This window comes from Rhinoderma darwinii, chromosome 5, assembly GCF_050947455.1.
Source record: "Rhinoderma darwinii isolate aRhiDar2 chromosome 5, aRhiDar2.hap1, whole genome shotgun sequence".
NCBI classification, from domain to species: domain Eukaryota; kingdom Metazoa; phylum Chordata; class Amphibia; order Anura; family Rhinodermatidae; genus Rhinoderma; species Rhinoderma darwinii.
Window position 1 is genome coordinate 150,935,339 of NC_134691.1, and position 141,744 is coordinate 151,077,082.

Consider the following 141,744-nt stretch of genomic DNA (forward strand, 5'->3'; position numbering starts at 1 on the left):
TGTACTGAAGCACAGGCCTCAGAAGCAATGGAGCACCTACAGGATTTATTTTTATTAGAATATATTTTAGGCACCATGTCAGGTTTGAAGGGCTCGTGCGGTGCCAAAACAGTGGAAATCCCCCAAACGTGACCCTATTTGGGAAACTACACACCTCAAGAAAATTATTTAGGGGTATAGTGAGCATTTTGACCCCACAGGTTTATTGCAGAAATAATTGGAAGTAGGTCGTGAAAATAAAAACAATCCCTTTTCTTCAATAAGATGTAGCTTTAGCTCAACATTTTTCATTTTCACAACAAAATGAACCAGAACAGTGGAAACCCCCCAGAAGTGACCAAATTTTGGAAACTACACCCCTCAAGGTATTCACCAAGGGGTGTAGTAAGCATGTTAACCCCGCAGGTATTTTGCAGAAATTAGTGTGCACTCGATGTTGCAGAGTGAAAATGGGATTTTGTTCCATAGATATGCCAATATGTGGTGCCCAGCTTGTGCCACCATAACAAGACAGCTCTCTAATTATTATGCAGTGTTTCCCGGTTTTAGAAACACCCTACATGTGGCCCTAATCTTTTGCCTGGACATTTGACAGGGCTCAGGAGTGAAAGAGTACCACGTAAAATTGAGGCCTAATTTGGTGATTTGCAAAGTATTGGTTCACAATTGCAGAGGCTCTGATGTGAGGTAATAAAAGAAACCCCTGAGAAGTGACACCATTTTGGAAACTACATACCTTTTTTTATACAGCGTACAGCATGCGTTATAAACTACATGTTAACTTTATTCTGCGGATCAGTCCGATTCTGGCAATACCTAATTTATAGAACTTTTTTATGTTTTACAACCTTTTTGCACAATAAAATTACTTTTGTAAAAACAATGTATTTTTTCTGTCGCCAAGTTGTGAGAACCATAACGTTTTAAATTTCTTCGTCGACAGAGCTGTATGAGGGCTTGTTTTTTGAGACGAACTATAGTTTATATTGGTATCAGCTTTGGATACATGCGACTTTTTGATCAGTTTTTATTCCAATATTTGTAGGGCAAAGTAACCAAAAAACAGAAATTCTGGTATAGTTTACTACGTAATTTTTTTACGCCGTTCACCGTGTGAAATAAATAACATAATATTTTTATAGTTTAGGCCGTTACGGTCGCGGTGACACCAAATATGTATGGTTTATTTCTTTTTTTCAATAATAATGGACTTGATAAGAAAAAGGGCGATTGTGTTTTATTTGATTACTTGAAACTTTTATTATATGTATTTAAAAAAAAAATTTCTACAATTTATTTACACTTTTTTTCCAAGTCCCACTAGGGGACTTGAAGGTCCAATTGTCTGATTATTTTTTTCTAATACATTGCACTACCTATGTAGTGCAATGTATTAGATTTGTCAGTCATTCACTGACAGCAAGCAGATTAGGCTTCGCCTCCCGGCGGGGCCTAATCGGCTTCAGTAATGGTAGGGCAGGAGGCCATTATTAGGCTCCTGTTGCCATACTAGCATTTGGAAGCCCTGATTGCATGGCAGGGCTGCCGATCTGCTAGATCGCTGCCGATCGCTACATCTGAGGGGTTAACGGCAGGAATCGGAGCTAGCTCCAGTTCCTGCCGTTACAGGTGGATGTCAGATGTAACATACAGCTGACATAAACCGCTGATGGCGCCGGCTTAGCTCCTGAGCCGGCGCCACCTTGCCGCCGGCTACGGAAAAGTATGTACAGTAGATGCACTCAATACTTGGTCGGGGCTCCCTTTGCATGAATTACTTCATCAATGCGGCGTGGCATGGAGGTGATCATCGTGTGGCCAAGCTGAGGTATTATGGAAGCCCAGGTTGCTTTGATAGCGGCCTTCAGCTCATCTGCATTGTTGGGTCTGGTGTCTCTTATCTTCCTCTTGACAATACCCCATAGATTCTCCATGGGGTTTAGGTCAGGCGAGTTTGCTGGCCAATCAAGCACAGTGATACTGTGGTTAATAAATCAGGTATTGGTACTTCTGGCAGTGTGGGCAGGTGCCAAATCTTGCTGGAAAATGAAATCAGCATCTCCAAAAAGCTTGTCAGCAGAGGGAAGCGTGAAGTGATCTAAAATGTCCTAGTAGATGGCTGTGTTGACTCTGGACTTGATATAACATAGTGGACCAACACCAGCAGATGACATAGCTCCCCTTCACTGACTGTGGAAACTTCACACTGGACCGCAAGCAACTTGGATTAAGTATCTCTCCACTCTTCCTCCAGACTCTGGGACATTGATTTCCAAATGAAATGCAAAATGTACTTTTATCTGAAAACAGGACTTTGGATCACTGAGAAATAGACCAGTCCTTTTTCTCCTTAGCCCAGGTAAGACGCTTCTGACATTGTCTTTGGGTCATGAGTGGCTTGACACAAGGAATGCGACAGTTGTGGCCCATGTCCTGGATACATCGGTGTGTGGTGGCTCTTGAAGCACTGACTCCAGCCGCAGTCCACTCCTCGTGAATCTCCACCAGATTCTTCAATGGCCTTTTCTTGACAATCCTTTCAAGGCTGCGGTTATCCCTGATGCTTGTGCAACTTTTTCTACCACACTTTTTCCTTCCGCTCAACCCTCCATTAATATGCTTGGATACAGCACTCTGTGTACAGCCAGCTTCTTTAGCAATGTCCTTTTGTGGCTTACCCTACGTGTGGAGGGTGTCAATGACTGTCTTCTGGACAAATGTCAAGTCAGCAGTCTTCTCCATGATTGTGCAGCCTACTGAACCAGACTGTTGGACCATTTAAAGGCTTTGCAAACCTTTGCAGGTGTTTTTTGTTAATTAGCTGATTAGAGTGTGACACCATGAGTCTACAATCTTGAACTTTTACCCAATATTTATAATTTTAGAAGAGACTACATTTTGGGTTTTCATTAACTGTTAGCCATAATCTTTAACATTAAAAGAAAAAAAAGCTGGAAATAGATCACTCTATGTGTAATGAATCTATATAATATATGAGTTTCACTTTTTGAATAGAATTTCGGAAATAAATTAACTTTTTGATGATATTCTAATTCATTGAGAAGGACCTGTAATTATTATGATTTTCAGCTAACAGGTTACATTAGCAATGCGAAGATACTAATGACTTTCTCAGTCAGATCCCAAATCATGGTGGCCGTAGTAGTTACAGATTGGCTGCGGAGGATGTAGCAGGAGGTACAGAGGCCTAGTAACACAATAGCCGTATTTAATACCAGAATGATGATCAGAACCAAGCAGAAGTACCAGGGGGGAAATCCAGAAATGTAGGCAAAAGATGAGCCGAGACCAAGAATATGGGCAGAGAGATACCAGGTATAATGGACGAAGCAGGGGCGAAGTCAGGCTAGAAGCAGTGATAACAAGCAAAGCTAAGTGACGGTTACGTGACACGGCCAGCAGCATGCAGCCGCAGAGAGCCACAGGTGAGGATCTGAGCTGCGGTACTGGATAGGCAGAAAGTGAGTAGCTGAGCTGATTGCTGTTGCACACGATATAGCCAAGTAAAAAGAGAATCAGAGAGCTGACGGACAAAAGGTGGAGGAGCGGCACTGGAGCATAATAAGGTGAGGGACACCTGGCACTTAAAATCATGCCATATTCAAACTTGGTCAGATCACGATTCATCTATTCTGAAGCTAATACAAATCCTTTGCTAGGAAGTACAGCAGAGTTGTTATGCTCATTTTTTTTTTTTCCAGCTGAAGCCCAAAGACTGAATATCCAACAGGTTTCTAAATATGAATGTTCCATTGTTGAAAGAAACAGAAGCTTAAAATATAATGTATAAAATGTACCACAGGGTACCTCATCGTAATCCTGGCATTTATACCACCAAATAATGCCAGATCTTCACCACAGTACATTTTATCCATCAGTGTTCAATCAGTAAAGTTCTCATACTTCACTCAGTAACATCACCTTCACCAACCCGCAGTTAACCCCTTAAGGACGCAGCCTAGTTTGGGCCTTAAGGCTCAGAGCCCATTTTTCAAATCTGACATATTTCACTTTATGTGGTAATAACGTCGGAATGCTTAAACCTATCCAAGCGATTCTGAGATTGTTTTCTCGTGACACTTTGGGCTTCATGTTCGTGGTAAAATTTGGTCGATATATTCAGTCTTTATTTGTGAAAAATTGCAAAATTTAGAGAAAATTTACAAAAAATAGCATTTTTCAGAATTTAAATACATCTGCTTGAAAAACAGACGGTTATACCACCCAAAATAGTTACTAGTTCACATTTCCCATATGTCTACTTTAGATTGGCATCGTTTTTTGAACATTATTTTATTTTTCTTGGACGTTACAAGGTTTAGAACATAAACAGCAATTTCTCATATTCTTAAGAAAATTTCAAAAGCCTTTTTTTGAAGGTGCCAGTTCAGTTCTGAAGTGGATTTGAGGGGCCTATGTATTAGAAACCACCATAAAACACCCCATTTTAAAAACTAGACCCCTCAAAGTATTCAAAACAGCATATAGAAAGTTTTTTAACCCTTCAGGCATTTCACAGGAATTAAAGCAAAGTGGAAATGAAATTTGCACATTTCATTTTTTCTGCTGAATTTCAATTTTATTCAATTTTTTTTTAGTAACAGAGAAGGTTTTACCAGAGAAACACTACTAAATATGTATTGTCCAGATTCTGCAGTTTTTAGAAATGTCCCACATGTGGCCCTACTGCGCTCGTGGACTAAAACACAAGCCCTAGAAGCAAAGAAGCACCTAGTGCATTTTGAGGCCTCTTTTTTATTAGAATATATTTTAGGCAGCATGCCAGGTTTGAAGAGGCGTTGAGGTATCAAAACAATGGAAACCCACCAGAAGTGACCCCATTTTGGAAATTACACCCCTCAAGGAATTCATTTATGGTTTTTGTTATCATTTTGACCGCACAGTTTTTTCACAGCACCTATTTGAATTGGGCTGTGAAATGAAAAAAATGATATTTTTTCCAATAAAATGTCATTTTTGATCAAATTTTCTTATTTTCACAGGGAACAACATACCCCATTTTGTTGCCCAATTTGTCCTTAGTGCGGCAATACCCCATTTGTGGTGATAAACTGCAGTTTGGGCCCATGGGAGGCCTCAGAAGGAAAGGAGCGCTATGTGTTTGTTGGAGTCCAGATTTTGCTGGATTGGTTTTCGGGTGCCATGTCGCATTTGCAGAGCCCCAGAGGTATCAAAGCAATGGAAACCCACCAGAAGTGACCCCATTTTGGAAACTACACCCCTCAAGGAATTCATTTATGGTTTTTGTTATCATTTTGACCGCACAGGTTTTTCACAGCACCTATTTGAATTGGGCTGTGAAATGAAAAAAATTATATTTTTTCCAATAAGATGTCATTTTTGATCAAAATTTCTTATTTTCACAGGGAACAACATACCCCATTTTGTTGCCCAATTTGTTTTTAGTGCGGCAATACCCCATTTGTGGTGATAAACTGCCGTTTGGGCCCATGGGAGGGCTCAGAAGGAAAGGAGCGCTATGTGTTTGTTGGAGTCCAGATTTTGCTGGATTGGTTTTCGGGTGCCATGTTGCATTTGCAGAGCCCCAGAGGTATCAAAGCAATGGAAACCCACCAGAAGTGACCCCATTTTGGAAACTACACCCCTCAAGGAATTCATTTATGGTTTTTGTTATCATTTTGACCGCACAGTTTTTTCACAGCACCTATTTGAATTGGGCTGTGAAATGAAAAAAATGATATTTTTTCCAATAAGATGTCATTTTTGATCAAAATTTCTTATTTTCACAAGGAACAACATACCCCATTTTGTTGCCCAATTTGTCCTTAGTGCGGCAATACCCCATTTGTGGTGATAAACTGCCCTTTGGGCCCATGGGAGGGCTCAGAAGGAAAGGACCACCATTTGGCCTACTGGAGCTTTTCTGGTGCTAAGTCATGTATGCAGAAGCCCCTGAGGTACCAGTACAGTTGAAACCCCCGAGAAGTGACCCCATTTTAAAAACTACACCCCTTAAGACATTCATCTAGAGGTGTAGTGAGCATTTTGACCCCCCAGGTACTGTGTAAAAGATAATGCGCAGCAGATGGTGCAGTGTGAGATTTGCAATTTTATATATATATATATGCCATTTCAGTGTCCAATATAGTGTGCCCAGCATGCGCCACCGGAGATATACACCCCTTAAATTGTAATGTGGGTTCTCCTGGGTACGACAATACCCTACATGTGGCTGTTATCAGCTGCCTGGGCATACGGCAGGGCTCAGAAGGGAAAGATGAGGGGGGTAAGCTGTGCGGAGTGCATCAGGGTAAATTAAAAATCAAGGGATGTATGATACATTTTAAAACAATCTTTTATACAGAGCCCTGGTTTTTCGGGACACGTGTCACATTGGTATATTGTGTTCTTCCTTATCCCCCTCTTATAGCAGACTCTGCACCTCTTTTGACTCTTTCCCTTTCCACCGGTTTGGGGACCTTCTCCTGGAAAGTGTTGCCCTGGTACGATGCGTGTGGCCTCGCTTCCAGAAGTACTGGGTGCCCCCCCTTCCTGGTCCCTAAAGATTAGATCTTGAAATTCCAGGAAAGTTCCCCTCTGGCCTGCACATCGACGTAGCACATACGCATTGTACAAAGCCATCTGTATGATGTGCCCGACCAGCTTCTTATACCACACCGCATGGCGCTGTAGGGCTTCAGGACTTGATTTGACAAGTCCATCCCTCCCATGTACCTATTGTAGTCCAGGATGCAGTCTGGTTTGGGGGTGGCCTTTCCTTCATATATCCTAAACCTGTAGGTATACCCTGATGCACTCTCGCACAGCTTATACATCTTCATGCCATACCTTGCCCTCTTACCTGGCAGGTACTGGCGGAATTGAACCCTCCCTTTAAAATGTACCAGGGACTCATCAATAGAAAAACACTTCTCGGGGGTGTATGCTTGGGAAAACCGGGCACTGGAACGGTCTAATAGGGGTCTCTGTTTATACAAACGGTCAAAACTGGGGTCATCTCGGAGTGGGCACGGCTCATTATCAGTATAATGTAAGAAGCAAAGTATTGCCTCATTTATTTATTTTTTTAGGTTCCAGTTCATTTCTGAAGTTGCTTTGAGGGGCCCATATATTAGAAACCCCTATCAAACACCCCATTTTAGAAACTAGACCCCTCAAAGTATTCACAACAGCATTTAGAAAGTTTATGAACCCTTTAGGTGTTTCTCAGAAATTTAGAGCAAAGTAGAGGTGAAATTTACTCTTTTTATACCATTTTTTTTATAACACAAAAGGATTTATCAGAGAAACGCAACTCAATACTTATTGCCCAGATTCTGCAGTTTTGAGAAATATCCCACATGTTGCCCTCGGGCGGTAATGGACTGAAGCACCGGCCTCAGAAGCAAAGGAGCACCTAGCGGATTTTGAGCCCTCTTTTTTATTAGGCACCATGTCCGGTTTGAAGAGGTCTTGTGGTGCCAAAACATTGGAAACCCCCCAAAAGTGACCCCAATTTGGAAACTAGACCCCTTGAGGAATCCATTGTAGTTTTCATGGGGTGCATGCGGCTTTTTGATCAGTTTTTATTCCATTTTTAGGTGGCGTGGTGACTAATAAACAGCAATTCTACTATTGTTTTTGTATACTTTTTTTTTTACAGCGTTCACCGTGCGCTATAAATGATATATTAACTTTATTCTGCGGGGCGATACGATCACGGCGATACCAGATGTTTATAGTTTTTTTTTATGTCTTATGGCGTTTGCACAATAAAATACGTTTTGTAAACAATCATTCACTTTTTGTGTTACCTTATTCTAAGAGCCATAACGTTTTTATTTTTCAATCAATAAAGCCGTGCGAGGACTTATTTTTTGCGTAACGAACTGTATTTTCCTTCAGTACCATTTTTAGGTACATGCGACTTTTTGATCTCTTTTTATTCCATTTTTTGGGAGGTGAAGTGACCAAACAATTGTGATTGTGGTACGGTTTATTAATATTTTTTTTTACGGCGTTCACCGTGCGGGATAAATAACAAAATAATTTTGTAGTTCAGGCCGTTACGGACGCGGCGATACCAATTATGTATAGTTTATTTGTTTGTTTATATATTTTTATTAATAATAAAGGACTGATAAGGGAAAAAGTGGGACTTTTACTTTTATTACTTTTAAAACTTTTATTTTCTTATTTTTACACATCTTTTTTTAACTTTTTTTTTACTTTATTACTTTGTCCCACTAGGGGACTTGAGGGCAGGAGGCCCTGATCGCTATTCTAATACACTGCACTACATGCGTAGTGCAGTGTATTAGAACTGTCAGCTACTCACTGACAGCAAGCATAGTGGGTCCTGACGTTGTCAGGACCCACTAGTCTTCCGTCTATGGCATAGCCGGACGCCATTGTTTGGTGTCCGGTTGCCATAGTCACCATCGCCGGCCGCTATCGCGTAGCAGGCCGGCGATGGCAGCTTAACCCCTAAAAAGCCGCGATCTCTATAGAACGCGGCTTTTAAGGGGTTAATCAGCGGGGACACAGCGATCGGTCCCCGCTGTAGGAGCTGTGACAGCTGCTGAACAAGACAGCAGCGTCACAGCTCCTGTATGTGTCGGGAGGACGGCCGAAACGGCTGTTACTCCCGAGACGTACTATTACGGCATGGAGCGCGAACGATACAGCTGCCATGACGTAATAGTACGTCAAGGAGCGGGAAGGGGTTAAACAAGGTTAATAGAATTATAATAACATTTCCCCTTTAATGACACAAGGATGATATTTTATATAAAGTAATGTGGACTGTACTGGAACAGCCAATTGTGCTTGTCAATCCAGGGAGAATAGAAAAGAAAGGAAAGCAATTTTAGCAATGATTTCTACTAAATGAGTTTTAAGCATACAAACAAACAACATCCTCTTCAACTACAAAGGGAAATGGAACTTCTAGACAGAAAAGCTTTCAGAATGTAAGTTTGAGAGCAAGTTTTAAGTGAATCGTTTACAATAGAATATAGTTCTGAGTCAGAAGGGAGTTTTTTAATAGCAGAAAAAGCCACCATAACCTGTAAAAAGAAGTAATGTGACATGATAAGTGTGTACTTTCCTCTGAACACATGCTTTCTTTTAACCCCTTAAGGACACAGCCTGTTTTGGCCTTCAGGACACAGCCGATTTTTTCAAATCTGACATGTTTCACTTTATGTGGTAATAACTCCGGAATGCTTTTACCTATCCAAGCGATTCTGAGATTGTTTTCTCGTGACACATTGGACTTTATGTTACTGGCAAAATTTGCTCGATACATTAAGTATTTAATTGTGAAAAACACCAAAATGTAGCGAAAAATTGCAAAAATTTGCATTTTTCTAAATTTACATGTATCAGCTTGTAAAACAGATGGTAATACCACACAAAATTGTTGCTAACTAACATCACCCATATGTCTACTTTAGATTGGCATCGTTTTTTGAACATCCTTTTATTTTTCTATGACATCACATGGCTTAGAACTTTAGCAGCAATTTCTCACATTTTCAAGAAAATTTCAAAAGGCTATTTTTACAGGGGCCAGTTCAGATGTGAAGTGGATTTTAGGGCCTTATATATTAGAAACCCTCGATAAGTCACCCCATTTTAAAAACTTCACCCCTCAAAGTATTCAAAACAGCATTTAGAAAGTTTCTTAACCCTTTAGATGTTTCACAGGAATTAAGGCAAACTAGATGTGAAATGTTCAAATTTCTTTTTTTTTTTTGCAGAAATTCATTTTTCATCTATTTTTTTTGTAACACAGAAAGTTTTACCAGAGAAACGCAACTCAATATCTATTGCCCAGATTCTGCAGTTTTTAGAAATACCCCACATGTGGCCCTAGTGCGGTAATGGACTGAAGCACCGGCCTCAGAAGCAAAGGAACACCTAGAGGGTTTTGGGGCCTCCTTTTTATTAGAAAATATTTTAGGCTCCATGTCGGATCTGAAAGGCTCTTGCGGCACCAAAACAGTGGAAATCCCCCAAAAGTGACACCATTTTGGAAACTATACCCCTTGAGGAAATTATCTAGGGGTATAGTGAGCATTTTGACCCCGCAGGTTTTTTGCAGAAATTATTGGAAGTAGGCCGTGAAAATGAAAATCTACATTCTTTCAAAGAAAATGTAGGTTTAGCTAATTTTTTCTAATTTCCACAAGGACTAAAAGGAGAAAATGCACCACTACTTTTGTAAAGCAATTTCTCCCGAGTAAAACAATACCCCGCATGTGGTCATAAACGGCTTTTTGGACACACGGCGGAGCTTAGAAGGGAAAGAGCGCCATTTGGCTTTTGGAGCTCAAATTTAGCAGGAATGGTTTGCGGAGACCACGTCGCATTTGCAAAGCCCCTAAGGGACCAAAACAGTGAAAACACCATAAAAGTGACTCCATTTAGGAAACTACACCCCTTGAAGAATTCATCTAGGGGTGTAGTGAGCATTTTGAACCCACAGGGGTTTCATAGATTTTATTAGAATTGGGCAGTGAAGATAAAAAAAAAATCCTTTTTTTCCAATAAGACGTAGCTTTAGCTCAACATTTTTCATTTTCTCAACAAATAAAGGAATAAAAGAACCCCAACATTTGTAAAGCAACTTCTCTGGAGTACGGCAATACCCCATTTGTGGTTATAAACTGCTGTTTGGGCACACGGCAAGGATCAGAAGAGAAGGAGTGCCATTTGGCTTTTGGAGCACAGATTTTGCTGGATTGGTTTCTTGACACCATGTCACTTTTGCAAAGCTCCTAAGGTGTCAGTACAGTGGAAACTCCCCAAAAGTGATTCCATTCACAAAACTACACCCCTTGAGGAATTAATCTAGGGGTGTAGTGAGAATTTTGACCCCACAGGTGTTTCATAGATTTTATTAGAATTGGGCAGTGAAAATAAAAAAAATCCTTTTTCTTCAATAAGACGTAGTTTTAGCTGAAAATGTTTCATATTCTCAACAAATAAATGTAAAAGAGCACCACAACACTTGTAAAGCAACTTCTCCTGTGTATGACAATACCACATATGTGGTCATAAACTGCTGTTTAGGCACAGAGTAGGGCACAGAAGGGAAGGAGCGCCATTTGGCTTTTGGAGTACAGATTTTGCTGGATTGGTTTCTGGGCGCTATGTCGCATTTGCAAAGTCCCTGTGGGACTAAAACAGTGGATCCCCCCCAGAAGTGACCCCATTTTGGAAACTACACCCCTCAAGGTATTCACCTAGTGGTGTAGTGAGCATATTAACCCCACAGGTGATTGGCAGAAATTGGTGTGCACGTGATGTTGCAGAGTGAAAATGGTTTTTCAATAGATATGCCAATATCCAGCTTGTGCCACTGGAGACACACCCCAAAAATTATTAAAAGGGTTCTCCCGGGTATGGCGATGCCATATATGTGGAAGTAAACTGCTGTTTGGGCACACTGTAGGGTTCAGAAGGGAGGTAGAGCCATTTGGCTTTTGGAGCGTGGATTTTGCTTGTAGTAGTTTTGTTTGGAGTCTTACTGGTGTTTCCGTTTATAATGTGGGGGTACATGTAAGGCGGGCGGAGTATATAAGGGCTATAGTCAGGTGGTATAGTGGGGTAAAAAAAAAACAATAAAATAATCCATAGATGTGTGTTATGCTGTGACACAATCCTTTCTGCACAGGCCGGTGTCGCACTAATAAATGGTCTTTACTTATCCCCCTTTTGGTCCGCACTCGGCACCTTTGAAGTTTGGGGAATTTTGCTGAGAAGTGTTGTCCTGGTATAATATGGGCACCCTCACTTCCAGCAGATATGTTTGGGCCCTCCCCTTCCTGGATCCCTAATTTTAGGGGCCTTGATAATTCGCCACTTGAAACAGAAGAAATGTTCCCCTCGGGCTGCACAACTGCATATTTTTATTTCCTGGCTTATTGGTGCCTTGACTAATTTTATTTTTTCATAGACGTAGTGGTATGAGGGCTATTTTTTTTTTGCGGGACGAGCTGTAGTTTTTATTGGTACCATTTTGGGGTACACGCGACTTTTTGATCACTTGTTATCCTTTTTTTTTTGGGAGGCAAGGTGACCAAAAAACAGCAATTCTGGCATATTTTTTTAGTTCTTTTTATACAGCGTTCGCCACGTGTTATAAATTACATGTTACCTTTATTCTGCGGGTCAGTCCGATTCCGGTGATACCTAATTTATAGCACTTTTTATGTTTTACAACTTTTTGCACAATAAAATAACTTTTGTAATGAGAATGGATTTTTTCTGTCGCCAAGTTGTGAGAGCCATAACGGTTTTAAATTTTTCGTCGGCGGAGCTGTATGAGGGCTTGTTTTTAGCGAGACGAGTTATAGTTTTTATAGGTACCATTTTTAGGTACATGCGACTTTTTGATCACTTTTTATTTCAATTTTTGGAAGACAAAGTGACCAAAAAATAGCAATTATGTCAGTATTTTTTAGTTATTTTTTTTACGGCGTTCACTGTGCGGAATAAATAACATAATATTTTTATAGTTCAGGTCGTTACGGTCAAAGCGATACCAAATATGTATGGCTTTATTATTTTTTTCAATAATAAATGACTTGATAAGGGAAAAAGGGCGATTGTGTTTTGTGTTATTATTTGAAACTTTTATTGTATTTTTTACAACTTTTATTTTTACTTTTTTGACACTTTTTTTGACACTTTTCTTTAGTCCCACTAGGGGACTTGAAGGTCCAACAGTTTGTTTGATGTTCTAATACATTGCACTACCTATGTAGTGCAATGTATTAGAACTGTCAGTTGTTCACTGACAGCAAGCCGATCAGGCTCCGCCTCTGGGCGGGGCCTAATCAGCTTACGTAATGGCAGACAGGAGTCCATTGTTAGGGCTCCTGTTGCCATGGTAGCAGTCGCCAGCCTTGCCATCGCGTGGCAAGGCTGCCGATTTGCTACAAACCTCTAGGATGCAGCGATCACAATGGATCGCTGCATCGAAGGGGTTAATGCCAGGAATCGGAGCTAGCTCCGGTTCCTGGCGATAGATCGGGGTGTCCGCTGTAACATACAGCGGACACCCACTGCTGATGACGCAGGCTCAGCTTCTGAGCCGGAAGCTGAGCCGGCGCCATCTTGCCGATGGTACCGGAAGCCTCCTGGGCCCCGCCGACGACGGGGCATAGGAGGATTCCGTTGCTGGCGGACCGGGAGGTAAGCATTAGCCCTCCGATCGCCTTTGCAGCCACCGGCAACCCAGCGATCATGTTGCTGGGGCGCCGGTGGCTATAAACTCCTCACATGCTGCGATCGCTATTCAACGCAGCATGTGAGGGGTTAATCGGTCGGATCGGAGGCTAGCTCCGGTCCTGGCCGATACCTCAGGGTGCCAGCTGTAACATACAGCTGTCACCCAGCGGTGATGTCGCTGGCTCAGCTCCTGAGCCAGCTTCATCTCCATGACGTACAGTTACGTCAAGATGCGGGAACAGTCCATCTCCCATGACGTAACTGTACGTGATTTTGCGGGAAGGGGTTAACAAAAGAGGTTTATGAAAGTGCAATAATACAATAAATATAGCTATAATATTAAACTGCTTTTTATGCTGGAAGTCTAGAGCTGTACTCTTTAAACTGCACAGTACACCCTCAACAACAATCATCCCTTAGGCCGGGTTCCCACAGTGAAGATTTACTGCAGATTTTGGATGCATTTTTTAAGCCAAAACCAGATTTGGATCCAGGAGAGAAGACCTATAAGGCCTTTCTTTATATATTTCTTCTGCTTCGGTTCCGTTCCTGGTTTTGGCTTAAAGGGAACCTGTCACCAGCATTTCACCTATTGAACGCTACTTACTCGCTGACCGCTGCTGTCAAAAGTTCATTATCCTCGCTCCTAAACTCCTCCTCCGACCGTAAATAACGGTGCAAACATTTTGCGACTTTTATGGTAATAATCCGTCAGTCTCATTCACCAGAACATCAATGCGCAAGCGTGGGATTTAGTGTGTGCTGGGGCGAGTCGAGGAGCTGTCAATCAAAAGTAAGGAGGTGGGGTTAACTCGGAAAGGCTTGAGGAATAAAGATATGACTCTTTTCAAAGAAAGATATTACTATTTTATGCTCATTAGAATACGGCACAGGAACACTAAAAAGGGATTACTAAAAGGTACAGAGACTACTTAGAAGATAATTATAGGTTGCATAAAAATGATTTTTCACCCGCTACCACCAGGTATTGCTGGTTTAATAGGTGAAATGCTGCTGACCGGTTCCCTTTAAAAAAACACATTAACAAATCTGCAGCAAATCTTCACTGTGGGAACCCAAACTTAGGCCAAAAGCTGGAACAATAAAGTGAAATTTCACAGACCTTCTTTCACGGTCCAATTCCTGGCTCAAAAAAAATAATTTAAAAAAAAGTCCATAGTGCAGACCCCAAACTTTTTTTTCCTTAACCTCCTCCAGCCCGAATGGCTGCTTATAGACAACTCATTGACTGTATTCAATTGGCCGGCAAATGTGCATGAGGTACAGTATGTTTGAAAGTCCATGTCCAATTTTGCAACATTTTTTTTAATCCAATGCATCTAAAATACAGTCTCTTTGATTAAAAATGATCTAACAGTTTTGCACAGCTCCTATGTACACTTATGTGTCTCCATGGTTACATACTACAAACAAACCCTGTGTGTAGTTTGTATTACTCCAGTCCCTCTTTTTTCAAATCAAGACAGAAGAAAAAGGGTCAGGTGGGATGGAGTAACACATGACTGCAGGAATTTGCCTTCACTTGCTTAAAGTGTAACTACACGTTCGATCAACTTTTTATTTTCTAGCAGCATGTGTAATATAAAAATATTTTGTAATATATTTAATTAATGAATTTGGGCTCCTTTTTGTGTTACATGTGTTTTAAATGGCCACTCTGACACTTTTCTACCACATTTTATTTCTTGTATGTCTCCTGTTGCTAGCAGAAATCCGTACACCGTTTGAATGTATCAGTGTACGGATTCTGCTGCCTAGGAGTACGGGTGGGTGGTGGCCCCATCCTGAGACGTCAGGAAGGTCTCTTGGCCTCTATACACTACACAGTTCATGGAAGAGACTGTGTGCACTGGTCTCTGTGATTCTCCCCTTGTCTCAGGACACTGTAATCTGAGCTGCTAATTAGCATCAGATAAGACTAGGACTGCTCCATCCCCCCCCCCCCCCTCCCCTCCAAGCACCCTGCCGTCCTGTCTTATCTTCCCTGCACTTGCCAGGGAAAGTGAAAAACTCTGATTGCTTTCTTCTGGAGTGTGCTGAGATATTTACATCTCTGGATGTGTTGTGCTGTGCATAGCTCAGTGCACGCTCACAGTACTGTAGTTATACCTCAGAGTTCACTGCCCATGAAAGATACAGACAGATCGTAACATCACACACAGTAAGATACGCCCCTAGCAACCGGTCAGAATCAGGAAGTGTGAGAAAATAGATGTGGACAGTTTCACAAGAAAAAGAGCTGCAAAAAAGGTACTTTGAAGTGGAAAAAATTGCTAGGAGTAATGTATTCACATAGAGGGACATAATAGCAGTTTAAATTATTTGTTTTTTTCGAAAGTTTAGCTACGCTTTAAGTGGTGCTTTAAACCTTTGCCTGCCAAAGACTTATCTCATACGTCCTGGAAGGAAGGCACTTTAGTAGCTGAAACGTCCTTAATACTAACGACTGTAACTCAGGCTGAGAGAGCGCTCTCTGCAGAACCACCAGTCTGTGTATGATCTCACGGAAGGGAACACAGCGCAAGCCGCCCTGACACGGTCTGTAACTGATTGGACAGTGTCAGAGCGAAGACATCAGGCCCCCTTGCAATTTATTTAGCTAGAAACGCCCCATTGACAGTTCAGGGGCTTATTTTCATATCGGGCGCAAAATAAGTGGGACAGTGTTTGTAAAGCCCTGCCTATTACATGCTGCACATGTATGGGCAGGTGAAAGGTTTTCTTTAAACTACAGCCGTGTGGAGGAGAAGAGGGGAGGGTGGCGGGGAACGGTCTGGCAGCATCCAGGGAGTGGAGGAGGAGCTGTGATCCTTCTCCTGTCCAAGTATGGCTGTAGATGACCCCAGGGGGTAGGGTAACATGAACTTTTCTTCATGTTATCACCCCTGTTATCAATCAGAGATCAGTTGTGTACTCACCATAGAGGCAGAGAGCGCCACTGCTCTGATCTCCTCTGCTTTTTATTTTTGTCGCTGAAAAATAGAGTGGTTTTGTTGCAAAGTTATTAAAATTGCGGCAAAAAAATAGATTTGACATGTAAACACAGCCTGAGAGTTTGACTAGAAGGCGGGAAAAGGATAAACATATTGTTGGGATCTGTGCATATGGAAGGGTTGTGGTTGGCAATGAAAATGTCAGTAGTTTAACCCCTTTCACGACGGCCATTAAGGGTACTTATGCCAGAGCGGCGGCGGCTTGGGAAATAGATTGCGGCGGCGCTTTGGCATAAGATAGCGCCCCCGGGAGGCGCTTAAACTCCATGTATTCAGCTACGGAGGTAGCGGAGGTCTCGGAGCACAGAACGAGGACCGTTTTGTCCGGTCCCCGGTCACGTGATCGCCGTTATTCATCGAATAACGGCGATCGCTGTAAAAACACCGGCGGCTAGTTCTCTCTCTTCTCTCACAGAATATATTCTGTGAGAGAAGAGTGAAATGGTCAAAATAAGGGCCAGCACCCCCTATTAAACGCACAATAACCCCCCAGTATCTGATCATGAAGATGGCGTCACTGACTGTCACGTCATTCTGGCAGAACACATTACACTACGTAGGTAGTGTAATGTGTTCTAGCAGTGATCAGACCTGCAAGTCTTAATGTCCCCTAGTGGGACAAGTAAAAAAAGTAAAAAAAAAAGATAATAAAAATGTTTTAAAAAAGTGTAAAAATAAAAGTTATAAGTTACATAAACAAAAAAATGTTTTTTTTCCCTAGAAGTCTTTTATTATAGGAAAAAAATTAACACATTAAAAAAAAGTACACATATTTGTTATCGTTCGTAACGACCCCAACTATAAAACTATAACATTATTTTTCCCGCACGATGAACACCGCAAAAAAAATAAGTAAAAAAACGATGCTAGAATCACTATTTTTTGGTCACCACCCCTCACAAAATATACAATAAAAAGTGATCAAAAAGTCGCATGTACGCCAAAATAGTACCAATAAAAACTACAACCCGTCCCGCAAAAAAACAAGCCCTTACTCAGCTTTATTGACTGAAAATAAAAAAAGTTATAGCTCTCAGAATAAGGTGACACAGAAAATAAATTATTTTATAAAAAAAGTGATTTTATTGCGCAAACACTGCAAAACATAAAAAAAGATATACATATAGTATCGCAGTAATCGTACCGATCTGCAGTATAAAGTAAAATGGCCATTTATAGCACGGGGTGAACACCATAAAAAAAAAGAAAAAAACATTGGCAGAATTGATGGTTTTTGGTCACCTTGCATGTAAATAAATGGAATAAAAAGGGATTAAAAAAAAAAATCGCATGTACCCCAAAATGATACCAATAAAAACTACAGCTTGTTTCACAAAAAATAAGCCCTCACACCACTCTATTGACGGAAAAATAAAAAGTTATGGCCCTTGGAAAGCGGGGAGGGAAAAAGCAAAAATGAATCAGTCCGAAAAGGGTTAATTACTTAAAAACAATTTATGACCACATGTGGGGTATTGTCGTACTCGGGAGAAATTGCTTTACAAATGTTGGGGTGCTTTTTCCTCCTTTATCCTTTGTGAAATTGAAAAAATTAAACATTTTAGTGGAAATAATGTTGACATTCATTTTCACGGCCTAATTCTAATAAATTCTGCAAAAGACCTTTGGCGTTTAAATGCTCACTATACACCTAGATCGATTCCTTAAGTGGTGTAGTTTTAAATAGGGTCACTTTTGTGTGGTTTCCACTGTTTTGGTCTATCAGGGTTTTGCTAATTCTACATGGCACCCGTAAACCATTTCAGCTAAATTTGAGCTCCAAAAGCCAAATAGCGCTCCTTCCCTTCTAAGCCCTGATGTGGGTCCAAACAGCAGTTTATTACCACATATGGCATAATGACGTAATCGGGAGAAATTGTTTTACAAATGTTGTGGTGCTTTTTCTCCTTTATTCCTTGTAAAAATTGGCGAAATTTTTTCTGAAAAAAAAGTAGATTTTTACCGTTACAGACTAATTCCAATGAATTCAACAAAACAACGGTGGGGTCAAAATGCGAACTTTACCCCCAGAAAAATTCCTTGAGGGGTGTAGTTTCCAAAATGGGGTCACTGTTGGGGGGTTTCCACTGTTTTAGTCCCTCCAGTTCATTGCAAACGTGACACGGCACTGAAAACTTGTCACGGTTTGTGGACCCACTAGGCCGCACCGCCGTAGCGGGGAGGCAGCTGGCCAAACAGAGAACCCCAGTAATACAAAGTCCCGCACTACGGTACCTGGATAGTCCAGACAGTGGCTGCAGCTCTGGCACGGATGGAGGTGGGTGCAGCAGGTTACACCAGACATGGCGGATGACAGCAGATGATGCAGGTTGCGCCAGACATGGCGAATCACACTGGACGTGGAAGAGGACACTGGACGTGGCAGATGACACAGGAAGCGGCGGATGACAAAGGACTTGGCAAACGACAGCAGGTGCAGTAGACACGACTCCAACACTAGTAGGTACAGGAACAAGAACACAGCACGGGATACAGGAACAGGTAACAGGGCACAGGTAACAACTGGAACAGGAAATACTAAGGGACCATTTGCAAGACAGACTTGGGAAACACTAACAGCGTTCAGGCAAGGATCAGAAGGGCAGGGACCTTTTTTATAATCCAGGAAATGATGTGAGTTGATGATAATGATGATTGTTTTCATGTGCGCGCGATGGCCCTATAAGACCGGGCACGAGCGTGCGCGCGCACCCTACGGGACACAGCGGAAGTGAGCGCTGGCGTCTTCTAGGAAGGAGATGGGGGCCAGCGCTCACTGATCCATGGCTGCGGGCGTTGGGAGGTGAGTAAACCCGACGGCCCACGGCCATGGACGCTACAAAACTAATAGCATAATCAGAAATCCAGAATCCAAATGGTGCTTCTTCTCTTATGAGCCCTGCTGTGGGTCCAAACTACGTTTATTACCACATATGGGGTATTGCTATAATCGGTAGAAATTGCTTTACATATGTTGAGGTGTTTTTTCTCCTTTATACCTTGTAAAAATTAAAAACTTAGATTTTCATCTTCACATACTAATTCAAATAAATTTAGCAAACAAACTGTGGGTTCAAAATGATAACTTTACCCCTATATAAATTCCTTGAGGGGTATAGTTTCCAAAATGGGGTAACTTTTGGGGGGTCTTTACTGTTTTGGCACCACAAGGCCTCTTCAACCTGACATGGTGCCTAAAATAAATTCTAAAAAAAGGAGGCACCAAAATCCACTAGGTGCTCCTTTGCTTCTGAGGCCTGTGTTTCAGTCCATTAGCACACTAGAGCCACATGTGGGGTATTTATAAAAACAACAGAATCTGGGCAATAAATATTGAGAAAGAAAAAAATTTATTACAAATGAATTTTGGCAAAAAAAAAAATGAAATTTGTAAATTTCACCTCTACTTTGCTGTAATTCCTGTGAAACGCCTAAAGGGTTAAAACACTTTCTGAATGCCGTTTTGAATACTTTGAGGAATGCAGTTTTCAAAATGGGGTGATTTATGGGGACTTTCTAATATATAAGGCCCTCAAAGCCACTTCAGAACTTAAATGGTCCCTGAAAAAATAGCCTTTTGAAATTTTCTTGAAAATATGAGAAATTGCGGCTAAAGTTCTAAGCCTTGTAACGTCTTAGAAAAATAAAAGAATGTTCAAAAAAACGATGCAAACATAAAGTAGACATATGGGAAATGTAAACTAGTAACTATTTTGTGTGGTATTACTATCTGTTTTACAAGCGGATACATTTAAATTTAGAAAAATGCTAATTTTTGCAAATGTTCTCCAAATCTTGGTGGTTTTTACAAATAAATATTGAATTTATCGACCAAATTTTTTCCCTAACATAAAATGGAAATGTTAATTGGCAACTATTTTGTGTGGTATAACTATCTGTCTTACAAGCAGATACATTAAAAATGCAACTTTTTGGAATTTTTCGCAATACTGAATGTATCGACCAAATTTTACCAGCAACATAAAGTCTAATGTGTCACGAGAAAACAATCTCAGAATCGCTTGGATAGGTAAAAGCATTCCAAAGTTATTACCAGATAAAGTGACACGTCAGATTTGAAAAATCGGCTTCGTCATGAAGGCCAAAACAGGCTCAGTCCTGAAGGGGTTAAAGTCCATTCTTGGATTTACTGAAGTCCAAAAACAAACAAGTACTTATTCAGCATACAAGACTTGAAGCATACAAACACAAGAAACTCCTGGCCAGTCTGGGCACTAACTAAACAGCAGGTTTCCTCATCTATTATAAAGCATGAGTAGTGTGTTCCTTAGATCTGACTTTCCACACTATCCTTATGTGGCTTCCCAGACTTTAACACTAAACTACATTCACTGCAGCCCTAAATATCCCAGTGAGCACACCTGTACTGATTTGGGGTATGAAAAACACTGTTTTCTTGACACGGAGGGAATGTTAAGTCCCTCTACCAGTCCGACTGTCACGACGCCGGGTGTGGACCCACTGGGCCGTACCGCGTAACGGGGCAGCAGCTGGCCAACAAGGTACAAAACAATGTCTATAGTCCGGAACGGGTACCTGAGGCAATGTAGACAGTAGCGGAAGCACGACGTGACTTTCTCAGCAGGTGGCACCTTGGATGCAGCGGAAGACACGACATGACTTTCTCAGCAGGTGGCACCTTGGATGCAGCGGAAGACACGACTTGACTTTCTCAGCAGGTGGCCCCGTGGATGCAGCGGAAGACACGACTTGACTTTCTCAGCAGGTACAATAGCACGGGATACAGGGTACAGGCAGCAGGAACGGGTAACACTGGGAACTGGAAAACACTGGGAGACCATTTGCAAGACAAACTTGGGTATACAAAAACGCTCAGGCAAGGAACGAGTGGGCAGAGCCCTTATTATAGTCCAGCAGCCATTTGGTCTAATTCTTGATGGATGACAGCTGGACGCATACTGGCCCTTTAAGGCCGTGTGCGCGCCCTGCGGGAAACAGTCTGAGGACCCGGAAGTGAGTGCCGGCCTCTCCCTGGAGGGAGCTGATGCCGGGAAGACAGATGTCCATGGCCGTGGCCGTCAGAGGGTAATTCTGAACGACTGCCCCCGGCCATAGACGTTACACCGACCTGCCATTCCACGGAATTCCAGGCCTGCAAAACAGACTTCACAAAAGCCTCAGCAAACTGAGTTTTGCTTAGAAACCACACTTTCCTGGATTCTCATCTCATCCATCTAACCAGCCAGGTGAAAAATACAACCCTTCTAGTACTTCCCAAGCCACAGGTTTATACTATATAATTCCCAATTCCATTTACACACAAAACTCAGTTGGTGCATTTGTGTGGTTTTGGCATCTTCAACACATGCATCTGTGGTGCCAACTCCTCAAAAAATTTAGATTTTGGTAGCCGTTTGTATATATTTTTAACACATTTGTGGATGACGGCCGAATATTGTATGGCTTTTTTTCAGCGTTTTTGAGAGCACAAGCTCTGTGTAATGACGGGGTAGGGAGACAGACAGGTGAGCCCTAATCTACCCGCCACTCAGTCCCTGCCTACTTGCAACGACCCGTCCTAGGCGACGGGGTACAACTGGGCGACGGTCCCTACGCTCAGTAAGTGCAAGACAGACAAACAGACAAGGGTACACAGAAGCTAGGGAAACGGGGCAGCTGCCCACGGAGACACCGTGAGCAACAAGAGTAGTGAACGAGCCGAGTCAAACCAGGAGTGAACGAGGTACAAAACGCTGAGCAGGAGAGTGGTCAGAAAGCCAAGGTCAATAACAAGCAGAGGATGCGTAGTACAAGCAGCAGCAGCAAGGCCAGGAAACAAGCAGAGCAGAATCACAGGCAAAGGAGGAACAGGAAAGGCAGGTATAAATAGACAGTGGGCAGGAGCCAGGCTGTGATAGGCTCTCCCACTCCTAAGCCTGCCATCCTGAGTGGTGGAAGATGGAGTCAGTCTCACAGACATAGGAGCAGGTGCAGGCTGATTGCCCACGGGCGTCGACACAGAAGCTGTGCCTGGCAAATCCTTTACACTCTGGTTCATGTAGACGTATGTGGTATATATGAACTTTGCACACCTTGGTCTATTACTTTTACATTCTTTATGTGTGTAAACCTTTGCTTGTATGTGAGTTTTAGGCGGAAATGTATGTTATATTGCTTTTTTTTTTTTATTCTAGTTTGTCACAAAGTTATGAACATGTGTAGATTGCGGTCAACATAATGCCAATACAAGTGCAATAGTTAGGTTGTCTGCTTCCAGGAAATATTCAGGATTTGGGGGAACACTCAATTTTTAACCCCTTATATGACCATGCCTATTTTGGCTTTTTTTCTGTTTTTTATCTTTGCATTTCAAAAGTCACTTTTTTAATTTATTGTCAACATAGACATAATGGGCTTATTTTCAGGAAACAAGTTGATTTTGGGTACATATTTTTGGGTACATATAATATGTTGATTTAATGATATCCAAAATCAGAGAGATACACCAATCTCACGACATGTCTATACGGTACATCGGGGTAATCCTGCTTCTATGAAATTTACGGAAATCCAGGTTGTTCCCAAAAATTGTAGAGGGGGTAACTGGGATAAAAGGATTCTTCGGGTAGAATGCAGATGGATCCACAGGATGAAATCTGTTAGTCCGGCAGGACTTAATGAGAATGTCAGTTTTGGCTGCTTTTTGTGAAGTGTAGAAGTATAATAGGAGTCCAGACCTATGCATCATTAGCATAATGCAGCTACTCTATTTTGTGTTGATCCACAGACCAGCATTCAATTCTACCTGATAGTGTCACCCACACAAGTGAAGTATCCAGTATTCCACCCGTATTTACGGGCACGTTTTCGATGCAAAATTGCACTGCACTAATCGGCAGCCCCTTCTCTCTATCAGTGCAGGATAGAGAGAAGGGGCAGCCCTTTCCGAGGTAAAAGTAAAAGAAATTCATACTTACCCAGCCGTTACCTTGGTGACGCGTCCCTCTCTTGACATCCAGCCCGACATCCCTGGATGACGCGGCAGTCCATGTGACCGCTGCAGCATGTGATTGGCCTGTGATTGGCTGCAGCGGTCACATGGGCTGAAACATCATCCAGGGATGTCAGCCGGATGTCGAGAGGGACGCGTCACCAAGGCAGCGGCCGGGAAACCAGACTGGAGGAAGAAGCAGGAAGTTCTCGGTAAGTATGAACGTCTCTTTTTTTTTTACAGGTTGCTCTATATTGTGATCGGAATTCACTGTCCACGGTGCTGAAAGAGTTACTGCCGATCAGTTAACTCTTTCAGCACCCTGGACAGTGACTATTTACTGACGTCGCCTAGCAACGCTGCCGTAATGACGGGTGCACACATGTAGCTGCCCGTGCCATTATTACGGCCTGAAATAGGACATGTTCTATCTTTATCAACGGCACGGGCACCTTCCCGTAAGAAAACGGGAAGGTACCCGTGGCCAATAGAAGTCTATGAGCCCGTTATTACGGGTCGTAATTACGACCCGTAATAACGGGAGTTTTTACGGTCATGTGCATGAGGCCTAAATCATACGGTCAGGAACAAGTGCACGTTGTTTCTATATAAAGCACCAATATAACCAATAATACCGCCATACAGTGACCATATAGCGGTCAGATACCATTGAGGGTATGTTCACACGGCTTACTTACGGACGTGATTCGGGCGTTTTACGCCTCGATTTTTGTCTGAAAATGCGGCTCGATAGCGTTGCCAAACCTCTGCCCATTCATTAGAATGGGTCTTACGATGTTCTGTGCACACGGTCATTTTTTTTACGCCACGCTGTCAAAAGGCGGGGCGTAAAAAAGACGCCCGCGTCAAAGAAGTGCCTGTCACTTCTTCAGACGTAAATGGAGCCGTTTTCCATGGACTCCATGGAAAACCAGCTCCATTTAACGTCTGTAATGGACGCAGCAAAAAGTGCCTCAACATGCCATTACGGAGCTATTTTCTCCTGAAAACAGCCCCGTAATTTCAGCCGTTACGGATGCTGCCGTGTGAACATACCCTTATACACTAGCGCTCTGCAGGGTATAACCGCCATATAGTGGTCAGATACCAGTTCTACACTGGCACTCTGCAGCGTATTAGGTAATGTACAAACATCTGCGCATTGATTTAAATGGAAAAAACGGCGTTCCGTTCCCACGGGGCGTTTTTTATGCGGCCGTTTTTAAAAACGACCAAGTAGAAAAACGCCTCGTAAAAAGTACGTCACTTCTTGAGCCTTTTTCATTGACTCAATAGAAAAACAGCTCCAAAAACGCCCGTAAAAAACGCTGCAAAAAAACGCATGTTACCTAAAAAACAGATGAAAATCAGGAGCTGTTTTCCCTTGAAAACAGCTCCGTATTTTCAGCCCTTTTTTGTTAAGCGTGTGAACATACCCTTACTGCAATAATCAGCCTTAAAATTCCTTTAAGATTTTTTAGGCAGATTTTGAAATGGCAGCATTTTTTTATGAGTTCTTAAGTGTTTTTTTCATTGAATCAAATGCAAAAATCGTGCCAAAAAAATGCTTCAAACTAGCGGCACGTTTTTTTTCCTGCCTCCCATTGATGAAGGCTGCGAAATGCACATTGAGGGGCTTCCTAGGTTGATTTCTCCCATTGCCACCAATGTCTGCAACAGGTAATTGATCCATGTGAAACACATTATGATATTTTGCGGCCTATTCATCTAGGGCAAGAGTAGGCAACCTTTTTTGCATAGCGATCCGATAAAAAAAATCAAATCAAAAGATGTAGTACTCAGTGTGCCATGCAAACATGAAAGTCATGTAAGGCCGTAGCCGTTTGCATGGTCACAGACCCTGCACATAAAAGATGTGCATTTATTTCAATAGGGTCGGACCTTAATTGCGGGCAGTAAAATGACTTGTCCTGAGTTTTTGTGGTCCACAATTGCAACCCCCACACGGTCCGTATAAACCACGGTCGTGTGTATAGGCCCATAGAAATGAATGGGTCCGCATTTCAGCGGATGAAATGCGGACGCAAATACACGTTCGTGTGCATGAGGCCTTAAACAAACTGCTACCACATATGTGACATAAATCAATTAATCTGTTAATTAAACTTACATTTCAGTGTGAGCCTTGTCTCTGATTTTCTTTGCAAAGATGATCCATCTGTGGTGCACACGAGGCAACTGAACACCAGCTGGGTGCGGGGTCACACATAGGAGAGACTGCGGCTACTGAACACCAGCTTGGGGGGATAGGAGAAAACGCAGGCACTGAACACTAAGCTAAGGGGAAATGCACACAGGAGAGACCGTGGCTACTGTATACCAGCTTGGGGACGCTGAACACAAGAGAGAGAGAGCGACTACTGAACACCTGCTTGAGGCGGGGGGGGGGGCACATAGGAGAGATCGGGCTAATCAACACCAGCTTAAACGGTTACTGAACTCCTTGCGGCACTGATCACCAGGAGAAAGCAGCACTTTATTGTGTGATTGCCAAGTGTTCAGCCAAGACAAAGACAATGAAGTACCATTCTCTCTGTGTTCAGCACCGCCAAGCACACAACAGCGCTGGACAACGGGAGAGGGAAATGTGCCAAAATTGCGGTATAAGCAAAAAGAAATAAGCCTAAATTCTATATGCTGCAATTCTATCAAATTAATTTTCATATCAGAAAAAGATGTTTATTTTTGCTTATACAGCAATTTTTACATAATCAGCAGTATTTAATACTATATTAATTTAAAATTATATCTAGCCACATAAACAGATGTCAAGGTTTTTATTTTTTTGGGGGGGTTCACTATGATTATCATCTGAATTAATTTCTTAGCGATATTTTCAAGCACCGAAACAGCGCTTAAAGGGAACCTTTCACCTGCCCATACATGTGCAGCCGAGTGCAGCATGTAATGGGGAGGGCTGAACAAACCTGGGGAACTTTACATTTGTTTTCTACCCTCCTCCGTTATTTAGATATCAGTGCCGTTATATTTGGCGCCCGATATTTAAATAACCCCCTGAACAGTCAATGGGGCGTGTAATGGCAAGGGGGAGTGTAACATGGTTGTGACACTGTCTAATCAGCTACGGACAGTGTCACAGCAAGAGCTGGAGAGCGTGTGCGTGCGCACGCTCTCACACTTTAGCTCTCGGCAGACAAGGACAACGGCAGACTGCAGCTCTTGGTAGACAAGGACGTGTCACTGCTATGAACAGTGTAAGAGCTGGAGAGAGGAGAGTACGCACGCTCTCACTCTTCAGCTCTCGGCAGACAAGGACAAGACTGATCTCTCGCGAGAGATCACACAGTCTTGTACTTGTCTACCGAACTGTCAAGAGGGCATGTCACTGCTAGAGACAGTGCAAGAGCTGGAGAGAGGAGAGCGCGCCCCCTTGCCATTACACGCCCCCTCGCCAGACAAGTACAAGACTGTGTGATCTCTCGCGAGAGATCAGTCTTGTCTGCCGAGAGCTGAAGAGTGAGAGCGTGCGCACGCTCTCCTCCCTCCAGCTCTTGCAGTTCAGGGGGTTATATAATGGCACCGATATCTAAATAACGGAGGAGGGTTTGTGCAGCCCTCCCCATTACAAGCTGCACTCAGCTGCACATGTATAGGGAGGTGAAAGGTTCTCTTTAACCACCAAGGCTACCAACAAGCAATGAAGGAATTAACTTGCACGTTGATCTTATAACTCCGGAAATTTCTAAGAATCTAAGTAACATTACATTTACTATATGTTTATAGAAAGGTACCAAATGCACGTTTTTTTGTACTCCAATTGTAAAAATGTAATATTGGACTAGCAAACATTGTTTAACTGTATACACTATAGTGTATTTATCTGTTTCTATAATGACCCTTCTGTGAGTCTTGCCTGGCACATGTAGAGTTAATTCCTTGAGTGTCCTCACGTGGGTGGTTTTCCAAGCTGTTTAAATTTCGAACCGGGAGCTTTAGCAAATCAGCTATGACTAAGTAGTTTGGTTCGAAACGCGTAAGCGTTCTTCCTGGGGAAGTTTTATTCTGTTTTTTAACGTTATGGATTAAAGTTTTTTTATTTTATTGGATCGAGTGCTGGACTTTATCTTCAACTATCTATAGGGACATTATACTGTGTGGGGGCAGCTATGGGGAAATTATGCTGTGGGGGGGGAGTGTCATGGGGTATATTATATACAGTAGTATACAGCAGGCTCAGTGGATCAATATTAGTTCAAAGGCGTAACATGCAAACAGGGGTTGTGGCATGAAAAAGGGGTGTGGCTTTAAAAATGGTTTGTTAATCGTAATCGAGGTTACATGTTCAAATAATCGTGATTTTGATTTAGGTCATAATTACCCAGCCCTAGGGTGACATTACATATGTAGGGACGGATATCTTCATAAGTCAGCACCTACAGTGGAGGAAATAAGTATTTGATCCCTTGCTGATTTTGTAAGTTTGCCCACTGTCAAAGTCATGAACAGTCTAGAATTTTTAGGCTAGGTTAATTTTACCAGTGAGAGATAGATTATATAAAAAAAAAATAAAGAAAATCACATTGTCAAAATTATATGTATAAATTTGCATTGTGCACAGAGAAATAAGTATTTGATCCCCTACCAACCATTAAGAGTTCAGCCTCCTCCAGACCAGTTACACGCTCCAAATCAACTTGATGCCTGCATTAAAGACAGCTGTCTTACATGGTCACCTGTATAAAAGACTCCTGTCCACAGACTCAATTAATCAGTCTGACTCTAACCTCTACAACATGGGCAAGACCAAAGAGCTTTCTAAGGATGTCAGGGACAAGATCATAGACCTGCACAAGGCTGGAATGGGCTACAAAACCATAAGTAAGACGCTGGGTGAGAAGGAGACAACTGTTGGTGCAATAGTAAGAAAATGGAAGACATACAAAATGACTGTCAATCGACATCGATCTGGGGCTCCATGCAAAATCTCACCTCGTGGGGTATCCTTGATCCTGAGGAAGGTGAGAGCTCAGCCGACAACTACACGGGGGGAGCTTGTTAATGATCTCAAGGCAGCTGGGACCACAGTCACCAAGAAAACCATTGGTAACACATTACGCCGTAATGGATTAAAATCCTGCAGTGCCCGCAAGGTCCCCCTGCTCAAGAAGGAACATGTACAGGCCCGTCTGAAGTTTGCAAATGAACATCTGGATGATTCTGAGAGTGATTGGGAGAAGGTGCTGTGGTCAGATGAGACTAAAATTTAGCTCTTTGGCATTAAAGGCATGGTGTCGCCCCAAAAACATGTTTTTTTTTTTAAATTTAAACATTTAGTGTGTGGGTGATTAAACATTGTTCAAATTTTTTTTATTTTTTTCGCGAGTCAGGAAATATTATAAATTTTTTCAAATTTTTCAAAATTTATAATACTACCCATTTTTGGTCACTAGATGGAGCTGTTTGGAGCTAGTTCCCAAAATTGCAGCATTGCAACATTGGGTTAAAAGCTATCGCTCTAGTGAGCGCTCAGCATCCCCCCCTCCTTTATCCTGGCTAGTGCCGGGATAAACGAGGGGTTTGAAAGGTTTAACCTGCTACACTGTGTGTCGCCATTTTTTGAGGTAACTCACAGTGTAGTAGGTTTACATGCAGTAGTAAACACACACAAACACTAACATACATTGAAATCGCTTACCTGCTCCTGCCGCCGCGGCCCGTCCGCTCCCTTTGCTGCCGCTGTCCCATGTGCACTTGTCCGGAAGCCGCGACCGGAAGTAGTAATATCACTGTCCGGCCGCGACTTCCGGTCCACAGGAAAATGGCGCCGGACGGCGCCAATTTCGAATAGGACTGTGTGGGAGCGGCGCATGCGCAGTTCCCACACAGACGCCGTACACGGCAGTCAATGGGACGGGAGCCGTTCGCAGTCCCTATGGGACTGTGGCTGCCGTGTTCCATGTCTGTGTGTGTCGTTAATCGACACACACAGAAATGGAACAAAAAATGGCAGCCCCCATAGGGAAAAAAAAGTGTGAAAAAAAGAAACAGTAAAACACAAACACACAAATGAAAATAAACGTTTATATTAAGGCACTAACATCTTTAACATATAAATAAAATATTTGTGATGACACTGTTCCTTTAACTCAACTCGCCGTTTTTGGAGGAAGAGAAATGCTGCCTATGACCCAAACAACACCGTCCCCACTGTCAAGCATGGAGGTGGAAACATTATGTTTTGGGGGTGTTTCTCTGCTAAGGGCACAGGACTACTTCACCGCATCAATGGGAGAATGGATGGAGCCATGTACCGTCAAATCCTGAGTGACAACCTCCTTCCCTCCACCAGGACATTAAAAATGGCTCGTGGCTGGGTCTTCCAGCACGACAATTACCCGAAACATACAGCCAAGGCAACAAAGGAGTGGCTCAAAAAGAAGCACATTAAGGTCATGGAGTGGCCTAGCCAGTCTCCAGACCTTAATCCCATCGAAAACTTATGGAGGGAGCTGAGGATCCGAGTTGCCAAGCGACAGCCTCGAAATCTTAATGATTTACAGATCTGCAAAGAGGAGTGGGCCAAAATTCCATCTAACATGTGTGCAAACCTCATCATCAACTACAAAAAACGTCTGACTGCTGTGCTTGCCAACAAGGGTTTTGCCACCAAGTATTAAGTCTTGTTTGCCAAAGGGATCAAATACTTATTTCTCTATGCACAATGCAAATAAATATATATAATTTTGACAATGTGATTTTTTTTATTTTTTTTAATATAATCTATCTCTCACTGGTAAAATTAACCTAGCCTAAAAATTCTAGACTGTTCATGTCTTTGACAGTGGGCAAACTTACAAAATCAGCAAGGGATCAAATACTTATTTCCTTCACTGTATATAGGTCCTATCTGGTGGACAAGCTCTTCCTTACTGAGTCTGTTAGTTCTCCGACTCACTGGGGGAAATATATCAACAGATTTATGCCAGTTGGCGTAAAAAAGGCACCCAATTGGTGCACATCATCGTTGCGCTAAAATTTCCGACTTTTTACTTTTCTTACCACTCTACAAAAGTGGCGAAAAAAAGGGGCAAGGCTTAGCCAAAGGGGAAGGAGCCTCCACCGTAACGACAGATTTATCATAACTGACGCCACAAATTATGGTGCAAATCAACACTTCTATATGGACCGCGTTGAGCTCGACACAGAAGGTCCGCAGACCCGTTTGTGGACCAGGAATATGGACCACTATGTGGCAAAAAGGAGCGACTTACCAGGAATCTGCCCAGTCAAGCAAGATGGTCAGTCCAGGCTGGTGGAAGGGGCCAGCGCTGAAATCCTTCTGCCCAGTCTCAGCATTTACCTTCATCCATCACTAGGGGGAGCTCACTACATAGTAGTTTTTACAGCATCTCGAGTTCAATAGTAGCCAGGGGCGTAGCTAGGGGGGGGGCAGGCGGGGCACTTGCCCCGGGCGCAGTTCAGAGGGGGGCGCCAGCGCCCCCTCCTCCTGCACTATAATTGTACCTGTGTCACAAGGACACAGGTACAATTAGAAGCAATGAATGACCGGGAACGTTCCGTGCCCGGCCATTCAGCGCCTCTCCACGAATGAAGCGACTGGTACCTTTTGTACCAGTGACGCTTCCATCGATGAAAGGCGCTGACTGACTGGCAGGGAAAGTCATCCTGCCCAGCCAATCAGTGCCTTTCATAGACGCTGTGTTCAACCCCCTGGAGACCTGCGCAGAAGAGAGCAGGTCTCCATGGCTGCCGAACGGCATGGGAGCGGGAATAAGGTGAGTTTGAATTTTTTTTTATTTTTTTTTAATTGTAATAGAAGTGTGTGGCTGTATCTGCGGGGGAGGGCTATATACAGGGGGACTATATCTACAGGGGTGGGCTATATACAGGGGGACTATATCTACAGGGGTGGGCTATATACAGGGGGACTATATCTACAGGGGTGGGCTATATACAGGGGGACTATATCTACAGGGGTGGGCTATATACAGGGGGACTATATCTACAGGGGTGGGCTATATACAGGGGGACTATATCTACAGGGGGGCTATATACAGGGGGACTATATCTATAGAGGTGGGCTATATACAGGGGGACTATATCTACAGGGGGCTATATCTACAGGGGTGGGCTATATACAGGGGGACTATATCTACAGGGGGGCTATATACAGGGGGACTATATACAGGGGGACTATATACAGGGGGACTATATCTACAGGGGTGGGCTATATACAGGGGGAATATATCTACAGGGGGGCTATATACAGGGGGACTATATCTACAGGGGGACTATATCTACAGGGGTGGGCTATATACAGGGGGACTATATCTACAGGGGGCTATATCTACAAGGGGTGGGCTATATACAGGGGGACTATATCTACAGGGCTGGGCTATATACAGGGGTACTATATCTACAGGGGGTGGGCTATATACAGGGGGACTATATCTACAGGGGGTGGGCTGTATATAGGTGGACTATATCTACAGGGGGTGGGCTATATACAGGGGGACTATATCTACAGGGGTGGGCTATATACAGGGGGACTATATCTACAGGGGTGGGCTATATACAGCGGGACTATATCTACAGGGGTGGGCTATATACAGGGGGACTATATCTACAGGGGGGCTATATACAGGGGGACTATATCTATAGAGGTGGGCTATATACAGGGGGACTATATCTACAGGGGGCTATATCTACAGGGGTGGGCTATATACAGGGGGACTATATCTACAGGGGGGCTATATACAGGGGGACTATATCTACAGGGGTGGGCTATATACAGGGGGAATATATCTACAGGGGGGCTATATACAGGGGGACTATATCTACAGGGGGACTATATCTACAGGGGTGGGCTATATACAGGGGGACTATATCTACAGGGGGCTATATCTACAAGGGGTGGGCTATATACAGGGGGACTATATCTACAGGGCTGGGCTATATACAGGGGTACTATATCTACAGGGGGTGGGCTATATACAGGGGGACTATATCTACAGGGGGTGGGCTGTATATAGGTGGACTATATCTACAGGGGGTGGGCTATATACAGGGGGACTATATCTACAGGGGTGGGCTATATACAGGGGGACTATATCTACAGGGGTGGGCTATATACAGGGGGACTATATCTACAGGGGTGGGCTATATACAGGGGGACTATATCTACAGGGGGGCTATATACAGGGGGACTATATCTATAGAGGTGGGCTATATACAGGGGGACTATATCTACAGGGGGCTATATCTACAGGGGTGGGCTATATACAGGGGGACTATATCTACAGGGGGGCTATATACAGGGGGACTATATACAGGGGGACTATATCTACAGGGGTGGGCTATATACAGGGGGAATATATCTACAGGGGGGCTATATACAGGGGGACTATATCTACAGGGGGACTATATCTACAGGGGTGGGCTATATACAGGGGGACTATATCTACAGGGGGCTATATCTACAAGGGGTGGGCTATATACAGGGGGACTATATCTACAGGGCTGGGCTATATACAGGGGTACTATATCTACAGGGGGTGGGCTATATACAGGGGGACTATATCTACAGGGGGTGGGCTATACAGGTGGACTATATCTACAGGGGGTGGGCTATATACAGGGGGACTATATCTACAGGGGTTGGGCTATATACAGGGGGACTATATCTACAAGGGGCTATATACTGGGGTGGGCTATCTACAGGGGGACCATATCTACAGTGGGTGGGCTATATACAGGTGGACTATATCTACAGGGGGTGGGCTATATACAGGGGGACTATATCTACAGGGGGGCTATATACTGGGATGGGCTATCTATGGAGCACCATATACAGGGGTGGGCTATAGCTACAGGGGGGGCTATATAGTATATAGCCCCCTGTAGATATAGCCCACCCCTGTAGATATAGCCCACCCCTGTAGATATAGCCCACCCCTGTAGATATGGTCCCCCTGTAGATATAGCCCACCCCTGTAGATATGGTCCCCCTGTAGATATAGCCCACCCCTGTATATAGTCCCCCTGTAGATATAGCCCACCCCTGTATATAGTATCCCACAAATAGCTCCCCCTATAGTGCTCCACAGAAAGCCCACCCCTGTATATAGCCCCCTTGTACATATAGTCCACCCCTGGGTGGGCTATCTGTGGAGCACTATATACAGGGGTGGACTATCTAGTGGAGCACTATATACAGGGGTGGACTATATGTACAAGGGGGCTATATACAGGGGTGGGCTATCTGTGAAACACTATATACAGGGGTGGACTATATGTGGAGCACTATATACAGGGGTGGACTATATCTACAGGGGGCTACATACATGGTTGGGCTATCTGTAGAGTACTATATATACAGGGGTGGGCAATATCTACAGGGGGGCTACATAAAGGGTTGGGCTATATCTACAGGGGGGGGCTATATACAGGGGTGGGCTATCTGTGGAGCACTATATACAGGGGTGGGCTATATCTACAGGGGGCTATATACAGAGGTGGGCTATCTGTAGAGCACTATAGGGGGAGTTATTTGTGGGACACTATACAGGGGTGGTCTGTATGGGGGCACTATCTACAGGGGCCTCTATGGCAGGCACTATCTACAGGGGGCAGAGTGTGTGTGTGTGTGTAGGACACGGTGTATGGCTCTATTATAATTAGAGGTGCAGTGTATGGCGCTATTATATTTAGGGGCGTAGTGTGTGGTATAAAGATAACTTTATATTTATTTATAGGTGCAGAAATATTGGAAAAGTGAGAAGCTGAAGACATCTGAGCGGCAAACTGCAGAAATGATCTGTGACCGGGTGAAGTTATCATAGAGGTCTGGACCGGATGGAGAGAAAGAACTAGAATCTGAGATGTCACCGGTGAGTCACCTAATGTAAATGTTTATTCTGCCTCTAATCAGCACTGTAGTCACTGTATGATCTGCAGCGAGATGATGGGTGACATGATTATGATAGGATTTATTTTTTGTGAAACGGCATCTCCCAGCATATCCTTATCATTGTTTGGGCCATGCTGGGAGCTGTAGTTTTACGCCATAGACACCTATACGGCAGGGGTTGCACTAAATTGAGCTGTATTTGTGCTGGGGCTGTATATATATGTACTGGGCTTGGTTCTGGTGTTGTGTATAGAACCATATTGCTTGTAAAATGTACAAATGTTTTTATGCTCGCGTTACATAAAAATAAATGACATGTCGATTGGTAGAGAAAACAAACACGGCGAAGGGGAAGGAGATGTCGGGAAAGCGGTTGGGGGAGGGGGGCGCCAAACTGAATCTTTGCCCCGGGTGCTGGAGGACCTAGCTACGCCTCTGTAGTAGCCGTATATAACTCCATAGACACGAAGCTCCCCCTAGTGGTGGCTGCAGGCAGACGTAGTTTTATCATATGTGAGGAAAGCATATGCTTTGGAGGCCAGAGAAAGCTTATCCTATGGCCTCTGAAATGTAGCCCGCGTTTGCTAGTCGCGCTAATTTTGCATGTCACGTGATTTTCTGAAGGTCAGACATCTTTCTGGAGTGTGAGTTGCAGCCACTACCAGAGATTTCTCATTGTATTTACCTTATGCCAGTTTTCTGACGTTTGGACTAAACGCCCCCCACAGGGTTTTCAAATAGAAAAGTGACAGAAAACTCCAAGTGCAACCTGGCTACATTTACCACTGTCAGGCAACTGTATAATACTATGCGTCTGTCTATACGTATTGGAAACTGTGTCGCCGAACGCGGTGTGAATTTTAGCGTTTCTAAACACAGCGGAACAGTTTAGATACCTTCCCCAATGACACGAATATGATTTCTGCTTTATTTACGTTTTCAGTGGCTGTTCAGTCAGCGAGCGCCACAAACTTCTCCGTCACCAGAACCTGTCAGCTCCCCTCCCGTTGTCATAGTCACATTACCCCCTGCTGAAGACGCAACGACGCCGTCTCATCACACTCCCCAATTGGAAAAACATAGCTGTCAGTCACATGCATTTATCCCGCCCTTTCCCTTATTTGGACCTATCTACGGACGTCATTCTGTGCGTACCGCGCTCTTTCCCGCCCACCCAGCGCTGGCTGCTGTTACCACGGAGACGAGTCTCACACACTTCCAGAAACCGGCGAGCGGAGGGGTAAGTCACGTGACTGGACAGCCGAAACCCCTGAAATCAACTACAGGTGAGAATGAGCAAATGCGCTGTCATGAAGCTGTCCCCCAAATATAGCTACTCTTCACACAATGCGTAACGCTCTCGTCCGGTTTTCTGCTTGTAAGTGTACCTACTGTATTGAATGCGCTCTACTAGTTGTTTACTTATGTAGTGATACGAGTTGTTATAAATCAACCACAGTATTTATTCAGGTGGAGTGGAACTACATGTCCCAGCATGACCCGTCTGCTAGTTACTGGTAGCACATATTGGAACTAATAATGTCCCTGCAGATCTGTCTGTCTGTCTATCTATCTATCTATCTATCTATCTATCTATCTATCTATCTATCTGTCCCAGCGCTATCTGATGCTCTTCTCTAGGACTACGGCCCTGAGGAAGCTCCCCAACATACTGTATACCTGTGATGGATGCCCAACAGTGGCATCCCTCATACATACAAAAAACATATACTGTGCAGTATACAGTTGTTGTTGTTGTTTTTTTTGTGGGATTCCTCAGGATGGAATAGAGTAGTCTAATACTTTATTCCAAATTTGAAAAAAAAGGTATAGTAATGTATACCAGGTCGCGGGGGACAAATGAACACTCCTTCAGCCTCCGTCAGGCTAATGGAGCCCTGTGCACACGTTTAGCATGTACCTCGGGAGCTTTCCGGAACTAGGCCTAAGATCAAATCTAAATTCACAATTGGTCCTAGTACGTACTATAGTTGTAATGTTGTAAACGTTCTATTTAAGGTCCACCTTTCGCTCCATGTTTGGAACAGTAAACATGGGGGAAAAAAAAATGTATGGGTTGCCAAAAGTATGCAAAAGTATTTTAGAAATGTGTGTAAAATGATCATACTTTTTGTTTCTCTTAAATTGGCTTGTTTAACCCCTTAATGAGCAGCCTATTTTAAACCTTAATGACCAAGCCATTTTTTAAGTTTTTCCATCGTCTCATCGTCGACATAGCTGTATAAGGTCTTGTTTTTTGTGGGACAAGTTTTTTTGCGTCTTAAATCTACGCCGTTTACCGTGTAGTATAAATAACACAATAACTTTATTCAGCGTGTTGTTACGATTGCAACGATACCAAATTTGTATAGTTTTTGTATGTTTTACTACTTTTACACAGTAAAAAAATTTTTTTCCAAAATTATTTGTTTTATTTTTTCGCCGATGCGGTTGTATGAGGGCTTTTTTTTTGTGGGATGACTTGTCGTTTTTATTGGTACCATTTTGGAGTAGTTGAGACTTTTTGATCACTTTTTATCACATTTTTTTAAAGTCAGTATTCATAGAAAACAGCAATTTTTCCATAGTTTTTTATTACATTTTTTACGGTGTTCACCGTGCGGGTTAAATAATGCAATCGATTTATAGTCGGGGTCGTTATGGACGCGGTGAGACCAAATATGTGTAACTTTTTTACTTTATTTTGATTTTTTAATAGTAAAGCATTTTGTAAGGGGAAAAAGTGGATTTTTCATTGTTTTTCAATTTTTTTTTAAATTAACTTTATTAAACTTTTTTTTACTAGTCGCACTAGGGGACTTTAATATGCGATTCTCCGATCGCATTTATAATACACTGCAATACTTCTGTATTGAAGTGTATTACTGCCTGTCAGTTTAAACGGACAGGCATCTGCTAGGTCATGCCTCCGGCATGATCTAGCAGGCATTTGCTACAAGCAGACCTGGAAGCCTTTATTAGGCCCCCGGCTGCCATCGGAGACACAGACACTCAGCGATCTTATCGCCGGGTGTCGGTGTGATGAGAGGGAGCTCCCTCCCTCTCTCCAAAACCACTCAGATGCGGTGCTCGCTATTAAGCAACGCATATGAGGGGTTAAACGGGTGAGATCGATACTGATCTCGATCGATCTCACCCGTTCGAGCAGCTGAGAGCAGGGAGATTTGACGCTCCCTGCTCTGTTTACTTTATCCTGATGCAGTGCCGTAAAAAGGCTTATGCATCAGAATAAAGCCCATTAGTGGCCGCCATGAAAAGGCGTATTGGCGGTCACTAACGGGTTAAGGCCGGTTTCACACACAGCGTTTTTATGCATTTTTCGTGGCTCTTTTTTTTTTTGTTGCAAAAACACTGTGGCCAGATGTTTAAAGTCTATATTATAATATGACAATGCCTACATACAGAGGAAAAGACTTAGTGTAACTAAACTTTCGACAAACTTCTAACGTGTCATAGTGACATTTTAAAGTTTTGATTGGCGGGGGTCCGAGCACTGAGACCCCCACCAATCGCTAAAACGAAGCGGCAGAAGCGCTTTTGTGAGTGCTCCGCCGCTTTGTTTTTGTTCAGCTTTTTCCAGAAAGCCGATGTATCTGGGTACAGGCTCATAGATTTTCTATTGAGCCCGTACTCCGATACATTAATTTCAGGGAAAAAGCCGAACGGCACTTTATCACTGATTGTTTGTTAGTGCTTTAAAATTTTAGTTAGAAAGGGATCGTGTGTAAGGGACTATAGTATCCAAGTAGTTCAAGGCCTAAGTGCATAGAAAAAGTGAAGCCGTTAGTTGTCCATAGCAACCACTCAGATCCCAGCTCTTTTTGCGGACCTGTTCTTATTGTGTACCTTTATTATGCTGTTCGAATAAAAAATAAACAGAATTTAAAAGAAAGAAAAAAATAAACATATATGAAGCAATCTTATTGGTCGCAGAGGACAATTTTTCTTTGCACAGGTTTTGATAAATCTCTCCCAGTGTCTACAACCCTGATTAGACTCTCATAAGTAGTGAATGACAAGTTTCCTTATATATAACTAGAATGGATCAGTCTCTGGTGACAGCAGCTTGTAAGCTGTTAATAGATGGCTGAAAGCATCACCAACACCAGCTGTCAGTGAGACTTCTCTCCTCTTCAGATCCCGGCTGCCAGTTGGCAGAGGCAGTGGGGGTTTGTTCACTCATAACTTGTTAGTTACAACAGCCTGTAAATCTCTTCTTAGTAATATTGAGCAATAGGTGACTTCCCCCATCATGCCTCGATTGTCAATTGGTACATTGTCTATAGAAATTATATTGGTGGGCTGCCAAGATTCCCAGCATTATGCCAACAATCTAATTCTTTTACCACTATCGGACATCCATGGCATCTATCCATTCATCCACAGTGGAAAACTGATCTTTTGTGTTGGATATTCTGTTTTATGATATATTTTCTATATATAATCTATTTTTCTAGTTCTTTAATAGAAACCGTTATTAAAAATTCTATAAATCCCATAGATTGTTATGTTTTATTTATTCTTCACAAGTATTTATAATAATTAGGTCACAAAAACCAATAACTGCTATATTTTTATTTTAAAAACAAAAGACTGATATAAATCCAGACTTCACATGCTATATATTTATATTTCTTGCCAAGACATGATGATTACGTAAGGACACTTAAAGGACCAGTGTCACGAAAAAAAAAATTTTTAGATCAATTTGCCTTTAGTGTTTTATTTAAAAAAATGTAATTTATTTGTGTGTTTGTGTTTTACTTTTTTTTTTTTTTTAACTTTTTCTTTTTCATGGGGGCTGCCATTTTTTTTTCCATCTCTGTATGTGTCGATTAACGACACATACAGACATGGAATACGGCACATACAGTCCCATAGTGAATGCGAACGGGGCCCGTTCCATCCACTATGCTGTACGCCGTCTGTGTGGGAACGGCGCATGCACCACTCCCACACAGTCCAAATTGAACTGTGCGACGTCCGGCGCCATTTTCTTGTGGACCGGAAGTCGCGGGCGGACAGTAAGATTACTACTTCCGGTCGCGGCTTCTGGACTTGTGCACTTGGAGCGGCGGTAGCAGACGGAGCGGACGGACCGGGGGGAGCGGCGGCGACTGGAGCAGGTAAGTTATTTCTGTGTATGTAAGTGTTTTACTGTGTGTTTACTACTGTATGTTAACCTACTACACTGTGTGTTAGCTCAAAAAATGGCGACACACAGTGTAAGAGGTTTGACCGTTAAATCCCCTCGTTTCTCCCGGCACTAGCCAGGATAAAGGAGGGGGGATTCTGAGAGCTCACTAGAGCGAGTGAGTTTTCTCAAATTTTGCAGCATAAAGCAATGTGGTTGCTTTACCACATGCAATGCTGCAATTTTGGGAATTGCTCCATCTAGTGACCAGCGCTGGGAAATGTTATAAATTAGAATCTAATTTATAATATTTCCTGACTCGTGAAAAAATAAAAAAAATTAGAACAATGTTTAATCACCCATACACTAATTGTTTAACTAAAAAAAAGGTAGCGACACATTACCTTTAACAACCAGCGGGTTGTGGACCCACTGGGCAACTCCACTTGTGAGAGTAGCGACTGGCAACGGATAACGGGACACTAGCAGGTAGCTGGACACAGTTGGACAGCAGGTAACTGGATGCGGGCTGGTAGCGGATTACTGGATGCGGGCTGGTAGCGGATTACTGGATGCGGCTGGTAGCGGATTACTGGATGCGGGCTGGTAGCGGATTACTGGATGCGGGCTGGTAGCGGATTACTGGATGCGGGCTGGTAGCGGATTACTGGATGCGGGCTGGTGGCGGATTACTGGATGCGGGCTGGTGGCGGATTACTGGATGCGGGCTGGTGGCGGATTACTGGATGCGGGCTGGTGGCGGATTACTGGATGCGAGCTGGTAGCGGATTACTGGATGCGAGCTGGTAGCGGATTACTGGATGCGGGCTGGTAGCGGATTACTGGATGCGGGCTGGTAGCGGATTACTGGATGCGGGCTGGTAGCGGATTACTGGATGCGGGCTGGTAGCGGATTACTGGATGCGGGCTGGTAGCGGATTACTGGATGCGGGCTGGTAGCGGATTACTGGATGCGGGCTGGTAGCGGATTACTGGATGTGATCTGGTAGCGGATTACTGGATGCGAGCTGGTAGCGGATAGCAATAACACACCGGATACAGGCTGGTAACGGACCACTGAACACAGGCTGATAACTGATCGCAATAGCAGACAGGATCAGGTGCATACAGGAACCTTTGCAGGATAACTCTAGGTTGTTCCAATATTGCTCAGGCACGGTCTGTCCAGTGAGGCAGACTAATATACCTCGTCATTAACAGATATAGACTGGCGAAGGATTTCGCTCGCTGGCCCTATATGATGCAGGATGTGAGCGTGCGCCCGCCCTATGGGCAGACCCGACAGCACCAGCAGCAGAAGGAAGTGCACGTGTAGGCAGTGTGGACATCCAGGAACCGTACAGCATGTACCAAAGGTAGCCTGACAGCTGTGCTTTCTGGGAGAGGTAGTAGGCCAATGAGCACAGAGGGCCAGTGTTACACTCAACGTTTGCATAAGCATGCCAGTTGAACAGATATGTTATTTCTACAGAGAGAAGGAGATAAATGGCTGCCAGATACTCGATGCCCCTTATCTTGGGAGAGTAATAGGATCTGATGGGTTGAAATCCAACCTGTCCAATCTTTTTTTCCACTTCTAGTAGACATCACAGGACAGCCAGGCTACATACAAGAGAAAGGAACTGCAGCACTCAAAGTTTCCAAAAACTGTGCCGGTTTATTCACCAAGCATGTAACACTTGCAACGTTTCAACCCAGCATGGGTCTTTATCAAGCATGATTTCAAAGATTCAGTGCACAATTTATATAACACATAACATGTGACATCATTTCCCGCATCCAATTTAGTGGAAACAATGCTTTAAATACTGTAAAAGAGTACATAGTATAACCTATAAAATACATCCATATAATCCATGTAATACCAACTTCTAAAATGTGTGGAATACATCTGTACAAACAATGTCAAGCCCATAATATACAAATTGTATGTAGATCCCCATTGCGCCTGCCCATGGTAAATCTGCCTAGCTATGCAATGACATGCCCTGAGCTCCTTCATCACTGTACATATAAGCAGATATGGTATCTCAGCGTCAGACTGGGGTTCTTTGAACCCACCTGAGGAAATGATTCCATGGACACACCACCCTCCTTTTTCATTTTATTGTAATCTTTGATGTTATTCTCTTACACGCAGGACATATCCTCATTAATATCTAAGGGCCTGTTCACATCAGCGTTCGCTTTCCGTTCCGTCTGAGGTTTCCGTCATGGAACCCCACAACGGAAAATCGAACGGAAACCTTAGCTTCCGTTTGCATCACCATTGATATCAATAGTGACGGAAACATCGCTAATGTCGACTGCGTTATTGATTATTAAGATTTCCATTTAACTTTCCGTTGCGGGGATCCAGTGTGCTTTGCGAGTGGCATTCGTTATTCATGCACTCGCAAAGCACATCTTTTTTTAAAATTTCCAATCGAATTGATACGCAAATCACGCACCCATTGACTTCAATGGGCGTGTAGGTGCGTGAAAACGTACAAATATAGGACATGCAGTGAGTTTTACACAGCGGACTTTCGCTGTGTGAAAACTCACGCATGTGTGAACGGCCCCATTGAAATCAATGGGTCCGTGTGCTGCGCGTGATTTCCATGCGCAGCGCACGGACGTTATTCACGTTCGTGTGAATGAGCCCTAAGACTTACTTTGTGAGTGTTATTACTGGGCAAGGGGAGGGGAGTTCTTAAACCAAAAAAAATCTATACATGCTTTCATTGCTTTTCATACTCTGATTAATTTTCATATAAAAGTCAACAAAACATTGTTGAATAATAACGACATAAATAGTAATGACCTGGTATATATTTCTCCAACGTAAACCATTTTTATAAACTATTTTTCCACCATTCATCTTGAAAATTACTTGAATTTATGTCCATCATGTTTTTTGTTTGTTTTTTTAAAGTTTGTAGATTCAATGTAATCAATTATGTAACTACGTCTTTTTTGTCAGTGTTTGTATGTGAACACATGGACACTGTCCTCTATGCGTCCTCTGGACGAATAATACTTTTCTAATCTCATGTAAAGCGATTACCATTTAGTGTATCAGTCTGTTCACAATTGGATTTTCTACTCCTAACAAGACTTCTACTATTAGCCCAATTTTCTAGTGTTCATAAGAATGATTTATGTATTCTTTTTATTAACAAATATAATGTATATGTCATTCCATCTATACAGTCATGTGGCATAGTCAGTTACATGACTGCATCGCTCCTGGCTCAAAGCAACTACACATATGCTGCTTGCTATGTCCAAACAGAGGTGACCGTGACAGATCTTCATATCTGGGGGTACTGTCATTTCTGATATTTACAGTGAAACTCCGGCCATTGTTCATAATTAGTCAAATAGATGTACTAGGGTCATATAACATACCAAAAAAGGAAGCCCCCCTTCTCTGACATAACTCAGCACCCTTGAGCTAGTAGATGATGCTGCAACTTATCTTCCTGCTCTTCCCACCCCCTGCATTCATTTTGCACATAATACTGATGCCTAGAGTTTCACTTTAAGTCAGGCTTGCCAACTCCCAAAATGTCCGGGAAGCTCCTGGAAATAGGGGAGACCTCCTGGACTTCCAGAAGAGTTGGCAATTCTCTTGAATCCCGTCACCATCTACCCTCTGCCCGCCGCAATTTTGCACTTCTAATCATGGCGCCGGGTCCTGCATCATCAGAATAATATTCAGGAGGAAAAGATCAGCACTCCTTGTGGAATTTGAAAATAAATCTCCTTTATTTAAATAGCCAGCGGAAAAACTGAAAGCTTGATGTGGACAAATTACATAAAGCGTCCGTCCCCTCTGATGCGTTTCTAGCTCTCAAGAGCCATTACTCCTCAGAATAAGCCTTGGTGTCAGGACACATGCACTGTGGGCAGCGCTGTGCAGCAGCATATATGGTACCACGTCTGCAAGAGCAATTCCTCTGGTTTGGCACCCCTCCCCTGAGTGCATACTCGGCAACATTTAATAAAGGAAAAAAGTTACAACACACCAGAGAAAGGAATTCAAACTAGCATGTTATGTGGGCTGCACTCTTTTCTTGTATTGCCTTTTTATTGGCCCCAATTTTCCTAAGAGTAAAGACTGGTTTATACATAGGCCAATGCATGGGTACGAATGAGTACTGTATGGGTACGAATGAGTGTTAATACAGTCAGTTTAGTCCCCTTATGTTTGTATCATTGTCAGGAGCACATTCCCTGTTTACACAAGAAGATGCTGACAATGAAGATTTTATAAACTGATTAAACCATGTGATCAGCCGACGAACGAGCGATTACTCGTATGTCGGCTGATCGCTGCCTTATTTTCACGGTTCAATAATCCGGTAAGAACGCTCGTTCTGTCGAGTATTGGCAAGTGTAAATGAGCCATAAGCCACTAAGGTACCAAGTGTGCCTTCCACAAATGTCCCTTATTGTGTAAGCCACACATTCTCCGAACGTTCTAGCCTCAGATACTCACATTCAAGCCACAAATGCACACATAAGTATATCCGTCATAGATGCCTTCTATAGTACCTGCCACAAATGTTCTTACCCTTATGGCTGGGTGGCGGTGGTCCTGCTGCCGCACCAATAATACAAAATATTTTTTTCACAACAGGGCAGGCTTCTGAACTAGAAGCCAGGTACTGTGCCTATGCAGGAGCTTGACGTTTATACTGGTTCTTAAGGCATTCCCGCTGTAAAAGACTATTTTTGGGGCCGTACCTACTGGTCACTGCTCAACAGTCAACCAGTAGATTGCAATCAATATTTGTCAGCACCTGCTTTAGATATTTTAAAATACTTTCTGTGCAAAATATTTTAGTACTAACAGGCAATTAAAGTGGCTCTGTCAGGCTCCTATGCTACCCAATCTGATGTCACTAAAAGAAAGAGGGGGGACGCTAAGCTTGGGGATATAGAATTTTCTGTAATTCGATTCATGTTTTTATGTAAAAAGTTAAAAAGCCGTTTTAATTCTGCCAGGACTCCTAGAAAAAGCCTGTGAGTCCTGATTCTCCCTGCCACGCAGTGATTGATAGCTTTTCTTATACAGCAGTGTGTTAATCAGCAGTGTATGAGCGGTGAGAAAATCACGCGCGTATCACGGACGTATCACACGTTCGTGTGAATAAGGCCTAAGACTGCTATTTCATACGCCAGTCTAAGGCTGAGTTTTTTGCAGGAGGAAAAGATTTTCCTCTGCCTGCACGCCGATTTTCACTGTGTTTTTCGTCAACGGCCAAATACGCTTTCTCTGACTCCCGTTGATGTCAATGGGAGGTCAGAGGCGTAAACTCCCGAAGATAGGGCATGCCCCTTTTTCCCGCTAGCCGGTTTTTCTGCTCGCGGTAAAAAACGCCTCCGCCTCCCTTTTGAAATCAATGGGAGGCATTTTCGGCTGTTTATTTTGGAGCGGTTTCCGGTTTGAGACCTGCGGTTTGAGGTCTTTTTCTCTGAGGATTTTATTAATTTAATGGTGGCCCAGACAAATTTATATGGCCAGCAATTTTTAACCTAAAACCGCAGGTCATCATTTGCTAGTGGACCCCCATAGAGGCAGCGGAGATGATGACATTTTGGGGCCTTGTGCTACATTTGGGCCTAGTAAAAAAGCCAGAGATTAGTCAATACTGGAGTACGGACATTTTATACAGGACCCCATTACCGCACACGTTTTGAAATAATTCTGAAATTTGTGCATTTTAATGATAATTCACAGTGCCCGCCCCATGATGATCCCACATATGACCGCCTCTTTAAAATCAGGCCAGTCATTGATCGTTTTTGCACCACATTTGAACAATCATACACCCCCGAAAAGAACATTGCACATTGTCCTTTGTACATTTTAAGCGGGGACTAAAATTCCGCTAATACCTGCCCAGCAAGAGGACGAAGTATGGAATATAGGGTATGCCTACAAGTTTAGGGTTTATGAAGGGATGGACACCAGGATAGAACCTCCAAAATGCCCCCTGTCCTGGTTATCACCTTTTATTTGGATAACTTACACCAGCATCCCACTATTTAACTGCCTCTCCACCAGAAGTACTGGAGCATGCGGCACAGTGTGCAAAAACCAGAGAGGCCTCTCTCACACTCTGATTGGGCAACCACTAAGAAAGGGAGAAAGCACTGCACTAAACAGCTAGAACATGTTGCTAGTCAAGTATAAGGACAAGGGCTATCCTTATGTTGACCACAATACACATTAGCGGCAGCACCCCTGCACTACAATGACCGCCAAGCCAGATTGCATCTTGGGCTACAATAAGCACATGGGCGGGGTTGATCTCCCTGATCAAGTACTGAAGCCGTACAGTGCCATGTGGGAAAAAAGGTGTGCTACATAAAGCTGGCTGTTCACATGGTACAGATGGCATTGTATAACTCTTATGTGCTATCCCAATGTGCAGGCCAGACAGGGACATTACTTAATTTTCAAGAGGTGGCTATCAAGACCTTTGTATTTGGGAACCAGGAAGGAGAGGGCCCCAGTACTTCTAGAAGCGATGGTCCACGTATTGTACCAGGGCAACATTTTCCCAGCTAAATCCCCTCTACTGGTAAAAAAGGAAGGACCCAAAAAAGGTGTAAAGTGTGTTACAAAAGGGGGAGAAGAAAATACTCCATTTATCAGTGTGAAACCTACCCCGACAAACCTGGCCTGTGCATAAAGGAGTGCTTCAAAGTATATCACACATCTATGGATTACTAATTGTATCATTTATTTAAATGCTCACTATACCCCTAAATAATTTCCTTGAGGGGTGTAGTTTCCTAAGTGGGGTCACTTGTGTGGGGTTTCCACTGTTTTGTCCCCTCAGGGGCTTTGCAAATGCGACATGGCCTCCGCAAACCATTCCAGCTACATTTGAACTCCAAATGGCGCTCCTTCCCTTCTGAGCCCTGCCGTGTGTCCAAAAAGCGGTTTATGACCATATATGGGGAATTGTTATACTCGGGAGAAACTGCTCTACAAATGTTGGGGTGCTTTTTCTCTTTTAGTTCTTGTGGAAATAAAAAAAAAAATGGCTAAACCTCTATTTTATTGAAAAAAAAAAATTTAGATTTTCACCGCCTACTTCCAATAATTTCTGCAAAAAACCTCTGGAGTCAAAATGCTCACTAAATAAATTCCTTAAGGGGTGTATTTCCCAAATGGGGTCACTTTTGGGGGGTTTGCACTGTTTTGTCCCCTGAGGGGCTTTACAAATGCGACATAGCCTCCGCTAACCATTTCTGCTAAATTTGAGCTCCAAAAGCCAAATGGAGCTCCTTCCCTTCTGAGCCCTGTCGTGTGTCCAAACAGCCGTTTATGACCACATATGGGGCTGTGTTGTACTCACGTGAAATTGCTTTACAAATGTAGAGGTGCTTTTTCTCCTTTAGTCTATGTGGAAATTAAAAAATTCTGCTTTTTATTGGGGAAAATTAAATTATTTTTTTCACGGCCCAATTCCAATAAAATCTATGAAACACCTGTGGGGTCAAAATGCTCACTACACACCTATATGAATTTCTTGAGGCACTGGCGTAGCTATAGGGGTCGCAGCGGTCGCAATTGACCACAGCCCCCCGCACCACATCAATAAAAAGTTACTATAGTAACTCGGGCCGCGGGCCCCTGTTACTATAGTAACAGACTGTACTTACCTTCCTGGTTCCGGATCGCAGCGGAGGTCCTGACGTCAAGCGCTGTGCGCAGCGCACAACATCGAGAGGACAGAACTTCAGCCGCGGCTGAAGAGGAAGGTAAGATTAGTAGCCCTGACTGGCGTGGTCCGACTCCCGGGACCCGCCAATCAGCTGTTTTGAAGGGGCCGCAGCACTCGTACGAGAGCTGCTTCCCCTTCATTCCGGTCACACTGTGCATCGGTGTCGGCGATTCACAGTGTGAGCGAGTAGTGAAATGAAGGGGAAGCAGCTCTCGTACGAGTGCTGCGGCCCCTTCAAAACAGCTGATTGGCGGGTCCCGGGAGACGGACCCCGACACATCAGCTATTGATGGCCTATCCTGAGGATAGGCCATCAATGTTTAGGGACTGCACAACCCCTTTAAGCCTATGATGTAGCAGGCTTAGAGGGCCCACTAGACAGGATCACAGATTGTGTGATCCTGTCTGCTGGGCCCTGTATCTAAGCCAATCACATGGTAGGCTTAGATACATGGCCCATGTGTGATCCTGTCTGTGGGACCCTGTATCTAAGCCAATCACATGGTAGGATCACACATGGGCCATGTTTCTAAGCCTGTCTGTGGGACCCTGTATCTAAGCCTACCACACTGTAGGTTTAGATACAGGGCCCCAGCACACAGTAATCTTATACTGTATAAGATTACTGTCTGCTTGACCCTGTATCTAAGCCTATGTTGTGGTAGGCTTAGATACAGGGTCCCACAGACATCACACATGGGCCCTGTATCTAAGCCTAACACGTGTTACTAATCGTTTTTTTTGTGTTTTCTTACAGGTTCGGTCGTTGGACTACGTCGGATTCCAGGACTACTTCGATGACGGCTTTTTTTTTATTAGCAATAAAATGGTCTATGTCTTTGTGGGTTTTTTTAAACTATATTACTACCGCCTTAGTAATGGCCGCCGGCTCATTGACAGCTTCCATTGCTTAGGCGGGGCTTAGTGTTAGCTGGTGCAGAGGCTAACACTAACCCCCTTTATTACCCCGATACCCACCGCCACCAGGGGTGCAGGGAAGAGCCGGGTACCATCCAGTACTTGACCATCTGTAGTGATGGTCGGCCACTGGGGCGGCCGCAGGCTGTATTATAAGGAGGGGAAAGGCCAAAAACAGTGGCCCTTCCCACCCTGGTAATGCTAGGCTGCTGCTGCTTTATTGTATCTGGCTGGTTATGAAAAATGTGGGGGACCCCACGTCATTTAAAAAAAATAAAATAAAAAATAATTGGAAAGAACGATGTCGGGTCCCCCCCAATTTTCATAACCAGCCAGATACAACACAGCGGCAGCAGGCAGCATTACCAGGGTGGTAGGTGCCACTGTTTTTGGCCTTCCCCAGCCTAATACTACCAGCCTGCGGCCGCCCCGGTTCCTGCCTGTTACTACAGATGGACGGGTACTGGTTCGTACCCGGCTCTTCCCAGTACCCCTGGTGGCGGTGGGTACCGGGGTAATAATAGGGGTTAGTGTTGGCCTTTGCACCGGCTAACATTAAGCCCCGCCTTAGTAATGGAGGTTGTCTATCAGCCGGCGGCCATTACTAAGGCGGTGATAATAAAGTTTAAAAAGATACAAGCACATAGAAAAAATATTTTATTGAAATAAAAAAACAACCCTCATTAACCATTTTATTGAGAATGAAAAAACGGCGTCATTGAAGTCCTCGAATCCGAAGTGTCCAACAACCGAACCTGTAAAAAAAAACAAACGCACAAAAATAATCAGTAACACATAAAGAAGCAAAATTATTATTCTTACCTTTCCTGGGTCCAGCGCTGGAGCCGCAATGTCAGCGAGCTGAGTCCTGTATCTCATCCGATCATGTGTGATACTGTCGGCTGGGCTACTGTATCTAATCCTATCATGTGTGATACTGTCTGCTGAGCCACTGTATCTAATCCTATCATGTGTGATACTGTCTGCTGAGCCACTGTATCTAATCCTATCATGTGTGATACTGTCTGCTGAGCCACTGTATCTAATCCTATCATGTGTGATACTGTCTGCTGAGCCACTGTATCTAATCCTATCATGTGTGATACTGTCTGCTGAGCCACTGTATCTAATCCTATCATGTGTGATACTGACTGCTGAGCCGTGTATCTAATCCTATCATGTGTGATACTGACTGCTGGGCCACTGCATCTAATCCTATCATGTGTGATACTGTCTGCTGGGCCACTGCATCTAATCCTATCATGTGTGATACTGTCTGCTGGGCCACTGCATCTAATCCTATCATGTGTGATACTGTCTGCTGAGCCAATGTATCTAATCCTATCATGTGTGATACTGACTGCTGAGCCGTCTATCTAATCCTATCATGTGTGATACTGACTGCTGGGCCACTGCATCTAATCCTATCATGTGTGATACTGACTGCTGAGCTGTGTATCTAATCCTATCATGTGTGATACTGTCTGCTGGGCCACTGCATCTAATCCTATCATGTGTGATACTGTCTGCTGGGCCACTGCATCTAATCCTATCATGTGTGATACTGTCTGCTGAGCCAATGTATCTAATCCTATCATGGGTGATACTGTCTGCTGGGCCACTGTATCTAATCCTATCATGTGTGATACTGTCTGCTGAGCCACTGTATCTAATCCTATCTATAGTTGATAGGGTCGTAGTGCTATAGATATGCTGTCTCATATACACACATAATTTTTTTTGGGGGGGACACATATGTATTGGGGCTATTTCCCCTGACATTTTAAGTCCTTAGTGACGCCCCGGCTGCTAGTGCTGCATTGTTCGGTCACTTAGGAGACCCAGCGATGCAGATGAAAGCTGCGGACCGTCGGCCATGAGAAGTTTGCGGGGGGGCGCCCCATGAGCCTATGAGCCTTTATCTACGCCCCTGTCTTGAGGGGTGTAGTTTCCAAAATAGGGTCTTATTTGGGGTGTTTCCTTTGGTACCACAAGACTTCTTCAAACCTGACATGGTGCCTAATATATAATTAATAAAAGATGGCCCCAAAGTCCATTAGGGGCTCCTTTGCTTCTGAGGCCTGTGTTTCATTTCATTAGCACACTGCGGCCACATGTGGGATAAAAACGGCAGAATCTGGGCAATAAATATTGAGTTGTGCTTCTATGGTATTACAGGAAAAAATGGATTAAAAATTAATTTCTGCAAAAAAATGAAATTTGTAAATTTCACCTCTACTTTGCTTTAATTCCCCTGAATCGCCTAAGGCTGGGTTCACACGTGGCGGAATTTCACTTGAATTCCGCTGCGGACACTCCGCAGCGTTAATCCGCAGCGGAGCCGTTTCTCCATTGACTTCCACTTAAATTTAGAAGTGTTCGTTTAGACGATGCGTAAAATTCCGCTGCGGAGCATAGGCTGCGGAGCGGAATTTGGTGTCCGCAGCATGCTCTGTCTGTTGCGGAGCAGTGGCGGACTGGTTGCGGACTCATGGCAGAATTTCTCCATTGACTTCAATGGAGATTCTAAATTCCGCAATGAAGTCCGCAGCTGTCATGCACATGTTATGTGTGCTGCGGATGCGTCTTGCTTTTTTAACATGACATTTCTTCATTCTGGCTGGACCTATGTATTTCTAGGTCTACAGCCAGACTGAGGAAGTCAATGGGGCTCCCGGAATTACGGGAGCGTTGCTAGGAGACGTCAGTAAATAGTCACTGTCCAGGGTGCTGAAAGAGTTAAGCGATCGGCAGTAACTGTTTCTGCACCCTGGACAGTGACTACCGATCACAATATACAGCAACCTGTAAAAAAAATAGAAGTTCATACTTACCGAGAACTCCCTGCTTCTGTCTCCAGTCCAGCTTCCCAGGATGACGTTTCAGTCTAAGTGACGGCTGCAGCCAATCACAGGCTGCAGCAGTCACATGGACTGCCGCGTCATCCATGGAGGTAGGGCTGGATGCCGAAAGAGGGACGCGTCACCAAGACAACGGCCGGTAAGTATGAAATTAGTTTACTTTCACTAGGGAAAGTGCTGTCCCTTCTCTCTATCCTGCACTGATAATAGAGAGAAGGGAAGCACTTTTCCCGCAGTCCGCAGCAGCTAGTCCGCATCAATTTACTGCACATTTTGGGCAGATCCGCCGCAGAATCTGCAACGCAGATTCTGTGCGGCATTGATGCGGACAGTTGCGGAGGAAAACCGCCATGTGGGGGCATGCCCTAAAGGGTTAAGAAACTTTCTAAATGCTGTTTTTAATACTTTGGGGATGCAGTTTTTAAACTGGGGTGATTTATGGGGGTTTATATTGTATGGGCCCCTCAAAGCCACCTCACAGCTCAACTGGTCCCTGTAAAAATAGCCTTTTGAAATTTTCTTGAAAATGTGAGAAATTGCTGCTAAAGCTCTAAGCCTTGTAACGTCCTAGAAAAATAAAAAGATGTTCAAAAAACGATGCCAATCTAAAGTAGACATATGGGAAATGTTAATTAGCAACTATTTTGCGTGGTATTACTATCTGTCTTACAAGCAGATACATTTAAATTTATAAAAATGCTAATTTTTGCAGTTTTTCACAATTAAATACTGAATGTATCGACCAAATTTAACCAGTAACCTAAAGTACAATGTGTCACGAGAAAAACGATCTCGGAGTCGCTTGGATAGGTAAAAGCATTCCAAAGTTATTACCACATAAAGCGAGACATTTCAGATTCGAACAATCCTGCTCTGTCAGGAAGGTCAAAAGTGGCTGCAGGAGGAAGGGCTTAAAGATTTTTGTGTTTTTTTTATCTTTTAACTTGTATAAAGCCATTACTATGTTTACAGTGTAACCTGGCAGCATCCGGTGATTACCTATACATTGTTGTTTCATATTTCTAGCATTGTATTTTTCCACAATGGTAAGGCTATTGTTTGGACATTATAAACCATGTGATTTATACAGTCTGTTTGTATCTGCTTGTATGAATGCATAAGCAATAATGAAAAGTATTTTACGTTCACAGCAGATGGTAAGAATAGAATTTAAGTGTTGCTGAGTTTCATGGTTTGTTTGTCTAAACTTAGTATTACATCACATATTAGAAAAAGGCGAGCTCTGGCTCTAGTCAGCAAAGTGATTGATCGGATCAGCAGGACTTAACAGTGGATAGTTAGGTATTTAAAACCACTTTTCAAACAATAATAAATGGAATACTTTTTGGGATTTGGTTTATTTACAGGTTTTTTACAAATTTAGCACATTGCAAATTAATGTTTAACCACTTGGTGACATCCGACGTACAGTTACATCTGATGTGCGCTACCCCAAAATAGCACAGACTCAGAAGCTGCCATACTTGCCTGGAATGGCTGGGAACTGCGATAAGTCTGATCCCGGGCTGTTTAGCCCCTTAAATACTGTGGTCAATACCGACTGTGCCATCTGAGCGGTTAGACAAAGAGAGGAGGCTCCCTTTGTCTCTGCACGAAATTGCAGGGTACCGATCAGTTGCCATGGCAGCCAGAAGCTTATTTAAGAGCTTTAGGCTTGCTAGAGGCAAGGCTTAACCCCTTAATGCATTATCACATACCTGTTGTAATGGCAGGAAGGAGGTGAAGGGAAAGTGAGCCCTAATCTACCCACCGCCCTGTCCCTGCCTACTTGCAACGACCCGCCCTAGGCGACGAGGTACAACTGGGCGGCGGTCCCTACGCTGTCTAAGTGCACAGGAAAACAAACAGGGAACACGCAAGGGAAGGGGCAGTAGCCACGGAACGCCACGAGGAAACGGAGCGGCGAACGAACAGTCAGGACCAGGACGAAGTGAGTACACCCGAGCGGGCACGGAGACAGAAGCAAGCCAGGGGCAAAGCAAAGCAGGTCAAGCAGAACTGCAGCAAGGCAGAAGCACGGCAGAAGCAGGCTGGAGCTAGCAGCAGTGGGGCCAGGAATCCAAAAGAATTACAAGCACTGAGGGAGAGAACAGGGCAGGTAATAAAGGACAGGGGGCGGAGCTAACTCCGACAGACCAGGCCGCGATAGGCTCTCCCACTCCTGAGCCTGCCACCCTGGTTGGTGGGAGATGGTGTCAGTCGAACAGGTCTGGCCTCAGGTGTGGATTGATTAATCCCAGGAGTATACCTAGATGAAGTACCTGGCAGATCCTTAACACCTGTACGTGATTAGCGGTTTAGGGAAGTATGGAGCGTGCTCACGTGCTGAGCGCGCTCCATACGCTGTGTTTTACAGCTGACACCCGGGCCTAACAGCCGGTAACAGCGATCTCGCTGTTCCTGGCTGTTTAACCCCTCAAATGCTGCGGTCAATTGTGACCACAGCATCTGAAGCATTGACAAGAGGGGGCTGTCCCCTCCGACAGCTCATCAGCGCCCCCACAACGCGATCGGGGAGTGCCGGTGGTTGTCATGGCAGCTCAGGGGCCTAATGAAGACCCACAAGTCTGCCTTTTGTCTGCCTCTGTTAGGCATGTCGGCCGTATTTCCTGGACCGAACACAGTTCAGGGAGCCGGGCTCCTAGCATCATAGTTATGTATGAGACTTAGGTGTCCATGCCTCCCCGCGGGAATACTGTCCCGTACATAAAAGTCTGAACTATTACGATATACCATTATTTAAGTCACATGGTGAACGACGTAAAACACAAAATATTGAAACCGCCAAAATCGATATGGTAACCTTAGTTCTAAAAAAAATAATTAATAAAAAGTGATCAAAAAGTTGTATGTACTAAAACTACTGCTCGTCCCACAAAAAATAAGCCCTCACACCGCTCAATCCACGGAAAAATAAAAAAGTTATGGCTCTCATGTAGTGAAACAAAACAATTTTTTTTGTTGTAAAATATAAAAAACCCTATACATATTTGGTATCACCGTAATTGCACTGAGCCGCAGAGTGAAGTTAAGTCGTCGTTTTTACCGCACGGTGAAAGCCGTAAAAACTAAAACCAAAAAACAAAGTAGGAATCGCAGTTCTTTTAAAACTTCAGCAAGCAAATAATTTTTTTTTCAGTTTCCCAGTACGTAATTTGGTACTTTAAATGGTGCTATTATAAACTACATCCCCTCCAGCAAACTATAAGCCCTCGTAAAAATAAATAAGCTCTGGCACTTGGAACACGGGGAATGAAAAATGGCTCGGTCCTTAAGGGGTTAATAGTAGATCACAAAAAAAGGCAGTGCATTGCAATACATAAGTGATCCACAGGTCACATGGTAATTTACCCTAGGGGGACTAGGGTAGTGACATGTCAGAAGTTTTGATCGGTGGGGGTCCAAGCACTGAAATTTCCACTGATTTCTAAACAGAAGCGTTCGGTTGAGCGCTGAGCCGCTTGGTTTCTGATTGGCTTTTCTCATAAAGCTGAGCAATTGGTGTACGGGCTGAATAGAAAGTCTATGAGCCCGTACACCAACTGCTCGGGTTTCCAAGCCAATCAGAAATTCAGCGGCTAAGCGCTTCTGATGCCTCATTTTAGCGATTGGTGGGGGTCTTAGTGCTCAGGCCTTCACCGATCAGAACTTCTGACATGTCACTATGACATGTCAGAAGTTTTTTGAATGTTTAGTTACCCTTTAAAGGCAATGTGTTGCCAGAAAAACATGTTTTGTTTTTTTTAAATTAAACATTTAGTGTGTGGGTGATTAAACATTGTTCAAATTTTTTTTTTTTTTTTCACGAGTCAGGAAATATTATAAATTGGATTCAATTGGATTCAAATTTATAGTATTTACCATTTCTGGTCACTAGATGGAGCCATTCCCAAAAGTATGTGGTAAAGCAACCACATAGCTTTTCTGCTGCAAAATTGGGTAAAAAGCCCTCGCTCTAGTGAGCTCTCAGCATCCCCCCCTCCTTTATCCTGGCTAGTGCCGGGATAAACGAGGGGTTTGAACGGTGAAACCTCCTACACTGTGTGTCGCCATTTTTTGAGCTAACACACAGTGTAGTAGGTTTACATACAGTAGTAAACACACACAAACACGAACATACATTGAAATCTCTTACCTGCTCCTGCCGCCGCGGCTCCCTCCGGCCCGTCCGCTCCGTCTGCTGCCGCTGGTCCAAGTGCACAAGTCCGGAAGCCACGACCGGAAGTAGTAATATTACTGTCCGGCCGCGACTTCCGGTCCACAGGAAAATGGCGCCGGACGGCGCCAATTTCAAATTGGACTGTGTGGGAGCGGCGCATGCGCAGTTCCCACACAGACGCCGTACACACAAGTGAATGGGACGGGAGCCGTTCGCAGTCCCTATGGGACTGTGGCTGCCGTATTCCATGTCTGTATGTGTCGTTAATCGACACACACAGAAATGGAACAAAAAATGGCAGCCCCCATAGGGAAGAAAAAGTGTAAAAATAAGAAAAAGTAAAACACAAACACACAAATAAATATAAACGTTTTTAATAAAGCACTAACATCTTGAACATATGAAAAAAAAATTTGTGATGACACTGTTCCTTTAAAGTCAGTACCATATTAAGTACCTAGTGGTCACAGTTTCGCTACAGGTTAGTCAAGTCATAAACTTTTTTATGAATCCATTACTAGCTTCCGCGGAGACTAAATTTAAATCCTGGCATAATTTGCCACTCACATCCTGGGTCGTATAAATATATTCAAAATTATCTACATGCCTGCGTTTTTGTACCTTTTTTATGACTCTTATGTTAGGAACTTTTTCAAGCTGCTGGATAGCACTCTTTAGATCCTTTTTATTGGCAGGGAAGTACACCCAGTTTTTAGTCTGGATGCTCTGCGGGCACTCAAATATGTTCCTGTACTTTCTTGCTTCACCTTTGGCATATGCCCACTGGTGGAGAGATATTGCCACTGCACGAGCTGGGCCATTACTGGGCTCATATAAAAGTTTGATAAATTAACTGTATCGATATAAGCCTCCCAGTACTATACTTACACCACTCAAAACTGTAGCACAAAATGTTAGTAGTTTTATTCCACACCCAGGACCCCTCTCTGGCACAACCCTCACTTGTCTCATTTACGTAATCTCCTTGGTATGGCTTTCTGGGTGAGAAGGGGCATAAAGTTCTTCACACATGTATTCCCTAATATTGGAAACTTTCCTCACTCCAACAGTCTTGCAGGATAGGTATGGGATGCAGACGACTGCCCTTTTCCATTATTTGCAACTCCGACATGCCCTGCAGGACCAATTCGGTGCTGTATCGTCCACGGCCGCTAACCATCGGGACTACTCGCCCCCCGACGGCCGCAGCCATGGATGTGTTTGCGCTGGCTCGCATCTCCTCCCTAGGAGACGCCAGCACTCCCGCTCCGTTCTGAAAATAATCATTTATTAGCCCGTGATCCCCTGGACTATATGACGGGCCCTGCCCCTTTACTCCTTGCCTGAGCATTGTGTTTACCAGTGTTAGTCTTGCAAATGTTCCCTTAATGTTATCCTGTTCCCAGTGTTCCCATACCTGCTACCTGCTACCTGTATCCCGTGCTACCTTGTTCCTGTGCCTTAGAAAGTTGGAGTCGTGTTGTGCCACCGGTCACGCCTGGTGTCTGCTGCCAAGGTCACATCTGAGCCTAGCCGTTGCTACTGTGTGAACTGCTACAGGTACCCTTGTGCTTGGACTATTTATACATTGACTTGGTATACTGTTTGGCCAGCTGCTATCCCGCTACGGCGGTACAGCCCAGTTGGTCCACATACCCACCGATCGTGACAGGTGCCCTCCCCCTGCCCCTTTCTTTCTCTAAGTTAGAGGACCTATTGGGAACCCCAGACTTAGTCAAACCGTTAACCCGGATTTATATACATTTACAATCAAACATTCTGTAAATTCAGTTTGAAGTGGGTTGCAGATCTTTCTGATGACAACTGGAAGGAGGTTGAATCCACCTTCTTTTTATCAGTAATACGTGCCAGTGATTTGTTAATTTGATTTACATTTTTACATAGGGTTTACTATATATCGTTCACTTGAAACGTATCGGAGCCTTTCCCTCTGATTTATGTATAGTTGACAGGCTTACCTTGGCTCCTTTATCCATTCTGTCTGGTCCTGTTCTAAGTTAGTTCCCTTCTGGTCAGGAGTCCTTTGATTTCTACATGACCATTTTGAACTTCCCTTATTTTCTTCTCTACAGGTGTGTCTTCTTCGAGTAATTTAGTGTCATACAAAGTACCTATGACAAATTATAGATGGCCAAGGATTTAAAGGGCTCCCCAGTGCCTGAAACCAGAGCGCTTGCGATTCTCTGGCCAACAACTGCAACATTGAAAAGCTGTTGACATCACTGTCTCTATATGGACAGTGACTTCAGGAGTTTCCCCAGGGCCAGTGCCGGGCATCGTATCCCACTGTATGCCATACAGTGGGATACGTCATGGCCTTCTGTCGGAGGTATACATCGAAATGTTATGGTGTGTTGGGATAAACCAAAATACCCTTTTGCTTATCTTTACCTCACCACACTGATTATGCTGTCATTGGTAAATAATAAGTATGAACCCCAGTGGTATGGATTGTAAGGGACTTGTGTACGCCGGGGGCACCCACTGGAGGTAACTAGCTGCCACCAGATAGAGGTCATAAATTGAGTAGTATACAAGCCCAGGGTGCAGCTGTGTTCCCTGAGGGGTGACCTGAAGGTGCATGAAAATCACGGTTGATGAAATCCCACTAACTTTTATGAGACGTTAGCCCACACTCTACTGACAATTTTTGAGAGCCCTCACCACCTGGATTCAGAGTCCGGAGGGAAGCTTGGGTAACAGCCAGGCAGACACTAGAGCACACGATACCCCTTTTCTTTTGGAGATGGCTTGTGAGGCCACATCCTGTGCTTTTTCTGTGTTCTCTGACACTTTTTTGCACATAATTTGTGATCACCAATTAAAACAAACAATAAACCCCTCTATATTATTTGGCTATACATCTGTAGATTTAGCTGCATAGTTAGCGACAGCTGTCATAAGGGATTGATTTGTATGTCTACCTATTATTTTAATATAAGAAATAAACCCTTTTGTTATGGGGTTTACATAAGAAAGTACTTTTTTGTTTAATTAAGCCTATGCTTTATTAATAGATCTGATAAACGATTTGTATACTGACAGCCTTTTTTTGGTTATCTTCCAGGTTCCCTTAGGAATGGCAACGTCAGACGGCTGCCCATACTCTTGACATCTTAACATTTCAACATCAAATAAACAATTTACACTTATGTTTTACGCATATACATATATTTTATCACTTCTTCTCAGCTGCTAATTTTTGTAGACACTATTCTTTGTCCAAAACTTTGAAAAATCATATTGTAAAGATGAACCGGTATACAACATTTAAGCAACTTGGAGATGGCACATATGGGAGTGTGCTAATGGGGAAAAGCAATGAGTCTGGAGAACTTGTGGCTATTAAAAAGTAAGTGTATAAATTCAATGTAGTTTTAAAGAAATATATCAACACAAATTATAGATTAAATGTGTATTCCTGCTGCAGAAAGTAACGGCATATCACTAGAATACGCTGTCACTTGCTGATTGGTCGTAGTGGTATAACTGCAGGGACCTCTACCAATCACAAGAATGACGGGACTGAGGCACCTTAGGCATTTTCTCTGCACAATGCAGTTCCCGTCTAGGTACTGTGCAGAGAAATGCAACTCAGCCCCAATCAAGTGAAAATCCACAGCGAATTACACTGTAATGCAAGTGAATGTGCTTTCAAATCTACGTCAATCCGGTTTAAACTCTGCAGGATGCTGATTTAGTTAATTTCACCGCAGAAAATCCACCCTGTGTGATCATAGCCAAAAACGCTACAAACTTGATGGACCCCATTATAATTTAATGAGATCCATCAGGACTCATTGGGATCTGTGTGAAAATGGATCTGTCATACGAGTTATGGCTCTGTTAATAAAATAAACCATAATGGTGTTGTGAACGGAGGCCAAGAGTGATGCAAATAGCTGCACTTTGGCATCAGTTTGAATACCTGGAAATGAATAGGATCCGTCAACTGATGCCTTGTAAAAGAAGGCATCTGTAATCCTGATTGCAGTGTCTATTACTCTGTTTACACTGGCGTCCTGGCTTCAGGGTTTTTTTTCCAGAATCCAATTTTTTCATCCATATTGATTTATAAAGGACTCCAAAAAATGATTGCATTTTTTTTTATTTTTTATAAATGTCACAAAAAAATAAACAAAGAAAACACAGTTGCGATCCATAATACTGTAATACTGTAACGTGATAGCCAACGTGATAGCCTTGGGATCCATAATACCGTAACAACATGTGATAGCCTCCTCTTACTTGTTTGCAAAATGTGTTTTTCACTGATGTTGCCTTCTTACAGGATGAAGCGAAAGTTCTTTTCTTGGGAGGAGTGCATGAATTTAAGAGAAGTAAAGGTAATGTAACAAAGTGGAACTAAAATGTTGTGGGGGTCAGTGTGCCTTCACTATTATTTTGTGCTCACAACAGAATTTTACCAATTTAAAAGAAAATAACATTTCCCTTCTTCCACTCCCCAGGGTGTTTGGCTATGACATAAGAAATTAAGGATTTTGTAAAAAAGAAAAATATACAAATTATTAACCCTTTCATGACCAAGGGTCATTTGATGCCCCTGTGTCCAGGTCAAATTTTCCATTTTTGATATCCACTTCTTTAAACGATAATATCTTTGGAACCGCTTTGAATATCACAACTATTTTTACTTTGTTTTTTTTACAAGACTTATGAGGCTTTCATTTTCTAGATTAGTTAAATTAATTCAGTGTTTTTAATTTTTATTATGCGCAGACAAATCACTAAAAATTAAAGAAAAAGCACTTTTTTGTAAATATATATATACACACAAATACACCGTAGAGCTCTGTAACCATTAGTCTTCCCTCTCCGTCACCCTGGAATGCTGTGAGGGGAGAGTGAAGAGGGCTATATAGACACGACCGTGAAAAAAATGGCAGTCAACAACTGATCAACTGTCAGTTTTTCATGGCTGTTTTGCATCAATGTGTCTCAAAATTTGAATCCATTTCCTGGCCATCTGACCGGTTTTATGCGGTATTTGCCATGAATTTTATTCGTTAGGGCTTTTTGTACCAACCCCCTGAAAACACCACAGTGCCCATGTAGATAGTGACGCAATACCACTGTAGATAGTGCCACAGTGCCCACATAAATAGTGCCAGTGCCCACATAGATCGTGCCCACTGTAAATAGTTCACAGTGCCCATGTAGGTAGTGCCAGTGTCCCCTGTAGATAGTGCCAATATGCCACAGTACCCATGTAGATAGTGCCACACCTCCTGTATATAGCACCCACCTGTAGATAGCAACATCCCCCCTGTATTGAGCAATATCCCCGCTGCATGGCACCCCCTTCCTGTAAATAGCACCACTGTAGCACCCTGTAGGAGCAGAATCCCTCTGGCCGAAGATTCTGCTCCTACAGGAAGCCCCTGATGTCTCTGTCCATATATGGACAGTGACATCAGGTGTTAACTCTAAAAGTGAAATCCCCTGCCAGAGCGGGGATTCCGCTCCAGGAGTAGCCCCTGACCTCACTGTCCATATATAGATATTGACACCAGGGGCTTCTCCAGTAGCGGAATCCCCGGCCAGAGTGTCGGCCGGGGATTCCGCTCCTAGAGAGAGCCACTAACGTCACTGTGCAAATGGACAGTGAAGTCAGGGGCTCTGTCTAGAAGCGGAATCCCCGGCCAGTGGGATCTGACACAGGGGATTCCGCTCCTAAAGTCAGTTCAGGTGGCGCTATTTACAGTGGGGGGTGTGATAACAACCCTCCGCTGTAGATAGCATCGCACCCCCCCACTGTAAATAACGCCACCTGAACTGAGTCTAGGACAGGAAACCCCGGTGTCAGATCGCACTGGCCGGGGATTCCGCTTCTAGACAGAGCTCCTGATGTCACTGTCCATTTGGACAGTGACGTTAGTGGCTCTGTCTAGGAGCGGAATCCCCGGCCATGTGATCTGACACCGGGGATTCCGCTCCTAGACTCAGTTCGTCAGGTGGCGCTGCTTACAGTGGGGGGTGCAATGCTATCTGCAGGGGGTGTGGAAAGACGGTGGGGACTCCCTCTAGGAGGGGAATCCTTGGCCAGAGCGCTGGCCGGGGATTCCGATGGTGGAGGGAGCTTAGGTGGCGCTATCTACAGAGGGTTTTGCGGGGGTTATGGGTGGCACTATCTACAGTGGGGGGTGTATTCCGGGGCTCTTAAAGCCCCGGCATACATGAGAGTGCAGTGCTGCTCACACTGTAGCAGCACTGCACTCATTAAACCCCTTCCAGGCTGCCGACGTCTATACACGTGCTTTCTGCATGGGGCATCGTCAGTTAGAACGTATATAGCCGTATGGCAGTCGTGAAATGGTTAATTCTGAAGAACTATTGGGTGTCTAGTTATAGTCAAATAAAGTTTTTTAACCTTTCCTGCTAATATAAGCCATTAAATTGTCCTCATCTGTCAAGTTGTAAAAAAAAATCTATTCATTCTTTTCTTTAATATTCATATTTATGGAGCAGCTAGGTGACAACAAATATGGCCGTCATTACAGGTTCCACTGGTTTCCGGCCTAGTTATGCAGTGAAATAACTAGGGAGACTCCTGTGTCCTTTCTAATTTGGTTGGCCAATTTTACATCCATCTTTAGGCAAGTCTGGATTGTCAGAATCTTGCTGTAACATGGAGATGTTTTTAGGTGTTGTTATTTGTGTCTAAGGCTGCGTTCAGACCCTTTGCAATGCAAAAGTTTGAGATCTGCATCAAATCCGCGGTGTCAACTCAGTCTTATTATATTGTTTTATTTTTGAAAAAATAAAAGTAAATAGTCTTGACGTGTAATATGTTTCTGCTTTATTATCTCCAGTCTTTGAAGAAACTGAATCATGCGAATGTGATCAAGTTAAAGGAGGTGATCAGAGAAAATGATCACCTGTATTTTGTATTTGAATATATGAAACAAAATCTTTACCAACTAATGAAAGACAGGTATGATCACATGCAGTACAATGACATTGGTGCTTGTTTCTATATCCACTCCAAATGGTCAATAACCAGTGGAACCCATGAGAAAACTCACTCAGCCTAACAGGATGCAGATTGAAATGTGTAACCATGGGGACATGTTGGACATGGAGACAATATTTGTATGTGTAACCATGGAGACATGTTGGTTTGTATTTGAGTTGTATACACAAGAGTAGGGTTTTTTTTTTTAATCAAGAACATGTGTAGATTGAAGCAATATTTTATTGACGAGATAAATCGTTTTCCATTATGAATATTTTGAAGTGCTGGATCTCTATGCACTTGACCATTGACGCTTGAATGGCATTTTATTTTTTTTAAAAAGGTTGTGTGTGTGTGTGTGTGTGTGTGTGTGTGTGTGTGGCAATAGGTCACTTTTTATATAATAATCTCTAATTAAACTCAGCCATAAAATGATTGAAAATCTATAAGGTGGACTATTGTGCAAGTCTGTTATTCAAGTCTCATGCAACTCTCTTTTCCAAATGGAAACAGTCATGCCTAATGCATATAAACTGTCCTAACAAAGAATTTTGGCTATAGCCACCAATTGGATTCCAGCTTGAATTTTTTCAGAGCAGGTGATCTGATTTGGATTTTGGGGATTTTTTTTGTAAATCTGATGATTTTATGAAGAGATACCAGAATTAAATGGACTGAATGGTTTGATGTACCAGAATAATTCCAAATAAAATGAATAACTTAATATGTAGAACGTTCTTTATACAGTAATATTCCAAGAATCAAATGGAACAATAAATTAAAAAAATATTTAATAAAAATTGATATAATATATAGAAATTTACACACCAGTCGTCAGCAAAGTCAGGATCCAATTTGCTACGTATTTGAAGCATTGCTTGAACTATTCAATTTGTCTCCACAGAAATAAGTTGTTTCCTGAATCAGTCATCAGAAACTTAATGTATCAAATATTACAGGGGCTAGCCTTTATCCATAAACACGGTAGGTTTGTAAAGAGAGACACATATAACCTTTAAATGTACTCTCTAGGTGGTAAATGTCTTTATTAGAGCTGCCACCCACTATTGGGGCAGCTATATGTGGGCTACTCCAGCCTATGTGTTCTCGGCAGTAACTTAAATTAGGGCATCATGTGTAAATGGCAGGTTCCTTTCACCAATGAATGGAATTCCACTATTTAGTAAGACAAACTACATTGATTTATATTATACGAGTATGTACATAAAGGTTGTTTTTAGGAATACGTACGATTATCTGAAACTAATGAGAACCAAACATGCTCTCATTTCCTAATGTAGTGTCTGTTACAGTTCGTCCCTATGCACTTCTATCCGGCTGTGAGTGGTAGGTGAATCTACTTATATGTAGTTGTAAACTTTTCAGCCACGGATGTGCCCCCCAAGATCAGCATTTGGTGACCAAATTATAATGAGTTGTAACAGAATAATACATTAGATCATGTCAAGTACTCATCCATTTTCTTTAATTGTATGTCCTCCAAGAAATCCCCCTTTAAGTGCAAGGATACATAATGTAAGGCGTCCAAATACCACTAGTCCTTTTATGTGCATTTTAACAATACTTTTTTTGCACGCTCCAGCTTTCCAAGAGGACCACTGATGCCATTTTGATAAAGGCATAATAGACGCACCATAGCTACTCTATTAGGTACACCGGCTGAATAATGCAAATATCTAACCAGCCAATCATGTAGCAGCAGCTCAATGCATAAAAAACATGTAGACCTGGTGTAGAGGTTCAGTTGTTGTTCAGACCTTATACCAGAACACGAAAAATATGATCTGATTGACTTTTTAGATGGAGTAGTTCATGTATTTCAGAACTGCTGATCTCCTTTAAGTGGATGGGCTACAGCAGCAAAAGACCATGCTACGATCCACATCTGTCAGCTAAGAAAAGTGGGCACACACTGATTAATACTGTACAGTTGAAAATTGTAGAAATGTTGCTATATCTGACAAATCTCAATTTCTGCTGTACCATGCAGATAATCCGGTGTCCGGTGTAAACCCCACTTCGTACATTGTGCCAATTCAGACTGGCGTTGGTGGAACAATGGTGTGGAGAATGTACACTACCGTTCAAAAGTTTAGGGTCACTTTGAAATTTCCTTATTTTTTAAAGAAAAGCACAGTTTTTTTCAATGAAGATAACATTAAATTAATTAGAAATACACTCTATAGATTGTTAATGTGCTAAATGACTATTCTAGCTGCAAACGTCTGGTTTTTAATGCAATATCTACATAGGTGTATAGAGGCCCATTTCCAGCAACCATCACTCCAGTGTCCTAATGGTACATTGTGTTTGCTAACTGTGTTAGAAGGCTAATGGATGATTAGAAAACACTTGAAAACCCTTGTGCAATTATGTTAGCACCGCTGTAAACAGTTTTGCTGTTTAGAGCAGCTATAAAACTGACCTTCCTTTGAGCTAGTTGAGAATCTGGAGCATTACATTTGTGGGTTCGATTAAACTCTCAAAATGGCTAGAAAAAGAGAGCTTTCATGTGAAACTCGACAGTCTATTCTTGTTCTTAGAAATGAAGGCTATTCCATGCGAGAAATTGCCAAGAAACTGAAGATTTCCTACAACGGTGTGCACTACTCCCTTCAGAGGACAGCACACACAGGCTCTAACCAGAGTAGAAAGAGAAGTGGGAGGCCCCGCTGCACAACTGAGCAACAAGACAAGTACATTAGAGTCTCTAGTTTGAGAAATCGACGCCTCACAGGTCCTCAACTGGCAGCTTCATTAAATAGTACCCGCAAAACGCCAGTGTCAACGTCTACAGTGAAGAGGCGACTCCGGGATGCTGGCCTTCAGGGCAAAGTGGCAAAGAAAAAGCCATATCTGAGACTGGCTAATAAAAGGAAAAGATTAATATGGGCAAAAGCACACAGACATTGGACAGAGGAAGATTGGAAAAAAGTGTTATGGACAGACGAATCGAAATTTGAGGTGTTTGGATCACACAGAAGAACATTTGTGAGACGCAGAACAACTGAAAAGATGCTGGAAGAGTGCCTGACGCCATCTGTCAAGCATGGTGGAGGTAATGTGATGGTCTGGGGTTGCTTTGGTGCTGGTAAAGTGGGAGATTTGTAAAAGGGATTTTGAATAAGGAAGGCTATCACTCCATTTTGCAACTCTATGCCATACCCTTTGGACAGCGCTTGATTGGAGCCAATTTCATCCTACAACAGGACAATGACCCAAAGCACACCTCCAAATTATGCAAGAACTATTTAGGGAAGAAGCAGGCACCTGGTATTCTATCTGTAATGGCGTGGCCAGCGCAGTCACCAGATCTCAACCCCATAGAGCTGTTGTGGGAGCAGCTTGACCGTATGGTACGCAAGAAGTGCCCATCAAACCAACTTGTGGGAGGGGCTTCTGGAAGCATGGGGTGAAATTTTTCCCGATTACCTCAGCAAATTAACAGCTAGAATGCCAAAGTCTGCAATGCTGTAATTGCTGCAAATGGAGCATTCTTTGACAAAAGCAAAGTTTGAAGGAGCAAATTATTATTTGAAATAAAAATCATTATTTCTAACCTTGTCAATGTCTTGACTATATTTTCTAGTCATTTTGTAACTCATTTGATAAATATAAGTGTGAGTTTTCATGGAAAACACAAAATTGTCTGGGTGACCCCAAACTTTTGAACGGTAGTGTATATGTATCACAGCCTGAGTACTGTTGCTGACCATGTCTATCCCTTTATGGCCATAGTCTGCCTTTCTGAAAATGGCAAAAGTCACAAAACTGGTGCCACAAATATGACAGAGTTCAGTGTACTCCAGTGGCCTGCACAGTGTTCAGATGGCAGAGACCTGTGGGGTGGAAGGTTCATATCGTGAATGTTCAGCAACTATGTAATGCAAACATAGACCAAAATCTAGCACTTTATTGAATCTACATCACAATAAAATGAGGCTGTTCTCAGGGCAAGGTAGCTCCTACCCAGTACTAGAAAGGTGTATGTAATAAAGGGGCACTACGTGTATATTATGCCTAACACCCACATTTAACCAAGTAACTCAAATATATTCATTCATCTATGATCTGGTGACAACTTGGAAATGGTATCAAGGGTCCTTGAAGTAGATTCTCTTTTCTTTACATTCTTTTTTTTCATACTGTTTTCTTTACTTTCCTACTTTTGCGTCCTGCCAGAGAGAATAAGATGTTCACTGAGAATGAAATAAGGAACATTATGTTTCAGGTGTTTTCTGGTTTAGCCTTTGTGCACAAGCATGGTAAGCCATTTCATTTGCACCCGCTTTTGCTTTATTTTATTTTGTGAACAATCATGACCTGTATCACTGGACAGTCCTACAGTACATTGCGTGCCTCAGCTTGCTGGTCTGTCTTCTATTGTATAGCCCTCACCTTCCTTAGCTATGTGACCTATTTTACCATGTCTGTTAAAATATACGTTGCTTGTTACAGTTGTGTTACTTGGTTGAGGTTCAGTCTCATAGTTGAGCAAGACTAGTGCTCAAACATACGGTAAAAACACAATAGCTGATCTCGGGGACCACAGTTGCACAGGGTGGGGATTCTTCATCCATACAAGCAACTGTATATAGATAGTATATGTACATCGATCAGAATTATAACTCACTTATCCAGTCCTCCAGTGTATAGAGACCATCTATATGTGGACATGTGGCTTGTATGTAAAAGAAAACACCTCCGAGACCTCATTTTACATTTCCCTGACATTTTACCTCATCTAAAACAATCTGTTACTATAGAACCTCTCTTACAAGCAGTAAATATATTTGGTAACGCATGGTAGTATTTTGGTTATCAGTATCCTATACTTTCTACCTGATTTTTGCTTTTCCCACGACTTTTGCCTTCCTTCTTCTTGAAATGAAAACCTTTATTTTCTCCTGAATGGCTATAACTTTCCCTGCTGATAACTCTACCATATTACATTTCATGTTGTCACGGTTTACGTACATTCCATATATATCTATCTTATTGTCCATCAAGTCAAATTATATACTGACATTTCTCTCCGAAATTCAAATTAGGTTTTTTTCATCGAGATATGAAGCCAGAAAACCTTCTATGTATGGGTCCTGAGCTTGTAAAAATAGCTGATTTTGGGTTAGTTCGAGAGCTGCGATCTCAACCACCTTATACAGATTATGTGTCTACCCGATGGTATGTTCTACATATTTACCGAAATGAAATTCTTAATGGATCATTGCACAAATATATAGAAAGAATATGAATACACATTTGTAGAGTTCTGTTAAGCTGTGTTACATCTTAGCATTTGCTTAAAGGGATTGTTCCAGCATTTAATGTTATAGCAATATAATTGAGCATTAAAAATCTATCTTGTTACAAAAATGCTCCAGTTGTGAGAATTTCCCTTTGCTTCATTATTATGGCGCCCCCTGGTGTTCAATCTATATAGTAATGTGCACTTCCTCCTACTGAGCGGAATTAGTGAGGACGCACATGCTCAGTTTCACTCTTCATCTTCCATCAGGCAATAGAAAATGCCTCCCCTGATTGTCAGTAGAGAAAACGCTTTTATTCAGAAACACAGCTTGTCTTTTTCAGTTATATAGGGCAGAGCTCTCCCTCTGAAAAGATATGTAATGTGGGGAATATGTGGAGCTTCTCGTAGAGAGGAGGCGGAGGCAGTGAAACAGACGGATCTGCCTGTGTAAGCTATGACAAGGAGGGGGAGGGGACTGCAGAAAAAGGACACGCCCCCTGATTTGCCAGCCTGAAGAAAATCTAGTAGAGCAATAAATGGAAAGATCTCTGATTCCATGTAAGATACATAAACGGTTCTAGCTTTGTTAGAAACAGATTGTTATTCACTATATTAGGTCTGATTTTCTTTTTTTCAATAATTCTGGGACAACCCCTTTAAGGGCTCATTTATATAGAATAGCCATATTAAGTCATGATGTGTGACGTCGTATAATGCCTCTGTATGGCTAATTTCTTAGATTTTGTTTCCTTCAGGTATAGAGCTCCTGAAGTTTTACTAAGATCGTTGGTGTACAGCTCTCCAATAGACATATGGGCAGTTGGCAGCATTATGGCCGAGTTGTATACACTTAGGCCACTATTCCCAGGAACAAGTGAGGTTGATGAAATTTTCAAAATTTGCCAGGTTCTAGGTACACCAAAGAAAGTAAGTGGGTTTCTTTTGTTAAAAGTTTTACTTAACATAAAAATGAAACACAAATAGCCACTAGTTAAAAATGGGGAAAAAATGCTTTTGAACCAAACTTTTTATAGTTTAAATCTGCTTAGAATATTGTGTAACTAAAGATGCTTTTCTTTATGTTGTGCAGATTTCAGGTTACATGATGATGTATTCTTTTTCATTCTTGTCTTCAGCTACATTTAGATTATTACCAGAGAGCAGCGCATTGTGCGAGTTCTGGTGATAGTTAGGCCTTATAACATGGGCATATCCACGATCCACATTAGTTCCATATTAAAAGGGTCCTGAATAGGGGTGCTACAGGAGCTGTTCCCACGGCTGTACTTTTATGTCTTATTTTTATATATATATATATATATATATATATATATATATTTTATTTTTTTTTAATTCTTTTTAAATATGATCATTTAACCCTTTCACTGCCGAGGACCTATATATATGCAATACATCATGACTTTCAGATATTTCTGCTATTAGAATATAAGGGCTAGAGCTAAGAGCCCAGAATTTAGCTTTAACAATTCTACTATGATCAAAACTCTAGGTGCAATATCCGGGGGCGCCGCACTTGTTTGAAGTCAGGAAGCCGAATAAAAAGTTGTACCCTCTGGTTCGTTTTTTTTTTTTTTTTTAATGTGATCACCCTTCGTGGGCTTCGTTCACATCTGCGTCAGGGCTCCGTTCTGACATTCCGTCTGAGCTTTCCGTCAGAACGGAGCCCTGACTGAAGCAAACGGAAACCATAGGTTTCCATTTGTATCAGTTGTGCAAGGGTTCCATCGTTTTAACGGAACGAATAGCGTAGTCGAAAAACTAGGAATTGTTCAATTTCTTCAGATTTAAATGGCAGAATATTGTGAAAAGTGATTTAATGCGGTTGTTAGCTTTTGACAATCTCTAATCTGATCACAAGGTGTCCTGCTACTGGAACCCCCAGTGATCGACTGCAATCTGTGGGGGAATCTGGCAACAAGTATTCAATTTCCCTGCAGCAACACCACATGGGAAATCTTAGGCTCAGTTCACACTGAGTTTTTTGACGCGGAAGCTGCGTCGGAGGCGTTATTTTCCCACGAGCGGAAAAAAACGCTCGCAGGAAAAAGAAGCGACATGCCCTATCTTTGGGCGTTTACATCTCTGACCTACCATTGACATCAATGGGAGGCAAAGAAAGCGTATTTCGCTGCGTTTTTGCCCGTGGCGCTCAATGGGCGCGAGCGGAAACGCGACAAACTGAGTTTTGAGGCAGAATTTTCTGCATGCAAAAAACTCTTATGTGAACAGGGTCTTACAGTTCTCATTGAGCTCAATGGACTGAATCTGTAATGCATGGACATGCCTTTTATACTGCCTAGTAAACCATTTCTTTACAATGAAAGTCCATGGGCAACATACGCAACTGTATTACATACGTCCGGTACATACTGTATATTTGGGGAATGCATCAGGAGATTTTCCCGGCGTATACGCTGAACATACACTGCAAACAGAACCTAAACCAGACAACTGGAGAAACTGAAGAAATGTAAGAAAATAAAAAGCTAATAATGACTGTGTCTTATGAAAGATTTTTATATAACCAATTATTATTTTTTACTCCCTAGAGTGACTGGTCTGAAGGATATCAACTTGCAGCTTCCATGAATTTCCGCTTCCCTCAATGTGTACCTATAAACCTAAAAACTCTCATCCCAAATGCTAGCGAAGAGGCGTTAACTCTGATGAGAGACATGCTGCATTGGGATCCCAAGAAACGTCCCACAGCCAGTCAGGTACGTGGCTTCCACTTTGCATTTCATTTTGTTTACTTCCAGTGGATAAAATTCTGTCCATGGTCATGTAACGGACACACAGGTTCACGGCTCGTTTCAGTTAAAGTATGTGTATCGATTGGTGTAGGTCAAAATATAATAGGGAAGATTATGACAAAAAACACAGACACACACTGATGTTGCCATTGTTGACTCAACAATTTTTAGTGGCCTGGGATGGTGATGCAGTGTCCCCCAAACTATCACATTGTCCTGGACCTTTTACTCCTTTGTTTGGCACCCCTGACTTCCCACCAGTGCAGTGGCGTAACTACCGCGGTAGCAGCAGTAGCGGCTGCTACGGGGCCCGGGGCTTGAGGGGGCCCGGTGGCGCCGCTAGCAGCCGTTATGGCTACTACAGCGGTAGCGTCGCTACTGTGGGGCCCGCGACGCCGAGCCTTACACAGGCCATCTCATGCCTGTAGGTGTCGCTAGCACCGGAGGGGGCCCCAGTGCTAGCGGCAGCCAAATACATGAATGGCCGGGCATGTTCCGTGCCTGACCATCCAGTGCCTTACAATGACACTGATTGGCTAGCGGCGCGATGACATCATCGCGCCGCTTCCATGCTTGGAAGGCGCTGATTGGCGGGGCAAGTCATTCTGCCCCGCCAATCAGCGTCATTGGAGGACGCTCGTTCAACTCCTGCAGACATGCTCAGAAGAGAGCATGTCTGCATCGCCAGTGAACAGCGTGGGAACCGGAGAATGTGAGTATGTCAAGTTTTTGTTTTTTTTCCCCTCATAAAAATGTGAATGGCATTATCTATGAGGGGGGGAGGGGGGGGGGGTCATCTTTATGTGGGCTATTATATATAGGGGGTCTATATGTGGGGCAGTAGCTACAGGGGGGGTCTATATGTGGGGGTGTGGGCCATTATATACAGGGGGCTCTATATGTGGGCCATTATATACAGGGGGGTCTATATGTGGGGGTGTGGGCCACTATATACAGGGGGCTCTATATGTGGGGGTGTGGGCCACTATATACAGGGGGCTCTATATGTGGGCCATTATATACAGGGGGCTCTATATGTGGGCCACTATATACAGGGGGGGTCCATATGTGGCCCACTATATACAGGGGGGTCTATATGTGGGCCACTATATACAGGGGGGTCTATATGTGGGACACTATATACAGGGGTGGGTTACCTGTGGGGCACTAGCAACAGGGTGGCTATATGTAGTGCACAGTCTACAGGGGTGGGCTATATGTGGGACACTATATACAGGGGGAGCTATATGTGAGACACTATATACAGAGGTGGGCTATACGTGGAGCACTAACTATAGGGGAAGCTATATGTAGGGCAGCACGGTGGCTCAGTGGTTAGCACTATTGCCTTGCAGCTCTGGAGTCCATATGTGGGCACTATCTACAGGGGCTTCTATGTAGGTCACTATCTACAGGGGACATGTTGTGTGTTTGTGACAGTTATATTTAGATGTGTTGAGAATTTTAACTTCGTTTTATAGGTGCAGAAATGTTTTAAAAGTGAGAAGCTGAAGACATCTAAACGGAAAACTGCAGAAATGGGTCATGGCCGGGAGAAATCCATCATAGAGGTCTGGACCGGAGGGAGAAGAAAAGAACTAGAATCTGAGACGTCACCGGTGAGTCACTTAATATAAATGTTTATTCTGCCTCTAATCAGTATTGTAGTCACTGTATGATCTGCAGCGAGATGATGGTGATAGGATTTTTTTTGTGAAACCGCATCTCCCAGCATATCCTTACCATTGTTCCGGCCATGCTGGGAGCTGTAGTTTTACGCCGTACAAACTTATACGCAGTGGCGTAACTACCGCTATAGCAGCCGTAGCGACTTCTACAGGGCCTGCAGCATGAGGGGGCCCGTGCCACCCGCCGGCACGGCCCCCTCCCATGGCCGCAGGCTCCGCTAGCAGCCGCTATGGCTGCTACAGCGCGACGCCACTGAAGGGGTTGTTCCTACATAAGACATGTATCCCCTATCCACAGGATAGGGGATACATGTGTGATCGCTGGCAGCGATGAGGAGAACGGGGGACCGAAAGTCCCCCCTAAGTTCTCCATGACAAACCTCGGACTTCCGGGGTCTGTGTCGGCAGCTCCGTAGAAATGAATGGAGCGCCGGTCGCGCTTGTGCGCATGCGTGACCAGCGCTCCTTTCATTTTTATTGAACTGCGCAGACGCCGGAAGTCCGAGGTTAGTCATGGAGAACTTCGGGGGACTTTCGGTCCCCCGTTCTCCTTATCGCTGCCAGTGATCACACATGTATCCCCTATCCTGTGGATAGGGGATGCATGTCTTTTGTAGGACAAACTATAGGACGTTTTTTTTTGGGGGGGGGGGGGCTATATAGCGTTATCTACAGGGGGGGCTGTATGGCGTTATCTACAGGGGGGCTGTATGGCGTTATCTACAGGGGGGCTGTATGGCGTTATCTACAGAGGGAGTCTGTATGGCGTTATCTACAGGGGGGCTGTATGGCGTTATCTGCAGGGGCTGTGTATGGTGCTATCTATAGGGGGGCGCTGTGTGGTGGAATCTATAGGGAGGCACTATCTACAAGGGGGGGGGGGTTGTGTGATACCCAGCAGAGGGGGGGGCCCCAGTCAAAAGTTTGCTATGGGGCCCAGTCTTTCCTAGTTACGCCCCTGCACCAGTGGTTGGAGTGGAGGAGTTTTTGTCCTGGAATAAACATATAAATGTTAGACTCCCCTCCACACTTGCCACTACACATGAACTTCCTCCTCTTTCGTCTCTTCACACATCTTGTTCTCACAAAAGATTGTCTTGGATGGAATATCTCCAACTTAGAGCATACATATTATCTTTCTCAGACGGTGCTGCTCTTACTTTGGACAAAACTGCACTGGAAACTTTTCTTTTGCTACCTTCTATGCCCTCTAAACTTTCATCAACTCTACATATCTTAATTCGTTCTTCCTCTGATCTTTCGCAAGTTCGATATCTGCAGGCATGGGAATGTGAATTGGGGTTTCATATCCAGGACGAAGATTGGCCCAAAATATTCCTGCTTACACATAGACTGCCCACAGCTTGCTATGCTCCGGAAAAGAACTATAAGATCCTTACCCGATGGTACCGTTATCCGGTTTTACTACACAGAGCTTTCGCCACCGCCCCCACCCCCCATGTACTTTTAGGCTCTCAACTACCTATTTAACCATCCATAGGTTTATTATCACTCTTACCATGTCATGAAACAGCTCTGAAAAAATACATCTTCAGGCCCCATGCACACGACAGCAAAAAACGGAGCCATTCACTTTCATTGAACACTGACACCTTTCCGTAGCACTACGGAAGGGTGTCAGTGCCGTGGAAATGTTCCGGGAATTATGGAACATGTCCGTTCTTTCGCATTTTGCGGGCCGTGCTCCCATACTTTGTATGGGAGCACGGCCCGAAAATGCGGCTGTCAGTCAGCGGCCGGCCGTGCCCGCAATCGCGGGCCGTGATTGCGGACACGGTCGTGTGCATGGGGTCTCAGACATTTTCTTACAGCAGCCAGATGTGTGATTCCTAGATACTGGAAATCCACAAGATGCCCTTCTTTACTTGAATGGGTAACTGAATTGAATCATATTATGAGAATGAAGAGTCTTTTGGCAAGGGATAATGGAAAACAAGATAGATTCCTAAATACCTGGAAGGGTTGGATTCTGTTTACGGATAGTGATGCGCTTTCTCACTGGTTGGAAGATAACACTTGAATCTTTCTAGCCATTAACACGTCTTTGGTCGATGCCCTCCTTCTTCACCTCCCTTGTCCTCCTCCCTTTTCCAACCCCCCCCCCCCTCACATTTTTATTATGTGCCATTGTAAACTTTTGTTGTTGACATTATATATACTCCATGTGTATTGCATTCTATCATATTCTGCTGATTTTTTCAGTTAAATTGTCATTTGATTTATATGCAATTATATTTCTATAGTACATTTTTTTTGAAAATCTAATAAATCTCGATAATGGAAAAAAAAAAGTATGTGTATCAGACCTGTGTCGTGTAACGATCCCAGCACCTCTGTGTCCATCACATGGCCATGGACAGAACTTTATTCATTGGAAGTAAACAAGGAATGTTCCTACTGAATAACAACAAGTTACAAGGTAGTTGGGAGTACCGAAACAGCCAAGATCGCTGAGCTACACTGTTTCCGTAACTCCCATTGAAGTGAATGGAAGTTACAGAAATACTGTAGCACAGTGAGCTACGCAGTTTCCGGAACTCGAGAGCTATGAGAAAACAGCGTAACTCGCAGTTCTAAGCTTTTTCCGTACTCCCGTATCCTTTGGATACACCATAAATCTCTTAGATGAGAATACCCCTTTAACCCCTTAGTGACCAACAATACGCCTTTTCACGTTCGTCACTAAGGGGCTTTAGTCTAGGCTGACGCCTTTTCACGTGAGCCTAGTCTAAGTCCTGCACGGGTCTCCCGTGCAGGCTGGAGCCGGGGCTAAGCTGTCTGATGACAGCTGAGCTCCTGCTCCAACGCCTGCTATCAAAGTTTACTTCGATCGCGGCTGTTTAACCCGTCAATAGCGACAGCAGCATTTAACTTGTTTACAGAGGGAGTGTGCTCCCTCTGTCACCCATCGGCGGCCCGCAAATGCAATCGCGGGTCTCCGATGGGTTGTCATGGCAGCCGGGGGCTTGATAAAAGCCCCCAGGTCTGCCCTGGACATATGCCTGTTAAGACGCGCCGGAGGCACGTCCTAATAGATTGCCTGTCAGATTTACACTGACAGGCAATAATGCTCTGGTATCTGAAGATCGCACAGTAAAGTCCCCTAGTGGGACTAATGAAATAAATAATAAATGTGAAATAAATATTATTAATAAAAATTACAGTAAAAAAATAAATCCATTTATTTCCATAAAAAGTGGTTTTTATTTAGTAAAAGTGTAATAAATAAATAAAATTACACATATATGGTATCGCCGCGACCGTAATGACTCCATTAATAAAGTTAATATGTAATTTAAACCGCAAGGTGAACACCGTAAAAAAAGAAACCACAAAAAACAATGGCGAAATTGCCATTTTTTTCCATTGCCCCCCAAAAAAGTCATAATAAACATGAATCAATAAGTCCCATGCGTACCAAAAATGGGGATCTTGCAAATACCCTCTCTTTTTTGTATTATATAGAGTGAGTATTGGGAACTAGAGATGAGCGAACCGGGACAACCGAACCCGGTTTCGGTCCGAACATTGGGAAAAGTTCGGTTCGCAGCGAATCCGAACTTCACCGGGTTCGGCCGAACACGTTTTGACCGAACCCGGTCAAAAATATTATACAAATCGGCAGCCACTTGTCTCTATCAATCACTGATAGAGAAAAGAGGCTGCTGATTAAAAATAAAATAAAAAGCATTTCATACGTACCCGGTCGTTGTCTTGGTGACGAGTCCCTCTTCTTCCTCCAGTCCGACCTTCTTTTGTGACGCGGCAGCCTGTGATTGGCTGCAGAGGCCGCGGCAGCCTGTGATTGGCTGCAGCGGTCACATGGGCTGTAACGTCATCCAGGAATGTCGGGCCGGATGTCGAGAGGGACGCGTCACCAAGGCAACGGCCGGGAGACCGGACTGGAGGAAGCAGAAAGTTCTCTGTAAGTATGAACGTCTTTTTTTTTTTTTTTTTTACAGGTTACTCTATATTCTGATCGGAATTCACTGTCCAGGGTGCTGAATCCGTTACTGCCGATCAGTTAACTCTTTCAGCACCCTGGACAGTGACTATTTACTGACGTCGCCTAGCAACGCTGCCGTAATGACGGGTGCACATATGTAGCCACCCGTCATTACGGGGCCTCATGCACACAACCGTAAAAACACCTGTTATTACGGGTCGTAATTACGACCCGAAATAGCGGGCCCATAGACTTCTGTTAGCCACGGGTACCTTCCCGTTTTCTCACGGGAAGGTGCCCGTGCCGTTAAAAAGATAGAACATGTTCTATTTTTTTTATTTTATGGCCCGTGCTCCTATACTTAATAATGGGAGCACGGCTCGGAAAAACGACCGGCTGCCCGTGGCCGGCCATGCTCATCTCCTGAAATACTCTGTGCTGCCTTAAACTCTGTGGACAGGTCAGGATCCTGTTTCTTTTAAATGCTGCTGGGGAACCCGCTCGATCCACTATATAAGGCTGCGCTACAGTGCTTGGGAATAAGTGACTTGGGCAGAAGAGGATGGAGGCGCAGCCTTATATAGTGGATCGAGCGGGTTCCCCAGCAGCATTTAAAAGAAACAGGATCCTGACCTGTCCACAGAGTTTAAGGCAGCACAGAGTATTTCAGGAGATGAGCGTGCGGATCTTGTGCGGGGTGGTGACTTGCCAATCAGGTGAAGGTGTTATTGAGGACAGGAGTGGAGGAGAGGTAACAGACTGAGAGCTACGTAATGGTAAGAGCAGAGTTCACAGCAGCACAGAATATTTCAGGAGAGGAGCGTGCAGATGTTGAGGAGTGTATGACGCTGAGAGGCCGCGGCAGCCTGTGATTGGCTGCAGAGGCTGCTGCAGCATGTGATTGGCTGCAGAGGCGGTCACGTGATGTGTGTGACCGCCACTACAGCCTGTGATTGGCTGCAGCGGTGACATGGATGAAACGTCATCGCTGGAGGCCGGACAGGAGGAATGTAAGTATGAACGTATTTTTTTTATTACATTAAAATTGTATTTTCCGCGTGCCGAGCATGGTACTGTCAAGGTTGCTGAAAGAGTTAGTGCAGCCCATTAACTCTTTCAGCACCCTGGACAGTACCATGCTCGGCGCACGGAAATTACAGGTTCGGTCAGAACTAGTTCGGTCCGAATCAAACTTTTTCGTGAAATTCGGCGAACTAGCCGAACCGAACTTTTCATAAGTTCGCTCATCTCTATTGGGAACCACAAAGGTGTATGCCACCAGTATTGTACTAATTTTTATTAAGGAAATGGGAAGAAGGGATAAGAGTTGTAGCAGCACAATAGGGTATTCGGGCTAAACAGCCTATGTATACCACCCTTGAAAATGGCATACACCGCTGATCACCGCTATTGAGACCAGCAGTGATGCAATAGTCCGTATGAAGATAGAGGTGCACTATGTGAAGTGCCCTGATTATTAGGTGCTTGCTGTTAGTTCTCACCGCTATTACGGGAGAAACAGTAGGCAGCAGCACGGTGTGGTATTCTGGCTAAACAGCCTATGTATATCGCTCTGCTGACTCAGTGAACGCTGTCAGAGGTTTCACCCGGCAGCGTCTATCAAGATACAGGCACCGCTCTCCTTCCAGGAGCAGTGCTTCTACATATGAATAGTTGCGGACTGTTGATTTATGTTGTAGATAGCAATAGATAGAACCAGGACCTATAACATTGGTTTCATTAATATGACTAGACACCCGACGCGCGTTTCGCCGGCATTCCTCTTGGGGTGTGACCCGCCGGTTCTGACGCCCTTAAATATGGTAAATGCTGATTGACAGCTAAAGGGGCCAATAGGAAAATTTTTGAATATAACAGTGTGTAGGTGACAGGTAGATTGATTCCAAATATCTGTCAAAAAGCTCAATATTATTTATTTACAAGAAGACCAATTCTTAAAGGAATTTTAATTTGATACTGAGTGTTACACTTAGTTTTTTTATATTTATTTTAATTTATAAATTGCTTATACACATATAAATATCTAGAATGTCAAATTTATTCACATTTAATTGTTTTGCACAAAAACTGATTAAATGAAACCAAAATAATTTAAAAAAAATATAGTTATAAGTTAATAGTGAATGTTACACTCTATTTGTTTGTATTTCTTTTAATGTATGAAGTACACACATATATATATATATATATATATATATATATATATATATATATATATATATATATATATATCTCCAAGTTGATAATCTTCACATCAAGTTGTTCTGCATCATCTAATTATAGACTATCTATGATATTTCATTGATGTAATGGAGTGACATCCATAAGTAAAAGCCTTTAGTACTCAAACAGTTTGTATAGTTTGAAGAAAGGGAAAGAAATGTGAACAGTTATCATAATGAATTATTGAGTTATCTATTCCTCTTGTGCTTCTAGTAAGTTGCCAGTTATGAACGGTGAGCTATTCTAAACTATGGACCAAGAATTCTCAATTTCATAAAGATTCTTTAGATTTCTCCTATGGTGTAAAATGTATGTTCACAGAAAGCAACCAAAGTTGAAACTCTCATTTAGGCCATTTGGATTGACAGAGTTCATCTGAAAGATCCACTGACTTTCTCTTTTTAAAAGGGCTTCATCCAAATTGCCCCCTCTTATGCCCATTGTGAGTTGGCAAATTGCCCATCCTTTGTTTGTTTGTCCAATCCAGATTATGATGTTGCTTGTAATGTCTGGCAATTGGGGTCGGGGTAAAGGGTTTATTTTGTGCCTGACTGTCTAGTTTGTTTTTCTCATAATTTAAGATGGAGCATATCGGGTCACACCCCAAGAGGAAGCCGGAATGCCGGCGAAACGCGCGTCGGGTGTCTAGTCATATTAATGAAACCAATGTTATAGGTCCTGGTTCTATCTATTGCTATCTACAACATAAATCAACAGTCCGCAACTATTCATATGTAGAAGCACTGCTCCTGGAAGGAGAGCGGTGCCTGTATCTTGATAGTCAGCAGAGCGATATACATAGGCTGTTTAGCCAGAATACCACACCGTGCTGCTGCCTACTGTTTCTCCCGTAATAGCGGTGAGAACTGACAGCAAGCACCTTATAATCAGGGCACTTCACATAGTGCACCTCTATCGTCACACGGACTATTGCATCACTGCTGGTCTCAATAGCGGTGATCAGTGGTGTATGCCATTTTCAAGGGCGGTATACATAGGCTGCTTAGCCCGAATACCCTATTGTGCTGCTGCCTACCGTCTCTCCCGTACTAGCGGTGAGAACTGACAGCGAGCATTTAATAATCAGGGCACTTTACGTAGTGTTCTTCCACATGGGCTACCACATCGCTGCTGGTTTTAGCAGCGGTGGTCAGCAATGTATAACAATACAATGTGGGCTGCCAAGTGATCCCGCTGATAGACGCACACAGAGCTCTATCAGCAACTAATGCTAAAAATCTCAGCACGACACTTTATCGTGCTACTCTCTGTTGTCTCTTGTATCTATACCAAGAGAACCTTAAGACACTGATACAGTGTCTACTGATTAACAGCAAATGCTGATACACTCAATGCACATAATATAGCACACTTGGAATAAAGACCATTATACCACTGCTATCAGATCTCTACATAGTTTACCATAGAGCAACGAATAAAGCTCAATTTAATGCAATATTCTTACTAACCTCATTAAAAAAACAGGTTTGGCTATGTTATTGTAGGACAGTAATAATTGATAGTTAACTATTCATAAGGCAAATTGTGCTCTCATGGTGCAGGACAAGGGGGTCATCTGCACCTCAATCAAATTTGACCTACATTGGACAATTGTAAAAATGTCCCAAAAAAATGTTGCATAAAATATATTAATAAAGTTTATTATTTTCATCACTATTTTACATTTCCCCTAAGAACCACAACTCTTATCCCTTCTTCCCATTTCCTTAATAAAAATTACCCCAAAACAGTACCAATCAAAACTACGTCTCGTCCCGCAGAAAACAAGCCCAAAAAATCACTACATTGATGGAAAAATAAAAAAGTTACGGCTCTTGGAAAGCAACGATGCAAAAACAAATAATTTTAGTTCAAAAGTGTTTTTATTGTGCAAAAGTCGTAAAACATAAAAAAAAAACTCTACATATGTGGTATCGCCGTAATCGTACTGACCCATAGAATAAAGGTAACATGTTAGTTACGCCGCACAGTGAACGGCGTCAATTTAAAAACGCATAGCGCAATGGTGGAATTTCAGTTTTTTTTTATAATCCCCCCCCCCCAAAAAAAGTTAATAAAAAATTATATGTACCCTAAAATGGTGCTATTAAAAAGTACAACTAATCCCGCAAAAAACAAGTCCTCATACAGCTATGTAGACGAAAAAATAAAGTTATAGCTCTTTGAATGCGACTATAGAAAAACGAATAAAATAGCTTGGTCATTAGGGCCTAAAATGGGCTGGTCACTAAGGGGTTAAGGGGTTAAAAAAAAACTTTGCATGCACAATTTTTACTTCTGTTATTAAACATGCAATCTTCTTATCACTGAAAAAAATCTGACGGGGTTTGTTGTGTGGTTATGTTATTTTTATCTATTTTCTCAGAATTTCAAATATAAAAATAAAAAGATGCTGTTTTAGAAATGGATTTGTCATTTTTAATCCTGTGGCCTAAATTTAGAGGTAATAAAAAAAAAACAAAGCATATAAATGTGACTTATGAATACAAATAAAATGTTGTAATCCATTTGTTCACTTATCAAGGCTTTGAGGTACCCTTATTTTCAAGTTGGACAAGCATTTGGACCTCCAGCACAACAAGCAGAGCAGAAAAGGCCTTTAGATAAACCAGTGCAATCCAATGACCCGCAGCCATCATCTGAGATAAAAAAGAAATCCTCCTCTCCAACTGAAGCACCTGAAAAGATATTACCAAGTGACTCGTCTGCCTCACACAACGTGCTGCCATCCAGAGCTCTTCAAGTGGCACTCCCCAACATCAGCAAAACCATCTCTCCCGTAAGGAACAGTGTACTGGAACTTCTTATTGACATAGATATAGATCTTATCACACAATTAGTGTAAAGCTGGCCATACACTTCACATAAGTCAGCCAAAATGCAACTATTTCAGTGGGATCGCCAACAATCATTCGTGTATGTGGGCCTCCAGACTGTCCCCTGACGGCAGATGTCGGAGGGAAAGAGGAATTGAGCATGTTGGGTACATGCCCGGTCATTGTTCCTGCTGGAGATAGGTCGCTAATAGACGTTTCTGGTTGCAGCTTATTCCCTTCCTCTCATTGAAATAAACATGCACGCTCAGCCAAGCCAAATGTGCATATTTATGGTGGAGTCAGGAGACATGTTTGCCGGCTTAAGGTGGTTTTCCCATGAGACATTTATGACATATCCACAGGATGTTGTACATAACCATTTAATTTTTTTATGACAAATGTAACATATTCTAACTATCCAGCTGTAACCATGTCCTAGTCTTATCTGATTCACTGTAACAAATATCCAACTGATTTTTTCCCTTCATAACATAGAAGCCAGTCACCAATGGGCCACAGAACAGTGCTGTTAACCTTAAACATGGAAGACGACGCTGGGGCCAGTCCGTCTTCAAAGACAGCTGGGATGAATTTGATACAGACTTTGGTATTTCATTTTCTAAGAAGCCCAGCATGATTATGGTTAAAGAGAACAAAAATGATGACTCTTTATATGGGTGAGGTTTATATTAAAATAATGACCATGAACTGAGTGAACTGTAAGCCTGCATATCCGTATGAAGTGTAAAAGTTTAAAGGGGTATTCCAGTGAGAAACATTTATCACCTTTACGCCAATCACTAGTTATGGAAACAGGCGAGTGGGTTCCTCTAAGAGAATATATATGGCGCGGGAGCACATATGCTCGAAATCTTTATAGCAGTCAGAGCTAATTTGTGCTGATACAGATTTCTAAATCCCCCGCATAGACAAAGATTTAAAAGATAACATTCTAGCTACCTGCAGCCACCACTAGAGTGAGCTTACTGCATATTGTTATTCTGTCTGTGCATTGAATTCAATAGTAGCACAGTATGCAGTTAGTACCTGAGCTCCCCCTAGTGGGGGCTGAACGCAACCAGCATGTTATCATTTAAACCTATTCCTAGGCAGGGCATTTGAAGCTCTGCATCAGAAAAACTGAGATTTTCAAATAAATGCTACATGTGCCATTCGAATTGTAAAATACTTTATAAGTATTGTTTTATTTTCAGTTTTACAGATCCAGTTGCCACTGGAGAATTAAATAAAGGTTCCTCAAATGTGGGTTTTGTAAGAACAGACTCTGGACAAAAAACATCTGCTAAAGAACACTATCTTAGACAGTCAAGATATCTACCAGGTAAAATTATATGGCAAGATGACAGGGATTAGAGTGGTCTAGCTTGGAAACCCCTATATCACACTGCGACTCCCCTTGAGACGTGGTTGATGAAGTTTTAATGATTAGAGCCGCCATATGATCAGCTTTTATATGTGGTGGGACTTGTTTTCCATTCGTGCTGCAACATGTCATAAAAAGGTATAAAACGAGGGGTGGCCTGAAGCAGACATCTGGTCTGTTATAGGCTTTGCTCTTTACTATCCGAAGGTAAATAAATAGACTACTGCGCTCATTTTCCCCTAAACATTCAATTTGGGGAGCAATATGGTGCAGCCATACGTGGCGTATTTCTCTTGTATTTCCGCAGCGCATAAATACACTGCGAAAAAAACTGCAATGTCCAATGGGAAAAATATTTTGCAAATTCCAAAATTTCTTGCGATGCAGAATATTTTTCCCATAGACTTACATTGTAAAGTTTTTAGCAGCGTATTTTACACTGCAGAAATATAAGGCAAATACGCCGCGTGTGACTGCACCTTTATTGTGTATCTTTGTCACACTAATCTACATTACAAAGTTTGTTCAGTTACTCAGTGGAATGGTGTGTGTTTTATGTGTGTGCGCATGCGTGAAATGGATTATGTAAACCTCATTCACTAGCATTGTACTTGTAAATTTGTTACAGACAAATCTAAAATATATCTGTAACGTCAGAACATACCCTTTTTAGCTTCAACCTTATCGCTTCCAATGTGGATGGAAATCCTACTTGAATCACCCAAAGCACTGATTCCTAAGTGCTGGGGGCAGGATTCTTCTGCTGTCCCAGTATCCGGGACCGTGTACCACTAGCCCGAAGATGTGCCAATCTCTAGGGATCCTGTTCAGCTTATCCCTACCGTTTTGCTTGGTTAGTACAACTTGTGATAGTAACATGTCTTTTATTCAACTATATTAAGGTATGAACCCGAAGAATATAGGACTCTTATCTGCTACTAAAGAAGCAAATCATTCTACCTGGGGAAGCACATTACCCACAAAACAACTTGCTCCAATAGGCGGAATAACATTTAATAGGAGCAATGCAGGTAAATATGTCTACTCATAAAATATGGTTTTATAACAGCACAAAATGGGGGTTATACTCATGTTCTGTAGTTATTTTGTAGCTTCTAAAATTCTGATGTAAACCAAATATTAAACAAATGGTCACTCAGGTCATATATTTGGTTGGATAGATCAGAGTTTGCGCCCCTCAAATCGAATACTTTTCTGTAGTATCTAAGCTTACATGGGCACACAGGGCACTTGTTCTTGGGATTGTTGGGGATCCCATTGGTCAGATCATTGGAAAAAAGTGTCTTACATTACCATTTACATTTTTAATAGTACAAATCTCTTTTCTCATTACTGTCATGGCTTTCACTCTTAATATACAGTGAAGGAAATAAGTATTTGATCCCTTGCTGACTTTGTAAGTTTGCCCACTGTCAAAGACATGAACAGTCTAGAATTTTTAGGCTAGGTTAATTTTACCAGTGAGAGATAGATTATATTTAAAAAAAAAAAAGAAAATCACATTGTCAAAATTATATATATTTATTTGCATCGTGCACAGAGAAATAAGTATTTGATCCCTTTGGCAAACAAGACTTAATACTTGGTGGCAAAACCCTTGTTGGCAAGCACAGCAGTCAGACATTTTTAGTAATTGATGATGAGGTTTGCACACATGTTAGATGGAATTTTGGCCCACTCTTCTTTGCAGATCATCTGTAAATCATTAAGATTTCGAGGCTGTCGCTTGGCAACTCGGATCTTCAGCTCCCTCCATAAGTTTTCGATGGGATTAAGGTCTGGAGACTGGCTAGGCCACTCCATGACCTTAATGTGCTTCTTTTTGAGCCACTCCTTTGTTGCCTTGGCTGTATGTTTCGGGTCATTGTCGTGCTGGAAGACCCAGCCACGAGCCATTTTTAATGTCCTGGTGGAGGGAAGGAGGTTGTCACTCAGAATTTGACGGTACATGGCTCCATCCATTCTCCCATTGATGCGGTGAAGTAGTCCTGTGCCCTTCGCAGAGAAACACCCCCAAAACATAATGTTTCCACCTCAATGCTTGACAGTGGGGACAGTGTTCTTTGGGTCATAGGCAGCATTTCTCTTCCTCCAAACACGGCGAGTTGAGTTAATGCCAAAGAGCTCAATTTTAGTCTCATCTGACCACAGCACCTTCTCCCAATCACTCTCAGAATCATCCAGATGTTCATTTGCAAACTTCAGACGGGCCTATACATGTGCCTTCTTGAGCAGGGGGGCCTTGCGGGCAATGCAGGATTTTAATCCATTACGGCGTAATGTGTTACCAATGGTTTTCTTGGTGACTGTGGTCCCAGCTGCCTTGAGATTATTAACAAGTTTCCCCCCGTGTAGTTTTCGGCTGAGCTCTCACCTTCCTCAGGATCAAGGATACCCCACGAGGTGAGATTTTGCATGGAGCCCCATATCGATGTCGATTGACAGTCATTTTGTATGTCTTCCATTTTCTTACTATTGCACCAACAGTTGTCTCCTTCTCACCCAGCGTCTTACTTATGGTTTTGTAGCCCATTCCAGCCTTGTGCAGGTCTATGATCTTGTCCCTGACATCCTTAGAAAGCTCTTTGGTCTTGCCCATGTTGTAGAGGTTAGAGTCAGACTGATTAATTGAGTCTGTGGACAGGAGTCTTTTATACAGGTGACCATTTAAGACAGCTGTTTTTAATGCAGGCACCAAGTTGATTTGGAGCGTGTAACTGGTCTGGAGGAGGCTGAACTCTTAATGGTTGGTAGGGGATCAAATACTTATTTCTCTGTGCACAATTCATATAAATATATATAATTTTGCCAATGTGATTTTCTGTTTTTTTTTTTGTTTTTTTTAAATATAATCTATCTCTCACTGGTAAAATTAACCTAGCCTAAAAATTCTAGACTGTTCATGTCTTTGACAGTGGGCAAACTTACAAAATCAGCAAGGGATCAAATACTTATTTCCTTCACTGTAGTTAAAAACATTGACTTTCGGCCATGTTTCGGTCAGGGTTTCTTGGTTTTTGATGGCAAGACTAGTGCTGCAGACTGCATTATTCTTGCTGTCAATGCCACCGGAAAATTACCTTACGGTTATTTGTTTTTGTGTCGCTGTATTACAAGAGCCATACAATTTTTATTTTTCAATTGATGGAGCTGTATGAGGGCTTGTTTTTTGCGAAACGAGTTGTAGCTATTGTTGGTACCATTTTGGGGTACATATGACTTTTGATAACTTTTTATTCAGATTTTTGGGAGGTGAGAATTTTGGGCTTAAGTTTTTCTTTTTTTGCGGCATTCACAGTACGAGATAAATAAGATGATCATTTTAACCCCTTAACGATATCCGACATACTATTACGTCGCTGTCGTTAAGTACTTAACGCAACACAACGTATGGGTACGTTGTGTTGCTCGTGCGGGATCAGAAGCTGGGCCCGCATCATCGCCAGCAGGTCTCAGGTGTATATTATAGCTGACACCCTGCTGCATGGCCAGGACCGGAGCTAGCCTCTGATTTGGCCGATTAACCCCTTAGATGCAGCACTCAAAAGCGAACGCTGCATCTATGGTGTTTCCTAGCAGAACGGAACCCCGCGATGCGACCGTGGTGTTTCCGATGGCTGTTCTGGCAGACTGGAGGCCTAACAATGGCCTCCTGTCTGTCAAGTACGGAGGCCTGATAGGTCCCGCCCGGAGGCAGGGGCCTAAAAGGCTTCAGGCTGCAAAAAAAGATGGCTCAGAAGCTGAGCCTGCGACATCAACCGCCGGTGTCGGCTATATGTTACAGCTGACACCGTGCTGTAACGGCATGGAACGGAGCTAGCTCCGATCCCTGCCATTAAACCCTTAGATGCCGCGATCGCGGCATCTTAGTGGTTTGTAGCGATCGGCATCGACACAATGTGATCATGAGGATGTCGGTCATTACTATGGCAACCGGAGGCCTAACAATGGTTTCCTGGTCTGCCATGTACGATAGCTTATTTGGGCCCCGTCCAGAGATGGGACCTAAAAGGCTTGCTGTCAGTGAATGACTGAAAACTCTAATGCATTGCACTACCTATTGTATTAGAGTAAAGATCAGAGATGCAGGCCTTTCAGTCCCCTAGTGGGACAAAAAAAAAAAGTTTAACAAAAGTGTAAAAAATAAAAGTTTCAAGTTAATCAAAACACACACTGCCTTTTTTCCAATAAGTAGTCTTTTATTATAGGAAAAAAATGAAACCGTTAAAAAAAAGTACACATATTTGGTCCGTAACGACCCAAACTATGTTATTTTTCCTGCACGGTGAACACCGCAAAAAATAAAAATCAATGCCAGAATCTCTCTTTTTTTTTATCACCACCCCTCACAAAACATGGAATAAAAAGTGATCAAAAAGTCGCATGTGCCTCAAAACAGTACCAATAAAAACTACAACCGGTCCCGCAAAAAACAAGCCCTTACACAGCTTTTTTGACTGAAAAATAAAAAAGTTATGGCTCTCAGAATATGGTGACAGAAAATAAATAAAAAATAAAAAAGTGATTTTATTGTGCAGACGCTAGAAAACGTAACAAAGATGTTATACATATGGTATCACCGTAATCGTACAGACCCGCATAATAAAGTAAAATGTCATTTATAGCCCACGGTTGACACTGTAAAAAAAAAAAAAAAGAATACAATCATTGTCAGAATTGATGGTTTTTTGTCACTTTGCTTGCCAAAAAATGGAATAAAAAGTGATCAAAAAATTGCATGTTCCCCAAAATGGTACCAATGAAAACTACAGATTGTCCCGCAACAAATAAGCCCTCATAAGCTCCGGTGGAGAAAAAATAAAAAGGTTCTGGCTCTCAGAATATATCGATTCAAAATGTGCAGTGTGTCCAAAAGCGGATAAGATTGGGCACCATTTATCAGTGGGACACTGGTGGCCATATCTAGGCCATATCTATGAATTATTATTTATTTACTGCAATATTATACCATCTTATTATGCCCTGTTGTATTCCGCACAGATTACATATGCCCCCACATTATAAACTGAAATACCAGTAAAATCCCAAACAGAACTACTACCAAGCAAAATCTGTGCTCCAACTGTCGCTCCCTCCCATCTGAGCCCTGCAGCGTGCACAAAAAGTTTACTTCCACATATATGGCATCGCCATACTCGGGAGGACCCGATAACATTTTAAGAGGTATTTTTCTTCGGTGGCACAAACTGGGCACAACATATTGTGCACTAAAATGGCATATTAGTGGAAAATTCCAATTTTCACTTTGTACCATTCGCTGCACAGCATTAATTTCTAATGAAAAAATAGCTGTGGGGTCCAAATGCTCACCACACCCCTTAAAATACCTCAAGGGGTGTAGTTTCCAAAATAGGTGTCACTACTTGGGGGTTTGTTTTGCTATTTGAAATTAGAGCCTTGCAATTGTGGGCCAATGCTGTGAAAATCACCAAAATAGATCTCAAATGCGCATGCTGCTCTACAATTTTGAGCCCTGTCATATGTCCAGGCAAACTATAAATGCCTTGAGGGGTGTAGTTTCTAAAATGGGGTCACTTCTTCGGGGCTTCCACTGTACTCTGGTACCTCAGGGTTTTGCAAATGCAACATGGTGCCCAAAAACCAAGCCAGCAAAATCTGCATGCCAAATAGCGCTCCTGCCTTTCTGAGCCCTGCCGGGAGTCCAAACAGCAGTTTATGACCACATGTGGGGTATTTTCGTAATCGGGAGAAATTGATTTTCTAACATTTGTAAAGCAACTTCTTCAAAGTAGGAAAATACCCCATATGTGGCCATAAACGGCTGTTTGGATACATGGCAGAATACAAGGGAAGGAGCGTCATTTTGCAGTTGGAGCGCAGATTTTTCAGGATTGATTCCTGGGCGTCATGTTGCATTTACAAAGCCCCTGAGGTACCAGTACAGTAAGAACCCCTGAAATGGGACTCCATTTGGTAAACTACACCCCTTGAGGAATCTAGGGGTGTAGTGAGCATTTTGACCACACAGGTTTTTGATGAATTTATTAGAATTGGGATATGAAAACAAAATAAAAAGTAACATTTTTTTTGCGAAAAGATGTAGTTCTAGCCCAAAACGTTGCATTTTCACAAAGACTATAGGAGAAAAGCACCTCAACGTTCGTAAAGCATTCTCTCCATTTTAAGGCAATACCCCACACGTGGCCATAAACTGCTATTTGGTCACACAGCAAAGCTCTAAAGGGAAGGAGCGCCATTTAGTATTTGGAGTGGAAATTTTACAAGATTCGTTTTTTGACACCATGTTGCATTGAGCTATAGTACCAGTACAGTGGAACCCCCGAAAAATTACCCCATTTTGGAAACTAGATCCCTCAAGGAATTTATCTAGGGGTGAAGTGAGCATTTTGACCCCACAAGTGTTTTGCAAAAATGAGTACACAATAGATGTTGCAGATTGAAAATTGCCATTTTCCACAGATATGCCATTTCAGTGCCCAATGTGTTGTGCCCGGTTTGTACCATCGTAGACACACACCCCATAAATTGTTAAGCAGGTTCTCCAGAATACAGTAATACCCCATATGTGGTCATAAATTGCCGTTTGGGCACACTTCCAGGCTCCGTTGGACCACCATTTGGCTTTTGAAGAGCAGATTTTGATTGGTGTTTTACTGGTATTTCAGCTTATAATGTGGGGGTATATGTAAACTGGGCAGAGTACATCAGGGTATATGTAAGCTGTGCGGAGTACATCAGGGTATATGTAAGCTGTGCGGAGTACATCAGGATATATGTAAGCTGTGAGGAGTACATCGGGGTATATGTAAGCTGGGCGGAGTGCATCAGGGCATAAAAGGATGATGTAATAATGGGGTGAATGAATAATCCATGGATTGGTGTGGTACACTTTGAACCAATCCTTTATGCACAGGCCGGGTTTATTGGGTATTATACAAAATATCTGCGCTCCGGCATTGCCTAATCTTTGACTTCTTCACTAGCCCTATAAGCCGCACAAGGCCCTAAAGTTTCCTCCTCTCCACTGCATCCACCTGTGCGGTACAGCAAATGACGATGTGGGGTATTTAGTGAAATTCTACTGGATCCAAAAAAATTAGTCTGGTCCGTCATTTTGCATCATTGCATTTTGAGAGTCATAACGTGTTATTTTTCCGTTGACGGAGCTGTGTGAGGGCTTGTTTTTTGTGGAACGAGCTGTCATTTTTATTGGTTCCATTCTGGGGTACATGCAATTTATTTTTATTTTTTATCACTATTCAATTTTTTGGGAGATGAGGAAACCAAAAAACAGCAATTCTAGCACGGTTTTGTTTTTATATTTTTTACAGTGTTCATCGTGCAGTATAAACAACACGTTCACTTTATTCTGCGGGTCGATACGATTACAGCGACACCAAATTTATATCTTTTTTTTACTTTTCACTACGTTCCCACAATAAAAATATTATTTTCTAAAAAAAATAATGTTTTAGTGTCGCCATTTTCTGACAGCCATAACGTTTTTATTTTTTAGGTGATATCGCTGCGGGAGGGCTTGCTTTATGCGTGACGAACTGTAGTTTCTATTGGTACCATTTTGCGTTACTTGCAACTTCTTGATCACTTTTTATTAAAAAATTTGAGACAAAATGACCAAAAAATAAAATGCTGTCATTGTTCTTTATTATTTTTTTTTACGGTGTTCACCGTGCGGTAAAAATAATGTGCTATTTTTTCTATAGATCAGGCCGTTCTGAACGCGGCGATACCTATTATGTATATTTTTTTTTTCATGTTTTCATTTTTTTTCTAATTATAAAGGAGTTGATCAGGGAAACAGGGCAAGTGTTGTTTTTATTAGTTAAAACTTTAATTTATTTATTTTTCTTTCACATTTTTTTTTCACTTTTTTTATTACACTTACCTGGGGACTTGAAGATCTGGTCTTCTGATCCCCGGTACAATACACTGCTCTACTTATGTAGTGCAGTGTATTGTTAGGCTGGATTCACACGAGCATGTTCGGTCCGTACAGGACGGAACGTATTTCGGCCGCAATCCCGGACCGAACACAGTGCAGGGAGCCGGTCTCCTAGAATCATAGTTATGTACGACGCTAGGAGTCCCTGCCTCGCTGCGGGACAACTGTCCCGTGCTGTAATCATGTTTTCAGTACGGGACAGTAGTTGTAAGGAGAGGCAGGGACTCCTAGCGTCGTACATAACTATGATTCTAGGAGACCGTCTCCCTGCTGTGTGTTAGGTCCGGAAGGAACATGCTCGTGTGAATCCAGCCTAACTGTCATTCTTCATCTGACAGTTAGCGTATTAGGTCCTGCCTCGGGCTTCCTGGTTGCCATAGCAACCACTTCAATTCGGCGGACGCCATTGACAGCCGCATTGAAGGGGTTAAACTGTGGCAATCGGCAATAAATGCCATCACCGCCGTTGCAGTGGGATGTCAGCTGAAGATGAAGCGCGCTCCTGTGCCCGCTTCATCTACAGGGCGTTACTGTACGCCCTTGTGCGGGAATGCACTATGAATCAGGACGTACAGTCATGCCCAATAGCGGAAAGGGGTTAAAGTACAATGTGTCAAGAGAAAACAATCTCAGAATTGCTTGAAAAAATAAAAGCATTTCAAAGTTATTATCACATAAAGTGACACATGTCAGATTTGAAAAAAATGGCCAGGTCCATTAGGCGAAAACAGGCAGTGTCCTTAAGGGTATGTTCACACACAAACTCAAACGTCTCAAAATACGGAGCTGTTTTCAAGGGAAACCACCTCCTGATTTTCAGAAGTTTTTTAAGCCACTCGCGATTTTCGCTGAATTTTTTAAGGCCGTTTTTGGAGCTTTTTTCGATAGTCAATGAAAAATGCCTCCAAAAACGTCCCAAGAAGTGACCTGCACTTCTTTTTCGCGGCCATTTTCTTTGCGCGTAAAAAACGCGAAAAACGCTCTGTCGGAACAGAACGCCGTTTTCCCATTAAAATCAATAGGCAGATGTTTGGAGGCGCTCTGCTTCCGATTTTTCGCCCGTTTACGGCCCGAAAAACAGCCGAAAATAGGTCGTGTGAACATACCCTAAGGAGTTAAAGTTCCGATTGTTACGGATGCGGCGATCCCAATTATGTGAATTATGTTTTTTTTCTTCCAGGGGAAAAAGGTGTTGTTTTTTTGGGGAAGTTTTTGACTTTTACAGAACACTTTTACATTTTTTATTTTATTTTACAGTACACCTTACATAGTTACATAGTTACATAGTTAGTACGGCTGAAAAAAGACACATGTCCATCAAGTTCAACCAAGGGAAGGGAAAAGGGAAGGAAAAATTTCTACACATAGGAGCTAATATTTTTTTGTTCTAGGAAATTATCTAACCCTTTTTTAAAGCCATCTACTGTCCCTGCTGTGACCAGCTCCTGCGGTAGGCTATTCCATAGATTCACAGTTCTCACTGTAAAGAAGCCTTGTCGCCTCTGCAGGTTGAACCTTTTTTTTTCCAGACGGAGGGAGTGCCCTCTTGTTTTTTGAGGAGGTTTTACAAGGAACAGGATTGCACCATATTTTTTGTATGTGCCATTAATATATTTATATAAGTTAATCATGTCCCCCCTTAGTCGTCTTTTTTCAAGGCTAAATAGGTTTAATTCTTTCAATCTTTCCTCATAACTTAAATTCTCCATGCCCCTAATTAGCTTCGTTGCTCTTCTTTGTATTTTTTCCAACTCCAGGGCATCCTTTCTATGAACTGGAGCCCAGAACTGAACTGCATATTCTAGATGAGGCCTCACTAATGCTTTGTAAAGTGGTAATATTACATCCCTGTCCCGTGAGTCCATGCCTCTTTTAATACACGACAATATCCTGCTGGCCTTTGAAGCAGCTGATTGACACTGCATGCTGTTATTGAGTTTATGATTTACAAGTACACCCAGATCCTTCTCAACAAGTGAATCCGCCAGTGTAGCTCCCCCTAGGACATATGATGCATATGTTGAAAAATTATTATTTTTTGTCCCAGTAGGGGACTTAACCCTGTGATCATCTGATTGCTTCTATAATACATTGCAATACGTCTGTATTGCAATGTGCTATTCCTGTTCGTTTCACACAGACAGGCGGTCTATTCGGCTTCTGTGCATGGCTGACCTGGAGGCCATTGTTATTCCCCTGGCTGCCATGTCATCCCATCGGCACCCTGCAATCAAGCCGCTAGGTCACCAATAGGATTACAGAGGGAGCCCTCTCTGTAAACCACTCAGGTGCTGCGGTCACTATTGACTGGGGTTATAACGTGTTAAAGTGCCGGGATCGGCTGTTAGTGAAGGAGCTCAGCAGTCATTAAACGCCTGAACATCCACTCCTGCCGACATGGGACATTAATGCCGGGCTTATTCTGCAGCGCCGTAAAAAGGTGTATAGGGCTCCTTAGTGACCGCAGTAAAAATAGTGTATTAGCGGTCACTAAGTATTCTAAGCAGATTTACCACCAACAGGATACCCAGACTATCAAACATCTAACCGAAAGGCAGATGTAGAACTAACCACTGTAAGATAAAGTCAGTATTATATTGCCATCTGCTTTCTGCAGGAACTTTCGGAGGACTTGTCGGCCCTGCATACAATACAACCGGAGGATACATTCCTTCATTCCATAAGAAGGAAGTTGGATCAGCAGGACAGAGAATACAACTTGCACCAATTGGACCTGCAACAAGTAAGACATTTGTCTGCAAGAATACTGATTTATATTTAGAATATTATTTATAATACTTTTATTATATTTACAGGTTCTGGGTTATCATTTTTGCTTGAAGGTATCTAGAACCCATCCTTGAAATCTTGAACTATTCTCAATGTTCTTTCGTATATGATATCATTCCCCTTGTCAATAGGGTGTTTCCCTACACAGTCTGACAATGTAAGCACTGATTGGATAGTGTGCAGTAACACGTACCATTGACGAGGTTAATTATAAGGCCCTAATCAGACTGTCCTGACGTGTACCTCCGACATATTCCACTGTAATGGCATACATTGCCCGTAGGCGTCCATTGTAAAAAAAAAATAATTTTTTTTTATTCAATACTACTTTATAGAATTGCGTAGTTGATTACGTTATTTTATACAGCAGAAAAAGAGATATACAGACGTATACCAGCCTGACCGCAAAAAAGATGCTCTTTTGGCCTATATCTAATGTATATGCCAGGTGCTTGTAAGATAATGTGTATATATTGAATACCCATAACTGAATGTGAGGACATATCACACCTCCACTGAGGGAAGAATAACACCAAATACAAGTTGTATCTGCAAAAATGTATGAATCCTTTATTACAATAAATCATAAAAACATGTTGGCCATCAGGACCTAAAATGGAACAGACAATTAAAATACACTGACTTAGAGAACAGAAGGGCTATTCAAAAGATAACACATACACAAAAGTGCTGTGTATATATAGCAGCAATACGGGTCACTTAGTCAAACAAGCTGTATGTGTATAATATGAGGAAATCTGCAAAGCACACATAAGGTTCAGACACCCATGTCGTCGCACAACAACATGAAATTGACCCACCAATATATAGACAGGGATGGCAGCAAACAAAGTACAATGTGTATAAAGCTAAATAGAAACCAGGAAGTCACCATAAATCAAAGTACGGTCCCAGAAACTATACCAACCCATGTGTAGTATGAATAGCCTAAAATGAACTCCACACCAGGAGCCCCGACGCACGTTTCGCGGTAGCTTTTTCAAGGGGTACTGTATATATGAACACCATTTGCAAGAGGCCAAAGCCCTGTTAGATTAACCTAAAAGGGGCAGTTCACTTTTAACAGCCAAGGTGAATTAGACCAGGCACCTGGAGTATTACATTTACACATAGCAAAAAAGCTGTGCCAGCAGGTACTAACCCCCATTCTACCCTAAACCACCAGGAAATAAAATATATAAACCCCTCATAAATCCTGGACCACCAGGAAATAAAATGCAAACCCCTCTTCTACTAGAATGGGTTATGGTTGTGTACACTGATCTCTTTTAAGGCAGAAATTGTAATACGAGGGAACACGGAGATAAATTGCTTCTTACACATAATATACTGTACTTGTTCTGTAACCTACTCTTTCCTGTTACTTCTTTTCTGCTTTTTTCTCTATTCTTATTAGCTTTACCACTCAACAGTGATGCTGTGAACAGTAAACCAAAAATTATCAAACCAAAACCCAACTGCCAAAAGGCAGTAATAGAGAATATCCCAGGTAATCTCTCTCCTGATAGAAGCGTACTGGGTCTGCGTCTGTCCTATAACAGCCCTTCCTAATATTCCCTCTCCTTCCGTTCTTGTCACTGTTGTACATCATGAAATAGGCTTGTATGTGTAGGCTTCTACTTTTCAGCCTTCGATTGTAGAGCCAATGTGTACTTTCAGTGCTCCCATGCATTATGTTCTTTGTATATTTTTATGTTTTTGGGTCAACTTTTATATACAGTGAAACCTCTCTAAAAGACCACCTCTCTGAGAAGACCACCCCTGATCTACATTAGACCAGATTTTTCTATGACCGTCTTTGAATTTTTTTATATTCTAAGCATATTGTCCCTCTTTTTTGAGAAGATCATTTTAACTGCAGCGACGGGTGGGCGTCTCCATGCGGGTTACCTGTATTTATAGCAGTGGTCTGCAATGTGCCCAGCTTGGGCTTTCACAACAGCTGATGTTAAGATAGAAGACATATAAAGTATAATAGTATTTACAGTATCTTGCACTGGCTCACACTTTGGCCTTGTTTAGAAAATGAAAATGTGATTAGCAGAGACTATATGTTCTGAGCTCTGCTACATCTACAACTTTTACGGACATAGTTTAATGCCAACCTCCAGTGCATATGCATCTCAGTGTGGAAATTCCAGTTTCTCATCTAGAATAAAAAAAATTAAAAAAGTGTTCTATACTATAATGTTGCTGCATTCACTTGCAGGATGGACTCTCCATTGATTTCAATATGGGGCAGAGTAGGATGAATTGAACTGCTACAGCACTTTACATAGTCTTTACAGATTTCAGCTTTAGGGGTTGATTGAGAGAGACATGGCTAAAATAGCTTAAATATCCTACCCAGGGAATTACAAGCTGTCTGTATGTCTGTAGACAGAGCTTGCCAGCTAATAGAGTCCTGTGATTACAGCAGCCTCAGCACTCATTTAAGTATTGTGTAAGAGTGTACTAACAGGCAGAAGTGGTAGGGACACAGAACGACTTGTATGCTCTGTGCTTGACCAACTGGCAGAGATATAGCCTCTTGGGAGCTTGTATAACTGACATGAAGTGGCTTTTTCTTATGTAAAAAACTAAAGGCAGGAGAGTCCGGAGCACAAATGGCCAAGCTTACTGACGTACAGTACATCTTAGGGCTGATTCAGACGAACGTGGCGTTTTTGCGCACGCAAAACACGCAGCGTTTTGCCTGCGCAAAAGCCACTTGACAGCTCCGTGTGGCAGCAGCATATGATGCGCGGCTGCGTGCTTTTCGCGCAGCCGCCATCATTATGACACGCCATTTGGATGTTTGTAAACAGAAAAGCACGTTTCTGTTTACATTCATCCTTTTGACAGCTGTTGTGCGAAACAGGCAGTTCGCACGGAAGTGCTTCCGTGCGGCATGCGTGGTTTTCACGCACCCATTGACTTCAATGGGTGTGTGATGCGCAAAACACGCCGAGATATTGAACATGTCGCGCTTTTTACGCAGCGGACAAACGCGCAAAAAGCACGGACTGTCTGTACTGCCCCATAGACTTCTATTGGTCCATGCGAGCCGCGTGAAAACCACGCGGCCTGCACGGACGCAATTCACGTTCATGTGAATCCGCCCTAAGGCTCCATTTCACATTGTTTTAGCCTACATTTAACATTCTGTATACGCCGTGAAAAGCTCCAGACGTATAAGTTAAACGTAGGCTGTAATGGATGACACCGTTAGGCATTCGTCAACCGTAGACTTATGGGATACATTTAATATATACGTCTTAGACTCATGACCTTTACATGACGTATGCAATAAACATGCTATTATAACCTATGGGTGACGGATTCTACTGTCAAGCACCCGTCATAAGTAGCCGTCACCCATAGGCTATTGTGGCATCCACTTAACGATTACGTCATGAATAGCTCATACAGTGGAATAAAAAACAGACAGCGCGGTATTCTTTTTTGCGGGATCCCGTAATATCGAATAGTGTAGTTCTTTCCTGGGGTACACACTAAACCTATGTTACAAACGTGACGTGAACAGGGGCTAAGGCTCTATTCACATTACACTATGGGTATACGTCAGAGGTATACGTAGGGGGTAGACTTTTACCTCTGAGGTATGCCAATGTATAGTCATTAATTGGCATACGTCAGCCATTGGCCACATTTAAAAAATAAAGAATACCAACACGGTATACTGCTACGCTTTACTGTACAGTAAAAATAAATATGTTGACTCCTACCACACCGATGGAAGCCAAAACAACATTGTTGGCCCTTGTCAGGTGAATGGAGGCCTATTGCTACATTCAGCCTATGCGCCAGGAGTTTTTCCAGGGAATACGCCAAACATGTTCACATAACGAAATGTGGACACAGCCCTATGCTCTCACTGTGTGTTCTAAACTTTTCCTATTGTCACACTAACATTGTACTGAAAATGAAATTCTGTAACGGTCATGTGCTTTTTATCCTCTTTCTATTTTAGATTACGACACATGGAAAACAAAAGCTGCGCGTTCTCAGTTTGCTGCTCCTACTTACAAACCAGCAGCGAAAAATCTGTCTGTGTTAAACCGCCAACAACCAATTCATGGAAGAACAGACTGGGTTGCCAAGTACGGTGGTCATCGTTAGAAGTAGCCTCAATGAACATTTTCATATTCCACATAGGAGACTTTTTTTTTTGTGTATAGGATTCCATAATTGTATAAATATACCTGCCAAAAACTTCACAGAAGTAGTGCATTATTAGTGCACGGCTAGGTCATGGGAGTTCTGGGGAAAATACTCAACATATGACCATACAAATTGTTCAAACAAATAATGAATATGTTTTAGGGTAAGACCCCATGCAAACAACCGTGTTCTTTATCCATAATTAAGGATCCGTAATTACAGATAATCTACAAAACCATTTTTTTTATAGGCCACTGACACGTATATTTACGGATGTGTGTCCAGGCCGTAGAAATGATCTGCAAACTATAGACCATGTCCTATTCCTGTCCGCAACTGCGGCACCGACGTCCATAGAAGACTGTGGGTTCGTGCAAAATTGCGAATGGCTACGGATGTTCATCCGTAGCTGTCCGTAATTGCGTAAGCGTTGCTATGCGACGGCAGGGGATTTCTCGAGAAAATGGCATCTGAGCGATCATGTGACCTTTTCAAGGGGTTAGGACAAGTTGGTGACCTCATTTCTAGCCTCCTTTTTTGGGGGTCTGTAAATACGGATGCACTACGGACCGTATTTGCGGACAGCATGGCAGATATGCGGATGACTACAGATCCGTAGTTGTGGACAGTAAAAAACACTACTGTCGTGTGCATGAGGTCTAAAAGAGTGTTTACGCGTATGCATTTTAATGGTCAAAAATGCTTTTCTTAAACATTAGACTGTATATGTATCCAGTGGTCTTGAGATTTGTTCTCTGCACAAAGTACCTTAACAGGTTAATTCTATAAAGTTTTTTTAAATTGCAGGAAAATATTTTCCAGCCATTTTTACAAAAAAAGTGATGCATAATTCTGAGGCTAAAATGCAGGGAAAAAGCCCCTTGTGAACATACCCTAAACTACTTCAGTACTCTGCTGGTAAACAAACAGGCTGATTCTGTTGTGGATATGGAAAGAATGTACAAAAAAGATTTGTGAGGTATTTTTGTTGTTTTATAATGCTAACATATTCCACAGTGCGGGACATCTACAGTCAAACCAGTGGCGCTTCGTGCTGCACTCCTATACACAGACCCGCACCGATCATACACGGCGGATAGATCATAATTTGTCAGAACGTGGAAAACCCCTCTAAATTGGGCACGCTGCAAGCCAAAAAACGAGAATTTGCATAATGATGTCCAGTAAGGTCACCTTCATGTATGGCTAGTTTATCCGCAGCAGGATTGCCCTGTGTGTCTCCATCTTTATTAGTCTTGAAGTCTAAGGCTGGGTTCACACGACCTATTTTCAGGCGTATTATGCCTCGTTTTACGTCTGAAAATAAGGCTACAATACGTCAGCAAACATCTGCCCATTAATTTGAATGGGTTTGCCGAGTACTGTGCAGACGACCTGTCCTTTACGCGTCGTCGTTTGACAGCTGTCAAACGACAACGTGTAAAAATACAGCCTCGTCAAAAGAAGTGCAGGACACTTAGGGTATGTTCACACGTAGTCAACCAAAACGTCTGAAAATCCAGAGCTGTTTTCAAGGGAAAACAGACCCTGCTTTTCAGACGTTTTTTTTACCAACTCGCATTTTTCGCGCCGTTTTCGCGGCGTTTTTTACGTCCGTTTTTGGAGCTGTTTTCATTGGAGTCTATGAGAAAACAGCTCCAAAAACGTCCAAAGAAGTGTCCTGCACTTCTTTTGACGAGGCTGTATTTTTACGTGTCGTCGTTTGACAGCTGTCAAACGACGACGCGTAAATAACAGGTCGTCTGCACAGTACGTCGGCAAACCCATTCAAATGAATGGGCAGATGTTTGCCGACGTATTGGAGCCGTATTTTCAGACGTAAAACGAGGCATAATACGCCTCGTATATGTCTGAAATTTGGCCGTGTGAACATACCCTTATATACATTATATGCAGGACACTTATATACATTATATGCAGGGCACTTCTTTCAGATGTAATTTGAGCCGTACTTAATTGAACTCAATGAAGCACAGCTCAAAATTTACGGCTGTCAGAGAAGCCTCGCAAAATGCGAGGAGGAGCAATTACGTCTGAAACGAGGCAGCTGTTTTCTCCTGAAAACAGTCTGTCATTTCAGACGTAAAAGCCTGCTATCGTGTGCACATACCCTAAGGCCAAATACACACGATGCGTATTGCGTGCGTATTTTCCTGTGGCAAATCCGCAGCATAATATAGTTTCAGCAGTGTTATTGACATTTCAAGTAATCTCATCTACACATTGCTGAATTTTTCTGCACGTAAATTGACCTGTGTTGCGTATTTTAAAATCTGCAGCATGTCAAAAACCATACCTAAAAACACATTACAAAAACGCACTAGGTGCAGATTTTACCTGCGGTTTTGATGCCGATTTTCGTGCATGTAGCCTAAAAGTTATCACTCTAAGGGATGAAACATCATCCCACAAGTCCTGTCTGCAGGACGTCAGAGGGCAAGTATGGGCGTCTTGGTTTTTATTCGCTTCTGTTTTCCGCAGCAGACATTCCGGCTGAAAACCTTTTTTTCCCCGGTGGAATACCCGGTGGCCGCCAGGGCGGATACACTGTGTACCTTATGCAGTGTATCCACCCTGTGTGAACTTACCCTAAAGAGCAAGCTCAGCTGGAATCCTGTAAAGAAAGACTGATCAAGAAGGCCGTAGGATAGGTGCAATGATTTTCCTCCTCTGTTCTTGCAGACGGGGTTGTGCCATAAGACTGGAGCTTCTGTTTTACAAAAATTTGCGCTTATAACGGTTACTGAATATTTTTTGTGTATACTAATGTATCAACACCTATGTGTATATGTACTGTGAATAAGCACACTTCTGCCTGCCATTCCAGACTTATTACTTTACATTAATATATCCGATCTACAACCTCACAAAACATTTTTTATAACTGTCATGGGCTGTTTACCATCAGTCACTTTAGGGTATGTTCACACAGCCAAATTTCAGACGTATACGAGGCGTATTTTGCCTCGTTTTACGTCTGGAAATACGTCTCAAATACGTCGTCAAACATCTGCCCATTACTTTCTATGGGTAGAACGCTGTATTGTCCACACGACGCGTAATTTTACGCGTCGTACGGCAATTACTACGCGTAAAATTACGCCTCGTAAAAAGAAGTGCAGGACACTTCTTTGGACGTTTTTGGAGCTGTTTTCTCATGGACTCCAATGAAAACAGCTCCAAAAACGGACGTAAAAAACGCCGCGAAAACGGCGTGAAAACGCTGCGAAAAATGCGAGTTGGTAAAAAAACGTCTGAAAAGCAGGGTCTGTTTTCCCTTGAAAACAGCTCTGGATTTTCAGACGTTTTTGTTGACTGCGTGTGAACATACCCTAACTCAGAGAACTGGGCCCAATTGGGGAATTGTTATCCTATAGTGCACCCTACTGGTCACTCTTGTAAAATGCAAATCATACAACAGAGCCAACAAAAAATTATTTATCTTAAAGAGGCTCTGTCACCACATTATAAGTGGCCTATCTTGTACATAATATGATCGGCGCTGTAATGTAGATTACAGCAGTGTTTTTTATTTAGAAAAACGATAATTTTTGACGGAGTTATGACCTATTTTAGCTTTATGCTAATGAATTTCTTAATGAACAACTGGGCGTGTTTTACTTTTTGGCCAACTGGGCGTCGTGGAGAGAAGTGTATGACGTTGACCAATCAGCTATATCGCTATGTGCAGCCACATAAACACACTATAACGTTACTGCAGTGTCCTTACAATGAATATACATTACCTCCAGCTAGGACGTGATGTGTATTCAGAATCCTGACACTTCACTAATACAATCCTGACACTACAGCACAGCACAGCGAGATCTCGCTTTAAATGACAGCTTACAGCGTAATCTCGCGAGACTACGCCTGCTATGCTGTAAATCACAGAGCAGTGGTAAGTATTCGGAATACACATCCCGTCCTGGCTGGAGGTAATGCATATTCATTGTCAGGACACTGCAGTAACGTTATAGTGTGTGTATGAGGCTGCACATAGCGATATAGCTATATCGCTATGTGCTGTGTAAATGAATGGGGAGAAGTGTATGACACTGATTGGTCAGCGTCATACACTTCTCTCCACAACGCCCACTTAGCCAAAAAGTAAAACACGCCCAGTTGTCCATTGAGAAACTCATTAGCATAAAGCTAATATAGGTCATAACTCCGTCAAAAATTATCGTTTTTCTAAATAAAAACCACTGCTGTAATCTACATTACAGCGCCGATCATATAATGTACAATATAGGGCACTTATAATACCCTATTAGCACATTCTAAGTTAAAGGGGTTTTCCAGGACTTAAAAGTCTATAAATTTTGACAAAAAATGGCAAAATAACAAGCAACAATGTACACACCTTAGCAATTCTTCTATGGTTCCCAACCCCACGTGACCACTGCATTTAATCACTGTGGACATATCAGCCATGCGCTCCCCAGATTACAGCTGATTGCTTTAGGGTCCTGCAGAGGGACATTCACGATCAGCATATTTTCAAGGATCCCTCTAACAAAATGAGATTGTAGAACCTGGAAATCACAACAGTTGCATCTTCTGATTTGCTCAAGTTAGTTGTGTAGTCCAAGCTTAAGGCTGGGTTCCCACGTAGCGTAAACACTAAGTGTGGTACTTTTTTCTTTAACCCAGCGCTGCATTCCGCAGCGGTAATTCCGTTTGAAAAACCGCACTACAATGTGGTGCGGTTTTTCGGACAGAAGGTACTCCGAGTTTCAGGTCTAATACGCTGCGCAGTTTCGCAGCGTATCCGACACGTGGGAATCGGGCCTAAAGGCCACTGACCAAAAGCAAAACATAGCAACATTGCCAACAACCTAATTCCAATTCTATTTAATTTAACCCTTGCTAATCAGGTTACTCTAATGGGTGCCATGAGTAAATAAATTTTGTACCTGTACTTAGTTTTGCTGAATTGTATTCCTTTTAATGCAAGAACGTTACATTACATTGCAGAACAGCATTTAAGCTTCAAGTAATTTTTAGAATTAATCTATTCAACAAGTGACATCAATTTCTAAATGTGAAAATCCTAATGCAACAATTCGTGTAAACCATCAATTTCCAAGAAAATATCTAAAACACAAATGTACAATTGGTCCATGTCTGTTACTCTAGTTAGACTTTAATCCCACCTTAGACATTTATGGCATATCCACGGGCTATACCATAAATGTCTGATAGACTTCTCTCCAGAACAAGGGTCATCCAACCCATCTTGGTGGAGAACGAGATGCACGCTTAGGCTGGGTTCACATCGGTGTTGTGCAATTCCGTTGTTCTGCTCTGTCAGAGAAGCAGAACAAAAGAATAATGAAACCAACGGTTCCGTTGCACAACGGACACTGCTGGTAACCATTAACTTTAATGGGTTCTGTTGGCTTTCCGTCGGGGCGTGTTCGTGATTTTACCAGACACAATAGCGAACATGCTGTGCTACTGTCTCTGGTAAACCCTGCCGGATCTGCGACGGAGGCCCCTAACGGATCTGAACAGAGCCTTACTCGGCTATTTCTGTAAGTATCATAAAAGTGAATGGAGAGAACAGCGCACGAGTGGCCACCTCTCCATTCTTTCTGATGGAGAAGATCTACATCTATCAGACATTTATGGCATATCCCATGGATTAATATCTAAGCGGACAGTCTCAGTTTCCTCTGTCTTTATATAAAATCCAGAGGGAAACTAATATCCTTTTGGTTTTATTGGAATCAGTTGTGCACCCTTTTTCACCACAAAAGTGACCATGTCTATGTGTTTTTCACCACAGACCGTGCCACAGCAAGAGCTGGAGGTGTGTGTGTGTGTGTGTGTGTGTGTGTGTGTGTGTGTGTGTGTGTGTGTGTGTGTGTGTGTGTGTGTGTGTGTGTATGCACGCTCTCAGTTTTCGGCAGACAAGTACAAGACTGATCTCTCGCGAGCTGAAGAGTGAGTTTGACCGTGCGCGCGCACACACACAGCTCTGAGCTGCGCGCACACACGCTCTCCTCTCTCCAGCTCGTGCTGTGGCACTGTCAGTAGCTGATTGGACAGTGTCACAGCGATGTTACACGCCCCCTTGCCATTACACGCCCCAGTGACAGTTCAGGGGATTTAAATATCTGGGGCCAAATACAACGGCACCGATATCTAAATAACGGAGGAGGGTAGGGAAAAAATATAAAGTGCCCCAGGGTTTCTGCAGACCTGCCTATTACATACATGCTGCACTCCGCTGCACGTGCATGGGCATGTGAAAGGTTCTTTTTAAGCTATCCGACCAGTCTTACAGAAATGTTACTGTCAGGCGTGCCGTATGGCCATTGCATTTAATGTCCATGCAGATGGAAATCACAGGCACAATATGTCGATTTTTTTTTATTTTTTTTTTGTATGCATCAGGCGTTTTTTTTTTTCCATTTGTTTTTTTAAAGGCACAGAGAACTGATTCCTGTCTGTTATATGTGAATGCATACCTAAAATATAAGCGTATCAAACTATTAACTTTGAAACAATATGAAAAATTGGAACATAACTAACATTGAGAGCATGGTATCAGTCAACCTCAATAGAATATTCTTTGCTTTCTTCTGGTTTAGGTCTCCAATGGCCGTATTTAAGGTCCAAGTTCTCTCTGGTATTTTTTCTCTTTGCTAGGAACAGATCCCAGCAGGAAGCCACAAAGCCTTTCCCAGAGGAACTGCTTTTCCTAGTTCTCATGCTGGATTGAGATCCTATTTTGACCAGAAAATAAGGACAGAATGAGACCTTGCGTATAGCCATGTAAACAGACAATTTTAACATGTGTTTACTGTAGTGTACAGTATTTATACGTAGGAATAGCTTCTATTTTATTTACTATATTATAAATACAGTTTAAAGTAGGATGGTTTTTTTTATTATTATTTAAAACCGAATTGTACTGCAAACTGCATAATAAAGAATTTGTAATGATTTCCTTTGTACTATGAAGAATGTGTTTAGCCATAGTTTATTTCTACAGATTAAACCGTTCATTGAATGCATGAGCTGTATACGTTTCAAAATATTGGACTATACACTCATCAGCCATAACATTAAACTCTTTCTGACATCCGATTTAACTGTACATCATGATCGACTAGGGGTTACCGCAAATTGCTGTATCTGTAAGGCACGCTGACTGCACAGGCTCAGAAACTGCCGCACGACCAGCTGTATTTTACAGCTGACATCCTGCTGACCATGACATCTTAGTGGTTGACAGACCGAGGGGGCTCCCTCTGTAACCCATCAGGCCCCCCACAAAGTGATCGCGGGGTGCCTGATGGTTGCTATGGCAACCAGGAAGTCTAACAATGGCGTCTTGATCTGCCATGCACGGAAACCTGAAACCGGGCCGAATATGCTGCCTGTCAGTGTAAAACTGACAAGTATAACACTGCACTACGTAAGTTGTGCTATATATTATCCAAGTGATCAAACGGTTGGACCCTTAACCCCTTCAGGACACAGCCTGTTTTTAGCCTTAAAGAGGCTCTGTCACCAGATTACAAGTGCCCTATCTCCTACATAATCTGATCACGCTGTAATGTAGAGAACGGTGGTTTTTATTTAGAAAAACTATCAATTTTTGAGCAAGTTATGAACAATTTTAGATTTGTGCTAATTAGTTTCTTAATGCCCAACTGGGCGTGTTTTTACTTTTGACCAAGTGGGCGTTGTAAAGAGGAGTGTATAACGCTGACCAATCTCGTGAGATCGCGCTGTGCTGTCACATACGCCCACATTAACTTTACTGAAGTGCCTAGAGTGAATAGACATTGCCTCCAGGCAATAAAAGCAAAGTAGGGGTGAAATTTACAAAAAATATCCCACATGTGGCCCTAGTGTGCTTATGGACTGAAACACAGGCCCCAGAAGCAAAAGAGCACCTAGAGGATTTTGGGGCCACCATGTCAGGTTTGAAGAGGTCTTGTGTGGTCAAAACAGTGGAAACACCCAAAAAAGACACCATTTGGCCAACTACACCCCTCAAGGAATTTATCAAGGGGTATAGTGAGCATTTTGACCCCACAGGTTTTTTTGCTGAACTCAGTGGAATGAGGCAGTGAAAATGAAAATTTTATTATTTTTTCCAATAAAACGTAGACATTTTTAATTTTTACAAGGCATAAAAGGACAAAAAAAACACGCCAATATTTGAAAAGCAATTTCTGCCGATTACAGCAATACTCCATATGTGGTAATAAACTACTGCATGGACACAGGGCAGAGCTCAGAAGGGAAGGAGCACCGTTTAGCGCTCAAGTTTTGCTGCAATGGTTTTGGGTGCCATGTCGCATTTGCCAAGCCCCTATGGGACCGAAACAGTGGACAACGCCCAAAGGTGTCCCCATTTCAGAAACTACACGACTCAAGGAGTTCATGGAGGGGTATACTAAGCATTTTGACCCTACAGGTTTTTGCTGGCTTTAGTGGAATTAGGCCGTGAAGATGAAAATCTATGTTTTTTTCTAATGAAATGTAGTTTTAACTCAGATGTTTTTAATTTTCACAATAAATAAAAGGAGAAAAAGCAACCCAAAACTTGTAAAGCAACATTTTCTGAGCACAGCAATACCCCATATGTGGTAATAAACTGCTGTTTAGACCCGCGGCAGGGCTTAGAAGGGAAGCAGCACCATTTGACTTTTGGAGTACAAATTTTGCTGGAATGGCTTGCGGCGCCATGTCAGATTTGCAAATCCCCTGCCGGACTAAATCAGTGGAAACCCCCAAAAGTGACCCCATTTGGGAAACTACACTCCTGAAGGAATTTATCTAGGGGTATAGGGAGCATTTTGACCGCACAGGTTTTTTGCCGAATTTAGTGGAGTTAGGCCATGAAATTGAAAAGCTACAGTTTTTTCCGATAAAACGTGGACATTTTAAGTTTTACAAGGAATAAAGGAGAAAAAGCACCCCAACATTTGAAAACCAATTTCTGCTGATTACAGCTATACCCCATAAGTGGTCATAAACTGCTGTTTGGACACACTGCAGGGCTCAAAAGGGAAGGAGCGCCATTTAGAGCTCAAATTTAGCTGGAATGGTTTTCGGGTGCAATGTCATATTTCAAAGCCACTGTGGGGCCAAAACAGTAGGAGCCCCCCAAAATTGAACCCATTTTGAAAACTACACACCTTAAAGAAACTACCTAGTGGTATAGTGATCATTTAGACCCCACAGGTCTTTTGCAGAATTTATTGTAATTAGGCCGTAAAAATTTATATCACATTTTTTCCATTGAAAGTTAAATTTTTTACATTTTCACAATGGATAAAGGAGAAAAAGCCGCCCAACATTTGTAAAGCAATTTCTCCAGAGTACGACAATACCCCACATGTGGTCATAAACTGCTGTTTGGACACACAGCAAGGCTCTAAAAGAAAGGAGTGCAATTTGGTTTTTGAAATTCAATTGGTTTTTATTGGCTTCAGAAATACAATAGAAAGTAACATAACATCCAAATGAGTTGTACAAAGTATATATCACTATATAAAGACATATTGCATAGGCAGATATCATAATACTTATTTTGGACACTAACGAAATAACAGACAGACAGACAGACAAACAAACAGTAAAACAGACATACAGAGTGGTGGTGATGTACATTGTCAATGCAGCATACCTAAGATAAAATTAAGAAAGGAAAAAGCAGATTGGTACAAGGTAGTAACAGAAATTGGAATTAGCTACATAAATTCTTATGAAGAGCATAGTAATTAACACAGGGAGACAGAATGTTTGCAGAGCAGGAGTTTAACATGTGGTAAGTCTGTCCATTGGGGCCCATTTTGATAGCTTGCTCCCACATCTAATTCCCACTGAGACATATATTTGAATTTAAGAAATGGGTCATTGGTATTTAATGCCAGATAAGCCGAAACTAATCCTTTCAATGATGCACTGTCAGAGTCTAAAAATCTTTGGAACACCGAAGCCTGTCCAGATGCCTGGAGAGCTGCTGAGCCCCTCTGCAGAAAACGTTGAATTTGCAAAAATATAAACAAGTGGTTATTGGGGATATAAAACTGAACCTTGAGTTCCGTGAAAGACCTGATTTGCACCCCATCAAACAGATCAGAAATGTGTTCCATGCCTAATTGATTCCACACTGAAAAGTCCATATTAGGAATCTATTGTGTTAAGTAAAATAACGGGCATTTCAGTATGGAGCAATGATATATTTTGTATACCTTGAGTGCCTTGCACCACGCCTAAAACATGTATTTAGTAGTGGGTAAAGAACGGAGGTCCGTTTGCGACCCAACCAAAACCCATATCAAGACAGCTTTAACATCCAGACAGGGCACATATGCACTTTCAATTTGCATCCAGTGAGAATTCACTTTCGGGTCCCAACAGTATTTAATAGCCGCTGGGGCTGAGGTCAAGTAATAAAGATAAATATTCGGTACCCCTAATTCACCGCTAGAGACATGGGTAGTCATGAAAGTTTTATATATGCGGGCCCAATTATTTGCCCATATGAATTTCAGAAGTGTGGATTGCATGTCTAATGATCCTCCGTGGAATCTGTACGGGGATAGTCCTTAAATAATAGAGAATTTTTGGCATGAGCCACATCTTGACCAGGTTTATCCTGCCCACCCAAGATATTATAACATCAAAGACCTGTTGGACTCGGGTCTTGATAGAGGAGTGAAGATCCCTAAAAATAAGAGATGACCATGTCATTCGGATTGGCTGGGAGTTTGACCCCTTAATGACCAGCCTATTTTAGACCTTAATGACCAAGCCATTTTTTAAGTTTTTTCCATCGTCTCATTCAAAGTGCTATAACTTTTTTATTTTTGCGTCGACATAGCTGTATAAGGTCTTGGTTTTTGTGGGACAAGTTGTAATTTTTAATAGCACCATTTTGGGGTACATAGAATTTATTGATTGACTTTTATTAACTTTTTTGGGGGCAATAGAAAAAAAACAGCAATTTCACCACACTTTTTTTACATCCTAAATTTACGCCATTTAACGTGTGGTATTGCAGCGATACCACATTTCTATAGATTTTGTATGTTTTACTACTTTTACACAGTGAAAACACTTTTTATCAAAATTATTTGTTTTTGTGTCTCCATATTTGAAGAGCCATAACTTTTTTTATTTTTTTGCCGATGCAATTGTATGAGGGACGACTTGTAGTTTTTATCGGTACCATTTTGGAGTAGATGTGACTTTTTTATCACTTTTTCTAACATTTTTTTTTAAGCCTGGATTCAAAGAAAACAGCAATTTTTGCATGTTTTTTTAATTTTATTTTTTACGACGTTCACCGTGCGGGTTAAATGATGTATTAAGTTTACAGTTGGGGTCGTTACGGATGCGGGGATACCAAATATGTGTAACTTTTTTACTTTATTTTGTTTTTGAATAATAAAGCAGTTTGTAAGGGGAAAAAGTGGGTTTTTCATTTCTTTTTTTCACTTTGTATTAAACTTTTTTTTTTTCACCAGTCCCACTAGGGGACTTCACTATGCGATTATCCAATCGCATTTATAATACACTGCAATACTTCTGTACTGCAATGTATTATGCCTGTCTGTGTAAAACGGACAGGCATCTGCTAGGTCATGCCAGAGGCATGACCTAGCAGGCATTTACTACAGGCCCCCAGGCTGACATCGGAGACACAGACACTCGGTGATCTTATCGCCGGGTGCCGGTGGGATGAGAGGGAGCTCCCTCCCTCTCTCCAAAACCACTCAGATGCGGCGCTCGCACTTGAGCGCCGCATCTGAGGGGTTAATCGGGTGAGATAGATACTGATATCAATCTCACCCGGTCGAGGAGGATGCCCCCAGCCCTCAGCTACCTCTGGCAGCTGAGAGCAGGGAGATTTAACAGCTCCCTGCTCTGTTTATTTATTCCGATGCAGCGCTGTAAAAAGGCTATTACATTGCATTGGAATAAAGCCCGTTAGTGGCCGCTGTAAAAACACTATGGGGCGGTCACTAACGGGTTAATACCTAGATATGATATATGGTCGTCCGCCCAACTGAATGGAACCACCGTAGATATACGTCTTATAAGAGAATTAGAAAAAACTTATTGGTAACTTTGTCGATTTTAGTTGCTTTTATAGTATGAAGCTTTGCTAAAGGCTTCAATGCTAGACCGTACTTGAGGGGGAGACTGAATTGGGGACGTCACAACCAAAATCACATCATCTGCATATAATCCTATTTTATGTTGTACCGTACCAATGGTCAAACCCTGAATCTGCTTATGAGAGCAGCAAAAGGTTCCATTATCAGTATATAGATCAGTGGTGAGAGGGGAAACCACTGCCTTGTATCATTTGTCAAACCAAAGGATTGGGAGAGTATACCCGATACAAATATCTGTGCTGAAGGCAGAGAATACATTGGCATAATGGCTCTATGAATCCAACCAACAAACCCAAATCTAAGAAGGACCTCTGACAGGAAACCCCAATGAACCCCGTCACAAGCCTTTTCGGCATCCAAGGAGAGGCATATTGTAGGCTCGGAGGAAGAGTGAGCGATATGAATCAGATCAATCATCCTTCTAGTGCTGTCATTAGCCTGCCTAGATTTTATAAACCCCACTTGGTCAACATTCATCAATGCAGGGAGTAGAGGATCTAGTCTAAGTGCCAAGATCTTTGCAAAGGGCTTTAAATGATTACTTACAAGGGATATGGGTCTAAAATTACCAGGTGTAGTTGGTGGTTTACCAGGTTTTGGTAGTGTAATAATTGTGGCGGCCAACATTTCTTTGGGAAATGAACCTGCATGTACTGAGGCATTAAACACTTGGGCCCGGGCAGGTGATAAGAGGTCAGGGAAGCATTTGTAATATTCACCAGGGATCCCATCTGGGCCTGGTGATTTCGAGGCCTTAATTGATTTAATGGCTTTCCCTATATCCTCAACTGATATAGGGGTGTTCAAGGACTCCTTTTGCAAGTCATCTCATTTCGGAACGTCTAATCCGCGGAGCAAATCCTCAATCACCGAACTAGTCGGCTGAGGCACCCTGTCATCAATATTAAGGTTATAGAATTTCTAAGACTAGGAAACAAAAGCATCTGCAATATCAACTGGGTTGTGAACTTTACCCATTACAGGGTTCTCAATAAAGCCGATTGTACTTCTGCCCTGCTGTTTTTTAACTCTTCTGATAAGTGAAGCCCCCTGCTTTATCTCCAGCAACATAGAAATGTGCCTTTTTTCTTTTTAGTTCCATCTCATATTGATATAACATTAATAAATGGAGTGCTTTGTGAAGATCCTTAATTTGGGAGGAGATCTGAGTCGTCAGGTTCAGTTTATTCAAGTTCTCCAGGTGATATAACTGAGTCAGTTTGGAGTGTTTGTGAGATTCTCTCTCTTCTCGAATGCTGCTAATTTAATAAACTCCACTCGAATTACAGCTTTATGACCGCACCAGAATTTATGCTCTGATGTCTCAGGAGATGAGTTAAGTTCAAAGTAAGATCGGATAGTTGTCGCTATCGTGTCTTTGTGTTTAGGTATGTTCAACAAGTATGCCACGGTCTATGGATTACGGTAGTTATACTTTTCCAAAATTGTAATTGAAATGGGCGCATGATCAGACCATGTAATATGACCAATAGATGTTGATTTCACAGCTTACACCATATCGCTATCAGGAACATGTCTATCCTTGTATACGAGTTATGGGAGTGGGAGTAATATGTATAGTCTCTTTCCGCCGGATGTAAGTACATCCAAATATCATGTAAGTGTTCCTCTTTCAATAACTAGGCTATTGAAGTTTTACTCCTACCTGTTACATTCGTAGAGTCCATGTCAGGGTACGACGTGATATTGAATTCCCCACACAATATGAGAGATCCCTGTTTAATCCCCTCCCGCTATTGGGCGTGACTACGTCCTGATTCACAGTGCATTCCCGCAATAGGGCGTACAGTCACGCCCGGTAGATGAAGCGGGCACAGGTGCTGTGCACGCTTCATCTTCAGCGGCTGTCGGCTGTAATACACAGCTGACATCCCGCTTCAACGGCGGCGATGGCAGTTACCGCCGATCGCCACCTTTTTAACCCCTTCAATGTGGCTGTCAATGGTGTCTGCCGCATTGAAGTGGTTGAAAGAGGGAGGGGGCTCCCCCGTACCCCCCCCCCGCGAGAGATCACGGGTGGTGATGGTTGCTATGGCAACCAGGAAGCCATTGCTAGACTTCCTGGTTTCCCAGGTACGGAAGCCTATTAGGTCCTGCCCGAGGCAGGACCTAATAGGCTAACAGTCAGATGAAGAATGACAGTTACAATACACTGCACTACATAAGTAGTGCAGTGTATTGTACCGGGGATCAGAAGATCAGATCTTCAAGTCCCCAGGTAAGTGTAAAAAAAAAAGTGAAAAAATAAAAAAAATAAAAAGTTTTAACTAATAAAAACAATAATGACCCTGTTTGCCTGGAAAACTCCTTTATTATTAGAAAAAAAATGAAAACATGAAAAAAAAACTATACATAATAGGTATTGCAGCGTTCGGAACGGCCTGATCTATAAAAATATCACATTTTTACCGCATGATGAACACCGTAAAAAAAAAACATAAAAAAAACAAACCATGACAGCATTTTATTTTTTGGTCATCTTGTGTAAAAAAAAATGCAATAAAAAGTGATCAAAAAGTTGCACGTAACGCAGAATGGTACCAATAGAAACGACAGTTCGTCACGCATAAAACAAGCTCTCCCGCAGTGATATCAACTAAAAAATAAAAAAGTTATGGCTGTCAGAAAATGCCGACACTAAAATATGTTTTTTTTTAGAAAAGAGTATTTTTATTGTGGGAACATAGTGAAACGTAAAAAAACAATATAAATTTGGTGTCGCTGTAATCGTATCGACCCGCAGAATAAAGTTAACATGTTGTTTATACTGCACGGTGAACACTGTAAAAAATAAAAATTAAAAAAAAACAGTGCAAGAATTGCTGTTTTTTGGTTTCCTCATCTCCCAAAAAATTTAATAAATAGTGATAAAAAAAAATCACATGTACCCCTAAATGGAACCCATAAAAATGACAGCTCTTTCCACAAAAAACAAGCCCTCACACAGCTCCGTCAACGGAAAAATAACACGTTATTACTCTCAAAAAGCAATGATGCAAAATTATGCTAAATGACAGCCCAGACTAATTTTTTAGGTCCAGTAGAATTTCACTAAATACCCTACATAGTCATTTGCTGGACCCCACAGGTGGACCCCGTAGACGCAGCGGAGATGAGGAAACTTTAGGGTCTTGTGCTGCTTATAGGGCTAGTGAAGAAGTCAAAGATTAGGCAATACTGGAGCGCAGATATTTTGTATAATACCCAATAAACCCGGCCTGTGCATAAAGGATTGGTTCAAAGCGTACCACACCAATCCATGGATTATTCATTCACCCCATTATTACATCATCCTATTATGCCCTGATGCACTCGGCCCAGCTTACATATACCCTGATGTACTCCGCCCAGCTTACATATACCCTGATACGGTGCCCAGCTTACATATGCCCCCACATTATTAGCTGAAATACCAGTAAAACACCAAGCAAAATCTGCGCTTCAAAAGCCAAATGGTGGTCCAACTGAGCCTGGCAGTGTGCCCAAACGGTGATTTATGACCATATATGGGGTATTACTGTATTCTGGAGAACTCGCTTAACAATTTATAGGGTGTGTGTCTACGGTGGTATAAGCCGGGCACAATACATTGGGCACTGAAATGGCATATCTGTGGAAAACAGCAATTTTCAATCTGCAGCATCTATTGTTTACTGATTTTTGCAAAACACTTGTGGGGTCAAAATGCTCACTACACTTCTAGATGAATTCCTTGAGGGATCTAGTTTCCAAAATGGGGTAGTTCTTTTGGGGTTCCACTGTACTGGTACCTTAGCTCAATGCAACATGGTGTCAAAAAACGAATCTTGTAAAATCTCCACTCCAAATAATAAATGGCGCTCCTTTCCTTTAGAGCCTTGCTGCGTGTCCAAATAGGAGTTTATGAACACGTGTGGAGTATTGCCTTACTCTGGAGAGAATGCTTTACGAACGTTGACGTGCTTTTCTCCTATAGTCCTTGTGAAAATGCAACATTTTGGGCTAAAACTACAAAAAATAGTTATTTTCTTTTATTTTCATATCCCAATTCTAATAAATTCAGCAAAAACCTGTGTGGTCAAAATGCTCACTACACGCCTAGATTAATCCCTCAAGGGTGTAGTTTACCAAATGGAGTCACATTTTAGGGGTACTTACTGTACTGGTACCTCAGGGGCTTGGTAAGTGCAACATGGCGCCCAGGAATTAATCCAGCAAAATCTGCGCTCCAACTGCCAAATGGCGCTCCTTCCCTTGTATCCTGCCGTGTATCCAAACAGCAGTTTATGGCCACATGTTCGGTATTTCCGTACTCGGGAGAAGTTGCTTTACAAATGTTGGGGTGCTTTTTCTCCTTTATTTGATGAGAAAATGAAACATTTTGAGCTAAAGCTACGTCTTATTGGAAAATAATGTAATTTTTCATTTTCACTGCCCAATTCTAATGAAATCTATGAAATACCTGTGTGGTCAAAATGCTCACTACACCCCTATATGAATTCCTCAAGGGGTGTAGTTTCCAAAATGGGGTCTTCTTTGGGGTGTTTCCTTTGTTTTTGCACCACAAGAACTCTTCTAACCTGACATGGTGGCTGAAATATAATTTAAGAAAAGGAAGGCCCTAAAATCCACTAGGTGCTCCTTTGCGTCTGAGGCCTGTGTTTCAGTCCATTAGCATACTAGAGCCACATGTGGGATATTTCTAAAAACTGCACAATCAGGGCAATAAATATTCAGTTTTGTTTCTCTGGTAAAAAAAAAACCTTCAGTATTACAGGAAAAATGGATTAAAATGGAATTTCTGCAAAAAAAAAAGAATTTAATTCCTGTGAAACGCATAAAGGGTTAATAAACTTTCTAAATGCTGTTTTGAATGCTTTAAGGGGTGCAGTTTTTAAAATGGTGATTTGTGGGGGTTCCTAATATATAAGGCCCTCAAAGTCACTTCAGATCTAAACTGTTCCCTAAAAAAAAATAGGTTTTTGAAATTTTCTTGAAAATGTGAGAAATTGCTGCTTAAGTTCTAAGCCTTGTAAAGTCCTAGGCGAATAAAAGGATGTTCAAAAAATGATGACTACACAAAGTAGACATATGGAAAATGTTAACTAGTAACTATTTTGTGTGGTATTAATATCTGTCTTACAAGCAGATACATTTGAATTTAGAAAAATGCTAATTTTTGCAAATTTTCTCGAAATTTTGGTGTTTTTCACAAAAAAATATTGAATTTATCGACCAAATTTTTTCAGTAACAAAGTACAATATGTCACGAGAAAACATTCTCAGAATAGCTTGGATAGGTAAAAGCATTCCGATGTTATTACCACATACATGTCAGATTTTAAAAATGACAGGCTCTGTCATTTGGTCCAAAAGTGGCTGCGGCGGGAAGGGGTTAAACTTATTAACTAATTTAAGGAGTTTATTAAGAAAATACATTAGTCTTGGATTAGGAGCATAAACCCCCACTAGGGTATAAGGTTTATTATTAATATTACAAGTGATCAGATATCTCCCTTGTAAATCGGACCAATTTATATAAGAAAAGGCTAATGTATCCTCGATCGCCATGAGTACCCCAGCTGTTTTATTCTCATTGCATGTAGTGAAAATATGAGGGAAACGCGTATGTGAGCATTTGTGAGCGTATGTGGGCAGACTGTTTGAAATGGGTCTCCTGGACACAGATAATATCACTCTGTGAGTGTATAGCTTCCCTCCACAAGCTAGACCTTTTAAAGGGGCTATTGAGCCAGTGAATATTCAGGGAAGGAATATTAAATACCATGACGAGCCAGTAGAAGCAACTCGTAACTTATCCAATCTGCTATACATGTATAAGCATCAGTATCATGTGTATTACAGATAGCATCACCACCACAACAAATAAACAGTACATAAAAACGATTCCAGTCCTTGATAGCTTTGGTCACTTGCGCTGGAGAAGACAGAACATAGAGTGTCCCATCCTTGTGAACCAGGAGCTTAAATGGAAAGCCCCATTAGTATGGAATGCTGTGGTCTCTAAATATTTTAGTGGCTGCCGCGAATTCCCTCCGTTTAGCAAAAGTTGCAGCGGAGAGATCAGTGTATATCGTGAGATCCTTACAGGCGTCCGGCAAGAGAGAAGGTTGTTTGAAGCGTTTGATGAAGGCTTCTTTTATATGGAAAAAATTGAATCTTGTAATAACATCTCTGGGTAGAGAGGCAGCCACCGATTTAGGTTTCGGAAGACGGTGTATGCGATCTAGGAATTTCCCCAATTTCAGAGATATCCGGCAATAACGCAGAGACAATGTCCACCACATATTTATACAGCTGATCGTTAGTAATGGATTCTGGGATGTCTCTGAACCTCATTGTTTCTCCTAGAGCGTTCCCCAGCGTTTGCGATTTTCACAGCTTGTCTCTCCAGCTCATCCTCTAAACTGCTGACTTTATCAAGAAGATCGTTATGAGAACCAGTTATTTCCGTCATTTTTGTTTCCAGGTGATCCGTGTGGTCACCAATGCTAGAAATATCAGTCTGTAAGGCGTGGAGCATGCCTTGAAAGTCTTCTTGCAGAGATTTGTGCAATGAATTAAGTATACGTGCCACAGTTTCTTCTGTTATAGACGAGATTGCATTCTGTACCGGGCTGTATTGGCCACCGCTTTCAGCTGGTTAAGAGCATGGTATGTCAGGGTATGTTTGGAGCGCAAGCCATGCAGAGTTGTATCTCCCTCTGGTGGGTGGAAGAATTCTGTTAGCTTTTTAGGCTCCTTCACTTTACTTGTTCTACCCATATCGTTTATTAGTTAATCAAGCTGTACAGCCTCAGCGCCAGTTGAAACGCGCAGTGCCGATGTCGTCCCCACAAGTGGCGTAGTGCAATCACCATAGTCATCACATAGATATCAGAGGAGGAACATTGTTCATGTTGTACATACCGCCTCAGGGCTGCAGCGCAGGGTCAGGCTGATGTCATTCACTGATACGCACACATGCAATCGTGAGGAAATTGCTGCTCCCAGAACTGTCTAAGATGGCGGCCGCTCCCTGGATCCGGTCCTTTTAGGGAATTGCAAGCTGTTGTAAGATCCCCTCCGAGCCTGAGGGACAATACTCAATCCCTTGTTGAACTCTGGTGCCTCCAGGAGCAGTTGCGTATCTTCCGGTCTGCCGGGTGTGCAGCGCGCGCACTTCTGGCAAAAATAGAGGCCGGGGAATCCAGTGCTTACACTAGGCCTGAATTTCAAAAATCCAGTCGGGGCTAATATCTAAATGATCCTCCGGTCAGCAAGGACCGAGTAGGGTAAATTATAAGTGGCTAACTGACCTCAAAGAGGGCGGATGCCACTGGATTAAGTGAAGCTCTGTGGAGCTCTGTGGAGCTCAGTGGATATGCAGCCTTCCTCCTCGCCGCTCACACAACACCCCCCCCACCCCCGCAATTTGTTTTCTGGAGTGGAGATGTTCCAAAATTAGTTTTCTGACACCATGTTGCATTGGGCTAAGATACCAGTACAGTGAAAAGCCCTGAAAGATTGCCCCATTTTGGAAACGACATCCCTGAAGAAATTTATCTAGAGGTATTGTGAGCATTTTGATCCCGCAAGTGTTTTTCAGAAATTTGTGCACAGTGGAAGTTGCAAATTGAAAATGTTTCAATAGATACGCCATTTCAGTGGCCAATATGTTGTGCCCAGCTTGTGCCACTGGAGAGACACACCCCATAAATTGTTAAGCGGTTCTCCAGAGTACAGTAATACCCCATATGTGCTCATAAACTGCAGTTTGGACACGCTGTCAGGCTCAGAAGGACCACTATTTGGCTTTTGGAGCGCAGATTTTGCTTGGTAGTAGTTTTGTTTGGGGTTTTACTGGTATTTCAGCTTATAATGTGGGCGCATATGTAAGCTGTGCGGAGTACATCAGGGTATACGTAAACTGGGTGGAGTACATCAGGGTATATGTAATGTGTGCCGAGTACATCAGGGTATATGTAAGCTGGGCAGAGTACATAAGGGTATACGTAAACTGGGTGGAGTACATCAGGGTATATGTAAGCTGGGCAGAGTACATAAGGGTATATGTAAGCTGGGCAGAGTACATAGGGGTATATGTAAGCTGGGCAGAGTACATAGGGGTATATGTAAGCTGGGCAGAGTACATAGGGGTATATGTAAGCTGGGCAGAGTACATAGGGGTATATGTAAGCTGGGCGGAGTACATCAGGGCATAATAGGATGATGTAATAATGGGGTGAATGAATAATAAAATTAATATTCCATGAATTGGTGTGGTACGCTTTGAACCAATCTTAAATGAAAAAATTTGCGCTAAAGCTACGTCTTATTGAAGAAAAAGGATTGTTTTTATTTTCACTGGCCAATTCTAATAAATTCTATGAAACATCTGTGGGGTCAAAATGCTCACTACACCCCTAGATGAATTCCTCAAGAGGTGTAGTTTCCTAAATGGTGTCACTTTTTGGGCGTTTTCATTGTTTTTTCCCCTCAGGGGCTTTGCAAATGTGACATGGCCTCCGCAAACCATTCCTGCTAAATGTGATCTCCAAAAGCCAAATGGCACTCCATCCCTTCGAAGCCCTGCCGTGTGTCCAAACAGCCGTTTATTACCACATGTGGGGTATTGTTTTACTCGGGAGAAATTGCTTTACAAATTTTGCGGTGCTTTTTCTCCTTCAGTCCTTGTGTAAATGAGAAAAAATTAGCTAAACCTACATTTTCTTTGAAAAAATTTAGATTGTCATTTTCAGGGCCTACTTCCAATAATTTATGCAAAAAACCTGTTGGGTCAAAACGCTCACTATACCCCTAGATAATTTCCTCAATGGGTGTAGTTTCCAAAGAGGAGTAATGGAGGTGGCGGAGTAATGTTTTGGGCTGGAATCATGGGAAGAGAGCTGGTAGGCCCCTTTAGGGTCCCTGACGGTGTGAAAATGACCTCTGCAAAGTACGTAGAGTTTATGACTGACCACTTTCTTCCGTGGTACAAAAAGAAGAACCGTGCCTTCCGTAGTAAAATTATCTTCATGCATGACAATGCACCATCTCATGTTGCAAAGAATATCTCTGTGTCATTGGCTGCTATGGGCATAAAAGGAGAGAAACTCATGGTGTGGCCCCCATGTTCCCCTGACCTCAACCCTATTAAGAACCTTTGGAGCATCCTCAAGCAAAATATCTATGAGGGTGGGAGGCAGTTCACATCAAAACAGAAGCTCTGGGAGGCTATTCTGACATCCTGCAAAGATATTCAAGCAGAAACTGTCCAAATACTCACAAATTCAATGGATGCAAGAATTGTGAAGGTGATATCAAAGAAGGGGTCGTATGTTAACATGTAACTTGGCCTGTTAAGTTTTTTTGATTGAAAGAGCTTTTGATTTCTGTAAATATGACTGTAATGATGGGGGTAGGGAAACAGACAAGTGAGCCCTAATCTACCCGCCACTCAGTCCCTGCCTACTTGCAACGACCCGCCCTAGGCGACGGGGTACAACTGGGCGACGGTCCCTACGCTCAATAAGTGCATGACAGACAAACAGACAAGGGTACACAGAAGCTAAGGGAAATGGGGCAGTTGCCAACGGCGGCACCGTGAGCAACAAGAGTGGTGAACGAGCCGAGTCAAACCAGGAGTGTACGAGGTACCAAACGCAGAGCAGGAGAGTAGTGAACAAGCCGAGTCAAACCAGGAGTGTACGAGGTACCAAACGCAGAGCAGGAGAGTAGTCAGTAAGCCAGGGTCAATATGAAGCAGGGTCAAATAGTTCAGAAGCTGCAGCAGGGCCAGGAAACCAAACGAGAAGAATCACAAGCAAGGAGGAACAGGAAAGGCAGGTATAAATAGACAGAGGGCGGGAGCTAGCTCCGTCTGGCCAGGCTGTGATAGGCTCTCCCACTCCTAAGCCTGCCATCCTGAGTGGTGGAAGATGGAGTCAGTCTCACAGACATAGAAGCAGGTGCAGACTGATTACCTATGGGCATTGACACAGAAGCTGTGCCTGGCAGATCCTTTACAGTACCCCCCCTTTTATGAGGGGCCACCGGACCCTTTCTAGGTTGACCTGGTTTATTGGGGAAACGAAGGTGGAACCTCCTGACCAATACCCCAGCGTGAACATCCCGGGCGGGTACCCAAGTCCTCTCCTCAGGCCCGTATCCTCTCCAATGGACCAGGTACTGGAGGGAGCCTTGGACCATCTTGCTGTCCACAATCTTGGCCACCTCGAATTCCACCCCCTCAGGGGTGAGAACGGGGACAGGAGGTTTCCTCGAGGGAGCCAAGGACGGGGAGCAGCGTTTAAGGAGGGAGGCATGAAACACGTCGTGTACTCGAAAAGATAGGGGCAACTCCAGTCGGAAGGAGACAGGATTGAGGACTTCAATGACCTTGTACGTCCCTATAAACCGGGGAGCAAACTTCTTGGACGGGACTTTAAGGCGCAAGTTCTTTGACGATAGTGCAATGTATTAGATCTGTCAGTCATTCACTGACAGCAAGCCGATTAGGCTTCGCCTCCCGGTGGGGCCTAAATCGGCTTTCGTAATGGCAGAGCAGGAGACCATTGTGTCTCCTGTTGCCATAACAGCAGTCCCCAGTCCTGATTGCCTGTCAGGGCTGGCGATCTGCTAGTAACCGCTACAATGCAGCAATCGCTTTCGATTGCTGCATCGAAGGGGTTAATGGCAGGGATCGGAGCTAGCTCCGGTTCCTGCCGTTACAGGTGGATGTCAGCTGTGCAGTACAGCTGACCTCCACCGCTGATGACGCCGGATCAGCTCCTGACCCGGCGCCATCTTGCCGGCAGCTACGGAAGCCGATCAGGCTCCGCCGCCGGGCGGATCTTGACCGGCTTCGGTGCTAGGCAGACCGGGAGGCCAGTATTAGGCCTCCGGTTGCCATTGCAGCCACCGGAACCCCGGCAATTTCATTGCTGGGGTTCCGATGAGCTGCAAACACCTTAAGTGCAGCGATCGCGTTTGAGCGCTGCACTTAAGGGGTTAGTGGCAGGGATCTAAGCTAATTTCGGTCCCCGCCGTTACAGCCGGATGTCAGCTGTAAGATACAGCTGAGATCCGGTGATGGAAGGCACCGGCTCAGCTTCTGAGCCGGTCCCAAACATTCGGCGTATGGGTACGTCAAGATGCGGGAAGTCAATGCTTTCCATGACGTACCTATACGGCAAATGTTGGGAAGGGGTTAAAGGAGTTGTCCAGGAAATATTTTTCTTCTTAAAAGTGTCCCCCAGCCTTGGTTTGCCTTCCCTAATACCCCCTATTAAACTTCTAACCGATTTCTGTTTGATCTCAATCATCACTGTTGCTCTTTCTGTTCCTGGCTTGACACCCACCATACCCATGATCCCTTGCTGCATCTGAGACGACAACTTGCATCCCTTCCCCTTCCTCCAAAGCATCTCAGCTATTTGCATACTGCCACGCCCCTCTATGTTCACAGGTCCTTCCCTGCTCTAATTCCAGGCAGGTCCCTCCCTGCACACTGTCCTACACACTAATAATCATTATCCTTTGTGCCTCCATCTATCCCTGATCTAAGTACAGGCAGCCATCCCCCTCCCCTTTCACAGCCTGATAAATGTAAGTCTGCCCACTCCACCTATGTCAGACATCTTGGTACACACAATCCAGTCAGCAAATTGTCCTCACCTGCTGCTGGATCCGTTCCAAGGGATCCTGTATTAGGCCCTGTTCACACGTCACGAGTTTTTTTTGCTGGCAGAAAATTCTGCCTCAAAATTCTGTCTTGAATTTTGAGGCAGATTTTGACCAGCCTGCACACCGCTTGCCGCGTTTTTTGTCCGCGGCCATTGAGCGCCTTAGGCAAAAACGCAGCGAAAAACGCTTTTTCTGCCTCCCTTTGTTTTAAATTGGAGTTCAGAGATGTAAACGCCTGAAGATGGGGCATGTCGCTTCTTTTTCCCGCTAACCAGTTTTACCGCTCGCAGGAAAAAAAAGCCTCCGCCTCCCATTGAAATCAATAGGAAGCATTTTCGGACATTTTTTGTGCTTTTCCCGATGCGGTTTCCGCGTCAAAAAATGGCCAAAAATGCCTCCCATTGATTTTAATGGGAGACGGAGGCGTTTTTTCAATGAGCAGTAAAACTGGCTCGCGGGAAAAACAAGCGACATGTCCTATCTTCGGGCGTTTACTCCTCTGACCTCCCATTGACATCAATGAAAGCGTTTTTCGTGGCATTTTCGCCCGCAGCGCTCAATGGCTGCAGGCAAAAAACGCTGTGAAAAATGTGGTAAATGGCGTGCAGGCAGATCAAAATCTGGAATTTTGAGGCAAAATTTTCTGCCTGCAAAAAATCTCAGTGTGAACAGGGTCTTATAGTGAAGCAATGCCACACTGTAAGCAATGCCACACGGCCCCCCTGTAGGTAATGCCATATATGGACAGTGAAGTGAGGGACTTCTCCTGGAGCGGATTCCCCGGCCACAGCGGTGGGGATTCCGCTTCAGAAGTCCCAAACGTTACTGTGTCCATATATGGACAGTGAAGGCAAGGACTTCTCCTGGAGCGGAATCCCCGGCTACATCGTCGGCTGCTATTGCCGGGTATTCCGCTTTAGGAGCAGTCCCTGACTTCACTGTCCATATCTTTTCCTGGAGCATAATCACCGGCCACAGTTTCGGCAACGCTGTGGCCGGGTATTAGGGATTCCGCTGCTCCTTCTCACATGCACTTCAGTGCGAGAGCTCCAAGAGTAAAGAAGGAGCAGGAGGAGGCGTGGACGACGAGCGTGTACTATGATTGACGATGCTCCGTGTCTTTGCTCAGCCAGCACTTCCTGCTGTGTAAAGACACGTCCCGTTATCAACTACGTCTACAGGCGGCAGGACCAGAGGAGGCGGAGCTCTGAAGAGCTCATGAAACATCCGCCCGGCCCACTGCCTGTAAATGTAGTTGATGACGCGCCGTGCCTTTCTCAGCCGGAAGTGCTGGCTGAGCAAAGACATGGTACGTCACCGGAAATAAAAAAATTTACCCTGGGTGCGGTGACCACAGATCAGAATAGGGTAACGCTGGCACAGGTAAGTAGATACTATATTAGAAATGTTATTAAATATGTCTAATTAAGTTAAAATTGAAATAAAATTTATTCCTGGACAACCCCTTTAAGTTACTACATAGTCTATATGGTACCGACCAGAATACACACTATGTATCCTTATATTCCTGACACATGCTTTAGAGGGTGTGTGTACCCCGACACTCATCTGCACACATGGTGGACTTGCTAGAAAGTCAAATGCTTTTGGAGATCGATTATGTCACTTGCTAACTCAATGATGAATACACATATAGAACTAATCCGAGGTTTGATTACTAGGGGTTAAACCAGACGGTTTTTCTTACTCTACCTTTAAATTGCTTCAACTCCTTAGGCCTCATTTACACGAGCGTGTGCGTTTTGCGCACGCAAAAAAATGCAGCGTTTTGCGTGCGCAAAAGGCACTTGACAGCTCCGTGTGTCATCAGTGTATGATGCGCGGCTGTGTGATTTTCGCGCAGCCGCCATCAGAGATGAGGCTAGTCGACGTCAGTCACTGTCTAGGGTGCTGAAAGAGTTAACTGATCGGCAGTAACTCTTTCAGCACCCTCGACAGTGAATTCCGATCACAATATACAGCAACCTGTGAATAAAAAAAAGACGTTCATACTTACCAAGAACTTCCTGCTTCCTCCAGTCCGGTCTCCCGGCCGTTGCCTTGGTGACGCGTCCCTCTCTTGACATCCGGCCCCACCTCCCTGGATGACGCGGCAGTCCATGTGACCGCTGCAGCCTGTGATTGGCTGCAGCCTGTGCTTGGCCTGTGATTGGCTGCAGCTGTCACTTGGACTGAATTGTCATCCCGGGAGGTCAGACTGGAGGAAGAAGCCGGGAGTTATCGGTAAGTCAGAACTTCTTTTTTTTTTTTTACATGTATATTGTGATCGGAAGTCACTGTCAAGGGTGCTGAAACAGTTTAACTCTTTCAGCACCCTGGACAGTGACTGTCTCCGGACGTCGCGTACCGGAAATTTTTTTGCCGGGTTCGGTCAAAACGAGTTCGGCCGAACCCGGTGAAGTTCGGTTCGCTCATCTCTAAATTCTGACACTCCGTTTGGATGTTTGTAAACAGAAAAGCACGTGGTGCTTTTCTGTTTACATTCAGTTTGACAGCTCTTGCGCGAATCACGCAGTTCGCACGGAAGTGCTTACGTGCGGCATGCGTGGTTTTCACGCACCCATTGACTTCAATGGGTGCGTGATGCGCGAAAAACGCACAATTATAGAACATGTCGTGAGTTTTACGCAACGCACTCGCGCTGCGCAAAATTCACGCATTGTCTGCACTGCCCCATAGAGTAATATAGGTGCGTACGACACGCGTATATTACGCTTATATTACACTCGTGTAAATGAGGCCTTATGATGTCAGCTCGTATACATATTGCTCAAAATTGGAGAATGCAGTCACTTTCAATTACAGCAGTAAAAAAATCGTATGAATAAAATTTTGGTCTACGAAAAACTTAATGCCGTTAGACAAGATACTGTAGCACAATTTGATAAGATTTCGTCCCCATGGCTGCAAACTATGGCGGTCCCAAACCTCTCTTATTTTTTGGCAATATGAGGTTATCTCTGTGTGGTGGAGGAGTGCTCGGGTCCCTATCCCTATTCTTTGCTTTGCTTATTATCAAGACTTTGTGATTTGGACTACGCCAGGGAAGTTTCTATATCCACCCATGTGACTCTCTACATTTCTATGCATATGTTTTTTTCTCTGCATGATTCTTATACCACCGACATCATGTTTACATTGTTTGTTTTAAGCTCGTTCTTTTAAATAATACACCTTGCTGGATATAATTTATTTGACTTCCTGCGCGCAGTCTCGCTTTATCATCTGCATATGTAAATTGCCTGTTGTATATCCTACTTCTTTTGTAATTCAATAAATTATTTTGAGACATAAAAATGGAATAAAAAGTAAAACAAAAAGTCAAATCTTTAACTCGACCCGCAAAAAAAACAAACCCTTACACTGCTCTGTTGACTGAAAAATACTTAAAAAGGCTCTGTCACCACATTATAAGTGGCCTATATTGTACATGATGTGATCGGCGCTGTAATGTAGATTACAGCAGTGTTTTTTATTTAGAAAAACGATCATTTTTGACGGAGTTATGACCTATATTAGCTTTATGCTAATGAGTTTTTTAATGGATAACTGGGCGTGATTTACTTTTTGGCCAAGTGGGCGTTGTACAGAGGAGTGTATGACGCTGATCAATCAGTGACCAATCAGCGTCATTCACTTCTCTCCATTCATTTACGCAGCACATAGCGATATAGCTATATCGCTATGTGCAGCCACATACACAAACACTAACATTACTGCAGTGTCCTGACAATGAATATACATTACCTCCAGCCAGGACGTGATGTCTATTCAGAATCCTGACACTTCACTAACACAATCCTGACACTACAGCACAGCAAGCGTAATCTCGTTTGAAATGACAGGTTACATCGTAATCTCGCGAGATTACGCTTGCCTTGCTGTAAATATCACAGAGACACTACAGAAGTGACAGGATTCTGAATACACATCACGTCCTGGCTGGAGGTAATGTATATTCACTGTCAGGACACTGCAGTAACGTTATAGTGTGTTTTTGTGGCTGCACATAGCGATAAAACTATATCGCTATGTGCTGCATAAATGAATGGAGAGCAGCCACATAAACACACTATAACGTTACTGCAGTGTCCTGACAATGAATATACATTACCTCCAGCCAGGACGTGTATTCCGAATCCTGACCACTGCTCTGTGATTTACAGCATAGCAGGCGTAGTCTCGCGAGATTACGCTGTAAGCTGTCATTTACAGCGAGATCTCGCTGTGCTGTGCTGTAGTGTCAGGATTGTATTAGTGAAGTGTCAGGATTCTGAATACACATCACGTCCTGGCTGGAGGTAATGTATACTCATTGTCAGGACACTGCAGTACGTTATAGTGTGTTTATGTGGCTGTACATAGCGATATAGCGGATTTGTCAGCGTCATACACTTCTCTGTACAACGCCCACTTGGCCAAAAAGTAAAACACGCCCAGTTGTTCATTAAGAAACTCATTAGCATAAAGCGAATATAGGTCATAACTCCGTCAAAAATGATCGTTTATCTAAATAAAAAACACTGCTGTAATCTACATTACAGCGCCGCATCATGTACAATATAGGCCACGTATAACGTGGTGACAGAGCCTCTTTAAATTTATGGCTCTGAGATGGACTATGCAAATTACAGATACAGGGTTTTGATTGTTTAAAAGTAGTAAAACATAAAAGAAACTATATACACTACCGTTCAAAAGTTTAGGGTCACTTAGAAATTTCCTTATTTTTGAAAGAAAAGCATAGTTTTTTTCAATGAAGATAACATTAATCAGAAATACACTCTATACATTGTTAATGTGCTAAATGACTATTCTAGCTGCAAACGTCTGGTTTTTAATGCAATATCTACATATGTGTATAGAGGCCCATTTCCAGCAACCATCACTCCAGTGTTCTAATGGTACATTGTGTTTGCTAACTGTGTTAGAAGGCTAATGAATGATTAGAAAACACTTGAAAACCCTTGTGCAATTATGTTAGCACCGCTGTAAACAGTTTTGCTGTTTAGAGGAGCTATAAAACTGACCTTCCTTTGAGCTAGTTGAGAATCTGGAGCATTACATTTGTGGGTTAGATTAAACTCTCAAAATGGCTAGAAAAAGAGAGGGCTTTCATGTGAAACTCGACAGTCTATTCTTGTTCTTAGAAATTAAGGCTATTCCATGAGAGAAATTGCCAAGAAACTGAAGATTTCCTACAACGGTGTGCACTACTCCCTTCAGAGGACAGCACAAACAGGCTCTAACCAGAGTAGAAAGAGAAGTGGGAGGCCCCGCTGCACAACTGAGCAACAAGACAAGTACATTAGAGTCTAGATTGAGAAATAGATGCCTCACAGGTCCTCAACTGTCAGCTTCATTAAATAGTACCCGCAAAACGCCAGTGTCAATGTCTACATTAAAGAGGCAACTCCGGGATGCTGTCCTTCAGGGCAGAGTGGCAAAGAAAAAGCCATATCTGAGACTGGCTAATAAAAGGAAAAGATTAATATGGGCAAAAGCACACAGACATTGGACAGAGGAAGATTGGAAAAAAGTGTTATGGACAGACGAATCGAAGTTTGAGGTGTTTGGATCACACAGAAGAACATTTGTGAGACGCAGAACAACTGAAAAGATTCTGGAAGAGTGCCTGACGCCATCTGTCAAGCATGGTGGAGGTAATGTGATGGTCTGGGGTTGCTTTGGTGCTGGTAAAGTGGGAGATTTGTACAAGGTAAAAGGGATTTTGAATAAGGAAGGCTATCACTCTATTTTGCAACGCCATGCCATGCCCTGTGGACAGCGCTTGATTGGAGCCAATTTCATCCTACAACAGGACAATGACCCAAAGCACACCTCCAAATTATGCAAGAACTATTTAGGGAAGAAGCAGGCACCAGGTATTCTATCTGTAATGGCGTGGCCAGCGCAGTCACCAGATCTCAACCCCATAGAGCTGTTGTGGGAGCAGCTTGACCATATGGTACGCAAGAAGTGCCCATCAAGCCAATCCAACTTGTGGGAGGGCCTTCTGGAAGCACGGGGTGAAATTTCTCCTGATTACCTCAGCAAATTAACGGCTAGAATGCCAAAGGTCTGCAATGCTGTAATTGCGGCAAATGGAGCATTCTTTGACGAAAGCAAAGTTTGAAGGAGAAAATTATTATTTCACATAAAAATCATTCTTTCTAACCTTGTCAATGTCTTGACTATATTTTCTAGTTATTTTGCAACTCATTTGATAAATAGAAGTGAGTTTTCATGGAAAACACAAAATTGTCTGGGTGACCCTAAACTTTTGAACGGTAGTGTAAATTTGGTATCATCGTAAATGCAATGACCTGCAGAATAAAGTTAACACGTAATTTATACCGCGCAGTAATTGTATTAACCCATTAACCCCTTCGTGCTCAGCGACGTACTATTCCGTCGTGCTAAGTGCATCGTTCGCGCTCAGCGACTGAGTAGTACGTCGCGGGAGGAACGGCCATTTCGGCCGTCTTCCCGACACATACAAGAGCTGTGACAGCTGCTGTCTCGTACAGCAGTTGCCGCAGCTCCTATAGCGGGGACCGATCGCTGTGTCCCCTCTGATTAACCCCTTGGAAGCCGCGTTCAATAGCGATCACGGCTTCTTAGGGGTTAAGCCACCATCATAAGCCCGCTACACGATAGCGGCTGGCGATGGTGGCTATGGCAACCGGACGCCTAACAATGGCGTCCGGCTATGCAATCTACGGAAGCCTTGTGGGTCCTGACTACTTTATGTGGGAATAACGTCGGAATGCTTAAACCTATCCAAGCGATTCTGAGATTGTTTTCTCGTGAGACATTTGGTCGATATATTCAGTGTTTATTTGTGAAAAATTGTAAAAATTGAAAGAAAATTTTTAAAAAATAGAATTTTTCTGAATTTAAATGCATCTGCATATAAAACAGATCATTACGCCACAAAAACATAGAAAAATATATAATTTTTATTACATCCAATAATAAAGACACAAACTATAAAAAACACAACGAGGTTCTAAAAATTGAAGGTCAATTAGTGGATAAGTCACATAACCCTGCAAACACAGGCATGGTATTGATGCTAAACAACTGCAAAATCTCACTATTAGCTGGTCAACAGAAACATAGAGTAAATACTGTCTCATACAAATGGTACCAAGTAACCTATGCCATCATTCTATTCAATATCACCATGCATATCCATGGGGTAACTGACATATGTTAATCTCGTCTAAAGAACTATATATAACTGCTCTGTTGCATGGTCCAGGACATAAATCAGGGGAAAAGGTATCCTGAAATGGCCTGACGTAGAAAGAACCTAAGTCCACCTGGTGACACCAGGGGAGTCAGTGTAGCAAATCTTACCCATGAAGGTTGAAAGTGAAGTGGTCCACCCAGTAATGAGGCACCCCTATTACCGGGTGGACCACTTCACTTTCAACCTTCATGGGTAAGATTTGCTACACTGACTCCCCTGGTGTCACCAGGTGGACTTAGGTTCTTTCTACGTCAGGCCATTTCAGGATACCTTTTCCCCTGATTTATGTCCTGGACCATGCAACAGAGCAGTTATATATAGTTCTTTAGACGAGATTAACATATGTCAGTCCTAATGGACGGCTTTTTCTAAAGCCCCATGTTCAAGTGAAGTCCACAGAACTTGCCCAACTCTGCTGCCTCTACAGGGTTCCACCTGTAGGATTGGGCATAAAATGACGTGGGGTTCTTAGTAATATACTGTTGGGCATATAAATTTGTCTGGGAGACCATAAGCTCTATAAAGTCAATATCACTGAGCCCTGCCGTATTAAATTTCATCCCCGGGCTGCCCGTGTACTCAGGGATTTGGGGCTCATAAACGTCTGGTGTGGGGGTCCAAATGGATTCACTTCGCTCTGGGGTTTCAACTGCGGCAGGGTAATTTCGCTTGGGGTTTCAACTGTAGTGGTGGTCCTGGGGCGTCTCCTAGTGGGTTCCTCTACTTTATCACTGGATGAGGAGGTCGACAAATAAAACAGAGTCTCACCATCCGACGAGTCTGTGTCGGAGGCAAGAAATTAATATGCCTCTTCAGCAGTAAATGTCCGTTGGGACGTTTGTTTGCTTCCCTAACTAGGAGCAATAGGCTGCTACCTAAAGCAGCCAAAAAAAATTGGTGTCTTTATAGAAGTGGGCTTCCCGGAGACTAAATCTAACTAGGGCGAGAGTTCCTAACACTAAACCTAACTAGATTATTCCGAGCTTCCCGGATGCTAAAACCTAACTACGGTGATGGACCCCTAATGCTAGATCTAACTACGGTGCAGGACCCATAACGCTAGATATAACTATGGTGACGGATTCCAGACGCTAAATTCCAACTCTATACCTAACTCCGCTTTTTGACGGTTCCCTGACACTAACTAACCAGTTAAATTGTCTAAACGAACAAATTTTTTTAACATTTTTATATTTTTTGTGTTTTATATATTTTATAAAGAAAAAAAATAATCCCCAGGGAACAAGAAATTGGTCCTGCAGATTAAGAAGTGGTCAGTGATAGGAGATCACTGACCAAAAACGTGGGGGGAACACAAGGAGGAAAGGTGTAGCGTCCATGTACTCACCTCCCGACGCCCGCAGCCATGGATCTGTGAGCGCTGGTCTCCGTCTCCCTCCTAGGAGATGCCAGCGCTCACTTCCGCTCCGTTCGGCTGGGTCCCGTAGGGTGCGAGCGCACGCTCGCGCCCGGCCTTAAAGGGCCAGCGCGCGCAATTAGGAAATCGTCATCACTATCAACTGCCACGATTTCCTGGTCTATAAGAAGGCCCCTGGCCTTCTAATCCTTGCCTGAGCGTTGTTAGTCTTTCCCAGTCTGTCTCGCAATGGTCCCTTAGTGTCTTCCGTTCCAGCTGTTACCCGTGCCCTGTTACCATTCCTGTATTCCGTATTGTTCTAGTTCCTGTGCCTACCAGCGTTGGAGTGTCACCTGCCACGCAAAGTGTCACCTGCCACGCCAAGTGTCACCTGCCACGCCAAGTGTCTTCTGCCACGTCAAGTGTCTTCCGCTTCATCAGATACTGCCCGCCACGTCTGGCGCCACCTGCCTCCATCCGTGCTGAAGCCACAGCCACCGCCCGGACTATTTCAGGTACCCAAGCATTACTGTCTGCCATTGACTTCCGCATAGACTGTGACCTGGTCAGCTGCCTCCCCGCTACGGCGGAGCGGCCTAGTGGGTCCACATACCCTGTGTCCGTGACAGTACGCTCAGGCCATGGAACCCGCTGGCCAGCCCAAGACCCCAGTACAGAAGATTTAGACAGAGATGCATGACCTACGCACACGTCAGGATCAACTCCTTGAGGCGGTGAATTCTATCCTGGTCCGCCTGGAAATACTCGCTGTTCCACCCCCGGTTCTTCCTCCTGAAGCTGTTGCCGTGCCACTGCCTGTTCCGGATCCTCAGTTCCTCTGCCCCTTCCTCCTCGCTACGACGGTGACCCCAGAGCATGTAGAGGATTTCTCAATCAATGCACGGTGCATTTTAGGCTACGGCCTCATCTCTTCCCCTCCGAGGAGGCCAAAGTGGCATTTATTATCTCCCTCCTCGCTGGCAAGGCCCTCGCATGGGCGAACCCAATCTTGGAGCAACAAGGACCTGTATCCGCGGACCTAGCCTTGTTCCTGCAGTCCTTTTGTGCAGTGTTCGAGGAGCCGGGTCGAACATCCTCTGCCGCAGCTACTCTGTTGACCCTCAAGCAAGTGGGCTCCACAGTAGGGGAGTATGCTATCTCCTTCCGTACCCTAGCAGCCGAGCTGGCATGGAACAATGAGACTCTGGTGGCGACCTTCTGGCAGGGACTGTCCTCTCACATCAAGGACAAACTGGCAGCCCGCGACCTTCCTTCTACCTTGGATGCCCTCATCCTGTTAGCCACCCGGGTTGATATGAGAATCCGGGAGCGCTCTCAAGAGGTTCGTCAGGAGAGCCGGGCCCACAGACCAACACCCTCTGCCCAGAGACCACTATTGTCCACTCCTAGTGCGCTACCTGAAGAACCCATGCAGATAGACAGAGTCCAGTTATCTGAACAGGAGAAGCAGCGCAGACCCTCCTCTGGACTTTGTATGTATTGTAGCCTCAAGGGTCATTTTGTGCGCCAATGCCCACAGAAACCTGGAAACTCCAGTACCTAGGGTTGGTTGGAGAGGCAACTCTAGGTGGAACGTCTCCAAACATTAAAACCTCTTCCAAATTATCGATACCTGTGGCCATCGTCACCGGACAGACATCACATCCTTCCTCCGCCTATCTTGACTCTGGAGCGGCTGCTAATTTTATCCACCAGGATCTAGTGGATCGGTTTCAACTACCCACAGTCCGTCTGGAGAAACCACTGGCAGTTGCCTCTGTGAATGCTCTACCGTTGCCTGATCCGATCATGCTCATCACTGAGCCGTTGACACTACGGGTCGGAGCTCTTCACTCAGAACAGATCACCTTTCTGGTACTACCTAAGGCTATCAATCCTATCCTGCTGGGTCTGCCATGGCTCCGTCTACACGCCCCGACACTCGACTGGAATTCTGCAGAGGTTCTTCAATGGGGTTCCAGATGCCATAGCCTGTCACAAGTCCGTCCTGTTGTGCCCCCGCTGCCTCAGTCACTCTCCGATCAACCTTCTCAGTATGCCAGTTTTGCGGATATCTTTTGCAAACGAGAGGCTGAGACCTTACCTCCACATCGGAATTATGACTGTCCCATTGAACTGGTTCCCAATGCTTCTCTTCCCCCGTGGACGAGTATATCCTCTCTCCTAGCCAGAGACTTTATCGATGTCAGCCTATATCAAGGAGAACTTGGAGAGGGGTTTTATTCGAAAATCTTCCTCCCCGGCTGGGGCAGGCTTCTTCTTCGTTAAAAAGAGAGATGGATGTCTCCGACCCTGCATTGACTACCATGGTCTCAATCAGATCACGGTCAAGAACAAATACCCGTTGCCACTCATTTCCGAGCTATTTGATCGCATACGAGGAGCCAAAAAAATTTCCAAGCTAGATCTGCGGGGGGCCTATAATCTAATCCGGATTCGCCGGGGTGACGAATGGAAGACGGCATTTAACACCCGCGATGGGCACTACTTATACCTAGTGATGCCCTTCGGACTGTGTAACGCTCCCGCAGTATTTCAGGTGTTCGTTAATTATATCTTCCGAGATCTCCTCTATATGTGTGTTGTAGTTTATCTCGATGATATTCTAATTTTCTCCCCAGATCTGATGACCCATCGGAGGCATGTTCGTCAAGTTCTTCTGTGACTAAGAGAGAATCGCTTGTATGCCAAGTTAGAGAAATGCACCTTTGAAAAGAGGTCTTTGCCCTTCCTGGGCTATGTCATCTCGGATCAAGGCCTTAAGATGGACCCTGAGAAATTAAAGTCTGTCCTGGAATGGCCACGTCCTCAAGGCCTAAGGGCCATACAACGGTTCCTGGGTTTCGCCAATTTCTACCGGCAGTTTATTCCGAACTTTTCTTCTCCGACGGCCCACATCTCTACCCTTACCAAGAAGGGTGTGAACGCCAAGGTATGGACTCCAGAGGCAGAGTCCGCATTCATTAGCCTCAAGAAAGCCTTCACTTCAGCTTCAATCCTCCATCACCCTGACGTATCTCGGCAGTTCTCACTAGAAGTGGACGCTTCTTCTGTTGGTGCAGGCGCACTTCTGTTCCAGAGGAGCTCCAAAGGAAAGGCAGTTGTATGTGGCTACTATTCAAGACTGTTTTCTTCTGCTGAGCGCAATTACTCCATTGGAGATCGGGAGCTACTGGCTATCAAATTGGCCCTGGAGGAGTGGAGACATCTTCTGGAGGGCGCTGCTCACCCCATCCTGATCTTCACCGACCACAAGAACCTCACCTACCTTCAGTCCGCTCAAAGACTGAATCCTCGTCAAGCCAGGTGGTCACTGTTCTTCACCAGTTTCCAATTTCTGCTCCACGACCGTCCTGCTGACAAGAATGTGAGGGCCGATGCCCTGTCCAGATCATTTGAGACGGAAGAAACGGTGGAGTCCCTTCAGACGATCATAGACCGATCCTGCGTTGTCACCGCCAATCTTCTGCAGCTTAGAAATATCCCTCCGGGGAGAACTTTTGTTCGGTTGGCAGACAGAAAAAGAATTCTCCGCTGGGGACACAGTTCTAAACTTGCTGGGCACGCCGGTGTCCGTAAAACCAAAGACCTGATTGCTCGTCCCTTTTGGTGGCCCACGCTACCTAAGGATGTTCTGGACTTTGTCTCTGCTTGCACGGTCTGTGCCTCTAATAAAGTGACTCACTCCAAGCCTGCCGGCCTGCTTCAACCTCTGCCTGTACCCAGTGCCCCCTGGCAGCACATCGCTATGGACTTTGTCACAGACCTTCCTCTCTCAGCAGGATGCAACACCATCTGGGTGGTGGTGGACCGGTTCTCTAAGATGGCACATTTTATCCCGCTGACCGGCCTACCCTCTGCTCCCCGACTGGCGAGTCTCTTCATTCAGCACATCTTTCGCTTTCATGGCTTGCCTCTTCACATTGTGTCCGATCGGGGGATTCAGTTTACCTCGAAGTTCTGGAGAGCCCTCTGTAAACTCCTGGATGTGAGTTTGGACTTTTCCTCTGCCTATCTCCCCCAGTCCAATGGGCAAGTTGAGAGGATCAACCAGATCATGGAAAATTATCTCCGCCACTTCATCTCTTCACAGCACGATAACTGGGTACAGCTTCTTCCATGGGCCGAGTTTTCTTACAACAACCACACAAGTGAGTCCACCACTTCCACTCCGTTTCACATTGTGTACAGTCAACATCCCAGAGTTCCTCTTCCTGGATCAACTTCATCTCAGGTACCCGCTGCTGACTCTGCATATGGGGACTTCCTGCAAATCTGGCAACAGACCCGGTCCTCTATTTTGCTGGCGGTGGATCGCATGAAGCGAAAGGCAGGATACCAAGAGAAGAGAACCGCCTCAGTATCTTCCTGGGACTAAAGTCTGGCTGTCCTCTCGGAACATTCGCTTGAGGGTGCCTTCATACAAGTTTGCTCCCAGATTCCTTGGTCCTTTCGAGATCCTGCAACAAATTAACCCTGTCTCCTATAAGCTGCGGCTGCCTCCTACCCTCAGAATCCCTAACTCCTTCCATGTGTCCCTCCTGAAACCAGTGGTCCTGAACCGCTACAGCAAGACTTCTAGTTCCACAGTTGGTCCTTCTGATGTATTCGAGGTAAAGGAGATCCTGGACTGCAAAAGGGTAGGAGGAAGGAATTTCTATTTGGTGGACTGGAGAGGGTTTGGTCCTGAGGAGAGGTCCTGGGAGCCAGAAGAGAACCTCAGCGCCCCTGCTCTTATTAAAAAGTTCCTCTCTCACTCTGGCCCCAAGAAGAGGGGGCGTAAGAGGGTGGATACTGTAGCGTCCATGGCCGTCGGGTTTACCCACCTCCCGACGCCTGCAGCCATGGATCTGTGAGCGCTGGTCTCAGTCTCCCTCCTAGGAGATGCCAGCGCTCACTTCCAGTCTTCGGCTGGATCCCGAATTAGGAAATCGTTATCACTATCAACTGCCACGATTTCCTGGTCTATAAGAAGGCCCCTGGCCTTCTAATCCTTGTTAATCTTTCCCAGTCTGTCTCGCAATGGTCCCTTAGTGTCTCCCGTTCCAGCTGTTACCCGTGCACTGTTACCGTTCCTGTATTCCGTATTGTTCTAGTTCCTGTGCCTACCAGCGTTGGAGTGTCATCTGCCACGCCAAGTGTCTTCCGCTTCATCAGATACTGCCCGCCACATCTGGCGCCACCTGCCTCCATCCGTGCTGAAGCCGAAGCCACAGCCCGGACTAATTCAGGTACCCAAGCATTACTGTCTGCCATTGACTTCCGCATAGACTGTGACCTGGTCAGCTGCCTCCCCGCTACGGCGGAGCGGCCTAGTGGGTCCACATACCCTGTGTCCGTGACAAAAGGTACAGGAATGGGTAGTGGATGGGGGAGGCGGGAAGCAGAAATAAGCAAAAAAAATTTTGTTTATTTTACTTTTTTGTCACATTTCTCTCAACCGCTCTGAACGCCTCAACAGAGACGTTTAGGGAGATTGCAGCAGGATGTGATGTCACGGAGAGGAAGTGAAGAGACCGATCACCGCTATTGGACAGTCACTGACTGGCTAATAGCGGCAATCAGAGGAGGCAGGACCATCGCGTATTTAGCTGTGATAGCCTGCTGTCCGAAACAGCAGCTGTCACATCTCGCGAACGTGCCGGCGGAAAATGGCGATGCATTTTCCCCGTGACGTACTATTCCATCACTGAGCGCGAACGGTGCGGTCAGCATGACGGAATAGTACGTCAGTGAGCGTGAAGAGGTTAAAGCATAATGAGTATTCCTTCTAAGACATTCCAAGCCTCGTTTTGAAGGTCATATTAGTGGTTTGTACTGGCATACGTGTCCCAAGCCATGCTTTTTATATTCATTTGTTATACTACATTCTCTGATGTCTGACCAGCTTCCAATAACCCCTGGTGCCAGACAGCTTCAGGTACACAGAGGACCTTGCAGCTACACTGTTGGGAGACCGTTGTGCATTTACAGTGATCCCATTCACTTCTAGGGAGAGGATTCAATAAACTCTCTGCTCTATTAGTGAACTCTAACTTGTGAAAAGAGAAATCCAAACAAGAAGTATTTATTAGGGATTTTCTATTTATGCATTTCCGCCATACATTACAGTGTAGGTTGAAAACGTTTTACTAGCTCTAAAACAGAAACCAAACAATCCTTCAGGTGAGGGTAGTAAATATTTAAAGAGAACCTTTCACCTGCCCATACATGTGCAGCTGAATGCAGCATGAAATAGGCAGGGCTTCACAAACTCGGTCTCACTTTACTTTTTTTTTTAATCTTCCTCCGTTATCTACATATCGGTGCCGTTATATTTGGTGCCCGATATGTAAATAAGCCCCTGAACCGTCAATGGGACATTTCTATCTAACTAAATGGCAATGGGGCGTTATCTCTTCACTCTGACAGTGTCCAATCAGCTACCAACAGTGTCAGGGCGGCTTGCACTGTGTTCCCTCCCGCGAGAACACACAGACTGGTGGTTCTGCAGAGAGCGCTCTCAGTCTGTGTGTGTTCTCGCGGGTAGGTATACAAAAAAAATGGGACATAGAATGTAATTAAAACCACAGAAAAGGCCATACTCACAGATTAGGAGGTGGGTAAAATACCCGTTCCAAAGAGGACGCAACCAGGTCAGAGAATGCTGTTGATGGGAAGTGCCCAGGTGTGTTTAAATAATTATAGCCACTCCCACTAACCTTGAGGGGAGTGGTGTGTTGGGCATGGAAGTAAATGTGTAATAATAATAAAGTACTGTGTATAGTGCACATGTGAGGTATAGGGGGCATGACTAAGTGTAGTGTGTAGAAATCAGGGCGGGAGGGAACACAGCACAAGCCGCCCTGACACTGTCCATAGCGGACTGGACAGTGTCAGAGCAAAGACATCACCCCACCCACCCCATTTAGTTAGAAACGCCCCATTGACAGTCCAGGGGCTTATTAACATATCTGGCGCCAAATAGAATGTCACCGATATGTAAATAATGGAGGAAGATAGGAACATTTTTTTAAAGTGAAACAGTGTTTGTGAAGCCCTGCCTATTACATGCTGCTCATGTATAGGCAGGTGAAAGGTTCTCTTTGAATTTTATTGAACTCCTAGTTTAACCTCTTCCCGCGCTGCGCCGCAATAGTACGTCCTGCAGAGGGGTTAGTTCCCGCATCCAGACGTACTATTGCGGAGTAGTTCCCGGCGCACACTGTCCTAACGGACAGTGTCCGGGAACCGGGAGGTCAGCTGTCCCTGACAGCTGACACTCCAGCCTTGCCGGTCAGCGGACCATCGCCGCGGATTTCGGCAATTAACCCCATAAATGCGGCGACGGATTGCCGTCGCCGCATTTAAGTGGTTTGAAGCACATCGGCAGCACCCACGAAGTGATCGTGGGGGCTACCGATGCTTGTCGTGGCAATCGGAGGTCAGATAATGACCTCCGGGTTGCCATGTACGGAAGCCTCGGAGGAGCAGCCTACGGCCGCTCCTCCGAGACTTCCTGTCAGTGTGACTGTCACGTCACAATGACAGTTGGAATACATTACACTACGTGTGTAGTGTAATGTACTCTAGCAGCGATCAAAGCTGCAAGTCTAAGTGTCCCCTAGTGGGACAAGTGAAAAAAGTAAAAAAAAGAATAAAAAATGTTTTAAAAAAAAAAAGTGTAAAAATAAAAGTTTCAAGTTATATAAACAAGCACTGCATTTTTTTCCTATAATAAGTCTTTCATTATAGGAAAAAAATGAACACGTTAAAAAAAGTACACATATCTGGTATCACCGCGTTCGTAACGACCCCAGCTATAAAACGATGTTATTTTTCCCGCACGATGAACACCCCAAAAAAAAAAAAAATCAATAAAAAACTACACCAGAATCGCTATTTTTTGGTCACCACCCCTCCCAAAATAGAGAATAAAAAGTGATCAAAAAGTCGCATGTAACCGAAAATACCGATAAAAACTACAACCCGTCCCGCAAAAAACAAGCTCTTACACCGCCTTTTTGACTGAAAAATAAAAAAGTTACGGCTCTCAGAATATGGTGACATAGAAAATAAATTATTTTATAAAAAAGTGATTTTATTGCACAAACGCTGCAAAACATAAAAAAAAACCTATATACATATGGTATCGCCGTAATTGTACCGACCCGCAGAATAAAATCTAATGGTCATTTATAGTGCACGGTGAACGCCGCAAAAAAATAAACTAAAAAACATTGTCAGAATTGCTTGTTTTTGGTCACCCGGCTTGCAAAAAAATGTAATAAAAAGTGATCAAAAAAAAAATCACATGTACCCCAAAATGGTACCAATGAAAAGTACAGATTGTCCCGCAATAAATAAGCCCTCACGCAGCTCCGGTGGTGAAAAAATAAAGCAGTTCTGGCTCCCAGGAATATGGCGATGCAAAATGTGCAGAGCGTTCTAAAAGCGGGTAACATCCGACACCATTTCCAGTGCGACACCGGCCACACATCTATGAATTATTATTAATTTACCGCATTTATATAGCCTCTTATTATGCCCTGATGTACCCTGCACAGATTACATATGCCCCCACATTATAAACTGAAATACCAGCGAAACCCAAAACAGAACAACTAGCGAGCAAAATATGCGCTCCAAAGGCAAAATGGCGTTCCCTCCCTTCTGAGCCTTGCAGCGTCCCCAAACAGCAGTTTGCGCCCACAAATATGGCATCACCATACCCGGGAGAACCCGCTTAACGTTTTATAAGGTATATGTCTTCAGTGGCACAAACTGGGCACAACATATTATGCACTAAAATGGCACATCAGTGCAAAATTGTAATATTCACACGATCCGCTGTGCATTAACCCCTTTGAGCACTATGACTTAGGGCAGATTCAGACGAACGTTACGTTTTTGCGCGCGCGAACAATGCGGCGTTTTGCGCGCGCAAAAACCATTTGACAGCTGCGTGTGTCATCCGTGTATGATGCGCGGCTGCGTGATTTTCGCGCAGCCGCCATCATAGAGATGAGGCTAGTCACTGTCCACTGTCCAAGGTGCTGAAAGAGCTAACTGATCGGCAGTAACTCTTTCAGCACCCTCGACAGTGAATGCCGAACACAATATACAGCAACCTGTTAAAAAAAAAAGAAAAAGTTCGTACTTACCGAGAACTTCCCTCCCGGCCGTTGCCTTGGTGACGCGTCCTTGGTGACGCGCCTCTCTTGACATCGGGCCCCACCTCCCTGGATGACGCGGCAGTCCATGTGACCGCTGCAGCCTGTGCTTGGCTGGAGCTGTCACTTGGACTGAATTGTCATCCCGGGAGGACAGACTGGAGGAAGAAGCCGGGAGTTATCGGTAAGTCCGAACTTCTTTTTTTTTTTTACAGGTTCATGTATATTGGGATCGGAAGTCACTGTCCATGGTGCTGAAACAGTTTAACTCTTTCAGCACCCTGGACAGTGACTATCCCCGGACGTCGCGTACCGGAATTTTTTTTGCCGGGTTCGGCCAAAACGAGTTCGGCCGAACCCGGTGAAGTTCGGTTCGGTTGTCCGGGTTCGCTCATCTAAAAAGACACTCCGTTTGGATGTTTGGAAACAGAAAAGCACGTGGTGCTTTTCTGTTTACATTCATCCTTTTGACAGCTGGTGCGCTGTTTCAGTCGGTTCGCACGGAAGTGCTTCCGTGCGACCTGCGTGGTTTTCACGCACCCATTGACTTCAATGGGTGCGTGATGCGCAAAATACGCAGAGATATTGAACATGTCGTGTTTTTTGCGCAGCTGACAAACGCTGCGCAAAAAGCACGGACTGTATGTACTGCCCCATAGACTTGTATTGGTCTGTGCGTGAAAACCACGCAGCCCGCACGGACCAAATACACGTTCGTGTGAATCCCCCCTTAATAGCACGTCATGGTGCGGGGGTGATGTATGGAGTGGGCTCACGTGCTGAGCCCGCTCGATACGCTGCGGGCGTCGGCTGTGTATTAGAGCTGACACCCAGGACTAACGGACAGGAACAGCGATCGTGCGGTTACAGAAGCCTGTAAAAATAACAATATACTGCAATACAGTAGTATTGTAGCATATTGTACCCGCGGATCCAATGATCGCTGGTACAAGCCCCCTAAGGGGACTAATAAAATGTGTAGAAGAATTAAAGTTATTAGTAGTGAGAAAGAAAAAAAAGTTACAAAAAAAAACCTTTTCCCATTTTTCTTCAAAAGTAATGTAAAAAAATAAACAGAATTGATATCGCTACGTCCGTAAAAGGCCGAACTATTACAATATGCCATTTAACTCGCACGGTGAACACCGTAAATAATTTAAACCGCCAAAATCGCTGTAGTTTTCGTTTTTACTGCACGGCGAAAGCTGTAAAAACGAAAACCCCCAAAAAATGGAATCAGATTTTTTTCCTATATTACTATATTTTCCTATTTTTTTTCAGTTTCCCAGTACTTTTTATGGCACTTTAAATGGTATCAATAGAAACTACAATTCCTCCCGCAAGAAATAAGACCTCACACCACTCTACTGACGGAAAAATAAAAAAGTTATGGCTCTTGGAAGGCGGGTAGTGAAAAACGAAAATAAAGCAAAAAATGGATCAGTCCTGAAAGAGTTAATTCATTTCTGATGAAAAAAAATGCATGACCCCATGTGGGGTATTTCCGTACTCAGGAGAAATTGCTTTATAAAAATTGGTTGTTTATTTCTCCTTTATCCCTTGTGAAAATGAGAAAATTCAACATTTTAGTGGAAAAAAATTGTGATATTAATTTTCTCCGCCTAATTCTAATAAATTCTGCAAAAGACCCGTGGAGTCTATATTCTCACTATACCCCTAGAAAAATTCCTTGAGGGGTGTTTCCAAAATGGGGTAACTTGGGGGGCTTCCACTGTTTTGGTCTCTCCAGGGCGTTGCAAAGGCGGCATGGCACCGAAAAACAATCAAAATCCGTGCTCCAAAATCCAAATGGCGCTACGTCCCTTCTGAGCCCTGCTGTGGGTCCAATCAGCAGTTTATTACCACATATGGGATATTGCTGTAATCAGGAGACATTGCTTTACAAATGTTAGGGTGATTTTCTTCATTATTCCCCGTAAATATTAAAAATTTCTATGTTTTTTCAGAAAAAAAGTAGATTTTAATTTTTACAGACTAATTCCAATATATTTAGTGAAAAACCTGTGTGGTCAAAATGCTAACTATACCCCTAGAAAAATTCCTTGATAGGTGTAGTTTCCAAAATGGGGTCACTTTGAGGGTTTCCCCTGTTTTGGTCCCTCCAGGGGGTTGCAAACGCGACATGAAACCGAAAACCAATCCACCAAAATCCTTGCTCCAAAATCCAAATGGCGCTCTTTCCCTTCTGAGCCTTGCTGTGGGTCCAATCAGCAGTTTATTACCACATATGGGATATTACCGTAATTGGGAGACATTGCTTTACATATGTTGGGGTGCATTTTCTTTATTATTTCTTGTAAATATTAAACATTTCTATGTTTTTTCAGAAAAAAAGTAGATTTTAATTTTTACAGACTAATTCCAATATATTTAGTGAAAAACCTGTGTGGTTAAAATGCTAACTATACACCTAGATAAATTCCTTGAGGGGTGTAGTTTCCAAAATGGGGTCACTTTTGGGGTGTTTCCACTGTTTTAGCACTACAAGACCTCTTCAAACCTGACAAGGTGCCTAAAATATATTCTAAAAAAAAGGAGGCCCAAAATCCACTAGGTGGTCCTTTGCTTGAGGCCGGTGCTTCAGTCCATTATCACACTAGGGCCACATGTGGGATATTTCTAAAAACTGCAGAATCTGGGCAATAAATATTGAGTTGCATTTCTCTGGTAAAACCTTCTGTGTTACAAAAAAAAAAAATTTATTAGAAATTAATTTCTGCAAAAAAAATAAAATTTGTAAATTTCACCTCTACTTTGCTTTAATTCCTGTGAAACGCCTAAAGGGTTAAAACACTTTGTGAATGCTGATTCGAATACCTTGAGGGGTGCAGTTTTCAAAATGGGGTGACTTCTGGGGATTTTCTAATATATAAGGCCCTCAAAGCCACCTCAGACTGAACAGGTCCTTGAAAA

The 141,744-nt window shown here is 43.2% G+C and overlaps 1 protein-coding gene across 5 annotated transcripts; it reads left to right on the forward strand.

Annotated features, from left to right (window-relative positions):
- Positions 1-35,102: 35,102 nt before the first annotated feature.
- On the forward strand, positions 35,103-98,752 carry MAK (male germ cell associated kinase). Of its 5 annotated transcripts, XM_075826641.1 has the most exons (18): positions 35,103-35,430; positions 56,416-56,569; positions 58,098-58,382; positions 59,322-59,376; positions 61,864-61,985; positions 62,911-62,990; positions 67,079-67,211; positions 68,034-68,205; positions 69,849-70,016; positions 71,534-71,671; positions 80,497-80,751; positions 81,284-81,465; positions 82,003-82,130; positions 83,075-83,203; positions 92,777-92,902; positions 94,367-94,459; positions 96,944-97,073; positions 97,942-98,752. In XM_075826641.1, the coding sequence occupies exons 3-18, from the start codon at positions 58,282-58,284 to the stop codon at positions 97,982-97,984; spliced, it is 2,055 nt and encodes a 684-aa protein (XP_075682756.1). In that variant the 5' UTR covers positions 35,103-35,430; positions 56,416-56,569; positions 58,098-58,281; the 3' UTR covers positions 97,985-98,752. The 5 variants fall into 5 exon arrangements, with proteins under 5 accessions (XP_075682756.1, XP_075682755.1, XP_075682757.1 ...); XM_075826640.1 differs by lacking the exon at positions 56,416-56,569; XM_075826642.1 differs by lacking the exons at positions 56,416-56,569; positions 94,367-94,459.
- The last annotated feature ends 42,992 nt before the right edge of the window (positions 98,753-141,744 follow it).

Excerpts from the sequence above, each read along its gene's own strand:
- MAK (XM_075826641.1), top strand. The coding sequence starts at position 58,282 with ATGAACCGGTATACAACATTTAAGCAACTTGGAGATGGCACATATGGG. Across the intron at positions 83,204-92,776 it reads ATTTAATAGGAGCAATGCAG|GAACTTTCGGAGGACTTGTC; the intron begins GTAAATATGTCT and ends TGCTTTCTGCAG. Across the intron at positions 92,903-94,366 it reads ACCAATTGGACCTGCAACAA|CTTTACCACTCAACAGTGAT; the intron begins GTAAGACATTTG and ends TATTCTTATTAG.